Consider the following 142,216-nt stretch of genomic DNA (forward strand, 5'->3'; position numbering starts at 1 on the left):
TCTTATCGGAGCAAATCCAAACTTTACGTCGAAACCCGTTCAGAGTTGTCGTCGCTCACGAAAATAATCAAATGCTCGCCTAACGTGGTTTCTTTCTCTTGCCACAGGTCGGGGTCCGCTCTGCTCTGCGCACACGTCTGAAGAACCACATGTCGGCGAGACTCGTGACAACGTTCCCACCACAGCCTTGCTGGAGAGGACCTCAAAGCTTCGATTCATTTCCTACAAAGATATCTGTATTAAAAGAGGCGTCACTCATGTACATACCATACTATACAGTGTGTGCGTTCACTTGGTGTTTGGACCTGGTTCTGGCACGCTGGTTAGCGGAACATTCTGGATCCGCCCGCGTGCATCATTGTCCCTGAGACCCTTAACCTGTGATGATGTAAAGGTCACAGGTGAGGTCCTTGGGAACAAGGCTGCGTGTGAAACCCATCTGAAAGCAGCTCTTATTAGAGGATAGGAAGTGACACGTGACACAGAGGCTGTCCGCCACCTTTTAATAACCGATAGGTCTTAAAATATCAAGTCACGTATATATAAACCGTCTCAAGTTTTCTTCTGTGCGGCGTGCGCTCCAGGCAGGACGGTGAAAGATGAGGGACTTGAACAAGAGCATGTTGATTGTCTGTGTTTATACAATAGGGACAGGGCTCTTTGAATTTTACACACTTCATCAAATGCCAATGACACTATAGCTATAGCTAGAGGGGGCAGTTCCTGTCAGCTGGCTTTGTGGTCCTAAATGTGACGAGTTTAATGAGAAGTCAGCCAAAGGTTGTGACCCCGATGTAGATTGCAACTTGATTCATATAGGTGGCAGGTGCCTTATTTATTTTATATATATATATTTTAATGTTTTTAATAAGTGAATGAAGATTTATATTAATATAAATGTTTTGTGTAATTTGATCCATTTCTTATTGATATATTGCCCAATAATAGGATAAAATGTACATGTTCGTATATCAAATGCAACTGTTGAAATATAACTGTTAAGTTTTGTTACAAAGGTGTGTTAATAAACAAATGAATATTAAAACGGTTTATACATTTAGAAATACAAATAAAAAAATTGGATAAATTTTGTTTTTATTCATTACAAATGACTTATTTACTTATTAATAAACCACAGAAAACCTTTTATACCCAAGAATACAAATATTAATAAAACCTATTTTCACTACAAGCACTGTGTTATCATTGCAGAATGGTCAGTCTACATTTGTGTATAAACCATGAGGAGCATAATGTGGTGCTGGCTGCGGCTCAGTGTCCCCCTGCTATCCGCCTCCATGTGTTTGTTCATCCCAGGACAGTTGACATCGATTGTGCAGGAAGCAGACTGAGACACATTAGTACCCAGCTCACCCCTGTCGCTGAAAAACACATTAACCGGCTGCATCGGCAGTCCTGTCTGGTAACCATGGCGAAGAGCACAAGGAGGGAGTGGAGGAGGGGTGGGCTGATCTGGGGCAGCGGGTTCAGAGCTCCGTGTCTCAGAGGGGCTGTTGCTCAGACACTCTGTTCCTTTCCTCCGGCCACGTCTGCCATTCTCCTTCTGCCTCACTCTTTCTCTCTCGCTCTCCCTCTCTCTTCAAACTACCCCTTGTTTATTTTTTTAATTTCTCACTTTCTGTTCTACTATTTACTTATTTACTTACTTATACAATGAAAGTTGCATATTTCCTTCTCCCTAAATAACTTATTATTATTATTATTATTATTATTATTATTATTATTATTATTATTATTATTATTATTATTAATATTATTGTTATTATTATTATTATTATTATTATTATTATTATTATTATTATTATTATTTTTGCCTTATCAGTGCAGAACAGATCATACGCTGTATAAAAAATGTCAACCGACTATTTTCAAATGTAATTATTATCTTAAATCTGCAGTGAAAGTGGTTATTTGTTTAGAGCAGAGTATGGGCATGTCCACACAAGACAAAACGGAACAGATCATTGTTGAATTGGCGAAGCTGCCAATTTAACCATCTAGGCCTTATACTGAATACCTTGGCTTAAGGGAGAATGATTCAACGCCAATCCTGATCTCACTTCTCATACGATATTAACATAGCCTACTATTTATTGAATCAGCAGAAAATGAATTAAGTTGATTTTATCATCCAAATGGCAAACTATGTTAAAATTATCTCAAATGTAAAGCCATGTCTTGTGCCGTTTTGTACAGTAACAGCCTTATACTGATCATTTCCCAATAGGGGGCAGTGCAGAACCCCTACACACAACCCGTCGGCGTTGACGCTCTACTCTTGAGATAACAGGTATATATAATACAATTAACATTTTCACAACTTTAGTGATGGCTGCTTTTATATTATTCGATCTCCACTCCGGGTATGTATAAGGTTGTCTATGGTTTATAGATGTACGGAATGTCAATGGATCATGTGTGCATAATAAATGAGGATACTGTTGTAGACTGCCACGCGGGGCCGGAACCATGTGCAGCGATCTCAGTTTCAATCCCCCTAAATCTTACGGACCACAGGAAGCGCTCACAATTCAAACGATCACGACAATAAAATTTGAATATCTGGATTCTATTCCGATAATGTAACGTGACGCAGTAAATTACATCGCAGAGTGGAAATATTGGAGGTGAGATTCTAAACCGTTAAAGTTAGAGACTTAAGTATTGATCAGGCTGCTAGCTAATCTCTGCATAGCCTATCGTAGATATTGGTGTAGACTATTTTCTGGAGCACAGTCTTCTCTCTATCACTCGTGGGTGATTGCAGCCTTTCCCTACTTATTATTGAATATGCATTCGGTTTATCTGTTATTTTATGGATTTCTTTTTTTAATTCTGAACTTCTATATACACCTTTACAAAGACGAGATTGCATTCCATTTCAGCGGACAGATATATTTTGAGTCGTTTAGATTGATATCAACCCCCCCTAGTGAAAGGGCTACTAAACGTCAACACTCCCGCCATTACAAAATGGCAGTCCAGAAAATAAACAGATTCATATACAATATATATTACACCTTTTTTCGGAACGGTGGCCCATTTTTTTAAATGATAAAAATGTAATAGTATTTTTGGGTTTCAATTAATGGTAAACAACAATTTTGAATATATTTTCATTTCATCACCACTCACTCGTTTCTTTTTGTGTGTGCTTCACAGGTGCCAATCGGTTTCTTTGTATTTTTTTTTTTTTTAAAGCGGTCAAGTATGGAAGAGGAAATGACGATGACAGTGGAAGGACAGGGGGACCCTGGAGGCAGTGAGGGGGAGTCAGGAGTAGACATGCCCACCAGTAACACCAACAAGAGGGGACGGGGTAGGTCAAAAGGATCTAAGAAGCTGCAGGTGTGGGTAACGCATGTGGACCTATCAGAGTTTGGTTCAGGACTTTTAAATGGTGGCCCCGCACAGCCACTAAGGAGCAGAGGGAGTCCTGAAAACCCCCCTCCTAGGCCCCGGGGCCGGCCGAAAGGTTCAGGCTTGAAGAAGCTGGCCCTTAGTGAGGAGGCTCCTGTAGCAGGGGAATCTACCAGGAAGAGGGGCAGGCCGAAAGGTTCAGGCTTGAAGAAGCTGGCCCCTAGTGAGGAGGCTCCTGTAGCAGGGGAATCTACCAGGAAGAGGGGCAGGCCAAAAGGTTCAGGCTTGAAGAAGCTGGCCCCTAGTGAGGAGGCTCCTGTAGCAGGGGAATCTACCAGGAAGAGGGGCAGGCCAAAAGGTTCAGGCTTGAAGAAGCTGGCCCCTAGTGAGGAGGGTCCTGTAGCAGGGGAATCTACCAGGAAGAGGGGCAGGCCAAAAGGTTCCGCCAACAGAAAAACACTTGCCAAGTTTGCTGATAGAGCAGATGATTGGGACTTAACAGGTATGCTCAAGGGATCCCCCTCTTTAAAGCGCACCGCAGAAAGTTCAAAGAGTGAGGAAGAGGAGGATGGCGATCCCGGAAGCCCCAGAAAGAGGGGAAGACCCAAAGGTTCTCCTAACAAGAAAACCAGGCTGGCAGTAAAGAGAGGTGTTAGCAGTGAGTGGGAGACACGAAGCGACTCCTCTGGTTCCAGAAACAGCCTAGATGAAGGAAGGGTTTCTGCGAAGCAGACAGTGGAAGTTAGTGATGGATACAAGTCATCTCCGAGAGGGAGGGGAAGACCCAAGGGTTCTCCTAACAAGAAAACCAGGCTGGCAGTAAAGAGAGGTGTTAGCAGTGAGTGGGAGACACAAAGCGACTCCTCTGGTTCCAGAAACAGCCTAGATGAAGGAAGGGTTTCTGCGAAGCAGACAATGGAAGATAGCGATGAATACAAGTCATCTCCGAGAGGGAGGGGAAGACCCAGGAAAGACATTGGGCAGAGCATTGACCCAGGCCAGAGAGTCCCGGATGGTGCCTCGCCTGCTAAGAGGGGACGAGGGAGACCAAAGGGATCCCCAAATAAAACCTACACACGTGTCCATCAATCCGATGGAAGGCCACGGAAACCCAGTCTTCCCTTCGTCCATACAGATCGGTTTGGACCAAAACCAAAGGGGCGCGGCCAACCAAAGAAGGAGATGCTTAAAAGGGGTCGGCCGAGGAAGAACCCCTTGCCGCAGGCCGGGGATATGATGAGGCCTAAAGTGTGGAAACCGCTGGGGAGGCCGCGCAAGTACCCACGGCTTGATCCTCCGGAGAGCCTGGCGACCCCCCGCAGAGCCAGAGGGCGTCCCCGCAAGGTGGAGATCAAAAGAGGGTGTATTACAAGCAAAGCAGCCGCTCCTCAGCCCAGAGTACCCAGCGATGGGAGAGCCAGATCCAGGGGGCGTACCTCGGGTACCGTCAAAGATACCCCTCCCCGAAAACGAGGACGCCCCAAAGGTTCCCCCAATAAATCGAAAGTGGCAAAACAGACACAGGAGTCAGAGCAGGAGTCAGAGGAGGAGCAGCAGCAGCAGGAGGTGGAGGTGGTCGTGGAAGAAGATGCTGGGGAAAACGAGAGAGGCATTCCACCGCTTGAGGCCGACGACACAGAAATCACAGCAGAGGTCATGTGATGTGGTTTGGGCTAGAGGTTGGCTGGCCTCAGGAGTCTGCAGTAACAGTCACAGTACGGACAATACCTCTGGTCGGCTGTGGTTGAATACCGAAAACAAAAATACATTGTTTTTGAACAGGCTTATTTTTTATATTTTGTCATTTGGATGGATAGATATACTGCCGTTTTTTAATGTTATTCGTGATTGATTGTTCATTAATTTAAACATGCCTTCACTGAAACTCACAATGCTTCTGTACCTCTCATGTAAACCAGCATACACATTTTTCATAGATACTAGAACTACAGAACAAGCATGTATGAGATGTTAAGAGAGTCTTTCATTCTATTTTACCTGCTTATTTTAATTAGACATTTTAAAGGAGACATATTATGGCGCTTTCACAGCAAGACATAGTATTTGAGTTCCAGAAAACATGTTTTTGAAGCTGTATGCTGGATATAGCTTTTAGGAAAAAAACCTCGCCTACCGCTATTCCCCTCTGTTTCAGTCTCTTCAGAATGCCCTGTTTCTGGTGTCTGTATCTTTAATGCAAATGAGCTGCTGCCCATTGACCAATGAGCTGTCTGACTGAACCACAGCATGGAGGAGAAGGGATTGTTGCCGTTTGCGGACTCCTGGAGCTCTATCTATATAATATAATAGCCTATAATATAATGATTATATTATATATGGGTATTTATATAATATATCTAATATCACAACCAAAAGTTAAGTGCACCGCGGATAATATTATGAATCAAAGACTGCGTCTGATGTCTCTGGCACTTCCACAACAAGTAAAGACTCGTAGTGGAGGATATCTCGGCCATGGTTGAGAAGAATTGAAGGAAAGGAACTTTCGACATGGAGGAGAAGGGGATTGTGCTCCGGGAGCTAAGCTGCCGGACTGCCGCCGAGCTCTCCGCGCCGGAGCTGCCGGACTGCCACGGGATTGTACTCCCGGAGCTGAGCTGCCGCTAAGATCCCCCCCCGCCGGAGCTGCTCGTCCGCTGGTCCACAAAATCTTAGCTATGCTCTGATTGGAGGGGAGTCGGGAAGTGGGAGGTAATATTCAACTGTGCCCCCTTCCTACGTAGGAGGGGGCGCCGAAACTGACTCGCTCGTTTGGTAACTATGCGGGGTACTTTCAGAAATGCATATCTCACTCAAAAAATCATGTACAGACTTTTCTCAAAGTTTGTATGCGTGTTGGAGCACAAAGGACCCAAAACAACAGCCCAAATCCCAGGAAAAGTGTTGCTTTCATAATATGTCCCCTTTAAGACACTATTCATTGTGTTCACTGATGTAGTAATGACATTCTGGGAGGGTATTCCTGTTATCAGGACAGGCTCAAATATATTAAATTGGATGTATATGTTGACATATCCAGTCCGGATATAAATAAATCATGTCCAATTTCATTTATTTATAACAACATTTTGCCTTCATTTCAACTTTCAATTTCCTTTCAACAATTTAAATGTTAATACCATTCCTGGGTGTAACAATTGAAAACGTTAAAAGCACTAAATTACATTCCTTGGCATACAAAAGGATCAATATAAGGCTACTCCATTCTGTAAACCACAATCGCTCCCATGCCTTAAATAAAGAGCCTCAAGATCTACTGTACTAATTTTCAGTGGTCGTGACTATTCTCAATTTGCATTGTATTTAGAATTTCAATATATTCTGATGTGTTCCATGCACATAAGGCTAGATTTTTATTGTACTACAATTTGGCCTCTTGAGTTTTATTTGATTCGTAGTGGTCTGATCTCACAATACATGGATTGATACATGGATACCCTTTCTTTGACATTATAAAAAAGAAACATTGAGTTAAACATCCTTATGTTTTTGATACATAAGATTAACACAATCATCTATTCTCTTCTATTGCTTGGGAAATGGTGACACATGCCACCAAACAGAATGTACACATAATGTTCAAATGACAAAGTGATGTAGATATTTCACAGGCCGCTGAATATGGTGGCATCCATATGTCGAACCCTTTTTTGTGGAATTTATTTTGTGATGTGTTTTGAACCAGAAACCCCTAAAAACGTGTCCGTTTTCTCTCAAAATAAAGTTACTTGCGGTTTTATTTAAAAATGTTGAGTAATTTTTTATGTTTTAAAGTTTCCTCTGAAGTGTTCCCCCAAGGTGGGGACACTTTTTTTTGCGTCATTATCTAATCGCTATTATTTATAATGATCGTAATTATGTTATTTATTGAGCACTCCACCCTGTACAAGCTTCGTTGGGCAACGTGACGGGCAAACAGGCCTATCAGCCTAATAACCTCGTTCCCAGGGTGCGATTTGTGAAAAAACCAGAGGGGGGGATAATTTTGAGAAACATTTTAAAATGTTTCAAAATGAAGACGGACCCTGTGTATTTTGGTTTTTAATTATTACGATGTAATGGTGAAAATACTTTGGGTGGGGGGGATAATTTTTATCCCCACCGAGGATAAAAATAATTCAGCAGAGGGTAGGACGTGTAAACCAGAGGGGGGGATAATCCCCACCATCCCCACCGGCAAATCGCACCCTGCTCGTTCCCACTGCGGCTGAAACGGGATGCTCAATAAGCGCTGTCGGCGAGAAAGAGGGTGGGACTTTCTGTTGAATGGTTTTAGCAACGGCGCGGACTTTCGAGTGAGGATATTCATCTTATTTTCAAGGAATCAGTATTGCTTTGTCAGCATAAGAAATACAGATGTATTCTCCTTGTTATGGTCATTATTCATGTAATTTTATCCTTCATTTCTCATCCTTATCTCCCCGACGACCGAGTGTAAACTGCAAACATAGCTCGCAGGAAGTAAGAGAACGGAAATTGCGTGGCCACAAACCGGGGTAACGCTACTATCCAGGACCCTCAGCATTTCTACCTGCCATATCGTTACCACCTGGATACACCTGCCAAATTACAAAGCGTCTAACACGGAACTTGAGAGTTTGTGAAAAGGTCGAAAGAATACAATAATTAATAAAAATCGGATCTGAACGGTGGAGCCGGCGTAGAAGTCGGTAAGTAATATTACCAATGTGGTTGAAAATAGGTGTAAGAAGAAGGTGAGTACTACCAAATGGTAGTACTCGCAAAACTAGTTTAGCGAAACTGCATTCCCCGCCTTGGTAAACAACCCCCAGTTTCATGGATACTTCACCGTAAAAGTGTACCGATAATATACGATCGACCTCATAATGGACCCATTTGACCCTTGCACGGTGGGAAAGTATTTGTTAATTGTTTTTATTTGAACTGTTCCCTTTGTACGCCAATACATTGTAATATCCTAGGATATACAGACGTCACTTTTCAGTTAGCAGTTGCATGTCAGTTACAGTATTTCATAGGCCTTAACCTAAACGCGTTTACTTGAAACGAAGTTTTATTTCCCAATAGCTCACACTCCGTGTAATGTATTGTAACGTCAGCACTTGTCTATTTTCACAATACTGCAGTGATTCATGGTTTAATGGCTCTACCTGAGTTGAGCTCGGCAATGTGACGAGTTTGTTTAGCCAAGGAGAGCTTGGTGTTATCAGAATAAGAAAAATGGACACCTGACGTCTGTCTTCAACCTTAAATGAAAGTAACACTCCATATATATGCCTTTTTATACATTAATAAGTTGTTAAGGCATTCATCAGAGTTCCGTTTTGAGTTTTCTGGTTTGGGGTTACTTGCCTTTTTTAAAAAAAAACTGCTCTGTAGAACGCAAAACATTGAATCTAATGCAAATGTTTCATTGTTGTTAATGTCAATATCATTACACCGGTCTCACATTGTCATTCATTGTGTGCCTTTTTTCTCTTTTCCAGAATATTGTAGGATAATAACAGAAGAAATTAACTTCAAAATGAGGTTGCGTATTAGAAGGGAGAAAAAGTAATTGGCCGACACTAACACAGAAACATCTACTAAATACCAGAATCAAAAAACCTCAATTGTTGCAACAATGTCTGAATTGAAGGATTTGACCACAGAAATAAGTAAAGAACTCAGTCCTTTGACTGGTACGTCCAGTGACCCCATCGCCAAAGTCCAAATTCAAGAAAATCGCAAAAGCTCTGAGGAAGAGGAGGAGGAGGAGGTAGAGGAAGAAGAGGTGTTCTGCTCCGCTCGGCCGGAGCCGAGCACGTTACCATGGCCCGGGTACAAACTGGGGAGGATGCTGGGAGCAGAGGACAGCGGAAAAACCTCTGCAATAGACAGAGTATCAGAGGAGGAGACTGCTTGGAGCCAGAGCAGCAGGCAGGCAGAGGGGAACCTGAAGAGACGATCCAAATGGAGGGAGAGCATGCCAGAGGGAGAGCGCTGGAGGGCGTACGAATCTGAGGCGCAACACGGGGATAAAGGCTCGGGGTCGCTGGCAGACGGCGAGGAAGAGGAGGAGGAGGACGACGGGTCGGTCAACTGGATGCCGGAGAAGGCGGCTTTGGTCTTCACTCCCCGGGTCAACATCGTGAACAACCAGGGGGAGGGAGAGGGCGCTCCTGGGGAGAACACGTACCGGGATGACCCCATGAATGAGAAGGAGCCACGAGCTATGAGCGCTGTGGACGTCCACCAGTACTCTGAGTGGCCTGAGGAGGAGGAGGAGAACTATATCTGTAAGGACATACAAAAGAAATTTCACGTAGAGCTAAAAAATTTGATATATATATAGAGAGAAACAAATTTGAAGTATATATATATATATATATATCACATTTTTTAGCTCTACGTGATTTTATTTTTTCTATCCAGCAATGTTGGAGCCTTTTTTTTATATATATATATATATATATATATATATATATATATATATATATATATATATAGTAAAATGTATTATAATATTTTCATAAGAATAATTCGATCCTAAAGGCGTTCAGACGTAGTCCCACATAGGGTGACTTCAGCCTTGCCCTTTTTTAGTAACGCACTGTAGGCCTCTTATGACTCATGTTTATGACTGCAGCCAGCTCATTCTCTTGCATCATGAAACACCATCTCTGTTCGCAGACTGCGGCAGTTGTTGCAGTGAGAAACTGCAACTTTGCTTGGCGATGGTGGCCGCCCTGGTCCTCTTCCCCTTGCTGGTTTGGGGGGGCTATGCCCTTCTACCCTTTGATGCTCCGGTACTCAAGAGCACCCCCCTCAGGCTGGTGTACACTCTACGCTGCGCCTTCTTTGCGACGGTGCCCCTCATACTCGGTAAGACGTCCCGGTCACTTTGTTGTCGTTTTTTTTTTTTTACCAGCGCTCCACCTCCACCGCCCTCATCAACCTGAAAGGCGACATTTGTTGTGATTTGCACAGTGAATATTACTTGGGTCGTCCCGAGGAGCTCTGTTTATGATACAAATGACAACGGACACAAGTGAACCACCAAAGCACCCTGAATAAAGCCTGTCCCTCTGTCCGTCCCTCGCCCCCTGGGCTGGCGCACAGGTGTGGTGGTGCAGGGCGCAGCCCGGCTGCGGTTCGGGGAACTGAAGCCGCTCTATGAGGGCACGCTAGAGAGCAGGGAGGTGGCGGCCCACGGCCACTACGTCAACGACTCGCTGTCTCTCTACCTCTTCTACTTCCTGCAGCTGGCGGTCATGGCCACCTACCTCAACCAGGACTATCTCAAACTGGTGCCGCTGCTTACCATCATATTCGCCATCGGGAGGTAGGGGATGTATGGTCCGGCTGCATGCAGCCTTTCTGTAAGATCAGTGGTTTAGACGCAGGCTTTCATTACGGCTCATCCACACACTCAACCTGAAGTATTGACTCTATATATTAACTGTAATACTAATACCATGCTGTCTTTTGGCGTCATTATTACAATTGTGTTGGCCTAGGCGTTTAAAATGGAGGACGCTGAGGTTTGGACGTAATCTAGCGATCAGCAGCAATCAACATGTATCCTATTTAACTAATATTAATATTTGACTTTGTATCTTCTGTTTTTGGATGGATAACCTTTGAGGAGCCGGAGCAGCTCACGTAAGCCTTTAGGGTGTGGTAACCCTGTGGGGCTGTCTCGTTGCAGGCTCATCTACTGGGCGTGCCTCTCTCTGGATAGCAGCGTCAGGGCTCTGGGGTTCGGCTTCTCCTTCTTCCCCATCCTGGTCATGCTGGGCGTCAACCTGTACTACATCTTCTCCTCCGTGGGCCAGGGGGCCGTGTTCGACGTGGAGCCCCCCACCACGGAGGCTGCGCCCATGCAGAGATGGTGGGGCTGAGGGCCCCTAGGGCCCCGTTTCAACAGAGGTCGTTCAGAGTCTTAAACCCCATTAGAAAAATCGACAACACATTGCATTAAAAAGTCAGTTCCTTGACTATTTCTCCTTGTCATGCTTTGAATTCTGATCGGACACCTGGTAAAAACAAACAGTATGTACAAGGGGAATTTGAAAAAGGCAAGGCTGAAAACTGTCCTTCAGTGTACAAAACTTTTTTATAATCAAACTGCAAAGACGTAGCATGGCTGCAGAAGCCTTGACTAGCAACAGTATCACGTGCCCAAACTCCTGATTGTATGCACACCGAGCCTTAAGGAATGAATACATATTTGCACTTTTCTATTACTATGGATCTACTAGGGCACTCAAATTATTATTGACTTTGGAGCATTTTCTTCTCAGTTATGCATGATCCAGTATGAAAGATATGTGTACCAGGAAGCTTGACTGTTTGCATTGGCTCACACTGTTATTTGTTTAGCTTATTGATGAAGATAATTTACTTGGGTGAATGCAATGGGATATTCTTTTGGAGGGAATAAATAAAACAAATGCAATATTGATTGATTCAAAAAAAGGATAACAAATTCATACTCATTTATATTCGACAGTCAAATTGCCATATTGTTTAGATGTGGGAAATGTACAATGCAATATTAAAAATAAGATTTTTAGTCTAAACTCTCTGTGCTGCCATTAAAGGTTCCAAAGTGGATGAAATTTATTTCAAGTTATCAGAAGAATCTTTTTGTTGAATTTTCTGATTTTACTTTTGTGAACTTCCACCCAGGGCATCTGTCAGATTTAACCAAACCAAGACAATCTATCATTTAATCTTCAGCTCCCAATAAATCAATGATATGAAGAGAAACAAAGAAACATATCAACCAAAAACGGCACTTTGACAGGAAGCTTACATCTCTAAACAGTGGGTCAATTTGCATGACATAAACCCATGGTGCTTAGCCTACCCATGACGGCATATTGCCAAGATGGACCATTTTGGCCTTATGGGGGCGCTATTTAACTAAACTGGCTCTTACGCTATGAAGCAACAAAATCATCTGGAATAGACAATATACATCCAGCAGTGACGGTCTGAGATGCCTTGCAGCGGCGTAGTCATCGTCCTACACGCTCAGCAGTTACAGCCTTTTACCATCGTTGATGGTTGGTCATTGCAGTGGAGAATCCCACACTTTTATAACTTCAAATTAGTACTTCCCAATTCAGATGGGAATCATGCAAGGGCAGTACCATGAGATTTGAAGTGACCACAGGGAGTGGATTAATCCTGGAACAAATCTCGATTGAAATGCACAACGATTTAAAAATGTAGGATACGATACAAATATAGATTCAAATTGCTCTCTATAGGTTAAATGTGTACTATTGCATCAAGCTTTTTCTAACAAACATTCTTGGTTGATATCGGGCTGGGACTAGTTCCAACAGAGTGTTTGGTGTGGCTTTAAGGCTATGTTTGAGACTGTGTAGTCATATTTAATTAAAGGAGAACCCAAACCGTTGACCCGCCTTTTAACTATTGAAAGTACCAGATCAGCCAATAAAAGAGGTTACGTAGGCAACCGTATGTGGGTTTAACCTAGAGGGAGTCATTTAATGCAATGTCATCTGCAAGTGGTGCTGCGGTCTGGTTTTCCTTTAAAGGAGTGGAGGTATATTACTGTAAAACGTCATTAGGAAATACACAAAGTGGTCTTTGTCAAGAACACAGTAGACAAAAAAATTGATTTAGAACACATCAGTTTGATATTTCACGGTAGACTATTAAACAAACAGGTTTTAATAAATTCCATTACACCAGTGAATAAAACACAGTTTAAATCCATTTCACTCAGTTTGTCTATTTAATATATAAAATACGGTAAAACATACGCAAAAAGGATAAGGTTTCAAGGGACTTGGATACTTTGGTACAACAAACACTTTTTTTTGTAAAAGCGGTATAGAATTTTAATAACATATCAGTGCATACTTTGTATATGAAAATATACACAATTGTATATCATTCTCAAAAAACAACAAAAAAAAAGAAATATTCCTTTACAACAAAACCCAAAGCAGACTAGCTCAACACAATATATTAGCTATAAATTTAATCTTTAGTATTCATATGCTACATTTTCTGAGTTTTTCTATAACTCAAATGTGATGCACGTCCTTTATCATACTGTAACACAACTTGTCATTACTCGAATCCCATGCATGATGTTTTTCCATTTTATTTGTTGGATTACTAATTCTGGTTGTTTGCCCTGTTCTATAAATATATTCTTTATCTTAATTCAAATTGCAGCATTTAACTGGTATTTCCTTCATTGCATTTGATAATACCACAAGAATTGATCGTGCAATTTTCAGCAAGTTGTTTCAAAAAGGAAACCAGTACTTTATGTTTATGATAATGTGAAAAAAACAAAATTAGGCTATCCTAAACCAAAAATAGCACTCAAATAAAAGCTCCAATATATTATAATAAAAGACAATGGAACTGTCACCAGCACAAATTAACAATCCAAAAATAGTGAGATTTTCAAAACATTGTACACAACAAGAAACGGGTGCAGGTATTCCTTTCTCATACAGATTGTCTCGAGACTACATTGCTAGATTGGACACAGGACCTCTTTATACATGAACATATCCCGCAGAGAGCCGATTTCCGAAGCCTATTCATGTGGTGCCACATATTTCAGTCTATCACCAGTTCCTGTAAAACTAGAAGACAAACATAGTGTGTTTTGGGGGGTTTAACAAGACAGAGGTGATTAAAAAGTAAGTGGGTGTATGAAGCACGTCTTCCCCATATGAGGAATGACATCATGGAGCATTATGTCTACCTGTCCCGGCTGAAGAGAACACCTGATTCCTAGTAGGCCGCTGATTGGTCGATACTAAGCGGTTCCGTCAGATCATTGGACAAGACTTCAATTAAAACCCCCCCACCGTGTCGTGACATGCACAAATATAACATGACTTAAACATTAGCTCCTTATGACAACCTCCACAATGCCAAAACATCACTAATATGTACACTATATTGAACTGGTATGAGTGGGTGAGTTCATTTTATCTTTTTGGTGTGTGTGTGTGTGTGTGTGTGTGTGTGTGTGTGTGTGTGTGTGTGTGTGTGTGTGTGTGTGTGTGTGTGTGTGTGTGTGTGTATACGCATACACAAACATCCACGTCCATAACTGCAGTCAAAACGATGTGTGTGGGAAAGTCTTTTTTACGGATACGACACGCTCCACATGTGCCAATCTCATGCTCTTCTGCGTGAAAAGGCATAATCTAGAAAAGTCCCATGTAAAATAGTTTCACTGGTTATTATAATCAGATATAATTTAATAAGGTACAACACAAAGTATGCTTTTTTCTCTCCTCTCTCTCTCCCTCTTTAGGAAATACTAGAAGCCAGTGACTCAAGATCATCCAAATTCATGGTGGTTATAAACAAAGTATTGTGTTACTTTTTGACTTTGAATTTTTTTTTTTGCATGTGGCATAATGAATAATAATAACAACAATATAATGACACCACGATCAAGGCCTCTGTGTGTGAGAGACGGAGAAGTGCACACACCATCAACACTAGCATATAAAAGGTTACTGAAACCAATTCAATTCACCAGCCCTGCCTAGTGGGGCGTAACCCCTGCACCAAAAACAAGTTTCAATCCACACACTCATATATGCAAACAGATCCACTGAGAATCAACACATTGCTTGTTTTTAGGGGTATCTAGCAAAGTCTATGCAAATATATTCATATGTACATACACGTCGCCCAAGCTGAAGAGCTAATTCACTTTTGCTGCCAAACTGAAGCTGTAGAAATATAGAAAATGACATTTTTCCTTTCTGTTTTTAGTTTTTTTTTCTTTTTTCAAACCACCAACGTAGGGGAACTAGAGTGGACTAAGAGCTAAATAGAACACCAAGGCTTTTTTTGGATATATAAGGAGTGATTTTTATACAAAGTCATAATCCCTACCTCTTGACAACTAACAGACCTTCAAAAAACTGATTTCAAAATACCAACAGAACAAGTACACTTGGACTGAGGAGATCTAATACTTTCCCTAGTGAACGCCCCCTTCAGCTCAAACATCTCATGCTAGGCGTGTTTGTTTTGTTTTTCACGGTTAACTGGATGGCGTCTCCGCCTGGTACCAAACCATGTGACCACTTGGACGTCTTCTGCAACAAATATATGGCGCTGAAGGAGAGCGTGAGGGCAGATAAAAAAAAAAGAAAGAAAGTCTTCTTCTATGGTTCTATGTAGTAGCGTTAGTCCTGGCCGTGGACGAGCGATATATCCGTTAGTGTCTCTGCACCGGAACGAGAGGCATTTGGCATCCGTGAGAGGTGGTTGATATTGGCACTCGGTGAGGACGCGTCGGAGGCGCCCATAGCCTTGGCTGCTAGCGGGCTTACCACAAGAAATGCCGCTTGGAGGGTGTGTGAGCGCCCCCCGATGGGAGACGGGGGGTAATCGTGGCAGGCCGACTGAAAAAACCCGAACTATTCTCGCTCTGCAGCCTTGCTCGGCTCCCTCTCTCCCTCCCTCCCACTCCCTCGTCTAAGTGTGTGTCACTGCGCTGGTTCTTCCCATTAAAAAACACGTGTGTCAGAGCTAAAAGTCGTTTTTCCAAAGCGGCGCATGGAAGTGATACAACTGGAAGAACACAGACGGTGTGCGTGGGAACATGGCACTGGGCAGTTCGGTGAGCGAACTCCCCCCCCCCCCCCACACACACACACACACCACCACCACCGTCCCTCAGGTCCTAGCGGAGTACGTGACGCAAACCACGTGGACCGCGCTGGCTGAAGACACCCCACTGAGACACCGCTCCGCAACCACTTATACTCTAATCCACGCTCCAAGATGAGGGATTTTTTCCAGTCCATTTCTCAACATTTGCAATTAAGTATTCAACAGTAATATTCAGTTCTACTGAAAGAAACGATTACGTGTGAAAAGGTGGGTGGGTGCATTGGGGTCAGCAGGTTTCGCAGTCCCTTACTCTATATCCAATGCCCTGCCTCGGAGAGAGGGGAGGGGGGGGGCTGCCACGTCCCCTGCCCCACACCAAGAGACGGTTGCCCAGAGACAGGGGAGTCGGGGGGGGCAGTGGCGGAGAGGACGGAGTGGGTACAATTCTGGACAGAGGCTAAATGTGTGATGGGAGGGGGAGGGGTTATAAGTGAAGGAGGGTGTGGTTTAAGACAGGGGTGTGTCTTGCGGGTGGTGCAAAGTGTCTAGGGCGTGCAGATCCTAATCCAACCCCCCACTGCTCTATGTGACCCAGGCGTCCAGCCTCATGCGCTTGATGTTGCCCCCTTCCTGCTCCTGCTCGCTCTGCGCCCTCAGCAGCTCCGGCGATTGGCCGAAGTCGGGGGGCGGGGCCCGGCCGGCGCTCCCTGCGCCGCCGCCCGACGCCGCCGTGCCTTCGCCTCCCCCTCCCCCGCCCCCTGCCCCCGCCCCGGCCCCTGTGGCGGCGGCAGGGTCGTCGCGGTCGCTGCCCTCGTAGGAGCTGGCGTTGCTGCTGACGCTGTCGGCGGGGGAGCGCCCCGTGGGCGGCTCCAGGCAGAGCAGCGAGCCCGGGTACTGGGGTGGGGCCGTCAGGATGGAGGTGGAGGAGGTGGAGGAGGTGGAGGAGGAGGAGGTGGAGGCGGGGGGAGGGCAGGGCGTGCTGCGGTCGCGGCCGGGCGAGACGGGCTCGGACTTGATGCTCACCCCGGAGGTGGTGTTGACGGTCAGCATGGCGCCCTGCGGTATGTGGGAGACGGGCCTGTGGGGGGGAGGGGGGGTGACAGGAAGAGGGAGGAAGATGGACACAAAGGGAGCAGTTGTCAGCGGGTTATTAGATAGAGGAGAGAAACACAACAGCTGTCACTCGTGTCAGACAACAACCGAGACCACGTTGCATGGCAACAGCAGCGACAACAATAATTAAAAAGACGAGACCCGAGGCAACAATTCAACTCATTCCAAGCAGTTAGCGAGTGTAGAGCTTACAACGCATTGTCTCCAATGCTCCCACATAAAAACAACAACTCAATAACAGGCCAGAAAGCGTGAAATGGTTTGGATGACTGCAGTGATTTGCCATGAGTCAGCAACAAAAAAAAACTGCAAACATAACAAATCAGTCAGTCAATCAATCAATCAATCAATCAATCAATCAATCATCCTGTCTTGGAGTAGAACACGGTGGACAGAACGGGAACTATGCCACGTCTTTTTCTCTCTGACTGCAAGACAGATTTCCAATCATGCTGAGGAGCGAGGGGCCGGTGTATGAGTGTGCACTGTAGTGTAGTGTGGTGTGTACACATGTGCGTGTTGAGTGAGGCTGTGTGTGTGTGGTGACGATTGGCAGCAACGAAAGCACACAGACACACGGGATGAAGACAGTTAGTGTAGTGGTGTACAGTACCGGCCCAACCACTCATCTCTACCCAACAGCAGGTTGGACGGAGAGCCAATGCTGTGAGGAGGAAAAGGAGAAGGTTGGAGGCCGGAAACCAAAACAAACCAAAAGGGAGGAAGAGGTCAAAAGGCAGAAGGCGTGGGATGGAGGAGGAGGAGGAGGAGGCTGAGAGACATCATTGCAAAGGCTCTTGCAACAATGTGTTACAACAAGCTTGTGATGGCATACGTCTACAGGTGTTGTAGTCAAACATCCCAGTTCATATATGCCAGCATATAAGATATATTGTAAACAGCAATCCACAACAAATACCGAATAAAGAAGAAGAGAAATGGTTGAAAAAAAAAAAAAAAATCGGCATTTTATAATGTTAGTTGGTTGGGCTAATATTAAAAATATAAATATTTCTGCAGTTTTAAACAATAGCCCAATCAAAAATAAATGTTCTATTCTATCACAACGCCTTTTTCATAGAGGCTTAAATAAATAAATACAATTGATGTTTGCAAATTAAGGTTCTTAATATGCGCTACAACATCCAGAATTCCACTTTTCATGAACATGTAATCCTGCAAACGTGAACTTGTTTCACTGTTTTCCCAATGGAGGAAACACCTTTTACTAAAGGATCTGCAAGCTTACAAAAAATCTCTCTCTCTCTCTCTCTCTCTCTCTCTCTCTCTCTCTCTCTCTCTCTCTCTCTCTCTCTCTCTCTCTCTCTCTCTCTCTCTCTCTCTCTCTCTCTCTCTCTCTCTCTCTCTCTCTCTCTCTCTCTCTCTCTCTCTCTCTCTCTCTCTCTCTCTCTCTCTCTCTCTCTCTCTCTCTCTCCTCTCTCGGCTGTTCACCTCAGATTTGCTGCCAGAGACGAGACTGGCTGGACAGCTCGCTGCTCTGCTTGTCCATACCCCACATGCTGTGGACAAGAGGGAGACAGACACACTTTCAAGAGGCCGCCCAGCGCCAGATCATGCTGCCGTTTCGTCCTACTGATGTGTGCAACGTAACCTGCCTATTCTTAAGCCCCCTAGGGCAAGGGAGGAGAGGGTTCTGGGAATAATCCCCAGTGCCCAAGCTATCGGTAGCATAGCCATTACACATTCCTACACATAACCGTTTCTCTTTGTTTTTTGCTACAGATTCCTGCGCTCCGTTCTGGAAACTTAAATGTGTGGTTGATCCAATATTGATTGGATGCCTCGGCTCTCCAGTCTTCTCAGACTCACTTGGAAGTCAAGTGTTAGCGTCTGCCTTGGGACCAACAACAAATGTTAATGCATGGTTTAGGAACGTTGCTAATTGAGCTACAGTGTGCTTACGGTGCACACCGCACGTTGTGTGTAGTGTGGAATGTAAGGAATAAACCACGACCGGTTGAGCTGATAGCCATTAACGTGTCAGCCCAGAGTGGTTTATTCCGCTTGAACCACAGTAACCATCAATGAGTAGATGTGAGTTGCATATATACAATATTTTTTATCGACTTAATCAGCTGTTATGTTAAAATAAACATCCCCAACGCTTTGAGTGTATAGATTGTTTTGCATTGTTAAGGAATGATCTGGTCCAAGGTTAGATACCACCGATGTTGTTAATGTTGTATTAAAATATATATAATGCAAACTCTGCGAACGTTATTGCCGAATCACAATGAAATATTCAACAATGCTGTGGTATAAGTACATATAACCTGTGTGTAATTACTAAAAATGTGCCCAACCACTGTGTACTGTAGTCAAAGAACGCCATGATCTCTCATAGTCTATTCCGTCCTACACTCCAGCTTAGTTTCATTTTAAAGACAACATATTTGCACTCTTCCCCACGTCATTGCACTCTACCTGCTGAGCACAGTTGCAGGCGAAGGGATGAAATCAAAGTGAGAAGTTGAGGATGTTAGTGAGAGACCAATTCACTTAATCCTCTTCTGTGAATTGCTAGCTTGGCATAGAGGAGGATTCATGGCATGATCCACAATGCTCTGTACATTGTGGTTTTTGCACAGTAAAACACAAGTTGATTACTGAGCATATGTATGAATAAAAAGGCTGTGTTTAGCTGGGCAAAGTCCATGGATGACAGATTACAGTAAGAATAAGAAAACAGCCTGCAAGGAGGAAGGAGGGACAATAACATTAAGCTTACACCAGGTTGTTGAGAGACGCAAGACTCAGCTGCTGTTGCTGTTGCTGCTGCTGCTGCTGTTGTTGTGGTTGTTGCTGGGATACAGTCTGCTGTTGCCAGGTCACGTTAGTGGGCAGCAGACCGCCAGGTGAGGCCAGGGCATGCAGAGCCGTGATGTCAGCACTCGTCAGCTGGTATTCTGAGAGAGAGTGGTCGAGAGAGATTAAGAATGAGAGAGAAAGAAAAAGGAGAGAAGGCAAGATAGGTTTGAGGTGTTTGGGATCTGCCAATTTGAATCACGATTGAGATCAATGATGGGGAATCCTAGAGAAAGCGCTTGCTGTGCCAAATATTATGGTCAGGTCAAAACATATTCCAACATAATAAATAAGGACTCCATTAAACCAGAACTTTTGGCCAAACAAGGGGGCGAGGCGAGGGGTTTCTTACTGTGGGAGCGTGTGCTTGCGTGTGCGTTTGTATGCGTGCGTGTGTGTGCGTTTGTATGCGTGTGTGTGTGTGTGTTTCCCCCCTTTCATTTGCTCCAGCTCACCTGTGTTGTACGCGGTGGGCATGGCGGAGAAGGGCATGCCCTGGGCCAGCAGGCTGGGCGTTGCCACGGAGACCACGGGCGTGGTGAGGGTCTGGGCCAGTTGGGCCCCCGCGGCTAGCCGCTGGGCGTTCTGCCGGGGTCGAGGGGGTGGGGGTGGGGGGGGAGAGCACAGCGGGGGGAGGATGAGGGTGTCAGTCGCAGCATCGCTGAGCACAGAACCCGCGGCAACGGTAATGGGAACCAGGATGTGTTCGGCGCTCTGTGGGGGACTTGACGGCACGGTTGAGGTCGGACGCCATGAGGAGTACGATGAAGAGGGCAGGAGAGTCCGGAGGACCTCCTGACATCATGCACGTTACATTTAATGTACGCTGCCCAGTGGAGGCCCTGCCCTTCAAGAGCAACCAAATGCAAAGAATCCCACCGCAGGTATAGAGGTACAGCTCTGTTGGAACGGTTAAAGGCGGGAGCAGGTGACACCATTTCTAATCCAATCAAAGAGCCTATATTCATCCCCTTGGATTGTTGCTACTGTGGTTGGACCTCAGCATTTGATATTTCTTTAAAAAGGCAAATTACATTAAAGGCAATTCCCATCCAAGTCAACAGATATATTTCTCCCAGAATCTAAAAGCGGATGCACTTTTATGTCGTTATGTTGTGAATTAACCATAACCTCACAAGGATTGAGGGTAATTATCGGGAGAAGAGATGACATTGACTGACAGTAAAATGCCTTTAATGTGACTTCAGCTAGGTCTCATGTGATTTGGTGGTTGGTGGAGATGAGACTCGCCCGCAGGTTGCTAGTTAACGAGGGACATGCTTTGCACTGTAAAACTAATAAATGAATACAGAAACATTCCTTCCATGCCTGATGCAGTCGAGAATGGTAACAAGGCAACATCTCCAAATGAAGAGGTTTCATTTAGGCACAATTAACCAGGGAGTTTCTTGACTGTTCCCCCCCCCCCCCCCCCATCAACGAATTGCAACAAAAACAAGTTTTCCTTTTGTTTTCGATCACACGGGTATGTTACTAAGATCCATGACCATGCCGTTACAAAATATCAACCACCAGTTTTGAACAGCATGCATCCACGTGAACAGAACCAATGACCCCCCCCGATCAAGACCAACCCAGAGAAAGGTCAGTGGACAAATCAATCCCAATTTTCTCAGGCACGTGTGGGGTGGGGTGATTTAACACTGAGCTAATGAGTGGGGGTTGCGTTGAATGGCCATCGAGTCATGCGGGAGGAAATACAAAAATGACGCTGAGAAGATTCACCTCGTTCACCAATTCCAGCTCATCCTCTGTCTGCAAAGAGCAGTAATAGAGAGGGTCACATCTCTGAACCTGGTGCACAGTACCTTAAGCTGACGCTAATGCTAAAGCTTATGCTAATTCTAACGTGAATGCTAAAGGGAACACCGAACATCAGTAGGGCGACAACACGTAAGGCGGGTCATCACTGGACCAATGCTAACAGCGTCCTGTCCACACATGGAGCAGAGCGTGGAAGGATTGAGTGCAGGTTCATCAGTGATCTGCAGAGCATCGCTGTGTGGTAGACCCTGCTCCATATCAGGGACTAGAAACACAAAACCACCCCTGTCTGTAAACACGGCAAGGCTATCCTTCCACCAATTCAGATGTTTACAAAGAAAAAGGATTATTTTTTTGTAGAAACATAAAGATTTAATTAAAAACATAGCAGTGTACATTGATATGTTTGTACCATGTTGCCAATTCATGGGTTCGGCACATCATTTACCACATTTGCATCTCTAAAGCAGCATTACAATTAATCAAAAGACAGCCAATAACAATATCTTTGATTTATGTTTGTAGGAGCCACTCGGTTTCCCCCAACACACATGGGATCCAGCTGGTTCTTACTGTGCTGTTACAGGAAGCTTAACTGTGTGGCTGTGTGTCAGATGGGGAGGTTGCTTCCTGGTCGGGTCTATCTTACCATCTGCATGAGGCTCTTTCCACCCTGTGAGGTGATGACTCGCAGGTCTGGCTTGCGGCTATTCACTATCTGGGGGCTAGGGGGCGGCGGCGAGGACTTGGCCGGAACTACTTTCCCCAGACTGTTGCCGTTGGAGACGGTGAGGAGGCCCGGGGAGGCCCTGGCACTGTTGTATCCGTTAGCTGGATGAGAGCGAGAAGGGTTTCATCATTGACTTGCACTCGTACAAGAAATATGCAAAAAATGTATGCATATAATAAATAAATATAAAGATTTTTTCTTTTTTACAAAATATTGGAATGTTCAAAAGACAAACAGTGAGTAGGTGTTGCTGTCTCTGCCAGTGAAGATAGTTTGCACCAAAAGGATCACACACCTCTTTATGCAAACGTTGTAAACAAGAACGGCAAGTGACAAGTGTTATGTGCAGTTTCTTTTCTGTTACTGTTCAGCTCATTATGTCAACATTACACCTACTTGACCATGATTGTTCCAACACAAAATCTGAGAAAACACTTTCCACATGTTGTCTTTGTTTTTTCGAAATGAATGAGTGTTTTTTACATAATTGCAAGCTTATATGCAGTGTTAATGATTATAAATGACTCAAGTTACAGTTGTTGACATTCGCTTTGATTCTGGATAACATATAGGCCTACATCTGCAGATACATTTATTACCGATGCCAATGCAAACAGTTACACTTATATGGATCTGCAATATTGACGAGCACCTCAGAAGATTTTGGAACATTGTTGTTATCATATTTGAGCTAAAACAGGGATTTCAGCAATACTTACGGACTGGACTTGGACATCCGCCGTTAGAATTGTTGGGATCCCCTCCTAGAAGAGCTCCTGTTAGAAAACAAATAATTCACACTTAATAAGGCGCAGTGTGTGGGATATAGTGGCATTTTGCAACCAACCAAATATTCCCCCCCCCACTCCCCCTACCTACTGATGTCCTCTTCTATGACAGCATCGAGCAGCCAAGTGCAAACTTAAGTGGTTCATAAATTGAATTAACTTATTTAGTCTGTAAAACTATAGGTCATACATACTACTGCAACTTTAAAAAGAGAAGTGAGGCAATTCTTTAAGCTTAATCAAGGCTTCTAAATGAATTATCAAAGACTAATTGTAAAAGGTAAATGGTGGTTAGTATTTTCCATTTTGGTAATCAAGCAATTCATTTCTTTGCAATATGCAAATAATTGCATAGCATATCACTCCATGAAAATATTAAATACACATTTGAAATATAGAGCAACACATCTCAAGGATACCTCTAGGTGATTCGAGGAGTGCTCTGGATCTAATGCTCAGCCTTGACTCATTGTGGTTGCCACCAGACATGTCAAGTGAAGTTAAATTCACTTTTGGAAAAAGGTCACTACGGATTTAAAAACGCAACGTTACATCACTCATGAATAACTACTTCAACAGATCATCCTCCAACTTCTGGTCACTATGTGAGCTACAGCACAGGCAAAATGTTGCAAATTAATACGCTATTTTTAACTCCTCATTCCACCATCCAAGCACTTCAATGAGAAGCAGAAATGCGTCTATTTCCCCCCTGATGAAAACGATCGTGAGGTTATCTCACAGTGGGGGGTGATTAAACAGTACAATGAGGCGCCCCGGCTTTAGCTCAAAGTGACGGGCCGGGATTCTATGGATTGATTCCAGCGGCTCAGCGAAGGTTCAATTATTGGAAGTGTGAGGAAGCGTTGCAGGTAGGCCGGTCAATGTGCCATTATCCGTGAGGCCTGATTAGACCGTCCCTCAAGCGCATGCTGAGGAATCTCATTTGCCCCCGTGGCTCACCTGCGCTGGCCGGTCGCTGTGGCAACCCCGGAGACACAGTGTTCCTTTGGAGCGTCGGTTGCTGTGGCGACAGGAGGTGCGTGTCGGAGAGAGTGGAGGATGTCACATAGGACGTGGTTACCAGGGTGTTACCCGGGTTACTGAACTGCAGCGGGCTCTGATTGGATGCCTGGACTGTCACGGGCATGGAGAATGAGGGGGCGGTCGCCGTCGACTGCTGCGGGAAGGCAGAGAGACGACAGACGTTTTAGAGTCAAACGCATCGGCAGACATCGGCGTGTTACGGTTGGGACTGGGGCCTGGGGCGGGACTTACTCCGTAGCGCTTGAAGAGGATGTCCAGGTCTTCGGTAGTCTTACGATACTTGTCATCGTTCAAGGGACTCTGGTCGATGGAGTCTTCCCCGTCGGGCTCTGGGCTGTCGCAACCATTGAAGCCCTTCTTCCGCAGAGTCTGAGAGGGCGAGGAAGAGGTTTAACCAAAGGGAGGAGCAGGAGGAGGCCAGGAACGTGCTCATGCATGCCATTTGCGTTATGTGCGGCGAGCACAGTGCAGTGTACGTGACCCATTGTAACAACACAGCACACGGCGTAGTCTCTAATGAACCTGGTCATACCAAGTCTAGCACCCGAAAAAAGACCCCTGCCACTTTGAACCCATTCTGATTGAATGGATATGCAGGCCTTGTTAACAAACACTTCTCTGTGGTCCAAGCATGGTTAACCAGCTGGCCCTTAATGAAATCAAACACGGGGCTCACCTCGATGATGTCGGCGTTGGTGCGGCTCTCGTGCGGCTCGTTGTACTCTGTGTATTTGAGCAGCACCTTGTCCATGTCGGTGCTGGCGTACTGGAACAGCTTGTTGGAGTGGTTGAAGATGATGAGGGCGATCTCACAGTCGCACAGAACGCTCAGCTCGTACGCCTTCTTCATCAGGCCAAACTTCCGCTTGGTGAACGTCACCTGGGGGGATGGGACACGACATTTATACACAATATTAACACATTTCTGACCCGTGGCCCCTCAAAGCGACTTTAAAATAGTGCCACACATTCATCCATTCATACACACATTCACACATCGATGGAGTTAGCACGTCTGGAGCAGTAAGGGTCAAGCCTCTTGCTTGGGGATACCAGGGATCGAACTAGCAACTGGCTCTACCGTCTGAGCCACTGCTGCCAAGCCACTGCAATTTATTTTGTTTATGCATAAGTGCCCTACAAAAGTATAGTGAGTCAGTCACACTTCCTGGGGGAAGTGCTGGCCTCCAGCACCTACAGCAGAGGCATCACTCCTCAGTCTTGCTGTTAGTCTAGATGCTCTCCATGGGACATGTGTAGATGATAAGAATCCAACCCTGCCATTGGTCAGACCCTGCTCCCTATCCACTTCTTGCAGGAGCAATTTATCAAATGGGAATCTCGTCTAAACAGGATGGTGGTAGGTGGCAGTGAAAAACACTCATACATGGAGAAGGAAAAGAATTGTTGATTTTGGTGACCACAGCGACGGATCCTTGTCATAAACAGCAAACAGTCTCCATAGCAACTGATATCCGGCAAACAAGCCCATGATTCCATAAGTAGAAGAAGTAATACAGATTAACCCCTGCATGTTCAAGAGAAAGTGATTTGCTTGAGATCTTTGGGATGATCTTTCAGAGGAGAGGATTTTTTTTTATACATCATACATCATACATACGTCAGCCTATATAGAATAAAGCAATACCTTTATATATTTAAAACTGAGCCTCTAGAAGCCAATGGCTTGTGGGTAGCTTATTCAGAGAACCCCATGTCATTTGTGGATATATTATGCAAAAATCGTTCATTGTGTCCCAATCTTTGTCCTCAACTCCGACTTGGTTACCCCTCTAAAGGCACACACAGTCTTCACAGTTGGGCCGTGGTGTGTGGTCACGTCAAACGTTTGCCCAAGTGGTTTAATAGCCTCAAGCAGACTTAAAATCCCCTTCAGCAACATTGATGGCAAGAGAGCCTCTTTACCCCACCGGCGGCCGATCAATGCTGTAGGTCTAAGCACCGATCTGCTGGAGGAGGAATAAGGAAGAGGAGCGAGCATAACTTTTAAAGTCATCATTAAAGGGTCCGGCACTAGCAGTCGATGGGCTCTTAAGATCTCGATCGTCTGCTAATTCCTAGGCCCGGTTCTGCTTTACCCTGGAGCTCATTAGCAGGCTGATGAGCGTGTTTGGCTTCACTGGAGTCACTTAGTTATGAGTGCATTCGCACATCATAGAGCTACATGATGTGAAGCTCCTCTTGGTGGATGATCAGAGACTCCTGAGTTCCCTTCACTGTCTCGCCTTCTGGCCCTCCAGGTAGCAATGCTATCCAGCTGGGCCGCCTCACACATGGCCTACTATGACCCTCCGCATTTTAGATAAGACAAAATGCTCTTTTGATTCAGGGCGGTACAACATGTGGTGCGGTGTTACTACTACTGTGGTGCAACTAACTAGTAAATGTCCATATTTGACCGACAACGGTGAGGTTTACCGCACAAGACTCTTATCTCACCTGCTTGTTCCTCTCATCTGTGATCCGCTGGATCTGGATCTTTTTCCTTCCCATGGTGCCTTGTGACAGCGGAAACGGACGGCCGCGTCAGTCAAGAAGAGAACGGCCCCTCGGTGGGTGTGACCTACGACCTCTTACTCTTGCACAGATAGCCCCAGACACGGTCATGCATGCCACTGAAGGAACTCTGACACACACAAACACCCACACACGCACACACACAAACGTTGGGTTTGGTGGAGTGGACGATGCTCAGTTCATCGTTTGCTCAGTAGGGACAAAGGTGGCCAATTGCGCCCCCCCCCCTCCCACTGTTGCCGTGGTACGACAGACGTCGCTCTCCTCCTATGGTCGGGAGACACAGACACAGGGGGACAGAGACAGAGAGGTTAGACAACACTTCTCCTCCTCGTGATCGGCCACACAAACAATCAATGTGAAACCACTATGTGTGGAGGGAAGGAGGGGGAATCCCAGGGTCATGTACGCAGTATTTTATTTGTGAGCGAGCCAGCCAGAGACTATGATGAAGTAACCTGTGAATCATCGACATATTCAAACACGTACAGCCCGAAAGCTGCTCATCACATGCGCTGTGCACCGGCCAGTGACTACACTGCGAAGGACCCACCATGTCGCTAGAGAATGAAGGAATAATAACAACATCGGCAACAGGCATTCAAGGCTTTTCTGTTCCTCCCCGTGGACGTCATGAACACAATACCCAAAGGGACAGGATATTCGTTATTAAGAGATCAGGGATCAGAGTTAACCGAGTGCAGCTGTGGAACAAGAGGGAGTAACTGCTGCTTACATTTTTTTTCATCGGGGGTTTTGTGTGCACGGTAGTGTGACATGCACACACTCTATAAGGGTGACTGACAAGGGTGTGAGGGAGGATACTCAGTCGCTCATCTCAGAACTAGGCACCGTTCAAGGCGCCACATTGACATTTCACTTTTATAACCCCACTTGCATCCACTCAAACTAACATACAATCTGGAAGTATGGAATATGTTTAATACAACGTATATATGAAAAACAGTGCATTGGTTTGGATGGTCTGCATGGTTCTCTCCTGATACTACAACCCTTCTCACACAACCCTTGAGTCATACATACCCCGGGCACCCCGCCCCCCCGTATGTGATTATTTGGTCATTAGCTAACTGCACGGCTATAAGCATATTAATCGATTATGCTTGAGAGGGTTATAAGATATTAACAGACTGTTATTGCCGTCCACTCAGTAGGCCGTGACAGGGCGATGTTCACAGGAAACCGTTCCTTTCCATTTGAATCTGACCAGAACGGGGCAACGCCATGGGGGTTCATCCTCGTGGCGCTCTCCCTACTGCCCCCTGTACGGCTGCTCCCTCATTACAGTAATGACACGGTCCCCCCCCCCCCAAGGCGCTGATGGCTCAATTAAGAGCTGGCTGGAGGTCTGATTGAGGGCCAGGATAATGAGCTTGAACTCTGGATCCGGCCGGCTCCTTCTCCCTCTGTGGCAGTAAGAGAGAGGAACCTAGAGAGTAACCCAGAGAGTAGCCCAGAGAGTAACCCAGAGAGTAACCCAGAGAGTAGCCTAGAGAGTAGCCTAGAGAGTAACCCAGAGAGTAACCTAGAGAGTAACCCAGAGAGTAGCCCAGAGAGTAACCTAAAGAGTAGCCCAGAGAGTAACCTAAAGAGTAACCCAGAGAGTAACCCAGAGAGTAGCCCAGAGAGTAACCTAGAGAGTAACCTAGAGAGTAACCCAGAGAGTAACCTAGAGAGTAACCCAGAGAGTAACCCAGAGAGTAACCCGGAGAGTAACCTAGAGAGTAACCTAGAGAGTAACCTAGAGAGTAACCCAGAGAGTAACCCAGAGAGTAACCCAGAGAGTAACCCAGAGTAACTCAGAGAGTAACCCAGAGAGTAACCTAGAGAGTAACCTAGAGAGTAACCTAGAGAGTAACCTAGAAGGTAACCCAGAGAGTAACCCAGAGAGTAACCTAGAGAGTAACCCAGAGAGTAGCCCAGAGGGTAACCTAAAGAGTAACCCAGAGAGTAACCCAGAGAGTAGCCCAGAGAGTAACCTAGAGAGTAACCTAGAGAGTAACCTAGAAGGTAACCCAGAGAGTAACCCAGAGAGTAACCTAGAGAGTAACCTAGAGAGTAACCTAGAGAGTAACCTTGAGAGGCTGGGAGAGTTATTCTTTACAGTGAACCCGGGACTGGTCTGCGGCTCAGTTGGACCATATACCAATATAGTGACCTGGGCCATACCAATATAGTGACCTGGGCCATACCAATAAAGTGACCTGGGCCATACCAATATAGTGACCTGGGCCACATAGTGACCTGGGCCATATCAATATGGTGACCTGGGCCATACCAATATATACTGACCTGGGCTATACTAATATAGTGACCTGGGCCATATTAATATAGTGATCTGGGCCATATTAATATAGTGACCTGGGCAATACCAATATATACTGACCTGGGCTATACTGATATAGTGACCTGGGCTATATTAATATAGTGATCTGGGCCATATTAATATAGTGATCTGGGCCATATTAATATAGTGATCTGGGCCATACTAATATAGTGATCTGGGCCATACTAATATAGTGACCTTGGCAATAGAATAGTCCCCTGGGCCATACGAATAAGTCACCTGGGCCAGCTCTGCGTTATAATCTTTGGTGGGGTTGATGTCACACTGATATAGGACATGGTGCTTTGCTGAAATCACTCCAGGAATCCCTTCTGCGATGGATGAATATTCTTTTGAAAAGAAAAAATGGGGTCGAGGGTGGGCATCTGTCCCTTTTGGAAAGTGTAATTAGTGGCAGTGACCTTTAGAGGATTATGCCTCGGCCAATGAAACGCTCATAAGATGAATGGAGGGTGCCTAGCAGGAGATAGCCAAGCCCAAGCCCCACGGACGAGGGGCTTGTCTAATGTGTTCATCATGCACTGGGAACATGGCTCCATGATCATGTCAACACATTGACTTGTATCTTTACATACCTAAAACAAAAACCTGCAGACAATGAAGCAGGGGATGTAATAACACGGTCATGTTTGTGTTTGTTATTACATGTGTTGACCTAGCTTACATGTTCTAGGCTAATATTTCACAATGCGTTGGCAAAAGCAGTTTCCATAGCATTCGAGGATTAGAGCAACCGAGTAACCAAAAACTATAGTGAAAGACTCTGGTTGTAAATGGTGATTGCCTTTTCTAATTAGCTAGGATGATGCCAGATTAACCAAATGTATTACTAGAAAATATCAGGATTAGCAAAAATGTCAACAGTACAGAACCTTGTGCTGGCCAACAATAACCAACTAATTTCCATGGGGCTTCATTGAATTTAACTACACAGAGATCCAAATGATGCTTATTTATAGCAACTTTTACAGGTTTTACATTTAAGAAAGGGCATATGGTCTCTCACAAGGAGAATTTGTCATTCCAACAAGGCCTGAACCTTTTGTAAATTTTATGTCTCTTAATTAATTTAAAAAAGGCCAGATTTGAAGACACCATAAATTGAACATGACGAGGACCAAATGTACACCACTAGGCTATCTTCGACGTCCAGTATGTATCGCTTTTGAACGGTGAAGTTCACTGTCAGAAAATGCTTCCGTTAGTACTTTAATTTGAATCAAATGAAATGTCATGTCTTAATGGGAGTTTTACAGCTGCGCATTAGTCTGAGATTGTGTATTTACTTAAGTACTGGTTAAGCTTGTTTAAATATACTGAAATGCAATTTATAAACAGTATCATCGTGAAATTGTGAAAGTAAGCGTTTATAAGCAGTTATTCGCACAAGGATGTAGGCCTTCATGATGTTGGCTTTGGTTTTATACCAGGATGACATAACATTTAGAAACTGTTGCATCACTGACTTGATTGGACTTTGGACAAGGAGATGTCCCCACCCCCATGAACAGAAAGCATTGAAGCCATGGTGCATGTTGCACGAGGTCATCTGTGTTCAATATGCAGGGTTTTCCCTCTATGTGTGTGGATGTTTGGGTTTAATGATAGTACAACAGGGTGCTGGCGTATCGTGTCTATAAAACATGTGTTTGTGCTTCACACTGCAGCTTTTGAAAAATTTTGTTTCCTTCAGGCACCGAGACAATTTAATAACGTATGCCTTGGGGGCAGACGGGTCCCCCTGTTGTTATTTCACTGTATATAAAAAGTGGGACTCTTCTACCCAGCGAGGCTGACAACCATCCATGATGGTGATTTACTAGGGGGCATCGCTTCAAAAAATTGGCCTACTTCTTCCTTAACTTCAGTTCCAATGGCAAGAAAATAAGATTATATTTTCTAGAAAGTAAAATAAACAAATTGACTATATTCAAACTCACGCCTTTCAGTTAAACCACACACCTTTAGTTGTCTAGTTACACCTATTTTGCATAGTACTGCACAAAATAGCAAGTTATAGTAGCAAATCACATTTTATACAAATAATCAATATATTAATTGCATAAATAATGTCCTGGACACAGAGCTATCCAGAATTGTGCAGAATCAATGCTAGAATCTCTAAAGAAAAGTATTATGGACAATATAAATGAAATGTAGATCATATATTATGACTCAAGTAAGACTGGAAATAGGGTCTTCTTAATTGAAGTCCGAAGGACAGAGGATGAACAGCGTGTAATGATAGGCCTCTTATCTGTGCGGTTGGTCTATTGGCTACTTAATGACATTAAGCTAGAGACCTAGAAACATCTGTACCGGAGTGTTCACTCAAGGTTGGTTTGCTTTCAGATGTGTACAAGCTCGTAGACTACTATCCACTCGATTATGGTGAATATGGTCAGTTGTCGCTTACAGCCAAGTGGGCCCATTGGCCGCGTACAAACCGCGAATCTCATTTGACAGATTGAAATAACTAGGCAGACAGAAAACACCGCATGCAGAGACCCATAACCAGACACGAATCATACAATATAGGATAGGCCATTACACAATTCCTATCGAATCCGACCGACAGCCATTACCCTGCTTGCGTCTCAATACATCGGTGGCTGAACTAGACCAAGTAATGGATTTCACCATCATACCGACAAAACACACAACGTTGAAATCAAAAACGCGTTAAATAGCAACCATAAGTTTGAGGTTCACTGTTCTATTTGGATAATAAAGAAACCAGTTCTGTTCCTGTACGAGAAAAAAGACGCAGGAAGGAAATGTATCATTCCACTTACCCTGAAATGCTGCTGTCAAAATAAACGACAACCGCAAGGCTGTGTAATTCAAAGCTAACCTACACTGGCTAAGCCGGAAAATAAGACTTGGCGACGTCTTTATTCACATTAAGCATTATATTCCATTAAATGTAGAAGTAACTATAATGCGAATAACCCAAGCGATACGGTGTTACCACTGTACGATCAACGTCATTGGCATCGGGGCTTGATTGACCTGTCACAATCCAATCAGAAGACGATATTTGAAGAGCTAATCCAATCATAGCAGAAGTTGCTGAAATGGGATGGTCTGTAGGAGAGGACATGACGGAGGTGACGGCCATGTTCTGCAATTGTGTACATATCCCTCCGCCTTAGTATTTACCTTTTGCATGATTTTGCATGTGGGGGAAAATGTCACTGTAGAGCGGCTGTGGCCAGCCTCTTTTCCGTAAGAAGACCCGTTACAACATTTGTATTTACACCCCTTATCGACACTGCGTCAATTTGTCTACTTTCTCTGTTCAAAAGGAAGAATCATTAACGTGGCAATTGGAATGTCACACAGTATGATACCGATAATTAATGTAATCGTACTTTATGATTCCGTAATGTTTGTCTTTTTTATATTATATATTACAGGAGACCAAGTTTCTGATCTCACCAGAGATGAAAATTAGAATAGTTTCGTTTTAATTTAAACTTTTTATGATTTAAATGTATTTTCTATTTAATGAATTGCTTGATTTGTTCTATTCTACTTTTTGGAAAATGAATTTTCACTTCCATAACAGCTTAGTCCTCATTAACAACTGCTTAGTAAATAGAGACAAAGAAAATTAATGAAAAATCTTCTCATTAAAACCTGTTTTTTTATTTTTAAACCCACCAATACCGTCTTTGTCCTCTGTTTAATGAATTTAATTAAAATAATTGATATTTGACTTTTCATTCAACCTCTCTCTGATTCTCTGTCTCTTTCTCTGTTTGTGTGTGTGTGTGTGTGTGTGTGTGTGTGTGTGTCTCTCTCTCTCCCTCTCTCTCTCTCCCTCGCTCTCTCTCTCTTACAGACACAAACACACACACACACACACACACACACACACAGACACACACATACACAAACACACACACGGTTTGTTTTAGGGCCTCCAGGTTACCCTTACCACATTTCTATGAATGTACTTAATGCAAACTCAAGAAAGAAGTGACAAAAATGGACAGGATATGAGGCCAGGTTCTGTCTCCGGTTAATAGCACTACACACTGCTCCACTGTGCTGCTCCTGTCATGGTGACTGAGGACATATAATGCATATATATAGACGACTTGACCCTAATATCCTAATGAATGGAGGCTTGATTGCAAACATTTTGCTCAGAGTTGTTCAATTGAGACAAAGCAAGGACCCCACCTACACATTTCATTGGAAAGCCTTTAAATGCCCCTTTAAAAAAATATATATAATTGGTTGTATTGTAAACACAGATACAGAAACACACGCAAACACACACACACACACACACACACCACACACGCACACACACACGCGCGCGCACACACACACACACACACCAAACACACTCACACACACACACACACACACACACACACACAGACACTGGTGTCTGGTTAATGTCAGTTAAAAAGAAAAAGGCAAAACACGATAAATAGATTAATCAATACAACAACGGCTGCATGTGTGAATCATAATGGCTCTGATTTGTAATTTCTCCTTATCTCACTCCCTTGTGCGCTGTTGCATCCCCTCATACCTTTCATAAGACACCAAGGACTGTGTTGCCTGGTTACCATGGGAGCATCTCATTGTCTTCTTTGCATCGTCTTCTAGTCTCCCTTGATCAACCTTCACTCATGTATACAACTCATATGTGTGTAGTTAGACGTACATGAATATTTGATTATGAATGCCCCGTTACTTATATTCCCAAATGTCTATCCAAAATGATTTTTCTCTCTATTAAAACTGTGGATCAAACTAACAACATTTGAGAACCTCGTCCAAAGAATACAATCTGGGCCCTTCTATGCATTTCCGCTTCCTAAATATTCATTAACACATGGGTATTAATTTGTTCCCATTGAAATATTGTAATTGATTTTAATCCAGAATATACACTTTGGAACAACAAATCTAACATAGATTACCAGAAACTACTTAAAAAGTCAAGAACAATATAGAAATGGTCCCTCATCACTTTTCAACAAAGAGACACAAAGAAAGGACAATATGTCCAATCACCGATTGCTTTTCATCTCAACTCCTCCACAACGTGTTCCTTAAAGCCCCCCAGAGTAACGCAGTTTCTTTGTGTCAAACGCGTTTCCTTGCCAGCTGATTCCACTAATTAACACTCATTCAGCTCGGGAGAAGGTGGCTAATTGGTAAATCCGCTGGGGTACTGTTTGCTTCGCCTCGATGGAGGTACAATCCTCCGTACGCCCGAGAGTGCCGAGCTGAGCCACAGGAGGCCACTCGGATAAAGATCCTGGCCTGGTGGGCCGGTGGCTTTAGTTGGGTTCACATGTCGTCATCTAAACAACAGCATTAAGGCCTGCTGTAGGAGAACTGACCTACCTACAGCCATGGGAACATATTGTCGTAGTCTACCCCACCCCCCACCCCCATTTGTTGTAGAGGTCAAACTAGATTGATTGTGGTTGGGCGGAGGTTCAATCTGGAATAACATCTGGTTAACATCTGGTTTGTGAAATAACTGAATATTTGACTTACTTAATACTAATGTTACCCGTGTATTAAGCCTAGACCTACTATTCACAGAGCAGTCTACGAATTAACTGGTCACTTAAAATACAGCATAATTCCTTCACTTTTTGGAAAATGCCATGGAAAGACAGGGGTCTTGTTTGTGTTTAGACACTTAACCCTTAAAAATGGTATACCAGGCGATTTTGTCTATAAATGTGTGTGGGAGTCCAAAATCGCAAATATTAGATCATTGTATTTTTTGTGCGTTTACCCTCGTTGGTCAGGTGGGGGAGTAAAATCGTTGGATTGAAAATCGACAATATGGTGCAGTTCCTCTAACTACCACTGGAGAGCAGCATTACACTAGTTGTTGCGCTTCTCTATAGCGTGACAGAATCACACGAGAACGTGAATGACTGCACGGGAATTTCAAAAATACACTGCAATTTTGAGACATGTCAATCAGTATTTATTTGTCATTTAAATATTGCTACTATTTAATATAGTAAATGACTATATCCTATAAGGTCTCTAAAAGTTTCATTGAGCGTGATTAACAGACAGTCAAAGACAGGTCGAAACCTTCCAAATCATTGAAATAGAGCGATTGAAGCTATTTAGTTTGGGGAGACTCGCATATATTACCTCCGAATTCAAAAGCTTGTGGAGACTTAATTGTTATTTTATTTATTTTTATTCAAGCATGATCATTTTAAAGCACTTGGGGGATTTATTTGGCGCATTACATTACCTACACATAGGTGAGTAATCGCGTTTTTCTTTGCAAATCGATAAGCTACATTTTTTTTACTAATCCCCAAATAGCCTAAAATATGAATCTGTTTTTGAAAGGAGTGCCTTACTTAAATATATAGGCTCATCTGAGATAGCCCTACATGGCAAAATAATGTCTGAGGAAGCGCTATCCACTCGTATAGACTTATGTACAGACAGGGATGCTGCAGGGAACATCTATAGGAAATGTAGGCCTAATGAACTTTGGCAATCACATTTTCTGTCTAGCAGAAATAGTATTATTTTTTTTCCTTCTTTTTTTTTACATGAATCAAATATTGATCCAGGCTACCTTTCGGCCTATCTATTCTACATTGATTAATGCATGTATCCTATTTTTCAAAGCAGGAAATATGAGTTGATATTGGAAACAAATACTATTTGGTTCGGCTTGTAGCCAAAGGTGCAAAGTAAATCCTTTTAGCCCAAATCGAAAATGACTTAATCAATCCGATGCATTGGCAGCCTGTGTTGATTGACCTGGATTTAAAGTAAAATATGCCGAGTAATAATAATAATAATAATAATAATAAAAACAGAATAGGCAGGCTCCTTAAATTAAAATCTAAATCCACTCCACCCTTGTTTTCCATGTCATTAGCATTTCTAATCTTTTTTTAATTTATATCTTGCATATATCTTGCCTTCCACCAGTCCTGTCATTCCAATGTCGAAAGATGGATAGAGATTTGCTATGGGATAATTAATTATGGTTCGATGGAGGTCGACAACGTGGCTGGATTTAGGAATAATCTACAATTCCCAAATTCTGTTATATACTTTTTATGTTGTTAACTTTGTAACTTTTTAAATTAAATTAATAAACATGTTAGGCTATTAAACAATAATATCATATATTAAACTACACCTATCTTTAATTCGAATAACGTTTTTTCTTTCTTTCTATCAATCTATCTACAGTCAAATGAACACACATGTCTACCTATTTATATGTCTATCATCTATCTATCTATCTATCTATCTGTCTGTCTGTCTGTCTGTCTGTCTGTCTGTCTGTCTGTCTGTCTGTCTGTCTATCTGTCTGTCTGTCTATATCTCCATATACCCACCTCAAACTGTTGCTTAAGTTAGCTTAAAGTGTTCTACAATAGTAGCCTTACAGCTGGCCACAACAAAGGTTGTTCGGTTTATGGAATTTAATAAATTAATTTATTAACATTCAGATTTCTCTCGGCAGATGAATGCAGACTTTAGTTATGATGATTGAAAAGTGAGCACAATCTTCATTAATTTATTAACTGATAAAAAAAAACATTGGATTGGCTTTCTACAATGGGCCAACATTTAGAATATCTATAGATTAAGATTCCTGTCAATCTTCCAATCATATATTACTGTAATATTATTCACTTATTATTTAAAATGATGCATGTTTATTGATTACATTTATTCAATTTATTCTGAACTGTAATCAAACTCAATTAATTGTCGAATCAGTTGATGTTCAAATTTTAGTTGAGGGTTATGCTAAAATGGTTAGGTTGAACGGTAGCCTAATATTTATGTTGGCGGGAAGTTAAAACCGGGCGTAAAATAGCTGTCTGCAGCATGTTTCCAAACTTTGGGAACCCAAGGTCTTTATGTCTCCCAGCCCATTCAGACGGGAGCGCTCATTTAAATACTGCCTCGCCGGGGAGGGTCTGGAGACGCAGTTTACAAAAATTAGTGTAGTTTCCAGACATTGCTGGACACTCTCGGTTTCTTTACGAATCACTTCATGGATAATAATTCACACACGTAGGTTAGGCCCTATCACACCTTCTGCACCTAATTGAACCAGGCCTACTCCTGCGCCCAAACGCCAATGTCTGTAACAGTTTGGTTACACACACACACACACACACACACACACACACACACACACACACACACACACACACACACACACACACACACACACACACACACACACACACACACACACACACACACACATAGCGCGTTCCGAACGCTGCATCCCAACACCATCAAACTGTCTACAACTGCAAAATAAAATAAACTCAAGATTGTTATTGCATCTGGTGTCTGACGCCAGTCTCTGAGATTGTGACCCACGGATCAGTGCAGCGTCGTTATTCTCACGAGCACTGTTCCCTGGCAACGGCGCACGTATGCGCGTGTGGCGCACGTCGGACGGAGAAGTGAGTGTGTGTGGAGGGGTGTGTGTGTGTGGGGGGGGGGGGGCTCCGTTGATGATGAACATGAGTTAAACCATCACGAGGGAGGGAAAAGTCTCTTGTTAGTTGAGGTCCCTCCACTGGCTTCTCTCTCGCCGAGCGTTCCCAAGCATGGCTGGGAACCCCCGGTCCCTATTGTAAATGATCCTGAGCCAATTAACCCGTGGGTTCCCAGCCGCGTCGTGGCACGCCCTTGGTTACCACGAGTGCTCCATCCCTCGGCTGGGTGGATTCATGTTTAAACACACTATACATCCACATATATCCTGTCCAATTTCCGGTATATCACTGCATAATTAACTGGTTGAACTACTTATTATTATTCCACCAATGCCTGTCTGTAAAGATTGTGGATTTATCCATAGTTTCACAGAATTCCCCCTGAAACGAATAATTGAAGTCTCGTGTGATTCTCATGATAATTAGCCAGGGTGCCGCTCCAATTCTGCATTCAGCCTTTCAGCTGCGGAACACCCCTCCCTCTCACTTGCATAATTCAACTCAGTAGAACTACCTATCATGACACAAACAGAATGTCTACCTTAGCGAGGGCAGACAAGTGTACCCCCCCCCCCAATCCCTAACAGTGGATCAATAAACATGTTATATTATATACAGACAGAGAAGCTGGAGGGACATTAGCCATTGTTGTTTTGTTTTTTTGAAGGCCATGTGTGCAATTGAAACAATGGCGGTAAACGGTCGCTGCGTGGCCCTGAAGATTGAATGACAGGGAGAGAGAGAGAGAGAGAGAGAGAGAGAGAGAGAGAGAGAGAGAGAGAGAGAGAGAGAGGGGGGGGGGGGGGGGGGGGGGGCTTTTGTGATAGGTTGAAATTGTAATCACATTGGTTTTTTCTTGCATAACATTAAAAACACTAATAACGGTGACGGGTGGAGATACAGCGTCTCCTCACTGGCTGACAAGGGGGGCGGGCCCTCGGACGTCGTATAAGAATGGGGACCCGCGTGAGACCTGATACATTTGTGAGCTTGCCGACGACGTCGCAAGAAGATGTAGCGGGTAGGAACAGCTCCTCGGGTCGGGGGGGGGGGGGGGGGGGGGGCTGATAGGAGAGGGCTATGGACGTGTAGAACAGTAAACGGGGACGACCATGGCCCATCGAGGACCCGCGGGCTTGGACATAGAAGCGGCCGGTGAGACAGCAGCGCGAGGAGCCGTTGCCACCACGCAGGAGAATCCGCGGGTGAATGTTGGCGGTTGGTCTCCAGCGGGGCGCGCGCCCTGGATGCTCGTGCGATTCGAGACGTCCTGCATGACAATCAACACTTCTGCACCCCTGGTGAAAGAGTAAGAGCTCCTATATATATCTAAGTGTGTGTGTGTATATATATAGGCCTATATAGCACTTAACAGCATATAAACTTACACTGTGCAGCATGTATATTTTAGGCTGGTTGAACGTTTACGTCTAGGTTTACGAGATATGCATATACGAGTTGAAGCTGCGTTACGGCTGTGCATCTATCATCAATGGTCAAGCCTGATATTTTTCTTTGAAAATAGCAAATTAATTATCGTTCAAATTAGGGATGCTTAGTGGATGAGTATCCAGTGCCTCCTTCTCTCTCTCCCCCTCTCTCTCTCTCTCTCTCTCTCTCTCGCTCTCACTCTCTCTAATATCAGACTATATATACACACACACACACACATGCAACTGAAGCTAATACATGTTCGATGCATCGTGTGCAGCAGTGTCAATATTCCAATATGTCTTATCTGTAGAGCGAGTGTTGCCATTCTGGACCAAAGTTATCCGAGGGGTGAACTCAGGGAATTCGAGGGTACACGGCCCTTATGCACCGACATGGTGTGGCTAACTTTACACTGAACAGTCAAACAACAAACCGAAAAATATACGACATGAAAAGCGGAGACCAAGAGATCAGGGGCTCCAGGGGTCACCGCACCACAGGATTAGACTTCTTACGTAGAGCTGGGGGCCTCTCACGAAGAGCTGGGGGGCCTCTTACGTAAAGCTGGGGGCATCTTACGTAAAGCTTGGGGCATCTTGCGTAAAGCTGGGGGCCTCGTACGTAAAGCTAGCCTAATCTTTTAGAAAGGGAATTCCAAACTATTTTACGCTCGTTTTTCTTTCAATTAAATAATATGTTGAATATCAATTATTTTCTTGCCGTAAGCCATCTACATCTCAAACGTTTTAAAATTTCCAACGAATTAAGAGTATAATAAATAGATTGTTCAACGCATGTAAAATAACAGCAAATAACAGCTACAGAAAATCGAGGTTATTGGATGTAGCCTACTCCTAATAGCTGGAATGCTGGAACAGGGAAACATATATGCCTATGTAGTACAACCAATGATGGGCCTACATTATTAATTATGTGTATGATAAGGCATGGACTCAGGCCTACGAATGCTTATATTTCACTAATCAAAAGAGGGTGCATGTGCTGTGAAAGTATAAGTTTGCTTCCACGATGAATCTTCTTTGTTCATCCAAACCCCATTAAGAACGGAATGGCACGTAAAACGAGAGAACATTGATTTATGATTACCTTGTCAAATCAACTTGACATATTTGATTCAGGGCTAACAGGACTTGTGGTTGAGATGTTTGGGTGCGAGAATTGTTGTCGTCAGACACGAGACTCTTCTCAGTGCAGGCTGCTCAATTATAACATCACGTTTTCCTTTTGCAGAATATCCATATCAATCTAAGCAACCGTGGAAATTGCTCCCTGACCAGCACATCATGGTTAATATATTAATTTATATTATATTCATATTATTATGTTACTTCCATTTCTGCCTCTTTCCCTTTTTCTCTCTGTTTCACTCACACACACACACACACACACACACACACACACACACACACACACACACACACACACACACACACACACACACACACACACACACACACAAGCTGTGTGGAACTAATTGATTGCGCTGGGGAATTGTTTCTAAATCCCTCTCGGTTCCATGGCAGACGCCGAACATCGCATATTGCGCATTTAGAACCGTAACTACTTATAAGACTGTTGTGGCACGTCATGAGAACTACAGTGTGTGAGATCACACGAAGCAAAACAACAAATGTACACATTACACTATTGCATATTTTGTGGTTTACCGACATTTAGTTGTAGTAACCTAGTTATTTGGACAGAATAAATAAGTAAATATGCTTAATAATAGTTAGTTATTTATTATTATTAGTAGTATTATCATTATTAATATTGTTATTAATTATTATTATTGAATGACTGTAAAGAAAAATATGCAACGAAAAGTTAGAAAGAACAAATAACATTACTCTGATATAATGTAATATTGTTAGTTATATTACCTATTATAATACAGCTGTAGCATTACCCTATTTATATTTCGCCCAAATAAAATAGGCGTAGAATAAATAAAAGCATTCACCCATAGTCATCCATAGGACGCCCGCATGAAAAGCAACCAGGGCGACAATCTGACGCCAAAAACATTGGGGGTTTTCTTGGCAACGAGCCAAGTCCAATGATGTGATAGAGAACACTCGTTTGTTACATTAAACATTACATTCGTTTCGTTTAGGCAACCATTTCTCTCTCGACTTTCGATTTTTTTTCAGATTCTCTTGTATTAAATACATTGAAATACTCAAATTGGCATGCATGTGTGTGTGTGTGTGTGTGTGTGTGTGTGTGTGTGTGTGTGTGTGTTTGTGTGTGTGTGTGCTTGGATTAATTAGACATCACACCTCGTTGAAAATGCATTAGCTGAGAGGCAGCAATCCACATGACGTCATCCCCTTCCCTTCTTCCATCCAGCCCACTTTTCAAAAGCTATTTTTGTAAACTGCGTTACCTAGTCCATAAAACCAAGCACGACATTTTTAATGGAGAAAAAAAGGCAGACACAAACAGAGCGTTAGGAAGATAGAGAAAGAGAGAGATATAATGTTAAATTATTAGGTCGAAGGTATGGCCACGATATGACGTTCATAATATTCATAATCCTTCCTGAAAAACATAATTGTATGTAAATGATATGCACAATCTTCATGAACCCATCACAATTTACATCCATAAAGGAAGATGTGGTTATAAATTAATCTTTGAGGATAAAACTGTCAACAATTAAATGGTTTGGTTTCTCCAACGCAGGCCTAATATTTGTTAATGTCAATAAATGTATCAAATAAATAAAATATAAGAAAAGCAATGTTTAAACTGAAAGAACATAAATACTTATGTCATTAGAAAATCTAAAAGCCCTTCTATACCTTTATAATACATTCACCTCACCACTGGAGATCCATGAAAACACACTCAGCCTTCAGCAGGAGAACAACATGAGTTTCAGTCAGCAGTCAGACTGGGCTAAGGTGAAGAAATTAGCTATACTCAGGCTTATGTTATACCACAACATGCGTTGATTGATTACCAATGATCCTTCACTGTACAAAGGTATATTCTTTCATAAGTCTGTTTTCCTGTTCATTTTTTTAAAATCAGTTTTCTCAATGTCTTTGTTCACACAGGTGTATCCACGCTGGCAGGTGTGTGTTTGTGATTGAGTGTGAGCGTGTGTGTGTGTGTGTGTGTGTGTGTGTGTGTGTGTGTGTGTGTGTGTGTCGCTGGAAGACCAAGGACTGCGTGGCCAAGGCCTGAGGGGTTGTCTGTTATCTTTGGTTATCTAGCTGTATGAGTGGCATACATTCTTCATAAAGCTAGATAACCGAAAGTAACAAGAATCCCATTACACGCTAGCCAGGCCCCCCCCCCCCCCCCCACCCCCCACATCGCAACCGCCACCACCTGTGAAAACACAAAAACCAGAGACGCAAAAAACTTCAAGAACTCTACTGAACCACAGGGGAGGATTTCACACTGAAGCCACAGAAAGGAGATCCAAGGTAGGTCGTGACAGGATATTTCTATTTTCTGTTTGTGTGTTTGGTCAGTGTTTGCGTGTTAATGTGGGGGGCCCTCACAGAGGAGTTGTGTGAAACGTGTGTGTGTGTTGAGAACGCGCAACAGCGTGTGTTTTGGGAAAAGAGTGGACGAGTGTTAACGTGAATTAAGGAAGGTTACGGTGGAAAACGTTCAAAGGCTTCTTTTAATTAGATCTGCATATTGCTATTTCTGGCGCTATCAGATTGTGTGTGTGTGTGTGTGCATTTGTGTGTGTGTGTGTGTGTGTGTCTGTGTCTGTGTGTATGGTCATGTGTGTGTTTCCATGGGTGTGAACGCATGTCCAATGAGTGGGTTTTTGTGTGTGTGAGTGCATTTGAACGCATCAAGTGTGTGTGTGTGTGTGTGTGTGTGTGTGTGTGTGTGTGTGTGTGTGTGTGTATGTGTGTGCACTGGTCGAGTGTATTAATGTGTTTGTGTTTGTTCTAATTGTGTGGTATGCTTTTGACACTTCGCTAGCATGCACCGATGGTGTAGCATAGAAACACCAACAGGCTTCTTAATGAACATGACTCCCGTCGTCCATTTGTGTTAGTGAAAACCTGTAGCTGCCTGTAGGCACTGTCAGCACAAAGGTGTACTACATTCACTTTATAATACCACCATTTGGTATGTTTCAGTTAAACTTGGCTTTAGGAGACAACACACACAGATGCACAAAACACAATTCTTAACACACAACACAAAACACAAAGACTTTTGGAGGAAGAGAAAAGGGAGCATTCGTCCCTACACGAATGCTCGTTTTTATTGCTTTATACATGTCCCATACACCAAAAGAAAGCGACACCAATCAGATTCAAAACAGCACTTCAAATTTATTAGGTATACAACAATAAATGTCAGGATAAGGATAATGTGTTACTATATTTTTTTTTACACATGCTCATTTCCAACCGTAGGCTGCGGATGCTCTGCTCCAATTGGCTCATAGCTGAAAAAAAAAGAGCCTCTAATCATCACCTTTTTCAAGAGGCAATTAGGGGCCAGGGGGGCGTCGTTTGGAGCATCTCCACTCTGCCGGCTACTTCATCGTCCTTGTGTTCTAACCACGCCACCGGTCTGCGCCGTAAACAAGGTTAAGCAGCAGGGCCCCCCAGCAGCCCATAATATACAGTGTACACCTACATACAGTACCGTAGCAACCAGAGCAAGTGCATGCTTGGCAGTTGGCGCAACAACAGTTTGATTATGATTTTGTTTTATGAAGGAGGATGACAATTTTGAATTTGGCGTTGATTTCTTTTATAAACATGAGATTGGTAGAATTGGTGCTGCTCACAATCATTTGTTTATTCATTCATCGGTCCTCTAGGATAGTATGATAGTGTTGGTTCACACACACACACACACACACACACACACACACACACACACACACACACACACAAAACTGCCATCCACATGAAAAACAACAGATTTCCCCTACATTCCTTTTCTTTAATGCTTTCCTTCATTGAATTAATTTTATTCTTTTGGTTATTTTCCCAGACCAGGTCCTCAGATGGTTGCTCCTGATTTGTATACATTTGCATAATGAATGTCATTTGCATGCTTAGGGGCAGACCATACCATGAGAACGGCTGTGTTGGTTGTTTTCTTGTGTGTGTGTGTGTGTGTTTGCGTGTGTGTGTGTGTGTGTGTGTGTGCGCTTTTGTGTGTGTGGGTGTGTGTGTGAGAAAGAGAGCGAGCATGTGCAAGTGTGTGTGTGAATGAGGCACCTATTAAGCATATGCAAATAACATAAATTACACAAAATCAGATCATTATACTGTAGTTATTTCGGGTGTATTCTCTTTACGCACCACCTTTTTCTGTCTGTGTTCCTGTGACAGAACGTGTGGATGTGTATCCGAGAAACGTTACTTTATGCCGCAACGTTTACCAGTTAGCCAGCACCCTGCCTCTCCTCACGCCCCACACCTCCCCCCCGTGTTGGGTGCCTTTCAGCACAGCCGACGATGACGAGGATGAGAACATGAGGCTCCTCCCCAATCCCCATGATCAGCCTCACCTCCAACCCCTCCCCTGCCAGCTTCTCTCCTTCTTCTCCTCCTCCTCCTCCTTCTTCTACTCCTTCTCCTCCTCCTCACCCCCACACCACCAAGTCACACTCCTGCCACCATCTTAGGTAGAAGACAGGCACAAAATGGCAGCTGAAACAGGAAAACAGAATAATAGCCGGCGGTACAGCACGCCACCCACCCACCCCCACCTTCACGTAGAACCACCCGCCCCCCTTCGCTAATTCTGGTGCCGTTCGTTCGACTGAAGACAGTGTTAATTACTGCCAGAGCGTTAATTGCGAAGCTCATCCCCAGGAGATGCCACGCCGTGGATGTGATAGAAGGCAAATATCAGGAAGCCAGTCGCTTTTAAATCTCTGCAAGCTGGCATTTTTTAGGGCAGCTGTGTCCTTGTAATGGCTCTACCAGTCCCACCCCCCCACACACGCACACACACACACACACACACACACACACACACACACACACACACACACACACACACACACACACACACACACACACACACACACACACCCTCTGGCATGAGGATACTCGATGACCCACCAGCTTCTATGCTATATACACTGTATAAATACAATCAGCTATACACTGTATAAATACAATCAGCTATACACTGTATAAATACAATCAGCTATACACTGTATAAATACAATCAGCTATACACTGTAAAAATACAACCTGCTTTACACTGTAAAAATACAATCAGCTATACACTATAAATACAATCAGCTATACACTGTAAAAATACAACCTGCTTTACACTGTATGAATAGAACCAGATATACACTGTATAAATACAACCAGCTATACACTGTAAAAATACAATCAGCTATACACTGTTTAAATACAATCAGCTATACACTGTAAAAATACAACCTGCTTTACACTGTATGAATAGAACCAGATATACACTGTATAAATACAACCAGCTATACACTGCTTAAATACAACCAGCTATACACTGCTTAAATACAACCTGCTATACACTGCTTAAATACAACCAGCTATACACTGCTTAAATACAACCAGCTATACACTGCTTGAATACAACCAGCTATACACTGCATGAATACAACCTGCTATACACTGTATATAACAACAAGCTATACACTGCATAAATACAACCAGGTAGTCACTGTAAAAATACAACCTGCTTTACACTGTATGAATAGAACCAGATATACACTGTATAAATACAACCAGCTATACACTGCTTTAATACATCCTGCTATACACTGCTTGAATACAACAAGCTATACACTGCTTAAATACAATGAGCTATACACTGCTTGAATACAACCTGCTATACACTGCATGAATACAACCTGCTATACACTGTATATAACAACAAGCTATACACTGCATAAATACAACCAGGTAGACACTGCATGAATACAACCTGCTATACACTGTATATAACAACAAGCTATACACTGCATAAATACAACCAGGTAGACACTGCATGAATACAACCTGCTATACACTGTATATAACAACAAGCTATACACTGCATAAATACAACCTGCTATACACTGCATGAATACATCCTGCTATACACTGTATATAACAACAAGCTATACACTGCATAAATACAACCAGGTAGACACTGCATGAATACAACCTGCTATACACTGTATATAACAACAAGCTATACACTGCATAAATACAACCAGGTAGACACTGTAAAAATACAACCTGCTTTACACTGTATAAATACAACCTTCTATACACTATATAAATACAACCTGCTATATACTGTATAAATACAACCAGCTATGCACTGCATAGATACAACCAGCTATACACTGTAAAAATACAAACAGCTATACACTGCAAAAAAACACAACCAGCTATACAATGCATAAATACAACCAGCTACACTAAATGTATATATTATAAATATATAGCTTTATACATATACACTTTATAATCAACCAGCACGTATATATTTATATCCTGTATATATAACAAGCTTAATATATATAAACTGTACAAGTACCCATTCCTATAGATTGCGCTGTGTTTTTCTGTAATAACCAGAATAGTAAAACATAAACGGCTGTGTGCATCTTCGGTCTTTTCGCATAACCACACAATACCACAGTACAGAGAGTAAGTGAGTAGTCTGTACTGTCGGAGTACAAATCAAGTCATTATTTACTATGAGATTGCTGTGGAATTGAAACAAAAGGGGGGAAGAAATGAAAGAGAGGGAATATATTGTTTCCAGTTCATCTCCAGTTTCTGGAGGAAAATACAATTCCAGTGACCCAACTGAGACTTTTGGGCACAGAAGTGGGACAGAAAGCTAAAGTTAGGGAAGGGTTTGTGTGTGTGTGTGTGTGTGTGTGTGTGTGTGTGTGTGTGTGTGTGTGTATGTGTTCGTGTGTGTGTGTGTGTTTGTGTGTGTATGTGTGTGTGTGTGCGTGCGTGCGTGTGTGTGTGTGTGTGTGTGTGTGTGTGTGTGTGTGTGTGTGCGGTAGGTTGGGGGGGGGAGTTCAGACAGACAAGGACACGGAGTCTGCATCAGTGAGGTCTCAATAGTGAGAGGCCCTCTTTGTGTTGCTGTGTGAGGTTTACTTTGGGGGGGAGTTTGGGGGGCAGTGGGGGGGGGGGGGGGGGGGGGCATGAAGAAGGGAGACGGTGAGTATAGGGGGGCGAGATAGACAGAGAGACAGAGGGAGGGAGGGAGGGAGGTGTATCCTATCCCGGGGCCTTCAGACAAGCGGCACATTGTCCTCCCCAAATGTGCGGCAGCACTTGTGGCGTACGGCGGTTATTGAGGCCATCGGAGAGGCCGGGGGTCTGGAGACCAGCTTAACCAAAACACCAATTAGAGCCGCATCGGCCTGATTAATGGACACAGGAGATTGGTAAACAATGGCGGCCATTGTGGATGTAGCCACACACACCCCACCATAGCTCCCAACCCACCCCTCCCCCCCCCCTTCCCAGCCCCATCTCAAAGCTCACCACCACCATCAGCACCCCCCCAGTCCCTTTTCTTTCACACAGACCCCCCCCCCCCCCCCCCCAGTCTTTCCTTCCCGCCTCACACCCAAGAGACACACACACGTACACACTTTATTGACTATGTCTAAGCTTCTCGGAGGCCTTTGATTAACAAGTTTTGGGTCATCACTAGAGAGTTCTTCCTATACCCCCCCCAGTTGGGTTTACATTTGTAATTGTAATTCCATTCAATCTGGAATACTTTTCTTTGGATCATGATGTTCAACAAGAGTAATGCTACTTTTTTTCTAGAAAAATTGTGGTTGTATCCCACATACATTAGTGAAGAATTAATTGTGTCATTATGATTTGACATTATTTGTGAAAAAAAATAATAATGAATTGCATTGTTGGTTTGACATTGAGAGATGGAACATCTGAATGGGCGAGTGACAATGAAACATTCTCTCTCTCCCAAGCTTTTATTGGGCTTATATGTTAATCACACACCATGCAGTCTGTATTTCAATACGGCCAGCCTCATTGTTGTGTTTTTTTTCTCTTTTTTCTCTCTCTCTCTCTTTCTCTGTTGATGCTGTTTTCCTTAAGCATATGCACAGAATAATTAGCTCGCGACATACTCCAATCAGGGGCATTCCAATGTTGGGTTGCCATGGCGACCCTTGTAGCCCCCTCCCCCCCCAACACACACACACACACACACACACACACACACACACACGGCACCCCATCCTTTCTCACACCCCCTCCTCCGCTGCCTCCACAGTGGGGGCCAACAGGACAGAGAAAAATGAAGCGTGGGAAAAACACTCAGCGTCTCAGACAAGATGAGGAGAGGAGAGAAGAGAGGAGAGGAGAGAAGGAGATGAGAGGAGGGGAGAGGGGCTTGGAAGAAAGGAGAGGAGAGCAGAGGAGAGGAGAGGAGAGGAGAGGAGGAGAGGTAGTTAAAGGACATGAGAAGAGCTGGGACAGAGAAGGAGAGTACAAAGGAGAAGAGAGGAGAGGAGAGGGTGGATGAGAATAGAACAGAAGAAAATAGAGATGGGAGAAGGAAGGCAGGAAAGGAAACTAAAGTAGAGGAGAGGAAAGTAGAGGAAAGGAAAGGAGAAGAGAAAAGAGGAGAGAAGAGCAGAGGAAGGAGAGGAACGAGTAAGGTTGTGAGGAGAGCAGCTTGTGTCTAGACGGGACTGTAGACATGGGTGTTTGGGAGTTTTGTCTGGAGTCAAGGGGGGGGGGGGGGCGGTTCTGGGGAGCAGTTGGTATATTGTGCCAACTCTGTCTGGGTTGGATTTAGTTGTGTGTGTGTGTGTGTGTGTGTGTGTGTGTGTGTGTGTGTGTGTGTGTGTGTGTGTGTGTGTGTGTGTGTGTGTGTGTGTGTGTGTGTGTGTGAGAAAGAGAGACACTTACACGCCACCTCCATTGTAGTCCAATCAACAGACAATAAATGTCTGATTATAATATTCAGTGTAGCATTTGACACCGAGACTCCATAAAACAAATCTAATCCTATACGACAGAGGCCCGTAGGCGAAAGAAAAAGTTCCCTCCACACACGTACATTATTGAGCCCCCATTTGTCCTCGTCTTTACAAGACATCAAAGATTAACCTCATGATTTAAGCCCATGAATTCAATCAATAATTTAATGTGACAGAGGGTTCCCTTTGTTCAAACTTTGTCACATCTCTACAAAGCAAATTTGTGGTTCACACGTTTTTATGATTTTTCTTTTTGTTTAGGAGTCATCGTCTGCCGGCTGGCTCCTCTGTGGACTCCAAGAGAAGCAACGCAACCTTCCGGTTGGAGGACGATGGGGCCCAGACTCTCCTCTCAGCCCGAAAGCTAGTGGAGGGAATAAAAAAAGGTTGGATCCTTCCGGAACAACAAAGCTGCAAACAATGTAACAACGACGGACGGCGCTGTGATTCTGATGCGCCCGGAGCGACAACATGGGGCCGAGTGTGGAGGAGGGAACCATACGCTGAGGGACACACGAGGGACTGAAGGGATGCCAGAATCTATTTCTACATAAACGGAGAGAAAGTTGGACTATCATGAAGATAATCTGGGACTAAACTCACCCAAGGGGAGTGTGTGTGTGTGTGTGTGTGTGTGTGTGTGTGTGTGTGTGTGTGTGTGTGTGTGTGTGTTGTCTTTGTGTTTGTGTGTGTGTGTGTGTGAGAGAGAGAGTGAGAGAGAGAGAGAGAGAGCGAGAGAAGGAATGTATATAAGTGTGTGTGTGTGTGTGTGTGTGTGTGTGTGTGTTTGTGTGTGTGTGTGTGTGTGTGTGTGTGCGTATGTGGAACACTGTGTTCTCAGGAACCATTTTGCACAGCTGTTCGTTACATATCTGTACTATGTAGGTCAGAGCTTAGACAGGACACACACACACACACACACACACACACAAACACACAACCACCCACACACACACACAAACACACATATACACAAAGACACAGACACACAAAAACACATTTTAATTCATTGTTTCATCGCTCAGTCACAATTAGTAAAAACAGGTAAATAAATAACTAATAGAAATAGTAAAACATATAGTGAATTATATAATAGTGGATTTTTGACAATCATTGAGACTGAATAACTTGAAATATATTCATTGACAATCCCTCCCGCAATCTTTATTTTTTTTAATGAATTTTTCAAGTATAAATAAGGTAAAGAAGTATCACAATGCAACATATTGCACCTAGACAGCGTTATTTCACGTTAACTCATATTTTAGAAAACACATTTTATAACACATTTGCTTTTGCTTGGATTGTCCTAAAAAAGACTAAAGTAAGAAAAAAGACTAAGTAAATCAAGAAATCAATTAAATGTTACTATTTTAAATTTTAGAAAGCAAATCATAATTTGCCTAATAGCCATTGTTTCGACAGAATTTAATACAGCAGTAGAGTGTAAGGAAAGTCATTATCATTTTTGGGGTCGCTGAGTAGGACACCCCAACGTGCTGGCTGTTGGCCTTCATCGCTGACACCGCAGTCAGTGTGTGAATGTGTGAATGAATGGGTGAATGTGAGGCCATAATTGTCAAGCGCTTTGAGTGGCCGCTGGTCTGAAAAGGGCTGTATAAATGCAGTCCATTTACCATTTTTGTGTCTATGCAAGGGAGTTTGTTATTTCATTCTCCTACTCTGTAAACTACTGAGTTCACTCTGTTTCAGTAGTGAAATGTATTGTGAGTTGTTCCCATTGTTTGGTATTGATGGATGGGATGGTGAATGACAGAAAACACATGTGTACTAGAGGGCACAGGTGCAATTTTTTTTGATAACTTCTCTAAAATGTAATCCTATTTTCGTCTTATTTCTAGTATTGGTATTTTGAAGAACTTGGTGTCTTATTTGACTATTTTATATTGTTTATACCTGAATGTTTACATTTGACTTGTACAACTGCAGGGGTAAGACATATATGTATATATATATATATATATATATATGTAGTATGTAACTATATATGATGCAGAATGTGCGAAAAATAATCAATAAAAAACAAAATAAAATGGCACACATGTGTTTTGAATTTTACCAGCAGGGAACATTGAGAAGCAGTTTTATGGACCATTTTATTCTAATTGTTCTTCACTCTGACTCTGGAGTGTCATTAGTTAGATTTGCGGTCTGAATCATGATCCTGTACTATGCAACTTCCTAACTATGCAACTGTGTTCTATATGAAACTGTGTACTACTATATGATACTGAGTAGTATGTAACTATATATGATGCAGAATGTGCGAAAAATAATCAATAAAAAACAAAAGAAAATGTCACACTTGTGTTTCCAAATCTCAATGGGTTGAAAAACCTGCCACACAAGCACTATATATTAAGAACAAAACATTAAGCTCATCAAGTTGATATATTCATAAGCAAGGCAATGAGTGATGTGGTTGCTACCTCATAAAGTTATCTTTTCCTCTTCTGATTTAACATCAATGTGTAACTTCATCATGTCCCACGTATTGTCAGCTTTCTTACTTTAACATGTTCACATTAGATTTGATTAAACTTTTCAGCCGTTACACAGTACAAGTCGATGACTTGAGAGGAGGGGAGAGGGGAGAATTTGCTACACGAATGTGCAGCAAATTGTATGTCATTAGGTATATTCATATATTTACAGATAAGGAATTCAACAATTAAATGGGTGAATGGCTTACAAAATTCAAACAATTGATTAATCAATCGACCAATAGATTCATAGATAGATATATCAATAGATAGAGGGTTAGACTAATAGACTGATCGACCTATAGATAGATAGATAGATAGATAGATAGATAGATAGATAGATAGATAGATAGATAGATAGATAGACAAATAGATAGACAAATGGATAAAGGAAAAGATGGAAGAACAGACAGACAGACAGATTCAATCTATTTATCTATCTCACTATTAGAATGTGTGAGTGTGTATATAAAAAAAAAACACTTTGTCGAGGCGCCATGCATGAATAGAAAGCCCATCCACTCAGGAGCTGTCCATGGTTCCAGCACATGTGTGCTGCCGCTCTGTCCAGGAGACCCAGTTACACAGAGGATTAGCGCTCCGATTAGATCACACCCACCGTGTTCACTTGAACGAGGAGTGCCACACGTAGACTTTCACATTTGCTTAATATCATATTTACGGAATATTAACAACCATGTTAAAGGTGATTCATGTAGCAATGTACTCAGCTTCAGCACAACTTAATGTCAAATTATACTTGGAATTATTTTACATGTTGTAATTTTCAGTGAAACATCTAGATTATAGCTAGTCTGTAGCTGAGCTGTAGCACTTGGTTATAGCTAGGCTATAGCTAAGATTAAGCACAAGGTTATTGCTAGGCTATAGCTAGGCTGTAACACTAGATTAGAGCTAGGCTGTAGCTGGGCTGTAGCACTAGGTTATAGTTAAACTATAGCTAAGCTGCAATACTAGGTTATAGATATGCTATAGCTAAACTGTAGCAGATTATAGCTAGGCTATAGCTAAGCTTTATCAACAGGACGTAGCTAAACTGTATCACTTAGTTATAACTAGGTTATAGCACTAGGTTATGGCTAGGTTTAAGATAAGCTGTAGCCCTAGGTTATAGGTGAGGTCTACCCAAGGGTGGAGGGTTGGACGGGGGTGAGGTTTCCTCCGGTAGAGGGGGCTTTCTCTCCACCTGTAGCACCTTCCTCTCTCTCTTCTTCATATGGTCTCTCCCGGTGCCCCCAGCTAGTACTCTGCAGTAGGTTACACCAAACGACCCTGGTCATTCCAGATGATAAAGGATACGAACGAGGATATTTGAACATGTTCATAGGCCTCTTTTCACTGAGTCTATGATTCTAGGCTCCAAGTCTCATGGGACATGATTTAGTGTGGGCCATTGGACAAACTGGAACCAAAGAGATAGCCTGGGATTTTTTTTACAGGGAACCATCCTACAACATGCCGCCGTCGCTGTCACTGCACCAGTATCTCTTGGGAACGAATCACAGAGTCGCACCACTGCAGTCCAGCAATCCCCAGCTGACCGTTCACTGAGCGCCAAAGAACCAGGCTGAATTACGAGGTATTTACCACCTAGATAGTCCTCAGCATTAGTTTACACTTTATCTCAACCAGTCCAAATGGTGGCTGTCCGAGTGGATCAAAGAGCCCCCCCATCTGGTGTGGTGCCGAGCCAAGGGCCATCTAGATAGATGATGAGGCACCACAGGGTATAGTCTACATTTTCCCTCTTGCAGTAGTCTCATATCTGCCATCTGCCAGGTTCCCTTGAGGATCCTCTGAGTCGTAGCAGGAGACTCTGCAGACCTCTGTGAGTTCCTCTCACTAAACACACCCCTCTGAAGCGTGAGGAGGTGATCCTAGCCCTCCGGAGCAGAGAATGAGACATGTCTGCGGCCTGCTCTCTGGTAGAAGCATCCATCTTACAGGCCATGTCCAGGTTGACCTTCAAGCCTTCAAGATGTTAGTGTTCCTCTTCGGTGCACACATGCATACACACACACACACACACGCACACACACACACACACACACACACACACACACACACACACACACACACACACACACACACACACACACACACACACACACTTTGCAGGGGCAAGCCTGTACTCTCCAAGAGACTGTGGGGGGGTGAGCTGGAGGATGCAACCATTACAACCTTAGAGTGTTGGATGGGTGGTTGGTACGAGAGCCAACCCTCCATTTGGGCTCAGCCCATAGCGGGCTCAACAACGGCCTTCTCCCCACTGATGCCCACACTCACTGTGAGAGGTTTCTCACAAACATCAAAGTCATCAAATTTGTCTCCAATAGAATACATTCTAAGTAATCATCTAGTGGTCATCTAGTGACATTCTGCGCACACCCCTTCTAACGGGCAACACATAATACTTATATAAATACTTAATAATTACATAACGTAATACTACGCTGTTCACAAAAATGTGACAGGTGATTGCCACTGATTCCTCCTTCCACGAGGCGGTTTGCTGAACACGAAGAGTGCCCCAGCCCTCGCTTAAATCAACCCCAATAAAGACCCAATCAGACGCTCTGTACTGGGCATGTGCTGCCGCTGCTCTCCCTCAGTGCAGGTGTGGCCTGGAGGCCCAACCTGCACATCTGGCTCCGAGCAGTTTGATACAGCAGGGCTCCTGTGTGGTGAGACACTGCAGTGCCAGCAACAACACTGAGTAGAGGCTAGCAGGATAGGGTCAGAGTCCCGCACGCTATCTGTAGAAACGCACATAGATGGATAAGAACGTTGACTGGTTTTTTTGTGTGTGCTGGTGCGTATATTTACGGAATTGTCTTATCCAGTAGCCTATGAGGTACAGTGGATGTTTAGCCTTAGGAGTTTGTTACTCAGGGATTGTAACTGAACTGTATGACTGTTCACCAGAGTGAGAGAGATCATCTCTGAATATGATCATCATATTCTTCGTTTTGGTGTGCTATGCGTTTGCTTTTCCCTCTCCAGCATGGATGATGATTATCGTTTAAATAAACCAATATATTATATTGAACCCCACTGCTCAGTGGAATAAGATGAGAGTAAACATTCAAATAAACAATCCAATCAAGTTAAATCAAGTGCAATCAGATTAAAATCACCCCACTCTTCACTAACTATGTGTGCATAAAATACAATCAACCTCCCCCCACCCACCCATCTCTCTCTCTCTCTCTCTCTCTCTCTCTCTCTCTCTCCTCTCTCTCTCTCTCTCTTTCTCTAGGTCCAGCTGTTGCTACCTTGTCTGTCAACCTTCATTCTTACAACTGCCTGGTCGCCTGAACTCTCCAGTTATTTGGTTTCAAGTAAACAACACTCCAACAGCTAAAGCCAACGTCACAAGCACATGTTCTGGTACTACATTTTTGGTTAAGCTTCCATTGAAATGGCCCCTGTGGCTATTTCAATGGAATGAACTAGGCTCACCCATGAGGGGTGATCCTAGTTCAGCCACTGCTTTCTTCACCCACCCATTCCACTACACCAGATACAGATTCCTCTAGACTACATACAGACAGGTCTGCCCCCCGTTCCACTAGATCTCAGCCTGTTTAAAATAGGACTAGATACAGACCGGCCCTCCAGACAGAGACGTAAGGGACCCTCTGATGATCACAGTATCATTAGCTAAACAAAAGCTTGTGTCTGGAGGGATAAATATCGTGCTGCCAAGGGCCTGATTTGCATTCTGTGACGCGCACACACACACACACACACATTTTGAGAGCTACAGCATGGTTGGGCAAAAAAGGAGAATAGGGTGAAGGGTGTAATGGACCAGATTGGGGGGTGGGGTGCACTGACTGAAAGGATATGGCTCGTCAAAGATCAGGGTGTGCGTGATTGTGTGTGTGTATGTGTGTGTGTGTGTGTGTGTGTGTGTGTGTGTGTGTGTGTGTGTGTGTGTGTGTGTGTGTGTGTGTGTGTGTGTCTGAGGGGCATTTGGGGAAACAGGGTTCAAGTTCAACATCAAGTTCCCGTCTGCATGTCCAGAGGAGGAGTGGGAAAAGAGGGCGGTGATGAACTGAACAAAGGGCCCTCCCTGGGGGAGTTGTGACTCCGCTGTCTAACTGCTAATGGAGGACTGTAAAGAACAATCAATATTGTTCACATTATGGGAGTTTATAAAAAACACATCTCATTTGCTCTGAAAGATGCTTGGGTTAAATTACTTTTTACATTTGTTAAAGTTTGTTAATTTTTTTTTTAAGTTAAATAACTTCACATTTAAAAATTAAGGGAGTTCGGATTTTACAAAACTATATATTTTTTTCTTATTTCATATTAAAGCTGAAGTTACTTCACTTTAGGCCCTATTTGGGAGGCACGTATGTAAGGGATAATGTATAGAACGCCGGTCATCATCGGGAAAATAAGCCCAGACAGGGCGAACAGGACACAGACGCGAAGCTGAGGTGTCCTGTTCACCCTGAAGGGGCTTATATTCGATAATGACCGGTGACGTTCTATACATTATCCCGCTTATTACACGGCTACTTGCCAAAACAAAAAAATAACTTCCCATGGTGTGTCTTTTTACAATAACCATTCGTAGTGTTGATCAGCTGAGAAATAGTCTGCCAAAGACGTTCACGTCGCTTAGCAACCGAAGACGCTGGGGTGGATAAGTTCCCGGACTACTTGCGGAGTGATACCAAAGACCTGAATCAGAGGCAAGAAATCCACTTTCCTCGTCAGCGGTTATTATATGCTTAGCAAAGGTGAATTCAACTTTTATATGAAATTCAATTTATCTCATTACCGTTTTGCTACGCATGTGTAAAGAGGCACACACAATTAAAATGTCCACTCTTTTAATATAGAGTTGAAAGTTTGATAAGATACAACATTGATACGAACGGTAGTAAAGGGAGAAAATGGCACAGTTATATGCTAATAAAACGAATAAGCATACCATTACCGAGATTGCACATCATTAAACAGTGGTATTCTATTATAGTTTAGTACATTAAAGTGTAAGTGTTTCAACTTCGATTTGAGCACAATGAGATCTTTCAGTATCATCGTGTATAGAAGCATAATAGTGAGTGACATCGTGGTGTTATACTTTTCAGAGTCTGAGAAGCTTAACGGACCACACAAACCTCGTCCATGGTGTTCCTTCGTCGTGATCTTGAAGAGGTACTAATAGGGAATATGATGTCATCAGAAGAGCACCTCCTGCCTTCGCAGCAGAGAGGAATGCTCAAACACTGGTTGGCAGAGAATGGCAAAAACATGGGATATTTTTTTCGTCACTGACATCATTTTGGGAATGAAGACAAAATGGCATAGATCACCATTTTGACAATCATACATGACATATTCCAGCATTTATACAATATATCACTTAATTTGATCACCAATATCCTGGGTAGAGAAAACAAGGAAAGTGAACTTAGTAAAAGGAAATCTGCAGACTTGTCTACTAAAGTCACAAGATTGTTCAGACCCCACAATAGAGTGAAGAGAAAGAGGAAACGTGGTGTGAATGGATGTCTTCTGAACGCAGGCTCATAATGGAATGTTAATGGAGGTATTTCATGAAGTGGACGAGGGGCTTCCTCACCGCGACACCAGGGGAAGATGGGGTCAGACCCAGGGTCACAGCGATAATGGGCCATTTCCTAATTCAACCTCTGCTGACCCCTGCTGACCTGTGTGTGTGTGTGTGTGTGTGTTGTAGTATGCATGTGTGTGTGTTGTAGTATGCGTGTGCCTGTGCATGGTGGGTGTGTTGGTGTGTGTGTGGGGGGGTGAATAGAGAGAGAGAGAGAGAGAGAGAGAGAGAGAGAGGTCACCCAGTTAGGAGAGAGGACAGGCAGCATATTGGTCCCTGTGTGACCCTCCACGATGGCCCTTTAAAAAGCATCAAGTAGCCTAACCTTTGACCCTGACACTTGTTACCCTACTTTTTTAGAAGGCCCAGGGGATTCGGATGACGCATGCAGCATTACCATAAAATAGATGTGACTTTTTAATTTTTTTTCAGTAACTTCTTCAAATGCTTTGTTATTTTTGGTGAGTTTTCTAAAAACATTAAAGATTCTAATTCGAATAAGAAGTTTGATTCACAGATCAACACAAGTCAACTGAAGGAGAGAGAGCTTGTTGACCTAGTGCTGTCGACCTCTTGGCCTCCCTTACTAACGAGAGGTCAGAGGTCAGGTTCAGACAGGCAGGGTCAAGGAGAGGCTTTCATGGACGGTCAGCGTTGGGACAGAAGTGTGTCAATGTTACAAAACACTGAAATGACTTCCTGTGACTTTTGGTCACAGGATGGGACAAAAAGACAAAAGTGTTTTTTTCTTCAATCAATGTCAATGACAAACTCAAAGACATTTGAACTAATCAAAATAAGACTTCTTATCAACCCAATGCAATACAATATATCAATAATTCATCTCTTTTAATGTTCAAACTCAAATCACTCAATTTCATGTGACTTAATAACTAAACCTGAAATATATATACACTTTATATACAAAGAGATATATGATTGTAAGAATGTAAAATAATCTTTATTTAAATATCATGGCAGATAAAAGATCACAGATAAAAAGAACGTCAACAAAATGTATAAATAAATGCCACAATATCATTGAGCCGGTGTCGGTTTTAACCTTTTGTCCACAAATGAAAAATCAATTCCCATAGCCGCCCGTGGCTAATCCCCCACAAAACCCAAAACCGGAACAAAACGTCTAGTTATTGAAGAGGACGTAAATCTTTGTGGGACGTTCTCAGGGCGTCCGACCAGAGGGCCACCGAGGTAGATGGGAAAACAATATCTGAATGATGGCGTTTTGAGAGCCCTTCTGCGCCCGCCCAGACACACATGAAGACCAGCAGGAGGTATCAGCCGTGAGTGTGCCGAGGCATGTTGGAGGGTCTGACTCCTTAATTAGACCTATAAAAAGACGGGGTCACACGGAGTAGACAGCCAGAGAATGGACGGCGAGATGAGACACTTCAAACTGTCTGCGTCACAGTGTGTGTGTGTGTGTGTGTGTGTGTGTGTGTGTGTGTGTGTGTGTGTGTGTGTGTGTGTGTTTGTGTGAATGTGTTTCAGAGAGAGCGTAGTTGTGTCTGAGTCTATGTCTACTAAGTAGGAGTGTGTTTAGGAATGTGCAGAGGTGGTGTGTCTGTGTTTGCATGTGTGGGTGAATTCATGTGCACTGAATTAATACATGAATCTGGTAATATTTTTGATACAGGTCTAGACTTAACTTGCAGAGGTGGATACATAAACGCTTTTTTTAAATAAAAAGTAAAGGGAACATTCATATATTTTTAGGTTCTTCGAGTCTAACCATTGCACTATTTTGTGTTTACCATATAACATACGACGTATCAATGACATTTCAACCTATCATTTGCAATTTGCCTCCTATGGATTCGCCGAAGTACAGATTAAAACTATAACATTAATATCATAATATAAATATCAGGAATAAGATCAGATAAGATAAGTAAGATAATAGTTTGAGATGGTATCTCTCCTCATGGGTCCACATGTTTCACAGTAGACCTGGGAGGGACCATTCTGCTTATGCCACCACTCCATTCTCACAGCCAAACCCCAGCCTACAGAGATGGCCTGTGAGCGGGGAGAGCAGGGGCTGAAGGCCCCCCGGCACGCCGCCGGGTGGTGAACATCAAGTCTGAGCCATGAGGGAGGCGGAGGGCATCAGGCTAGACATGTCTGACTCTTCCTCTGGTGTCTACATCCCTCTATGACTCGCAGAGGCAGGGGGGAGGTGGGCGGGGAAGGCTGGGAGCAAGGGGTGGGGTGAGAACCAAGAGGGGGGACCTCACAGCTCAGCCACTGCTATTTGCTGTCTGTAAGACACACAGTGGAAAGGTCAAAGGGCAAATAGGTTCACAGGAACTAGAGGCTTTCACATGCTAATGAGGCCAGCGGCAGTGCAGACCGTCTGCACTGCGCAACGTTGCTCTTGGGGGGCGGTCTAGGCCGCTTAATACACTGGACAGGTTGTGGAAATGGATTGACACGTATGCCTGTACTGAGTTGGTGTACCATTAATTTCATTCGGATTACAGGCTGTTCAAAATGTACAGTAGACCAGCTCACCAAAATAATAAGCTGTTCTTCACAGCAACCATCGCACCTGCCCCTCCAATGTGCCCTACCACTGCTGTAGTCCCTCCTGACTGACTGGGGTGAAGGCCTACAGGATGTGAGAACTTAGTGTATAGGATGTGTGAATGTATTGTACAGGATCTGAGAACGTATGGTATCGGATGTGTGAACCCATCTTAAAGGATGTGTGAACGTATGGTGTAGGATGTGAGAATGTTTTGTACAGTATGTGTGAATGTATGGTATAGGATGTGTAAATGTGTATTGTGCAGGATATGGTCTGTAACTGTTTCATTCAGTAGATACTAAAGTATGATACAGTATAAAATATAATAAGTCATCAGGCCCTCTCAAGATGTTGGCTCGGTAGCGCTCTCGTTCAAGAACAGAATGCCATCAACTTAAACAATTGAAAAAGATTACATTACGGAACTGGCCAATTGTATAACACACAAAATGTTTAAGTAAGAAAATCGTTAAGGCGCCGTTCAACATTGAATATGTATTTTATTTTACTAGATATTGTTAACTGGTGTGTGTGTGTGCGTGTGTGTGTGTGTGCGTGTGTGTGTGTGTGTGTGTGTGTGTGTGTGTGTGTGTGTGTGTGTGTCTGTGTGTGTGTGTGTGTGTTTTTGTGTGTGTTTCTTTGCAAGGTGTCTGCGTATTTGTGCATGTATGTGTGTGTGTTTTTCTGAGATAGGGTCCAATCAATGGTGAGTGGAGGCCCAGAGTCGTGAGAGCCAGACAAACTCCCAGACGCATGCATGCATTCCATGGACACACAACAAGGTTCTATTGTAGCCGCCGTAGCATGGGATGCATAGATAAATGATTTCCATGTAGCCGTCTTATTGATGTACAAGTGACCCCTATTGGTCGCTTTAGATATTGCAATGCGGTCTCTTGAAACCAGGACATGTTCCAATAACACGCTAAGCAATTAGCAAAAAAAAAAGGTTGACGTTATAATCCGATTTTAATGTTTTTAACTTATTTAGGAAAGTACCCTTTAATAATTATACGATAATTGTAAGATAATGTCAAGAAAATTTGAAAATGTAAAAGTTAGTAGGCCTACTTAAAATATTTGATGAGGCTATAGGCCTAGTATAAATGAAAAATATATATATTTACGTTTATGTATGATGTGGATTTATGTATGAATTTGAATTTACATAGAAAAGGAAGATAATGTTATGTTATGTTATTTGCCACATGTTACATGAATTAAGTTATCTTTCCTTAATCTTTCCTTAAACCTTTGCTTAATCATGTTAACTAAATTGAGTCGAATATGAAAATACATTATTTAATTATTATTAAAATATATTATTTTGATGATGATGGCAACACAAATATAACCCCCCTAAGAAGATAGAATAATACAGGCCGAGATAATGAAGAAAAATAAATGTGACCAGTGTCTGCTTATGCAGCACTTCTTCATCATTTCCTCTACAGAGTCAGCCTTTCCCACATCAACCCCCGGCCCCCACCATCCCCCCCGTCTCTCCCCACCCCTCTCCACCCATCCGTCTGTTTGTCCGTCCACAAAGTCTTTCATCTTGCTGTTTTCCCACCATCGCTCCGCAGTCAGCCCCCCTCCCCCGGCCATTAGATCACGGGTGTTAATTACGCCCTGATTGGGCCACTGAGAATGAGGAAGACTATGGTGATGGGAGGAAGGCTATGGGGACGAAGACTATGGTGATGGGAGGAAGACTATGGTGACGGAGATTGTTGGTAATGACGAATTATGATGATGAAGACTATGGGGAGGAAGAGCATGGGGATGAGGACTATGATGATGAAGATTCTGGTGATTAAGACTGTGGATACGAGGACACAGTGACCTTCCAGATCAATGGAGTCCTAACGCTTCGATAGTTTGGTGCTAATGTTTAGAATAATGTAAAGAACCATATGTGACTCCTTTCAAAAACATTTATAATGTGTCTTTTAATTAGGCATCTCTTGAAGCACAAGACTTTGAAGACTTATACATAATAGCTTACATATATAATATCATATATTTATATATACAGATATAGATATAGAAACATATATTTATAGATAAAATACACATAAACCTGATTATACTCAACACAATTCACATCCGTAAGTCGTGACTTGTACCACAACACCTCACACACGCCCACGACGAACATGCATCCGTGTATCTGCAAATACTTCATTTATACATCACAACACAACTTTGTATGTTGTGTTGTGTGCTGTTGAACAAGATGAATCGCGTGTACTTTGCCCCCTGGTTGTGTGTGCTCGTGCAGCATTGAAGTAGTGCGCAGAGGGAAGCCTTCGCCCCGAGGGCCCTCACTGGCCAGAACAAAAGCGCGCAGCGTGCACGTGGTCGGCCCGGCCATTAGGATGCAGGGCCGGCTGCGGGCGGGCGCCGCACGCAGCCGGCAGAGAACCTGCTGGGGACCGCGCGCTGAGGCCGTTCCCAGACCCAATGGGGCCTCTGTCTCTTTTCTTCAGCGGGGCCCGTAACTTTTTTCTATGCTACTTCTGATGTCGTCGCAGTCTCGGCTTTTCACAAGGAGCTCGGGGGGGGCGGGGATGTGTGAGGGTGGGGGTGGGGGGGGGGATGCAAGATGCATGCCGTCAAGTCCAGCCCTATTGTGGACTCGTTGTTATTTATATTTATTCAAGAACCCCCGCCGCCAATCCTCCCCCCCCTCCCCACCCGCCTCCCCCCTCCCCTTCCACCAACACGAACACACCTCCTTTAAACCATCTACTCCCTACATGGATCCATTGAATGAAGGCCTTCTTGATGATTCAATCATTTATCATAGATCACGAGCGAGACAACCTTAGTTGCGTCGTAGAAGCCGAAGTTCTCAAACTGCTAAACATAACGGTGTTAAGCCACCAGCTCACACCGCGACTGAAAAGCAGTGTGTCCTCGTTAGTGGGATACCATGGCTGGCCTGCTGCAAAGCCCCACACTCAATTCTTCCTTTCACCGGCCAGAAGTCACCCGGGTCACCCTAGGAACCAGGGGTGATCATTATGGGGTGTGAAGGACCTAGCACCAGGGGGTGTACTAACCCCCCTCACCCCCGGGGCCGGCCCTCAATTAGCCAGCCACACTTCCTCTGGTAGAGGGAGGAAGTCCATAAGGAGTCCTTTAACACGCCGTCCATCCCCGGGCCAACCCCCGCGACCTTAAGGTCACAGGCCACAATGCGGCCCCATCCGGAGCCGTGTCACAGGCCCCGTGTCGGACGGGTGAGGGCACCGGCCCTCTGCATTCACACCCAGCCACGGCCGCCACTGCCGCGTCCGTCTATTGAGGGGCCGGAGAATTACGCCGTCGGTCCCATACACATGCCCACAAGGAACCACCTCGCCCCCTCGCCCCAGGAAGGAAGGAACAAAACAAGTGGTCTTCGTCGATTCACATCGCCTGGGCTGATTAGGAGCGATAGGGTCGGTCTTTGTTGACAGGATGAAAGTAGAAGGAGATTAAAACAGGGGGTTTGGGGCGTGAGGTTGCGTACATAAGACTGTGTCTCAGTGGGAGCCACCTGGTGATGCCCAAAACTGTTAGCGGCTAATCCGTTAATGCGCTGTAGACGTCGGGGCCTATCGCTGTCGGCCGCTGTGCTGGAGCCTTGGGTCACATGGCTGTGTTCCAAACACGGGCCATGATCTATTCTGAATACATGATGAAGGCTTGTATATAATAGCAAATACAGTAGAAATGTCCCCGTTTTTGTAAAGCGTCTCTGTTTGAGGAGACGATTAATTACAATAACTTTATTTCTGATACACTTTCGAGTTATATGTATGCATATGTAAATATGTTTTCCTACAGGCCGAATAGGCTACTTACAATATAAATATAACTTTGCAACGGATTCATAAGCATCTATATTTTGTAAAAAGATTCTATGTATTTTTTAGGTTTTATATTTTTTTGAAATAAAGAAATAGAAAAGAAGATTACTTGCCCAGGGCAGAGGACACCATCGGGTACAACATAGGGTACTTTCAATTGTTTGTATTTATTGTCAGCCAATTTTTTTCATTTTAAATCATGACCTCCTTTCAAATTGTGGTTATTTTTTTGGTCTCTTTTATAATTATTCTTCGAATAAATAATTCACTATACTACTAAATACACTTTAACTATTACTTCAACTATTAAATAATAATATAGATAAAAGTTAAATGTATTTGGTGTTTAATTATGAATAAAGTTGACGTGCACAGTGCGTCATTAACACTTTTTGTTAACGGCTCTTTGATGCCACCTGGCGGCGTTTTAGAATTCCGCGCGACATCATCTTGTATATGTATTTCCGCATATATTCAGTACTACCTAGACTAGAGTATGCAACAACACATCAAGGACAGAGGGGGAAAGGAACTAGTAAACTGTACAGTATGGGCCCTGCCCGTTTTGGATAGTCTTAAGCTGGCTAGGAGAAGTTATAGTGCCTGCAAAAACATGTTTGTTTAAAATGACAAACAAATATCGATGCAAGCAGCATTGGCAGGAGGAAGATGGATCAGGCCATTATGAAAGTTTGCTTACTGCTGACCTCGATGAGCATGAATGAAGATGATGGGATTATTCAAGAAAAGTTTAGCAAGAAACAAATATGCTACAATACAATCAATGATAGTCAAATACAAAATATTTCTGTGTAACTGAAAGGGTTTGTGATTGGCTGATGAAAGAACAAAAAAATGTTTTGGTTTAACTCAAATAACGCTTGGGTTATGGGTAATAATATTTAAGATACCAATACATGCTCACCTGAAGAAGATGTGTAGATCTACCAAATGTACTGAAGATTGTTGGCAAAGGCAAAGGGTTGTCAATACAATTCTATGCAGATGAGGCACTAGTTGGCAGACAAATCGAATGAACAAGATGGCCGCTATCTCTTGGACTCCTCTCCACATTGTACATGCTATATGCAGATATACGGACCTGGTCCTACCACTAATGATGTGATTCTCGAATAAGAAAAAGGAAATTAAACTGTTATGGTTTAAGAAATGTATTTTAATCACCGCGCTGTCCTACAAAACTTTATTATAACATAAAGTTGATGGACAAAACTGTGTCGGCAAAGGTTCCCCACAACAAATGATAGGAAAAGTATTGACGGTTTTGATTTGTTGTGTTTCCTATGCGTGGCTAGCTAAGAACCATGGGCTGAATATAAAAACATAATAGGTCTACAGGTTGTACTTTGTTTTTTCTGTTTTGAATGATAGCCTACTCTAAATCCACCTTTAAATTCCTCGGTTTGAAAATATTTCTACTTCAACATGATCACCCAAATTATTCAGTAGACGTACAAGGGTTCAATGGAGCAATAGCACCATCTAGTGGCGCTAGGGCACTAGATGCAACATCATCTTATTGCTTTGGACACAGCAGGGTTTCCCTGGATGGGTGTATCCAATTTCACAAAGTAGAAATCAGTAGAAAGTATAAAAAACCCAGCTCCTTTTTTTTTTCAGTTAAGAACAACATTATGTCTCAGCATTACAAAACGGTGGTCTAACTGCTTACTGCTTATGCTTTGTTTGGAAGCGCCATTATAGCATATGTCAATGCACAATCAAAAAGATGGGGACAAAAGTTGTCGGTTTAAAACTTGATGTCCCAATACTCTGGCGACGCCTCCGTCGTCGTGGCTTCATCGTCAACGTCGTCTTGGACAGCCGCAAACATCACTCCGGTGGATGAATAGATGTGACCCGCTGCCTCCAACATCCTCCCACCGACTATGACAAGAAAGGTGATTACAGTTTAAAACCAGATAAACATTAACATTAAAGGTGAAATATTATATCACTAGGTGTGAGTGTGATTAGCTGTTACAAATCGTATTGAAAATCTGCCTCTTCTGACGCAAGTGGGCGTGTCCACCTAGATGTGTGACGGATAGATGAGCAACATTTGCTACAGTCCACTTGCTTGGCTGGTAGACTGATCTATCCGTCATCGCACACCTGGTGATATAATATGTCACCTTTGAAGGACTCGTCTTCTGGGGTGTTTATTGTTCTTCCTGGTCCAGTTGGAGGCGTGGCCTAAGGCTTACCTGGGACACATTGGATCCGAGGCTCCTCCCACACGCCCCCTGACAGGCAGCTGACCAGGGGGTATCTCCTCTGGCGGAAGCCTTCGGCGCAGTGGTAGCGCACGGACGCCCCCGTCTGGTACCTCTGCACCACTCTTCCATAAATGGAGGCGTTCTTCACTTTAGGTGGTGGGCCGCACAATGCTGTCGGAGGGAACGGCGAGAGCACTTAGGAAAGATCCCAAAGATCTCAAAGATCCCAAAGCAAAGGATGTGATCCGTTCTGATCTGGCACTCTAGAATATTGGACGAAATATCGGAGTAAGCACAAAAATACCTATTACATGGAATAGGCGGAGTAGTGGATTCAGAACAGGTGTAGCTCAATAAGCTAATCTGTGTGTAGGCGTGCCAGTGTCTGTTATTAACGTTATGACATATACCTGTCTGTGTTCCCCCTTACGATGACTCTGCTGCGATGAAGCCCTGACATACATGACATTACAAATGACCTTCAGTTTAATGTGGACGCAACTTAAGTCATAAGGTTCCTTAAGGAAGAAAAGGTGACTCACTGGTGCCTTTCTTGCAGGTGAATGCCAGGTGATAGTTACACGGCACGTCGCTCCATCGTCCACCATTGTGCCACATCATCACCACACAGTCTTCCCCGGACAGGAAGTAGCTGTCTGGCTGCCCTCTGTGCCAGTTGTCATAGAGCTATGCAAAGGGAACATGAGGCCAAAGCGCTTTTATTTTCCTACTCCGAGATGTACAGAGGGAACATGAAAAAAAGCGCTTTTAGTTTCCTACTCATAGAGCTGTACAGAGGGAACATGAAAACATAGTGCTTTTATTTTCCTACTGATAGAGCTGTACAGGGGGAACATGAAACAAGCAATTTTATTTTCCTACTCATAGAGATTTACAGAGGAAACATGAAAGCCCTATTCTTTTATTTCCTACATAAAGAGCTGAACAGAGGGAACATAAAATCAAAGCACTTTTATTTTTCATACTGTTAGATCTTTACAAAAGGACAATGCAAATGTATGTTTTCACTTGACCACTCATTGTGCTGGCTTTCTATTTGAAAAAGGGTAATTTTTAAAAATACATCTGTCACTTCTTTGTTTATGTATAATTAACTAAGAAGTATTTAAATACATTGAGGTGGTTGTCTTAATGTGTTCAGTATTAAGTCAACCACCACTTTTTAATTGAATGTCGCACTGCTGCCCTCTTGTCTCACCAGTGGGTTTCCATCAGACCAGCGGAAGTCTCCTTCGATGGTCTTGTCATTCAACCCGGTCCATTGGTACTCTTCGTATTTACCTGGGGAGATGACAAGGGGGTGACTTTCTTACTTTTGGGTTTACTTGGTTTTTATTGTCTTTAAATCATCCCACGCCACATCCCTCCTCTACATTATTCTAATATAAAGAATCGTCAACAGCCAGAAGCGGCCGCACTCACAGCAGTGCATCTCGGACAAAACAGGAAAGCCAACCCAACCAAAAACAATCGTCACATCAACAGTATCACATGACTCAGTAGCGGCCCTGTTCCACCTACTGCTGAGGAAGGTCTGCTCCTCCGGGCTCATGATGGACACCAGGTGGGCCCCGGCCATGCGGCAGTGCAGCTCGGCCACCTCCCAGCTCAGACGCTGGCCGTAGTGGCGGTAGCAGAAGCCCTGGAACTTATCCCAGCCCGGCTCACACCTGTGCACGTCTGGGAGGTCAGAGGTTAGGGAGAGACCGGGTAGGCAAAGGGTGAGACAGGCAGCCCCCTTTAGGCATGATATGTTTGTATAATATATATGTATTAAAACATGTGTATTATATTACATTACATATTATATCATACATTTCAATTTTTATATTTATATTTGGAGCTGTAACAGTGCAAGCCCCAGATATATTAATAAACGATAATTTAAAGCATCTACATCCTTCTGTAGGAGGTTGATTTGACCGCACAAACAAAGCGGTCAAATCATATTGATTTTCTGGAATAATTCGACATCAGTGTATAGATTCCACAGTAAGCACTGTATTGCAATGGGAATATATACTGTATATTAAGTAACAGTGAGAGTTGGTGCTGTAGGTATGGTTTAAGAGCATATTTCTGGGGTGTAACTTGTAAGAAATGGCCTTAGCTCAGTAAAGTGCAACATATCTCAATGGCTGAGAAATGTAGGGAGGGAGGAGGCAGAGATAGAGGGGGGATATTTTGGGCTGTTTTTAGCTTAAAAACTGTCTTTTGTGCTCTCTCCTAACGACTCGAATCGGACGGCCTTACAGCGCCTTTAACATCTCTAATGGTATTATCATATTTTTAACACAGCTTACCGGTTTGGCAGAGGTCCCCTCCATAGCTGGGCAGACAGAGGCACTGGACACGGCCGCTGTGCTCCACACATGTCCCCCCGTTGAGACAGGGGTCCACCAGACATGCATCTAAAACATGCACAATGTTGTTGTTTTTTAAAGAGCTGTCCAAATAACTTAATTGAGGAAATGACTCAAGAGCACATTTTCACAACTCCCAAGCCTATTGGTTCATCGTATTGTTTTGGGAGAATGTCAGTGGGGTATGGGGAAATATGCCTAACTTATGTCTCTATAACTCCATAACTCTTTTAGTCATTCATACAATTTCGATATTTTGTATAGTCTACACTATACAAATAGTGTGAAATATAGTAAAATCCTAAAATTAAGTCACAAAAAATTAATTGTTTGTTATGTAAACTACAATTGGCTAAAGAGTTTAAGGTGACAGGAAAATGTTTGAAATTTTCGATCTCATCCAACCTTTCATCTGCCATAACCTCTTATATCACAATCTTTATGCTTTGATTATGTCTCATTTTAACTATTGTCTAAATAATAGAGACATTCCTTTTCAACTCAATTGAAAGTGTTGCTCCGGAAAAAAATCCAAATCCTCTGATTGATATTCATCATCATCATCATCATCATCATCATCATCATCATCATCATCACCACCACCATCATCATCATCATCATCATCATCATCATCATCCTCATCCTCATCATCATCAACAGTAGCAGCAGCAGTAGCCTCCACTCAGAAGAGGCAGAGGGGATGGAGGCAGATTAGTCACAATGTGCATGGAGCGATAATTCCTATTCCGCAAACACCGCTGATGAGGCGGATTAAGGGCATTGTTCGGAGTGCCAGTCAACAGCGTTCCCGTTCCGGATGCAATGACTCAAGCTAATGGGAAGCTGCTGGCTGCTATAAAAGGTAATGAGTCTATTCACAAAAAAAATGACAAAACTTTCTTTTTGAATTACAGGCCTAGATTTAAAATCTTAATTTAATTTGATATCATCTAAACGTGTTTGTGGCATGCGAATAAGGATATACGAGTGGAACTAAGTGGAACATTAGGTTTGTTCTCTGGGCTTGGTGTTGAAGGAAAGCTTTCCTGTAACAATGAAAGGGTGCATTGTTTCACCTCTTCCTGCTGTTACCATTATAACATCAAACACTGCCTGGTACCCCATGAGTTCAGGATAATCTAGGATCACTTTTAAACTGTAATGCTTTGTCTTAAAGCTTTAAAATGCTCCTAAATAATTGACTAAAATGTTTTAACTACCTGTTTTATGCTTTATAGTGGAGAAAGCAAACCAGGGGATGAGCTTCAGCATATAACTCTGGCACCTATACAAAGACTACAGACCTAACGCCAACACAGTCATTCATTTAATCATTTCTTGAAAGTTTAATTCAGAACAACTGACCTTTTTTTGTGCAACAAACAAGATATTTTGTGCTTTCTAATTAATAATGAATCACCATCAGGATTTGTGCATTAGAATATCAGCATTATCTAAAATGATTGCATGTGCCATCCAACAAATACAAGTAGTCAAAGTCTTGTTCACAGTCATGTTCTGAAGCTATATCATATCATTTTTTTGTATATTCTAGATAAAATAGAAAGCTGCCACCCCTTCAGTTTTTTTTGCAACCTGTCTCTGGGGTATTTTACTTGTTGGAGTTCAAAAGAAAATATCTAGGTCTACAGCAACCACAAGGCAGAAGATCTGCAGGAATCCTGCTGCTCAGTAATTTTTTTCATTAATTAACATAATATCATTCAAAGTCACTTTTAAAGACAATTTGATTGTATTTCTGATACTGTTTTGTTAAGCGACAGTAGCATTTCACTAAGTAAGAAACATAATGGCCACTACAGAGCCTAAGCCTAAGTTTATGATCTAAACTAACATTAGAGAAAAAGTTACTAACTATTATCTGAACATTTGATCAATTGATATTGTATACCCATTCACAGTATTATCTAAAAACATTGTGCAATTGCATTGATCAACACAGTGACATTCAAGTTTTGAGTCCTTTCTGCAGCTATATGCTAGCCTGGGAACCAGACAAATCTGCAAGCTCATGTTTTGTTTGCTCTGGCCCCCCACCCGTTCAGACAGATTTCCAGTAGACCTGGCCCGGGTTAGGCCAATCCCAGGGGGTTGGTTTCATACATGACTGTACAGAGGCACGCCCTATGGGAGCGGTGTTTAGGCAGTTTCATAGAGAAACAAGATGGCTGCCATTGATTTGTCCCGCGTTTTGTTGCTCTGATTAGTTGTAGGTCTATCCAATGCATCCAGGGGCATTTTGGTCTGTTGAACGCCCCTTGGAAATCTAAAATGAACTGAGAGGTTCCGGACTAATACGCATTTTGCTGATACGCATTTGCGTAATAGACATGTCAGGCTGGCTATATACAGATTGCTTCAGAAAAAATATTGGCTTTTTTTGGGGAGGGGGGGGGGGGATTCATTCAAAGGTTGTAATCTCAGGTACGCAAACATTCAGCCAGAGCTGACAGAGATTCAGTTAAATTCAGTTGTCACAGGCGAGATACTTTGAAATGTGGATGGCGTCACCAGGACCATTTGACTCGGGGAGGGGGGGGGAAATAACGCCACAGACATTCCTGGTAAGAACTTCATAGAAGTCAATCTTTGAGTAAGAAAAAAGAAGAAGACATCAAGCACAAATAGACATGGCTTGTGTAACTTGTGCAGGTCTTGGTGGTTGGGTGGGAGTGGAGGAGTAGGGTGGGGTTGTGGGTGTCACACGGAGAAGAGCTGCAGAATATTTCAAAGTAAATAGGAAGGAGCGTGTAGCGAGTCAGAGGGGTGAATGCATCGAAGGACGCCGAAGAAGATAAGCACGAAAAAAGGGAGGCCAACGCTGGAGGAGGAGGAGTAGGAGGGTTTGAGGAAGACGAAGAGGAGCTAGTCAATCAGAGAGTTTAGACAGGGAGTAAAGCAAAGGGGGGTTGGACCGGGCATGATTTTTTTGGAGGGAATCATTGAATCGAATAACAAGAGAGCAGGGTAGTTAGACTGATAAGAGTGGCTTCAACGTTACCTGAGGGGTTCCCTGCGCTACCCACAGCAGCCCTCTCATTGGGCGAGATGAGCAGTGTGGGCGGCTGCGTGAGCATGAACTGTTCGTCAACCCGACCCTGGTTCACCGGAGGCAGAAACGTGGTCGTCTGCGGCGATGGCGGCGACGGCCCGGGGGTCTTGCGGGAAACCTTGGCCGGCGTCGACGCCACGGGGCTCCGCGTGTTCGACCACATGCTGAACTGCTCGCCGTCCTCGGGGACCTTTCGGGTCACCACGGAGAAGAGAGAGGGCGCCTCCCTGCTGTGTTCGGGGGCCAGCAGGGACTCCTGCGCCGTGGAGGTGGCCTGGGGGAGAGTCCCGCCGGGGCTCTGGGTGTCGATGGGGAAACCGGCCAGGTCTCTGTCCTCTCGGGAGGTGTCGCTCGGGGCGGAGGTGGACCCGTGCTCCCGGAGTGCGGCCCGGGGTCCCGCTGTGCTCGGCTCCAAGGGGGCCCCTGTGACGGCCGACGTCGGGTCGGCCCCGGCCTCCGCCCGGAGGACCGCCGCAGTGGGGCCGGCAGTCTGCCGGGCGCCGTTGACCTTCCTCTCCGGAGTCTCAGTGGAACTCACGGCTGTTTCGTGGACGGTGCCGCCCACAGACGACACCGCTCCGGTGGGATGCACCTCCTGTGTTGTGGCGGTGGTGGGGGGGGCGGTGGTTGTGATGATTGCATTGGTGGTGTTGAAGGTGGAGGTGGTGGTTGTGGTGGTGGTCGCATTGGTGGTGGTTGCATTGGTGGTGGTTGCACTGGTGGTGGTTGCATTGGTGGTGGTCGCATTAGTGGTGGTCGCATTGGTGGTGGTCGCATTGGTGGTGGTCGCATTGGTGGTGGTTGCACTGGTGGTGGTCGCATTGGTGGTGGTGGTCGCATTGGTGCTGGCGGCGGTGGTGGAAGTGGTGGTGGTGGTGGTGGTGGTCGCATTGGTGGTGCCGGAGGCGGAGGTGGAGCTCAGCAGATCGTCGTATTCTGAGCTCCCGCTGCCTTCCTGACTGGTTGAGATCTCCCAGGGGTTGACGGCCGCAGAGTACACCACCTGAGGGAGCTCCGCCTCGGAGACCTCCGGAGGAGACAAGAGGGTGGCTCCTGGGCCTTCAGACGGGAGGTCGGTTGGAATGACCACCGCTGTGGCGGAGGACGGGGCGAGGTGAGTCGAAGAGACGGGTGAGGTGAAGGATACTGGCACGATGGTTGATGCCATTGACCTGGTGTTTTGTCCATCAGAGACGTTTTCTGGAGAAGAGCCACAACACAGTTGGAATTGCACAAGAGGAGACTTTTAGATCACAACACGGCTTTATCAATGTATTAACCATATTTTTATACTATTCTGTAAAACCTTGTCAAAACCTTCCCTCACCACGTATTTGAGTAAACAGCGTTCTTATCTTACCTTGAGAATCTTCGGCCGACCCTTCCTCGGGGAACCACAGGGAGGTGGACTCTCTTGTCGGAGACACGGTGGAGGTCAGGAGCACGCGTCCTGCTACCTCTCCTGTGGGCCGGCTTGATGAGGACGCTTGCTGCCTTTCGGTCGTTCGTTCGGTCTCTTCCAGGTTCAAATCAAGCACAGGGTCAAGGGTCGTGGACGGGACAACGGAGGCTACCACCTCTTCACTCTGCTCGATGTCTGGACTGCTGTCATTTCCTTCCGAGCGTTCCTCCACGTCCAAGTTGGTCTCGGGCATCGGCTGGAAATGCTTGGAGCCATCTGACAGCTGAGACTGGTGCTCTTCCAGATTGACATCTGGCATCGGCTGGTAATGCCTGTGAGGCTCGTACGATGGCTCGGGGAACTCCAGCGATTGGACGGTTTTCTCCAGCTCCGCTTGGCCGGTGCTGGCGTTGTGGCTGGTATCTGTCACATTATCGCCGTCAGGCCACAGTGTGCTGGACCAAAGGGGATGGTCAGTGTCGTCTGTGGTGGCGCCGGTAGCAGGCAGCGGTGATGAGGCGGTGGTGGTGGTGGTGGTTGTAGAATCGTTCCCTGTCTTGTCAAAGGGCGGGAGGAGCTCCATCAGGGAGGTGGTGTTGAGGAGGCGCGTGGTCTCGGCGTCGCCCGGTGCCGGGGATTGCTCCTGGACGGTTGGCTCCGGGGAGATGGGGAGGGACTCCAGCGCGCTCTGAGCCTCTCGCTCCTTGTGGTCGTACTGCTGCTTCAGCTGCAGCTCCTCCACGGGCCGTAGGAGGACCACCACGTCCTGGCCCATGTCCTCGGGCTCCGTGGCCGCGTAGTCCGGCGGAGAGTCGGTCTGCACGTCGCTGAGATCTGCAGAAGGGTAGGTTTAGAGTGGGGAATGTAAACAGATGTCGCTCATGACAGTAATAATGGGTCTGCTACTTTAATGTACGGGGTCTGCACGGATGGCAGACTAAACTAGAGAAGAAAACACACATTGACCAAGTACCATGTGACCTGTGTTTCCTAGGATGACTGCTCTGTGAAACAGAACCAGCTTGATTCATATAACCTGGTGGGGCTGCTCAATTATGGAAACAAATCATAATCGCGATTATTTTGGTCGATATTGAAATCCAATTATTCAAACGACTTTTTTTGTTTCACTATTCAGCCTTTGTAACAGAGAACTTTGAAATTTCCCGTTAAAAAATACACAAAATGTCCAAATAGAAAATAATGTACAAATATGTATCCAGCTGTTCTTCTATAAAACGTTTATTAAATTAAAAAAAAAAATAGTTTGGAGATCGTTTGAGATAGAAATCGTAATAATTGCCCCGCCCTTTAACCTGGCACCGTAACAAGCAGGACGTAGACACGGGGGGAAAAGGCTGACCTCGGAAGCAGTAGACGTCGTGGAGTGCGGAGCTCTCTGGGAAGCCTGTTTGGTTGGTGAAGCGATACAGGGTCTTCACACCGGCCTGGGAGCCCCCGCAGCGCTCCCTGGGGGTGAGGATGGGGTAGCGCACGCTGCCGTCGGCCAGCCAGCCGGGGCTGCAGCGGTCCAGCCCGTCGCTCCAGGCCGAGTACAGCTGGGCGGTGGAGGCCAGTGCCGCCCCGACCCGCTGGCAGTAGGCCTGCGCCCCCTCGTAGGATAGGGCCTGGGGGAAAGGGTCGTGGAACACCTCCCCTAAACACACACGCACGCACGGACACACACACACGCACACGCACACATGCACAGACACACACACACACACACACTGTGTTATAGATCGTTTTTTTCATTATGTTTTATTTCATTTCACCAGTATATGACATGGGTAATTGTTTGGCTATATGGATTCATGTAAATCGGTATGTTTAACATCATATAAGACATCTCACCAAGCAAAAGCTGAAAGATTCAAGGTTCACAGCCCCATTAATATAAAGAAACCAAAGAAACCAAATCTCTCTACTATCTACATGATACTATCTGCTACGGCATGACATAAGACACTGGTTCATTGTCATGACAGGAAAGTACATTAAATATACGCCTGTCTGTCCTATCCTGAAATGGTAGTGAAGAACCATCCCTTACCATCAATCTGCTCCACATAACAGTACACATCATAGTGGTCCTTTGGATCCATAGTCCCATAGTTCCTTACTCCCGGTTTTCCGTCCATGTCCCCAAAGCAACCTTCCCGAGGAACCTGGATGGGATACCTGGAAAAAGAACAATAACAAAGAATACATAAAAAAATCAATGACCACCAGGAAAGTAGCATAACAGTAATATTTGGGCTGGGGTGGCGAACACTAACTCAGAGGCTGTTTGTTAGTGTTACCTGACGGACTGGTCAGCCAGCCAGCCGGCGTCACACTGCTCGTAGCCATCATAATAAGCAGCCAGCAGCTGGTCTGGAGTTGCCATGTGGGCTCCGATGTCCTCACATGCCCTCTGCGCCTGCTGGAAGGAGAAGGCGTAGCGGCCAGATGCCTCTCTGTAGTGGAACACAACGCCTGGACGGAGATGGAAAGCCAACATTAGCATGAACCCACACACACATGCATACACACATGTGCACCCCTACACTTAGAGCCGCAAGTACTAGGTACGCAGTGTAGGAAGTTAGTTAAAGTGATATTCTATGAACCATTAAAACAATTTAGGAAGAGATCGAGGATATATGGAAGAAATAATGGATAGATACTTCAAGAAACGTGTCCAATAGAGACAACAGAAATTATTTCACGCCCATATAAACGCACCCGTGTTCGAAAAAACGAGCCTGTGGTTTGTGGTCAGTAGAACCATTTAAAAAATGGAATCCTTGCCTGCAGATTCAAGCAAATGTCCTCTTTAAGACGCAGTCCAAATACCCCCTAGAAGACCAACGCAATAACACAACAGGTGTGGGGGGGATCGCCCTTGAGTCACCTTTGACCTTGAGCTCCACGAAGTCGCTGGCGTCCTCCAGGCCGCGCTGGACCTCGCAGCGGTAGTGGCCGGTGTCACTGGCGCGCAGCTCGCCCAGCCACAGCGTCAGGTCGTCCAGCGGGGACGCCGTGTAGTTGAGCAGCGCCGCCCGGTCCCGGTACGCCTCGTTGACCTTCACCCTCTCGCCCCGCGCCACCAGGATCTCCGTCTCCACGCCGCCCGCCACCAGGGTCCACTTGACCCTGGGGGGCAGGGCGGGGGACGGGGAAGGGTCGGAGGTCGTGGTCGGCGACAGGGACGGCGACTGGGTCGACGGCGGGGATATGGAGCAGGGGATGGCGATGGAGCTGCCCAGCGGGACGGAGAGGACTGCCGGGGAGGGGATGTCTACCTGGAGCTTGGGGCCGTGGTCTGGGAGAGGGAGGGAGGAGGAGAAGGGAGGAGGAGAAGGGAAGAGGAGAAGGGGGGAGGAGACGTGATTCACTGCGGTGGGGCATTAAATTTAACCATGGAGAAGATATAGATATTGATCTTTCTCTCTCTCTTTCTCAGAGGACAGCGCAGTCAATATTGTGTTTTTTACGACACGTCCAATAGAATGAAGGATGTTATTCCCTACACGCAAGAGATGATAACTTTAAGAAATAATAAAAGCAGGGATATAACTACCTTGGGCATAGTGGGTGGCTGGGAAGGCTGTGGTGAGCTGGCAGAGTGCGCAGAAGATTGGTAGAAGCTGGGCAAATCTATGGAGGAAAAAGGATTAAAGCTTTAAACAGAGGCGGGAGATTTCTAGAAGGAAAAAAAATAGAAAGCTGAATAAAGTAACAGACGACTAAATACACCCTCAGCCTATTGTGGGTTTTATCCGTCACACATGGTTAAACGTGGCTCAACTTTACATTTTAGTTCCTTAAATGGGAACGGTTAGATCATAAGCGGTAGACAGGCTTTCGGTCATGTCCTGTGAGGCAGTCATCCAAACACTGTTGGTTTTTACCGAAAGGTTTTTCCTGTGCGATGGTCACTGAGTAGCCCACACAACCCTTTGTAGTGACTGTTGCCATGCTGATTCAACAGTTCCCATCAGTCCTCTCCTCTCTGATCTGGTCGATTAGCAACAGGTGGTATAGAATCAACCATGCAATTCATCCGTAGGAATATGCAACAGTGACTGTAAAAATAGCCGATTCCCTTGATGAGTAATGATGAACTGTTTAGTATCCTGGTTTGGCTTGCTTCTGTTTTTTCCATTGTGTTGTGTATAAGCACTGCAGCCACTGAATATCCACTGTTTTACAACTATTTCACTCTAAAGCAAGTAATCCCATTGTAAATTGTGGTAAGGGGTGTTAATATATATGTAATGTCTTTTAATTAACAGCCTTAAGTTAGTAGGCTAGATTATAAAAGGAAAAAGGTCTGGATGATATATGTACAAATATTGGCTAAAATAGAGTAAAAAACATTACAGGCTTTGACTGAAAAGAAGAAATCGCAAATGTATATGAATATAACTAAATAAATGATTGAAATCCAGTAGCTTTGCTATACATTGGCGCACAACACAAAAATCTGCCTGTAATATAACCATTACACACCAGGCTCCTGAAAACGATGAAGAAAGCCACCATACAAAAAAGAAAGAGAAAATATAGACGTGGAAAACAGGCGACGCTCCCGCTGGCTTCCAAGGAGGGGAAGGCTTGGAGCGCGCACACACACACACAGCCATCTCGCCACAGACTGTTCATCACCGCTGCAAGCTAATGACAAGTCTGGTCTTCCCCGCAGGCCTCCTGCCAGCGCCCCGTCACCCGTCACCACCAACCCCCCCCCCCCCCCCCCCCCCCCCCCCCCCCCTGGCACGGGAGACCGCCCAGACACTGACCTCAGACCACCGCACCCAGCGGCGGTGCCCGCATCGCGGGAGCGACTCACGGGCTACCAACCGTCTAGCGCTCTCGGAAGAATATGCTGCTCAGTGAGTTTTAAAAAGTGCAGTGATCGCACACAGTGGGAAGGGGTCGTGATGTGCTTGTGAAGCTGTGCTTGTAATGAAGCTGTGATCGTTCAGCGAGGGGGTGTGTTTGTGGGGAACGGGGGCTGCTGGTCCAGCTGTGATGTGCCACTGCAACCGGGCCTTTTCCTCCTACACGCCCTCGCCACACTGGAACGCAAGGAGGGCGACACCGGAGGTTAGCGACACCGGAGGTTATACTTAGGCGACTTTTATTTCCATGAAATGGGTTAACCAAGTCAGAGCTATGTTCCACTACCGCTTTTCCTGTTGGATTTGTTTCAGCTATTAGGTAGAGATCTTGGTTAAGGGTTTATTTATTTTTTTCAGACAGCTAGGTCTTTGACTGCTGCTGGTAACAAAAGCAGACAACCAGAAGTCGAAATCATGAACCTAACTCACACTCTTCATAGTGAAAGAAGCCTTGGGGAATATAGCACAGAGGAGGTGCTGTAAACGTTTGTGTGTCTGTGTGTGTGCATGTGTACATTCGGGTATGAGTGCATGGTATGTGTGTGTGTGTGTTTGTGTGCGTGGGTGTGTGCGTGCATTTGTGGGAGTGAGTGTTGGTGTGTGTATGTGTGTGACAGAGTGAGAGAGCTGTCATTGACACAAATCTCAGTGTGAATAAAATGAGATTACCTAAAGGAGTTGTATAATAAACACAGAATCATTGAACAGAACTCCAACTGTATCACAAATGCATGGCTGATAAAAAAAATGGAGGGAGCGGGGGGAGGGAGCACAAATGCAGCACACACTTCATGGTTATCTTAAATGGCGTTGTTTGGAGGTTGAATAAATGTGAATCTGTTTCCAAGCCAGCTGGGTCACTCCACGTTTTGGGCATGACTATTAGTATTCTTGACTGGATAGCTGCTCACAAAGACAGGCAGTGGGCAAGTAGGACAGCTGCACGCTGGCCATTCACTCCGGAGAGTCTGCGTACAAAAAATCCCTTAGGGAAAATTAAAGGACATGGCACAGGCACGCTTGCTTTTTTAAAAATTTTCTCTTCTGCGTTTATCCTTCTCTCTTTTCAAGGATGAAAAGAGAAGTTGAAAACCACTAAGAAAAGGGCCAAAGAGAAGCCCTGGTGGGGTATAGTAAAGGTCACATTAAGATACTGTCAGTAGAAATGTTTCAAATGGTATAATTGTCGTGAAAGCAGGGCTGAAAACCACAGTGTGTGTTGATCCAACAGCAGTTGACGGCAGATCAAGGCTTGGCACTGGCTTGTTTTTGCCATCTTCCTCTTTCAGATCATCGTTATTATCATTGACTCATTTTTATCATGGCTTTGCACTGCTTTTAATTAGCAAAAAGAGTAGAGACAAGCGAGAAAGCTCTGCCATCACTGCGGAATATACCCAAATATACGAAAAACCACCAGAAATAATGGTAGTTAAGGGAGTTTGGTGACATACTGGTCAGCTATACAAACAAGGACAAAAACCTAGACCTATTGGGAAAAATCCTAGGGGATAATATGTTACAATTTCTAAATATGAAGCCTAATGGTTCAAACTAAAACATAAACAACAAAAACCATTGGTGCGTGTTTGGTAAACAAACATTTAAATGCTAAGTTGTGCGCGGTACCACAACTTGGTGGGTGGGCGCGGCGATTGTATGCTTCAAGGTCGATTTAGCTAATTACCTCAGGTAGCAGTGACCAGGGAAATTACTTCTGATCCCGGTTTAGCCAGGTCAGGCTTATGTGGGACAATAATTCACTGCTGAACCTGGCTTAGTGGACTGTGGGGCTAGAGCTCCCTGTGCTACTGTCTGCACATTTCTAATTTTCCAGGACAGCTACTGTGTCACCCGTTTTCCTAAGGAAGAGTTCCATTCTCTCTGTCGCCATCTCAAATTTTTTAATACTTTTCTTTCCTGTCGTCTCTCACATTGTGATAGGAAGCCATTGACATTATTTTATTAACGGTAGCCAATCCCAAAGCAAAATGGGTATGACATACTTAATATAATCATCGGACCCTCCTTGAATGAGTTCTGGCTCATGTCCTGTTGAGAAAATTCACGACTCAACACTTTCAGATCTGTAGTATGCCTGACCAAATGCTCATTGGTGCATCCTTAATTAGAACCACTCCATTTCTTTATGTTGCATGCATCATCACATTTTTGTGATATATGAGCTACCATATAAACCATTTACTGCTTTCACATCACCTACGTGGCAAAATCTCCGAAATCAAAGGCAATTTTTCAAAAACATATTTGAATGAATCACTGCATCCCTTTCTTAGACTTTGCCTTTGCTATATTTTAAAATGGCTGTGGCAGGGTACCACATTAAGACAAGGAAACCTTCTGCATTCCCCATTACATAAGAGATGTCATATATTATTCTTCTCCACTCTCACTCTACCTGTCCTTTAGTGATGACCTTGCAATGAGTCTTAAGGTCAAACCATGGGCCAGGGGAATGCTTGTAATTTACTTAAACTTGCCTGTGGCACAACTCTCTTTTTTAAAGAGAGGGCAGGAAGGCACATTCATAAAATAATTCAACACAATTAGATACATATAGTTATTGCAAAGTATAATGGAATATTTTATGGTTATTGTATTGGTACCATATTGCTGAATGAACTAGGCTACCATGTTAAGTGAATTAGAAGGTTTTTTATTATCATATTCCCAATGTATATGTAGTCTATATAAGTACATTTTCTTCACCAAATCCACATCCATTAGTTCGCTTGAAGATATCTTACGATTGCAGTGCATTGGATCCCACAAAAAAACACCGCCAGCCGATTTGCTTTCAGGTCAGGCTGATAGACAGATTGATGTGGCAGGGGGAAAAGAGCAGTGAAGTAGGCTAACACAGGTAGGATGCATTCTGGAGCCCGTTAACTAAGGCTAATATAGCTCACATTAAAAAAATATGCATGACCTTAGTAGCCAAGACAAGGCAATTCGTTAATTCATTTATTCATTAATACTCGGTCATTACTTTTTAATAGCCAAAAGTAGCCTTGAACTTGTTAGTAAATTAGGCTACTACGTGACACTAATGAAAATAACCAAAAGTAGACGGCAAGGCGGATGATGGATTTAAGAAAGCGTCAGCCTACCGGATTCCCCTTAAAAGCATTTCAGCTGATGAAATCAATCTTTGGTGAGGTTTCTCTCTGTCCGTTGACCGTTTCCAGTGAACTTGGCGCAGTGCGTAGACTTCAGTGCACTGCGACGTCGACGACCACGAGTGTGCAGGCGACGTGTTCTGCGCAGGTAGGGGAACTTCAGCGTCCGGCCGGCTCCAGAGGACGTCGAGAAAGAGAGACCTCCGCCAAAGTGAAGCCAAATATGAACCACTGAACAGCCCACTTTCGTAGGACCCCCCACCAAACAATCAGAATGAAGACAGTGCATGCTTGAGTCAAAAGGGGGGCGGGGGAGTGGTGACATCTAGAAAATAACTAATGTCGCGGGCTGTTTAGTGATGACGGTGACTGTGTACTTTCAGCCAATAACGTTTAGCTGCATTTTAAAACGAGAGACGCACAGTGCGCCTCGGAATAAACCGAGCACCACGGAGAGTTTGGGTCAATGCGGTGGCGCTGATATCGGTACGGAGGCTCCCGCAGGTACGCGCTCTACTGCGGGGATGTTGCAGCTCAGCCCCGCTGGTTGGAGAGAGAAGCGAAGGGTATTCTGGTGGGATTACTGAGAGCGACTATGCTTACTGATATGTGTTTTAGATGTGTTATTTTCGTTCTGTATTCCCACTCTTTTCAGTGTATGGTAATACTTTGTTCCATTGACTTTGGATGTATGGATAATGACTTTTGTATCAAAACTGCCTATGATAATATATAGGCCCAGGCTGCTGGATTAAAGTTTTTATTTTATTTTATTGTATTGTCTTTCAAATTACAGGTTATTTTAGTTTGCCTTAGACATCAAATATTTTTTTTGTTAGATGCAATTATTCACAGTCCCGGCCGTAAACCCGGTTTAAAACCTTTTGAGGAATCACAAGCATCCTTGCAAATAATCACAATCATGAGCATCCTCGGAAAGAAGCAAAAAATAAACAATACGATGATAATACCGCATGGCCTAGGGCTCGCCATCAGCTGGTGTTTGGCCGTGCGCCATAGCCTTACTATCCTCTTGGCACCACCATGTTTAATCGATTTATCCTACGAAATCGGACACTTAAACACTTTATTGAGTCAACGGAGTCCTTCGTTTAAGAAAGGTGAGAAAGGTGGAATATATATGTCACAGGCTGGGTTGCATCAACCGTGGGTCCAGGGCTTGAGAGAGAGAGAGAGAGAGAGAGAGAGAGAGAGAGAGAGAGAGAGAGAGAGAGAGAGAGAGAGAGAGAGAGAGAGAGAGAGAGAGAGAGAGAGAGAGAGAGAGAGAGAGTGTGTGTGTGTGTGTGTGTGTGTGTGTGTGTGTGTGTGTGACCTCGGTGACCTTAGCTGGCTATGGGTATTCTTGTAATTCAAATCAGAAGATTTCTGAATGGAAGCAGAGCCCCCCTTTAATAATAATATAAATAAATAAATGCATTATTTATGGCAGGCTTACATGGCCTGAGTGCATAGAACCTAGCCTACTCTATAGGCCTAATCTTTAAAATACATTTTGAAATATCAGATCATGATTCTGCACTGAAATTCTACACTGGTGATAAAACATGAATCACGTTATCTAAGCTGAACTGGAACTATTCATTATGAATATAGGCTATATCCTCAAAGAAATAAATAGATCACTTTTCTCCCCATTCATTTAAAATGATGTGTATCCTGTGTACAAGAATGCACCGAGAGAAAGTCTAAATTAGATCAAACGTAATCAATAGTTACACAGAAAGTCATGCTTCAGATCTCAGAGGCAGGCTGAAGTTATGGTTTCCAACAACAATAATTACAGTCCAATGTCATACTGCTCCTGGGATGAGGTCATTGAGTTGCTTGGCAGTGGGAAACCTTCTCTGAATTAAATGTTTCTTTAATTATTTTTCTTAGTTGTGTACCAATATTGACATCTAAAAGGTGTAATACACGTGTTTACAAGAAGATTAAGTGATTTGTGGCTAACTGACAGGTCAAATGTGCATTGGCGGTAGTGTTCTATGTTCATGGTTACCTGGCAAGGATGTTCCGTGGTGGTTGCTAGCATGTTGCTAGGTGCTTGCTCAGTGGTTACTAAGGTGTTGCTAGGCACTTGCCTTGTAGTTGATTTAGGATCTGGGTTGTCTGGGATAAGGGGGTCTTGTGGCGTTGAGTGGCTGCTATGGTACTTGCTATGTGTGGTTGCTAGCGTGTTACAGGGATGGTTGCTAAAGTTGTCTGAGTGGTTGCTATGCGACCAAGCTAGGTGGTTGCTATGGTGTTCTGAGTGGCTGCTATGAGATTCCAGATAGTTGCCATGGTGTTGTGGCTGGTTGTTAGGATCTTCTGGGAGGCTTGTGTCATGTTCTTGGTTTTTGCTTAGTCAGCAAAACCGTCTCTTATATACTAGTACCTCCCCTCTTCCCACCAATTTTCCCTGTTCAATGCATTTCTACAGGAACATGCTCCCATGTCGACATTAAACAGCTCTTATTTCTTTGACCAGAATAGGACAGGAATAAACATAGTTGGACAGGACAAACATAATAGATTCATAGACATTTGCATAATCTGGAGTTTTTTTTGCAATACCTTAGTGTTCCAACAGTACTGTAGGTCTATTTGAATCATCACTTGTAAAACTAACAGCTGTGCTGACTCTGCCTATACAGTCTCATCTTTTCTGCCTGAATCACTGCCGGGTTCACTCAACTTGGTTACCGGCAATGGTAACCGAATGAATTGACTCACCAAATAAGGCAATGAAAGACAATGGGCCAGGGTGGATTATTAACCTATTTTGCACGTCCATGCCCATGACGTGCACGCCCAGACTGATAGAATGTTATACTTTTTAACATTACATAGTTAGCGCAAAGAAACGCCCACAACCTAACTTTTAAAACACCAGTCACCCCTTGCCTTCATCCCATTAAAGTTAAGTCCTGATCCTCATGCAGTGATGAAAAAAAAAAAAAAAACCAATCATTCTCTCCTCCTTTAAAACAGGAAACCTCAAAAGTCTTGTTTCCGCTGACTTGCTTTTTTCCCCCTCCCTCCGGGGATGCGAGTGGCAGCAGCATTGTGGGAGAAAGCTTAAAGAGCTGGGAATAGAAGCCGTGCTCCACATCATCATCATCCCCTTCTCCTTGTTGCATCACCCAAACCAACGCTTCACCAATCTTTACATGTAACACCGGGCCACCAACCAAAATGTAGGCGACAACATGTGGACAGACAGTGGAACTGTGACGCACTTCATATCCCTGACGCATCCCTTTTGGGCGTTCTAGTAAGCTATAGATGCCTCTGCAGCTGTAGACCTGGTACCTACTAAATTTAGACACAGCATGTATTAATAGGATAGTGGCTGCAAAAACAGTGATGGCAAGAGAAAAGTAAAGAAGGGGCTATTTTTCTCTATCTTCAGTACACAGATGTTAACATATAGAGCTGAAGTGGCTCTTAGTGAACTGCACCGAAAGCTCGTAATCCCATGCTATGATAAATGGATGGAAGAATTATTGGGTCTTGAAAGCTGACACAAGCATTGCATTAAAAGTTAGGATTTATTGCTTGTAAAAACTGTTCCAGGTTGTCTGAGTGTGTTATATCGGATAATAAATTATATTAAATGCTAACTTAATACAACACACTCACACGACCTGTATACAATATATATAAATTATATATATATATATATATATATATATACACACATTATGTTTTATTGTGTAAGGGCTATGATTAACAGCCCCAGATAATCGGTTTTAAATGTTTTGTAGCCCTTGGACCAGAAGTTAACAGTCACCCCATATGACTGGAAGGAGTTAAGTATTCTGACAAACCACAGTAATAAGTTTGGGGGAAAGATAGTCTATTGCGGGAAATTGTACCACTATTCCAGTTAATTGGACATCCCAACCGAAGATCCCTCATGGCTCAGAATTAAAGCAAACAACCATAAAACAGTAAGGACTGTAGCTAGACATTGACATTGAGCCACAGGTCTGCACAAAGACCATGCTGACTAACCAGAAAGAAAGAACCTTTGAGAAATCACAAGCAATCCAGAGAAGGGCCTGGATCAAATCCCAGCACACAGACGGAGGCATCTGGAAAGTGAAAGATGCCCACGTCTCAGACCGCTACCCTTCCCTTACGTAGCAGCTCAGGGATCAATGACTAAGGACTATGGTGTATTAAATGGCTCTTGTGTGTCTCTTCTTAATGTCTAACAAAGGCAAGGCAGACTAAAAGGGCAAAACCAGTCATAAAAGAGGATCCACTTGAGATAAAGTGAAGTGCTTCTTTTTAAACTTTGTATATTTGTTCATTTCCTGTGCCGTGCTGATTTCTAATGAATTGGTCAGTGCTCTTTTTAAGGAGTTTATGAGTCATACTTTCCAGTGTCAAACAAGGATAATGGGAGGCTTCTGTTGAAGCTGCTCATTTGTGAAACCTCGTCCACACGGTATTTCCTTTTGGAGTTCCTCCATTACCTGGTATGACTGTCTACCAACTTTTGAAAAAGAAAAAAAATTTAAAAAGAAAGTTGTGGTGTTGGGCATGGTGCCTTGGCAGCTCTGGGACAGTACTACCTTTCCACAGCATTAATTACACATCGGGGGGCAGTAATACCAGTAAGCTACTTGCTACCTCATACATCATCGGCTTGAGGTGGTTAGACGGGCAGCGGCGGACGGTAGGGACAGAACCCAACATAAGCTATGACTAGGCATATTTCAACAGTTGAACCAATCCTACCACCGCTGAAACTACTTACAGGCGTGCGCTATAGAAGTGCTTCGACGAGGGAGTCAATGATCGTGTGTTGTCTAATAAATTAACGTTATAAAATGAACAAAGCATGCATACTGTAATCATTTATCAAACTTCATGAAATGTAAATGTATTTGCTCCACAATCTTAATGTTCCTTTTCGAAATCTTAGGAAGATTTAGGAAAGGATTACTGTCTGCGCCATGTATGAATTGATTGTTTTGCACTTAATGATGTACAGTCCTAAATAAATTCCAAACCTTTACACAACTAGTTTAGGTGTATGATTTATTTTTTTAAAGAGAAAAAAAAATAATACCATCTTTGTTACCATTAATCATTTCAGGTAGAAACCATCTGGGATGCAGGGTATAATGACAACTCTGTTGAAGTATTCATTTCCCCCCCATCGTGGGTTTCGGCATAAGAAATTCCACATAACCAATTTTGTGTGATTGTTATCGTGTCCCATTCCAAATATGCCCCTTCAGCAGTTCGAGAAATAGCTCTGCATCTTCATGTGCCGTGGGAAAGAGACAGTGAGTCTGAGTGAGGGCCTCTCTTCGGTTCCTCAAACTCAGTACCAGTAAGACCTCCGGGGCCGTCGCTGCTCCTGGATACCCAGCCTCTCCATCACCTCCTCCTCCAGGGTTTTCAACGATGGCACGTAGGTCTTCTCTAGAGTGTCGTCCGGACTGGTGTCTTTCGGCCCGTCTGCAAAGCCATACATAGTCATGGTTCAGAATAATGTCAACAAGGAAATTATGCAATGTCTCGGCAAGCACAAAATGCTAATTGGTGATCCACATTTTGTGCAACTCGGCAAAGCCATAAACACTTAAAGCGGTCAGCGGGATGGAATAAATGTTTTATTGCCCGTAATAACAAGAAGTGTACTTTATGGCGTTATGTCATGTCTACTAGTATTCGGGCCCCGTGAGGATTAAGAAGTCATAATTGAAAGCTGTGCATGAAATAAATAAGTCATCACTACAAAATCAATTTCAATCAAGCCAAAGCCATAATGGCCACCGCTGCACACCTTTCCACTGCTGCGTCACAATGCCATCGCAGCGCTCAGAGATGGGCTTGGGGATGATTCGACCCGTTCTGGAGGAAACCCGCACCTTCTCTCCTTCCTCTGTGAACTTCCATTCTATCGGTGTTGGCTTCCTGAAAAGAGCGCTAAGGTCATCAAAACGACTCCCTCATAAACACACACATTAGCTATGGCAAAGATTTCTAGTGCCATCGATGTCACTATTAATCTGTTACTGTATTTCTCTAGTTACTGTAAGGATTACCTGTCTGTGGGGTCGATCAGGGTTACGTTTTCAAGCAACAACGGAGCCTCACTGGCTATGTATGTGCCACGGTAGTCCCATGTTTTTCCAATGTACCTGAAATGCTGAGAGTAGAAATGGCAGCGGTACAGAAGTCAAGGCAAGCAGCTGAATTTAAGCATCTCAGCCCATGCTTGGAGAACGTCGTCTGGCTCCATCTAATGGATTTAAGTAGTACATGTGGGACTATTGAGGAAAGCTATGTTATAAAAAAGAATATTGAGGAATGCATAACAAATTCTGTTCGTTTCATTAGCTGTATTATACTGTAAGCATAACAATAATAAACAAACAGTCTCGTATGGGTAAATGAGTTGTTCTTACCGTGTTAAGCCCCTCCAGAACAACCCAGTTTCTTTTTCGGATGACTTGGACCACCTTTCCTTGCTTCCCTTTGTCCTTACCAGCTAGAATCTCAACCTGAAATAGGGTGGCACAGTAACAGACAGTAAAGCATATATATGCGTTCATCTTAACATACTTTTGAAGAGCAAAACAAGTAGTTTAACTCACAGTGTCGCCTTTGAAAACAGACCAGTCTTGAGAGGCTATTGGTTCAATGAACACCTTTCTCCTCTTCTTGCCCAGTGGATTACGCTTTTTTGCTGCTTCTGTCCAAGGCCTGCTCATTCCATAGCGATAGTCCTTGGGCAAAACAACCTTGGCTGCCATCGAAAGAAAAGCTGTAAGACGCATTCTGCTTAAAACTGATTGGTGAACAAGTTGTCTTGGTGCGTGTCCAGATTCTCTCCTACTCCTCTTGTAAAGGAACACTTCTGGGCAATGCTAATATTATCCCGTTTGCTGGATGATGCATATCAATATGTGTCACGATCAGAGTGGTCCCACATAAATAAGAAAGATTAATTCATTCTAGCTAAATGGATATATACAGCAGTGCATGAGTCCGGGATGCTCTTGGTTCAATGTCACATGGACACAGGTCAAGAAACGAGTTCGATTTCATCACCGCCCCCTAGTGGAATGGAGGACACGGTTTATAATATAAACCTAATACATTTATTAAATCTCCTCCTTATACACTCCTTATAGTGTTCACCTATCCGGATTTGCAAAATATCTGAGGAATTTGAATTGCTCTTTAAATCAGCCCAAGCTTTTTCTAGGCAGGAATCTGTTTCTAGAGGCTGAATAATAATGCTTTTGTATTGTATTCATAAGCACACTGTTCTATTCTTCCAAAAAGCTTTTGTGTCGACATGCTAGGGAAACTTAATTCAAGATTGATAATAAAAGACATAACACAGGTATTTTTCTATTCAACATATTTATTAAATGTACTGTCTACAACTGCTTATACGCAGTATACTAAACTTGAATGGTAGTCAGCAAAAACAGAGAAATGAATGCAGAAACACTACCAATCTAAGTTATTTCTTCAGTAAGTCTTTAGTTGTGAAGCATGGGGCCATATCCCTTCTATGCTCAATAAATCAGTGGCAACAGTAGTGGTTGGTGACATGAATAGAGGATGTCTGCTTGGGAGAACGGCAGTTAAACTTAACCATTCCAGGTTACCGTTACTTGTGGATTTTTGTTTTGTTTTTTTAAAGGATTTATATCATCATTGACCCACATTAGATTTATAATCGGTTCATACATGTTTAAAAAACATGTATGAAAGAAACATAAGTAACTTTGAAACAGACTAATGGTGTGGAAGAATGAAAACATAACTGCATTTAATTTTAAAAAATGAAAAATGCATATGCAGGATTAAATGAGATGTCTTTGGGAATGATACAATCAATTTACTTACGGGCAATAGGGCTTAATTACAGGGTTATATCATGTCTGGATTCAATTGTATGCATTATCAATGTACTACAGCATTCTTAGCAACTTAGAAATACAAGATACGTTGTACCACCATTGTAAAATGCTCCCCAAAATGTACATTTAACTATAACCCCAAAAACACTGTTCAAAATTATGGGGGAAAAAAAAACAAAGAGCTACATTTAACATCAAAATGCATTTCCAAATGCAATTTCTCCACTTTCTAACACCCAAAATGTACACAATAATATTTGGGAATGTCTGTCTGCTTTCATTAATGCATGTCATCGACAGGGCAATGGGCACAGAGGAAAATCATCAACACCATCAAAATGTTCACTTTATTTTTTTCCTTTTTTAAAAGATTCTTTCCAAAAAAAACGATACCCTTGTGAAATTGTCGGTGGGATTCAGTGACATTAACAGCACAACATGGTTACCAACTATAAAGCATGCAAAAGCAATCAAAAGAAATAAAGACTTCATAAGCAAGTACGTTTCCTACATTGAACAAGACGACATTGTACTAGCGACGACTTTTGTGAAAGATAAAACACTGAAGAAACTGAAATATGTCGAGAGGCTAGGTGAGACAAATGAAAGAGAAATTAAACCTTGACTGCATAAACGCTGTGTTGAGGCTAAAATCGAAAGGTAAGATGTACTTTATGAAGCACCGAAGTCCAACCAAATGGTCAGACGGGAGATTTAGCGATACGTGATTAGGGATGAAAGCATTCTTTCTTTCTCCACAAAAACACAAGACTATTTTTGGAATTTAAGTATTACTAGAAATTTGTATGTCCATGTTAGCTCACAGAAATAAACCATGTTTGACACCTAGCGTATGTGATTATGTAATTGCACTTGGAAATAAAAAATATATATACACACCACCAAATCCCATGTATAAATGAGCATTAAATTGCTCCATTCAAATTGTTTGAAATCAGATTAGGAAACTTTAAACTCTGGGATATATAATACCCCAAAATGACAAATAAATGTTTTGGTTATTTTTTTTTTCTATACAAACACTTTAGCTTTTAAAACTCTTCTATTGGATAACAGCCGAAATCTAGCATCCTGCAGTGCAATCAATTTGGCGCCTCGGATTCCATTCAATTCCAGGTTCTCGATTTCCATTTGCTGTTAGGCACTCTCCGTCACAGGCTAGAAGGAGAATGGGGGATAGCGCAACAAAATGATTAGTCCATACAATTTCTAAACAATATTGTTTTTCCCTTTTCCCACCCCTTGACAGGTGACGCACCTTGTCTGCGGTTAGCTTTTCCTCCACGGGCGCATCGCTCTTAGACTCTGCTTTCGACTCGCTCTGTGAGGAGAGTGCGGCAGATGGAGGCCCCGCCACGTTGTTGGCTTTGGCCTCTGCGTTGGACTTCTTGTCGTCTGCCTTCGAGTCGCCTTCCCCTCCTGTGTCCTTCAGACGCTTGGGAGACGCCTAGCAGAAGGACAAGAGGATACGGCCGGAGCATGCATGACTGGAAGATCACTTTAGGTTTTTTTGTTTTTATTTCAGATTCATTTTTGCATTTTTAAGCTTTATTAGAGTGAGATAGACAGGAAAGTATTGGAGATAGAGGGGAGGACAGGCAGCAAAGGACCACGGGCAGGAATCGAACCTGCGTTGCTGCGATCAGGACTGAGCCTTGATGGTACGCGTCCTACCCAGGGAGCCACGCTTGTAACTATCTAGTAGCGGTTTAGTTAATTACCATGTCTTTCTGATTCCTACAGCTGCTCTTCACACTGTAGTTGATATTATTTTTTAACTTTGTCATGCTGCACTGGGAATTGTTTGAGGTAACCCAACTTGATTGTATGATTTGATTGTCTTCTGCCTCACTTGTGAAGACGCTAGACCAAAAGGTTCTCCCCCCTCTTCCAACGGCACCGTGGAAGCTTACCTCTGTTGACTCCCCTGCCTTCCGCTTGGCCCCGCCTCGTTCGTTCTTCTCGTCGATGACCAGGGCACCCTCGTCTTCATCGCTGCTGCCCTCTGCCTCAGCCTTCTCCACAGCAACAGCCTCCTGTTTCCCATCGGCCAAGCTTTCCTTCTCTTCAGCCTAAGTGGGGAAAATATGTTTATTACTTTTATTTTGCTCTACAATTAACCCATCATCTTATCTTAAAACAGGGTGTCATATAACGGGAGTCTATAGTATTGTATGATGCATTATAACATTTTCTTTGTGCAGCCTAAATGCAGACTCACACTTAGATATTGATGGAGCACAGTGGTTAAAATTGACCCAAGATTGTGATCACATTAGCAAATCACAGAAAAGCTCTTGATTCTGATCAAAACCCTGGTTTTATTTGGTTGGTGGTTTTACTTAGAATTAATAGAGATTTGCAAGCCAAAACTCCCTTGACCCTGGGCTGGTTAGGCAAATTCAAAATACATAAATCTCAATGAATGCTTTTAACGAGCTTGTGTTGAGTGTCTAACTGGATAGGCTCTCCTCCAGATTTTTTTTATTATTGTATCCTATAAAACTCTCCAACCTCAGGGCCATCTTTCAAAAGTTGTTCCTATGTATAGCCGATCAAATTGACATTGCCGTTTAACAAGCATACATAGACAAATCATTGATAGCGTCTAGTGTGCAGCCAGAAAGATGTGCCAAGCCTTTGACACGCACCTCGTAGGCCTCATGCGTCACTGTGGGGTTGTTCTCAATCTCCCAGAGCCCCTCACTGAAGCCTTTCCTTTTGGTGGGTTTTCCAAACTTCTCCTTGGATTCATCGTAGGGAAACAGATCTTTGGCCCCAAGGAATGCCCTGGAGTAGAAAAACAGGACACTGATTATTCTGACCCCACAAGGTTAACCGTCGTGAGGGTATTTACACTTCAGTGCACCACCTTCCCTCTTCCGTTAAATGGGTTCACAAAAGAACAACTCCATACATACATACATTCTTTTTGCATACAAATATCCCCAAACATATATACATTGACCTTTTTATGTACATGTTTTTAATAACATGAGAATGATGCAGCCATCGGGACCACGCTTAACTCACGTTTCATGTGTGCCAAAGAAGAACACCTGATACTTGTTGGAGGGTGACTTCACTGCTCCTTCGGGCAACTCGTCAATCTGTGATCCAACAGATAAAAACTTACCGATCCCATATATATATAAATGTAAATATGACAGTGAAGTTGTGCCCAAACACGATAGTCAATCAGATACAGACACAGAACAAGTGTGTGCCATACAGAGTTAGTCAGTGTTGACTTGGAGGTTTCCAGCCTCTTTGAAATGGGCATTCAAAGATGAGGCCAGTTTGTCAAGTTACACCAGGTAGGGCATGTAATAAGACAACAAAATACAGCAAAGGAGGGAAATGCTAATCATTGAACAAGGACACAATAATCATGGAACAATATTAGGTGTTATGCACACACTTTTTACTATAACACTAACACTATAATGTGGATCATTGTATTTCCTAAACTGGTCCAATTATTTGAATAGCCTTCCCCAGTAATTTATGGGAATGATTGGAGAGAGGGATACACAGTCACCTACTTTCATTTAAGTGGTGCAGTTTACTCAGAATGACTGTATACAAATTTGTGTGGCTAGACAGGTAGCGCCCACGCTCAGTCGGTGGCATTATAGTCTAAGGAACGAGTGGACCATAATCATACTCATACAGGTAGACGCTTCCACTCAGTGGGAAATGTGCAGTTTCTGATTAGAACCGTGGACAGAAGGGCGATTACAAACTTCCAATTCTACACTGAACATAAACTAAACATGTTTCCAACAGCTGGTGAGCGACGTGGCTTCTTTTCAAAAGCACCACATGACCGTTGCCTCTACCCCCCAGCGAATGAACATACACATTCACGTTAGCGCACATAATGTGAACAACAGCATGTGTACCACGAATGTACCTTTTGTTACGGCAAGAGAGAGCCCGCGCCAGAACAACAGCCTACACGCACAGCCATTGGCAGTTGTAGGCGAGCTCGTGCAGTCTTCCCTAACGGATCCCGATTGATACCAAGTGAAACGGACTGGGGTCCAGGCGGCCCGCAACGTCAACGGCCGCCGGAGACGTTTCATGTTTTATAGTGAGCTAACACAACCGAGCTATGCTAATGGTAGCTAACCCACATGAGGCCTTACATGCATGGGCTATGAAAACTGAAACAGCCGTCCGTTGTCATCCATCAAAATAAAAAAAGGAGGAAAACAAAACAATCCTGAATGGTTGGTTGGTTGGTTGCTTACCCTCGCAGGCCAATGTGGATATCCCTTCATTTTGGCGAACACCAGATCACCAGGTTTGTATTCCCTTTGCCTATTCGACCTCGGCATGTTGGAGGGAATACGTGGAGATGTATGAGAGCGGACGGTAATAACGCTTGGTTTGGTATCCCGAAAAAACACCTGCAAATAAACAAACAACGCCGTGGTTTGAAGCAATAATATCAAATGCAAGGAAGGAACAACAAATGTGAAGAAATTATATTTCCGCAGTTTTTGTCCCTTCTTATCGATCTAAACGCTACAAATAATATTGTATAACCTGTAGGTCGCTTTAAAATGGATTTCAGATGATATTTTCCCGGTCGCGATCTTTGCTCTCTTGACTGTTTGGGTTTGAAATTGTAACCCGCTTCCCAATTCGTAGACGCACCCACTGGTTTCAGTGGCAGTTAATTCCAGCGCCCCTGTTGGTTGCGTACAGTATGCAACTAATGGACCTCCATTGACAAAATGCATTATTCTAGTTTGGGCAAAACTTGGTAAACGGTTCAGGTATAACCAGCAACGAGGCCATTAGAACGACGTATATGTACTCCAAACACCATCAGTGTGACGTGACATGATGCATTTAAGTTCAAGTAAATCATTTAATAAAAATGCATTTGGAGATGCAGATCCCACTGCACAACTGGGTGGCGGTCGTGAGCTGGAGGGCCTGGAGGTACATTGGGACAACACTAAGGTCAAAACGAAGAAGTAAACATGCGCGAGAACCTGCGCAACAGTGGATAGTATTCGACTTGGAAATAAGAGGTATGTTTTGATCGGACGTTGCTATTTTTGGTTGCAGAAACCCAGATATCAATATATAAGTGAATAGATCCATTGCAGAATATTCCGCATGAAGTAACCCGAAATTAACTTCCTCCAAACGCAGAAGATAAGTGGTATTATCAATCGCGGCCTAGATTGTAACGTTAATCCGACTTTAGATGGACCCCAAGCTCGCTGTGATGGCCTTGTCATAGCCACTAATCAGTCTGCATGCTGGTAGTTCAATATTTTTTTTAGTTTCAAGTAAGATACGAAAGGCTTTGACAGCCAAGCAAAAAACGCAAGTAAACGTTAGTAGGAGTTCTTGAAGATTATACAAATTAGTTATACATGTCCGCTAGGTGCCCCAGCATCACAAATCACATCAGCCAACATGTCTTTAGTTGCCTATGCAAGCAGTGACGATAGTGATTCCGAAGAAACTTCTACTAGTGTTGCACCGGAGAGCAAACCGAGTAGAGGGCTATTTTCAGTTTTACCAGCACCTAAAAAGGCAACGTCAAGTGCACTTCGAAGTGAAGAGCCAAGCGGGCAGGCAAAGTCCAGCATCTCATCCAGGGCCACTTCAGTCCAGGATGGCCCGGAACCGCAGCCTCAAAAGGGGGGCTTACTTTTCGAATTGCCCAAACCGAAGAAACGTACAGAGCCTGTCAAAATTACTATACCGAAGATCCAAAGAGATAATGTAAGTTAACGAAATCTAAGCTTCAATTTCTGCTTCACCAAATGGCATTAACCTAATAATATAACTACCGGTATTAATATGCTTCTAAATGTGTCTAGTCGGATTCCGATGACGACGAACCAAAAAGGAAAAGGTTATCACAACCACAGGTAATGAAACGACTCCCACTTGTCATGCAAGTAATCTTGAAGATGCAGTGTATACATATTATGTTACCTAAAGATGTTACAACCTACTTCTATATTTGGGGATTTCATTTAGCGACATGCAACAACAATCATGCTCCTCAAAATGATGTAAGGTAATCTATGAGCAAAGGCTATCTGTTAGTATAATCTAGTACACTGTTTAATTTAATTTGCAAACATTTACCCCCAAACAGGGGTCTGGCACAGGCCTTTCCTCCCTCTTGCCTCAGCCCAGGAACATGAGCGTGAAGGCGATGAACAGACCGTTGATACCCTACACACTTACCAAGTCTGCGGAACCTAAAGGTCTCAAGGCTGCGGCACTTGCTAAGGGCTTTAGCTCCAGCGCCTCTCCATCGGCTATCAAGGCTGCTGCTAAATCCGCGGCCCTGCAGCTCGCCAGGCAAATAGCCGCCGAGGACCATGACGAGGAGGATGTGGCCCCAGAAAACTACTTCTCCCTCGGGGAGAGTACGGTGTCGCTCCCCGTCGCGGCAGCCCCCATCCCAGACCTCGAATCCCGGGCCCCTATGGTTACCCTTCCCTTCGTGCCTGGTGTCGACGAAGATGGTCAATCGGACGCCCCGCTGGACTTTGGCTCCGGCCAAGAGGGGCCTGGGGCCTGGGGCGGCCATCCCCCAGAGTACCCACAGCCATTAACGGATCCTGGAGCTCCGGTATGATAACTGTAGAATGCCTGCTGTACATGTCTGAGCTGATCTCCAATCTAAACTAAATGGGAACCTCTCTTACTTTCTAAATGTTTCCACATGGGACAGGGTTTTTATAACCAGCCGTACTACCCAGAAGCAAACCCAGAACAAGCGGATGATGATGAGGACGATGATGAGCCGGGATCCTCGGAAATGTTTGATGAGGAGGCAGTAAGTGCAACCTTTCTCCATTGTTTTGGTTTTGGGTTCTCTTGCATTAATGTACTTTTATACCCTTACGCCTGATTTCCACCAGGGACGTACACGCCGCGGAACGGCTGCGCTGCGGAACGGCTGCGAACTCTGCCCTGCGTCCATTTCCACCGGGCACGTAACGGCAGCGTAGCGAGCCAGCTGTATTCACACGAGATCACGCGATAATCCTAAACCTAATGTACTCACTTTCCACTTCTAAAACTACTGCAATTAAATGCCAGGCTTTGTCCTTTCTGACATTGTCCTTATAAAAAGGATGATTTATTTCATAAATTATTTTATGTTGCTCCACTTCGACAATCAGTCACTCGTCATCCATGTTGCCGACCCTCTGAGACCCTTTGATTGATTGGCTAGTGACCTGGTGCCACCGGTCATGACGTAATGTTGATGTGAAGTTGGGATAGGCTACATGAGCTGAGTATTGTGTTTTATTTTGAAAATTGACTAGATGCTCTTTAGGGGTGTAACGATACATCGATCTACATCGATATATCGATACATTGGCGAACGATCCAAATGCATCGATGCAACGCTCAAACATTGATGCATATCGCTGTATTATACGCTTTTATTTTGACTATCTCCTTGCGCGGGTTTTTGTGACACTATTTCCGGCCAAGCCGTTCATGTGCGTTACTGGTTCACCTGTTAAACGAGGCAATCATGAGCGCGAAGAGCACATGTTTGAATGGGAGGGTGTCTAGTTTGGCTTCTAGCAGCAGCACGGCTAATCCTACTAACGGCCAAGATGATGCCGAGGCTATTGTATCCCCTCTCGGATACAAATCAGCGGTGTGGAAATATTTCGGATTTCTGAAAAAAGACGGGTCAACGGACAAAACGCATGCTGTATGCAAAAAGTGCCGATCCAACATTAAATATTCGGGAAATACAACTAACCTGTCCGGGCACCTCAAAATGAAACACGGCATTGACCCCCATGAAGCACGCGGCAACGTCGTCGATGTGTCCGACGGCAGCTCGCCAGCCCTGAGCAGTTTTTTCCCACAAAAACTGAACCACAACTCCAAAAGAGCGATGAGTATCACAGCTGCCATTTCACATTTCATTTGCAAAGACATGAGGCCGTACTGTGTTGTCGAGAACGCCGGCTTTCGTGAGCAACTTCATACTCTGGAGCCAAAATATACAATCCCATCCCGACAGTATTTCAGTGAAACTTGCATACCGAAGCTATACAATCAAGGTAAAGACAACGTTAAACGTGAGTTGATGGAAGAAAAAAGAGTCGCTCTGACTACAGATGGCTGGACGTCCTGTACAACAGAAGCGTACGTAACCGTGACCAGCCACCATATTGACGCTGACTGGCAGATGAAGAATTTTGTTCTTCAGACTCGTGTTTGGAACGACTCTCACACGGGTGCAAATCTTGCGGCAGTTTTGAGAGAGGCATGTGAAGAGTGGAATATTCGCGACAAAAATCCCGCACTTGTCACAGATAACGCCAGCAATATGACGGTAGCCGGAGCAGAGGCGAAAATGTCACCTCACATCAAGCGCTTCGGGCATACAATTAATTTGGCCACACAGAGAGGCCTGTAATGTGCGGGTGCAACTCGTCTTTTGGGCAGAGTGAGACGAATCGTCACGTTTTTTCATCGGAGCACGGTAGCAACGGCAGTTTTAAAAGAGAAGAAAAAGTTGCTTGGAATCCCCATACACAAGCTTAAACAAGACGTGAGCACACGCTTGAATAGCTCATTTGAAATGCTCGAGCGATTTTTGGAGCAGCAGGCTGCTGTGTGTGCTTCACTTCTGGACAGGAAAATAAGGAAAGGTGTGAATGACATTCACACACTGTGAAAGTGACATCACTGCTGCAGAAGACATGGTTAAGCTCCTCAGACCAGTCAGAACCGCCACCACAATAATGTGTCAAGAGAAACAACCCACTTTTGTCGGTCATCGCTCCACTCAGAGCAAAGTTGCTGGTGCATTACCTTATCACAGAAGAAGACTCTGCTTTACTAGGAGAGATGAAGGAAACTATGTCCAGGGAGCTATCACAGCGCTACCAGGATGTGCAGCAGGTCCTCCACATGGCATCTGCTTTGGATGCAAGATTCAAGACTCTGCTCCTCCTCTTCTAAGTGAGGAGGAGAAAGAAGCGGCCTCCCAGAGCATCACATATGAGGCATCAGAGCTGTGGGACCAGAAAGTAAGCTAATATTTTTTGTCTATTATAGTTATGTTTTGATGATACACTTAAAAATATAAATATATTTAAAATATATTCATAAATCTTGCCTTTTCTTATTGTTAAAATGCTTCCCATTTAATTGTGTGTGTGTGTGTGTGTGTGTGTGATCATGATCATCTACAGGATGACACTTTGACAAATGTCGAGGAGAACATACCTCCTCCCTCATCTGCTGACCAAACTGATGATGAGAGTGACTTGGAGCCAACCCCTGAGACATCCCAGGCTCAAGAACAAGGTGTGTGTGTTTTTCCTGCATGTGGAAAGTGTTATTGACTTAGTGTATGAATGAGTTTATAGGGTTAAGTGTTTGAAGTGCAATAAAAATAGATTTCTTCTGAATTAATTTAGTCTTTTGTTCTGTGTCATTTTAGAATATTTTCCAGCTCCCAAAAAGTCGAAGGCATTTCAGGACATCTTTGGCGATACGTTCGGCACTGCTGACCCAAGGCAAAAGACCTCCAGAGACCTAGTCCATGCAGAAGTTGCCAAGTATAAAGACACTGACCCTTTGCCCCTGGAAGGTAATGTGTTGGAGTGGTGGAAAACACATCAGACTGAGTTTCCCCTCCTGGCAAACCATGCCAAAACCTACCTGTGCATTCCTGGTACTATTGTACCTTCAGAACGTGTTTTCAGCACTGCTGGAGACATTGTCCGCTCTGAACGCAGTGTTTTGTCCGCAGAGCATGTTGACCAGTTGGTTTTTTTAAAGAAAAACCTCCCAAAGGACACTGGAGGAAATATTTGATTATTATATTATTGATTGTTTTGGTGAAATGGTTACTAATACATTTGTTCTGAAAGAAATACATTTGTTCTGAAAGCTATTACAGGCTCTTAAGTTAAGCTTTTTTTTTGAAGAAAAACCTCCCAAAGGACAGTGGAAGACGTATTTGATTATTATATTATTTATTGTTATGGTGAAATGGTTACAAATACATTTGTTCTGAAAGCGATTACAGGCTCTTAAGTTAAGCTCTTAAATGTATGGTTTTTGTTTAACATCTGGAAGAGCAAAGCAATAAAATGTTTAAATTATAATTACATTTTTTTTGTGAGTTGATGTGAATGTAACAGGTTGTGTTAAATGGGCATATGATATCGTCTCATATCGATCGCAGGCCACTGAATCGAAATCGTATCGCGGCAGACTTTTGATATCGGCAAATATCGTATCGTTGTCCAATGAATCAATTTAATATCGTATCGTGATTAAACCAGAGATTTACACCCCTAATGCTCTATGGCTTTTACTTTTTCACTTCCTGCCCGGCTCGATCTGCTCTGTTGAAATTGACGCGGTTCAGCACTGGCCCGCGTCAAAAATAGAAGTGCTGCGGAATGATAGCGCTGCGGCGCGGCGTGCCGCTCCTGGGACGCTGCTGAGCTGTTCCGCAGCGCGCCCGGTGGGGATGGTTTCATTGATTAGAGTGGCAGCGATCAGCAGCGGTGACCGCGGCGCAGCTGTTCCGCGGCGCTTACGTCCCCGGTGGAAATGAGGCTTTATTGAAAGACTGTCGAGTTGTAATTGTCTATTGAAGAAGGGTAATGCTTATTTAAGCCTCATTTTTTGTTTTTCCCTTTTAAAATCTTTTTCCCGCGACAGTTCATGAGGCTTCAGGGGAAACGCAACCGGGGCAAAGAGGAAATAAAGTTTCTGGAGATCAAAGGCGATGACCAGTTGAGTGGCAACCAGCAGTGGATGACCAAGAACGTTAGTGAGGAAAAACAAGAGCGCAAGTCCTTCAGCAAGGTGAGTTGTGACGCTAACACATGCTCATCTTCCTCCAATATCAGCCTGCACTGGATGTTTTGATAGATGAATCACAAATCATCATAACATTTTCTTTGTTGGATTTAGTGGTCGGGACATAAGGGCTAGGCAACTTCTTTTTTAGAGTTTTAATATATGCAATTTCAGGAAATGTAATGGAGGGGATTGTTATGAGGTCAGAGGAGATAATTCAGAGATTTTTGTACATATTCTATAAAAAGGAAAATGTTCAGAATGCAATGCACAACGCATCAACCACACAAGTCATCCAAATGTATCGCATCCACTACTGCAGGAACAAATAGTGGATGAGTAGGTCAATCGAACATGCCGATATAACATTTACTATAGAATCGCCATTGCATGTCAGTAAGCCCAGCTATAACAAAATCTAATATCACAATTCTCCTTACCCAATGTCCAAATAGAAACAAATAATACAATCCATTCTTTAAAAAAGTGATAGGGCAAAAATCGGCCACTCTCAAAAGTGTGAACATGTCCCCAGTGTAGATGTCAGATGAAAACGAGTCACCATTTTTGCAGGGTTTAGATGCTGTAAGGTTTTGTTTTGCTATTGTTTGTCAAACATGATTATTGGTTGTAAATGTGTAATTGTTGTCTTATTTGTTTATCTGATCTTATTGACTGTGCATTTAATTCGTTCATTTGTTTTCAGAAAAAGGGAGACCAACCTACAGGACAGCAGAGACGAAAGCACCAGATTACATATCTTATTCACCAGGTAAGTCCTTCTGCGCTGCTATTGCTACTGCTGCCACCTTTATGAGGGATATGTATGATAGATAGATAGCATAGCAAGTATTGTCAAGATGCAAACCAATTATTGGTGGTTTTAAAAATGATAATAAAGTGAAAACACTTTGGTATACAGACAGGCGTAAAATTAGGAATTTAAGTATTTATGTAACAATTGCAATAAATCTGTTCTAAAGTCATTCGTCTTATATTCTAAAGAATTTTTTGGAGATTTTTCCTTAGAATCATTTTGAAAGTACTAAATCTTAACCTTTTGAATCCTAACCTTCTGTCTCTTATCTGTAGGCAAAAGAACGGGAGCTGGAATTGAAGAATAACTGGGCCGAAAACAAGCTAACGCGCCGGCAGACCCAGGCGAAATATGGCTTCTAAGCAGCTGTATTCTTGACAATCTGGGCCCTGCTGAAGCATTTTTGGCAGAAGCATTGACCGTAGATATAAAGCTTTCCAGTGTTTTTTCACCCGAGCAAAGGTGTTCTTCAACTGTTGCTTGGGATGAAATATTTGTCTCATAAAACAGACCTCTCCATTTTTTTCCCCCCTTGTGTCCATCTTGTGTTTCAAATTGTTCATATTGGGATTTTTTTGTTTAACTGTATTCTAACATAATGTTTGGCTCGTGCATTTCAGCAAAAGCTGTCCTGTGTCTACCCCTTTACAGCTTCTGATAAGAGTCAACATATTTCCTAAGATTAAACAAGTGCTTCATAACTATTCGTCTAGCCAGTAAATGCTAATGTGACACCCTCACCCTAACCCATTCAATTTCTATGAGGTAGTTTAGAATATATCTTTATTATATTTATCATCTACCATTGATCATGCTCTGATTTAGTCCACTTTAACTCATCCCATAGCATTAGTGACATGTTGCATCTTCACCCTAAATTGGTATTAATGTAATAAAGATTATTTTTGCAGGGGATTTTCTTTCCTTTGACTCCCATTTACCACTTAAGACACTGACCACTCAATTGTCACATTGGAGCAAAGCAGTATGGGATTTCAGTGCTGATGTTATCTCAATGACTTTGGGGCCAGCTTTTATAAACAAACTCAAAAGTTTTGATGAAATTAATAATTTTATAATTGTCAAACCATAATGTACAAGAAAAATATATTTAAACACAAACAAGTCAAACATACCAATGCTGGAACTGGAATACTTTTGAATATGTCTGAGCATGTGAAAGTATAATCATTTTTTAACCGAATGCCAGTATTTACATTTTACATTTGTGATGCAGCCACTAAGTGGCACTAGAACTGCATGTCCATCTTTACGTTGACAAGGAAATTAGAGAATAAAGATAGCTAGGGGCCGAAGAGTTTTATTTTGTGGTATTCTTTGGTGAGGGGAGACCAAAAGACTTGCTATGAGTTCATAAAGGTAATACTCAAGGCCTTTGGTTTTGAATTTAAGTATTTTTATTCCTGAAATTAATCAGCCAAGTGAAGAGATTTCTTGGCGATGATTGCAGACATGTTCGGTATAAAGTATAATAAAAAAAATCAAAAGACACTAAATTGATCTTGCATTCTTTATTCACATCGATGTCCCCAGATCATGATCCACTACTTCTCTATTAACATGATAATCCTTTCTTTTAGTGGACTATTAATTCACAGTCCATCTTTCGGGTGGTTTTCTGTTGGTGGTCCTGCTTTGTCTTCAGAAGGCCAGGTCCCTGGAGGAGCAGAAGACTCCACATCAGGAGAGGTCCAAACATCAGAAGCTTCCAACGCTGGAGCGGCCGTTTCAGAACTAGCCTCCATTGTAATAGAAACAGCATTTTCTTGCCTCAACCTTTTCTGCTCCCTTGCAGATGGGTCTTCGTAGGGCAGAACCGACATTGGGATACGCACAGTGTTTATTCCATTCACCTGAAAAGGAAGGAAAAAAAACGTCTTGATCCCAGTTTATATTTGATCCAACTATTGGACTTTACTATGACCAACATCCTCTAATGAAACAAGAATTATAAGCACATTTATGATAAAAAAGCAAATCAGACATGCATACAACTTGTTGTCTACACACTATAATATAGTATTGAGTAAGGTTTTTAAAAGATCCCCGAGATATGTCTTACCGTAACCTCACACCAGTATTCTCCTACATCCTTGATTGGCTCCTCTGGAAGTGTCAACGCATGGAGTGGCACAATAACTCCCAACTGAATAGAAAGGTCACAATTTTGAATAATCCGGCGATTAAAGAAATATATTTGGTCTAATATCACCCTGAAAAGAAATCAGAAATACCTTCCGGGCAAATTGCCTGCAGGCAATCTCTTTCGTGAGTGTATACTCATTCGAGGGCCATTTATTAATCTTCAACTGTGAAGATTTCAGGAGGTCCACAGTCTGTAAATAAATAAAGAATACTTTTAAAGGTCCCATGGCATGAACATTTCCCTTTCTGAGGTTTTCTAACATTAATATGAGTTCCCCTAGCCTACCTATTCTCCCCAGTAGCTAGAAATTTTGTTGGGTGTAAAATGAGCACGAGGCATTCTGATCCGCCAAAGCTCAGACGCGCCATTTTGGAATTGTCCCGGTATGTCATCATAAGGGCAGATGCCACCTCCCCTTTCTCTGTCTTGCCAGCCCAGAGAATTTGTTCCGCCAACAATGAGCTACGACCATGCAAGCGCCACATGTGTGTGTGTGTGTGTGATAACACACACTGTAACGCAAGTGTTGTACACTTCTTTGTTATTTGGATAGCCGTTCTGCTGTTGGTGTTATGGCGCATAACACGTTGGTTCTTTGACGTCTCTGGTATTGCCACAACGAGGCTGTAGTTGGGGTTATCTCAGCCATGGTTGAGATAGAATTGGGGAAAAGGAACTTTGGCTTTGACTCCCTGAAGTACATGAACTGCGACATGGAGGAGAAAGGGATTGTTGCCTGCGATTGTCTCCCACCGGAGCCCCGCTTCGTGCTGCAGAGGGACCATCGCCTCGGCGCTGCCCGCTGCCTGCTGCCGAGGCGGTGGTCCCTCGGCAGCAGGCAGCGGTCGTTTGAGATTCATAATATCGTCTGGAGGCGCACACAGCTTTTGGCCGTGATAATATATATGATATAGATAGCTATGTATAATATGATACTATTTAGATATAGAGCTCCAGGACTCCCGTCGGAGCACCCGGAGTGTTCTAGAATATATACAGAACACGGCCAAAGGATGTGTGCACCTCGCCAGTGGATACATCCACTGTAAACAGAGCACATGGTACCGTGGCCGCAAGCTGCTCAGGGCCACACCCCCGCCCTCCTCTTTGACCCGCCTCTCTCCTCATTTGCATTAAAGCTACAGACACCGAAACGGCGCGTTTAGGGCAAGCTAAATGTGCGACTGGCTCGTAGTGGCTGTAATTCTGCACCACGGCTGAATTTCGGGAACGTCTTCAAATACTGTGTTAGGGGCCCACTAATATCTATATTAAAGCATCCATAAAGTAGAATGCCAAAGGACCTTTAAGGCAAACGAATAGTGATGACTAGAGACCTCAAAAAACAATGAAAGGATATATGAAAAAGGAGGTAAAACACTTACAAGTTGTCCTGTGCGTGTTTGGATTCTATCCTCTGGCTTCCCTTCATGCAAAAGCTGTGGATGAAAGATGTTTGAATAAGTTAAGGGCATATTCATAACGAAAACAGGTTCAAATAACACATTGTCATTTTACCAAGTGATTTGAAGCAAGACGCATACCCGTATTTCCTCGGCGAACATCTGTTTGTTTTCTGGTGATGAATAAACCGCGAGACCTTGAGCCAGCAGTTTATTTCTGCCAACAGATTTTTTCACACACACTGTGTCTCCTCGTCCCCCAAGCTCTGTGAAAAACAAGCACATCGACCATTAACGTCCTTATTGAAAGTCCCTGATAAAATGAGTGACCAGACACATGATCGGCAGCATTTGGGATACTGACTTTCAACCGTTTGTGTCAGAATCAGCTCCATGTTCTTCTCTTTCGGCACTAGTTTGGTGTCCTCCACTAATCTGTAAATCCTGTGTCTTCGTGGATGGAGTCTGGGGGCCCGACCTACTTTGGCCAGCGGGACTTGCCACCAACGCTCCACCACAACTGTATTCTATGGGAAAGTATGCATGTACATACAATATACTGTTAACAATACACACTTATTATAAACGTGGTGCACGCAACCATCACCACAAGCATTGAGCCCAAGTGGGGACTAGAACGCGTACAGATATTTGGTGACCATTTGGCAGTGCATAAACTTGTGCATTAACTTGCTTCAGCCATTTCTGTGCACCATATTTAAGGATCGGTCAGTTATCAAGCAATGCACGAACCTTGCATGTTGTCTGGGAGAAACACCTGAAATGAGACGTCACTACCTCCTGAAGGACACGGCGGCTGGATCCCCACATGCTTACAAGCAAAGACCCGGCCACGTTCACAAATGAATATAAAAGAAACCACTTGCGACTAGATACAACTTTGGTAACGACGCTCTTGAAGGTTATGTAGTTATATGTCTTAATCACATTACTAGTATTCCGTATTAAAGAAAACAATGCGGCTTTACAGACCGCTGACAGCAATACGACGATATAAGGCGCGAGTATAGAAGAAGGACCCTTAACTCACCCTTGCCCTTAACAGGCACCTTTGCAAGTGCCTGAAACTATTAAATATTATGTATTTACAAATTCTCATAATTGGCACCAATGGTTTGTAAATATATTGGATAAATAAATGTAAACCAATGTATTCATTGATTAAATGTTTTGTTTGTTCAATTTATTTATTAACAGACACGCACGCACACACACACACACACACACACACACACACACACACACACAAAGACAAAGCTATCCCAATATTCATGTTCAGCCCATCGTCACAATAGAATGAGAATTTCTTCCGCTGTGGGTACCAGATCGACTCAGCTGCCAGATCGACTCGGGGTCCTGCGCTTACAGATGACGTATCGACACTTGACTTATCGACACAAGCCAACGGACAAAACCGGGTTCCCCTTTGTTACGTATTTTAGGAACACAAGCTGTATTTCCCTCACTTAACCAATAGGGGGTAGGACCAAATATATAAGCCGTAAATACTACACATAGCCACAAGGGAAAGCAGGACATTACTGAAGGCTACAATAGATACTTTAGCCACAGAGGGCAGCATCACAGACCAGGCGAGGAAAACCGAGGATTACGTCACACCGGTTTCTCTCCGAGTCTTCCGGTCCTCGCTGAGTCCATAAAGAAGACCACCTGGCCACGAAACCTTTAGAACTCTCCCGGCAGCGATTACCATACGTGGGTTTGTGGTTAGGATCAGCTAGGAGAACACTCTCGCACGTGCTAAGGCACATCTCCAATCTCTCTTTACTTCAGAGCATCAGTTTACCATACCGAAAATACTTTATACAAATAAAGTCTCGTTAAAGCTATTCCTTTGGATTCGACCCCTCTTTCCAAGAAAAACATTGCAATTTGGTGACCCCGACGTGATTGGAAAGTTCCGGACCGAGACTTGCGACCGCGGGGCCGTCGGGAGCAGTACAAGCTACTTACAGGCGCCACAAGAAAGGTAAACAGAACCTGTTGTCAATGACTAAACTCTGTATAGTTAGATTAGTAACATTAGGTGAATAGCTTGTACTGCCTTCGACTGGTTGCGGGGACGTGTAATCTCGGACTGGTTTAAATTCATACAGCCGGTTAGACAAACGGCCTAGGATACGCTAACAGATTGAAATTGAATAACGAGCTCACGAAGTAAAGGGCTCGGAGTGTGTTTTATATGGGTTTGTAGATAGACTGTATCCAATCCTGATTAGATCTAAATGTTTGTACCAACGTGGGAGACGTATTACCTGTGGTTAAGTGTTATTTATTTGGTGATAAGCTTCGAGTTCAGCCGGGCCACCATAAGGTATATTTATTACCGGCCATAAACTTCCGAACTCTTACGGCGGGGCGAGGAAAGGTCAGGTTTTTAACGTTAATCTAGCTTAGTTGCATATTGAACCGGACGGAGGCTTGGCCGGCGTTAGCCAAGGAGTTCAAATCTAATTGATTCCTCACAGCCCGGTTCATGTAACATCTAATGTGCAATTTTGGTTAGTATAAAACGCAGCCGTAGAGGTAGCACTTACGCAGTACAACCCATCTGCTATCAAGTCCCTCGCTAACCCGCCGTGGGGACAAACTTGCTGGAATCTCATACTTCTTATAGAGATCCAAAACTAGTTTGTTTCTGCAGCATTTTGGATGTACCACGTGGTGTACGATTTAAAGGGACAACGCGTCTTGGAAACGTGCGTTTCCTTTGTTCGTACCTCCACAGTCTTTGTAGTCGGAGCCCTTTCTGAAACAAACGCCATTGCTCAAGAGCAACAGGGGGCCTCGACTTAAGTGTTACATCCTCTCTCTCTCTCTCTCTCTCTCTCTCTCTCTCTCTCTCTCTCTCTCTCTCCCCCTCTCTCTCTCCCCCTCTCTCTCTCCCCCTCTCTCTCCCCCTCTCTCTCTCCCCCTCTCTCTCTTCCCCCTCTCTCTCTTCCCCCTCTCTCTCTCTTCTCTCTCTCTCTCTCTCTCTCTCTCTCTCTCTCTCTCTCTCTCTCTCTCTCTCGCGCGCGCAAGTCGGTAGGGGATTGGTCAGTCTTTTGTTAAAGACTGCATAACCTCTGACCTAAGCAAAAACAGATCTCATAAGACAGACAAAGGCCTGGTTTTTCTAATATTAAGGGCGGATACTTATGGGGAAGACCTAAAAGTAGTTATCCATCTATCAGGAGTTGCATGCGGGCCCAATAAATTTCCATCTAGAGAGACGTATGATTCCTTAGGAGCGCCACATCTCTCACCACCCCCGGTAGTGCACCCAAATGGAGGGACGCACAAAGAATATTGGGAGCACCAGATGGGTCCGTGGCCAGAGCATTGGCTGGACTGCAATCCCTCAAGTTGGAGTTGGCCGAGAACTCCGGTATTGGTGACCCAATAGCTGGATGGATGGAGAACCTGTTTGGTAGGTGGAGAGGTATGATCCAGTCAGTACTCATCGCGGGAATAATGGCAGTAGCCGTGTTAACTGTTATCAGCTGCTGTTGTATTCCCTGCGCACGAGGACTACTGAATCGGCTGATCACCACAGCAGTGGGCGCTACACAAGTGCCAGGCGACATTCATGCTTACGTAGGAATCAGATATAATCAGTTGAACTTAAATGACATACCACCTGAGGAACCCGAACCTATCCAGTTACAATATATAGAATAAAATGCCACCATTTGTAGCACCTGTGTCTAAGATAATCAATATCCTGGATTTACTTGAATAATTAATTATTGAACCACCAAGACGAGTTGTGTTTGTTATAATATAGTATTGTTTGGTTGCGAGTACAACTCGTTATTTCTGAATCGCTGCATTGATAATGGTACTGTTGATCTTCCTTGAGACGATTGTTTTACAGGCCACCTGTTGCTGACACGACGACGGAGAACTTGTGAGGAGGCTCCCATGGTGTAGGAGTAACCTCTCTGAGATGAGCCCTTGACAAGGAGGGACGAGTCTTGGGTTCATGAATTACAGACCCGACGGCGACAGAAAGATCACTTGAACTCCCCAAATCCATGCCCAAACCACCCACAGGAACCGGCACACCAATACACGAAGATCACCTGAACCCCCAAATCCATGCCCAAACCACCCACAGGAACCGGCGCACCAATACACGAAGATCACCTGAACCCCCAAATCCATTTTAGTCTATCAATCATTTTGTAATTTTAAAATTGTGTTATGACCATCAATTTTTACGTTACTTTCGCACCTGTTGAATATTTTATGACCTTGTAGCACATGACCAAAAGTATTAGCTCAGGATTTCTATTGATAGTTTTGTTTGTGTGCTGTTTGGCCATGTGATTGTATGATAACAAGATTCATGTTCATTGTTGTATTGTTAAATAATGACCTGTATTTTCAACAAGACCCACAACGTGAATGCCGTCTCAGTATTATGGGGACGCGTAGTGGTTTTTCCCCTCTCTTCAAGAGGTTCTTCCATGACGGTTGATGGTGTTGATGATAGATTCTACTTTGACTATGTTTTCGGTGTGGTAAATGGTGTTTATAATTTAAAATATTATTGTATGGTCATCTAAGATGACCAAGGAGGGACTGTTACGTATTTTAGGAACACAAGCTGTATTTCCCTCACTTAACCAATAGGGGGTAGGACCAAATATATAAGCCGTAAATACTACACATAGCCACAAGGGAAAGCAGGACATTACTGAAGGCTACAATAGATACTTTAGCCACAGAGGGCAGCATCACAGACCAGGCGAGGAAAACCGAGGATTACGTCACACCGGTTTCTCTCCGAGTCTTCCGGTCCTCGCTGAGTCCATAAAGAAGACCACCTGGCCACGAAACCTTTAGAACTCTCCCGGCAGCGATTACCATACGTGGGTTTGTGGTTAGGATCAGCTAGGAGAACACTCTCGCACGTGCTAAGGCACATCTCCAATCTCTCTTTACTTCAGAGCATCAGTTTACCATACCGAAAATACTTTATACAAATAAAGTCTCGTTAAAGCTATTCCTTTGGATTCGACCCCTCTTTCCAAGAAAAACATTGCACCTTCATCTCCATTACAGCGCTTTTCTGCGGTACTGAGGACAGCGACTCAGTAGCCTACCTGTGTGGCTCTTGTGTCGCTGTCTCTCTCTCCATTCATTTACCCAGCACGGCGTGCAGGGAACTTTTCAAAATTATTGAACTGTTTCTTATAAATTCAGAATGACAGAAGAACTGTATGGACATGAAATATCAGCAGCATTGAATCTGACACAGCTGCTAAACACAAACAGCAGGAAAACAATAAAAAAATAAATGAATAACATATCTAACCATATAAACAACAGCATAACAATCCGAGATAACTGATAAATAATCACAAATGCACACAATTCAATTCAAACTTGATTGTGGGACTTGGGGCTGACAGCAGGAGACGGCGGGGTTTCGTGCTGAACACAGCAAGAATTTCTTGATATTCCAGTGAATCAGTCAATTCCCTTTCAAATGAAAGCAGTGACAACGAGTTCAGTCTGTCTGTCAACATTGTTGCCCTGGTGCCTGTTTTTATCCGATTGACAGCTGAAAAGAGTCTCCACAGTACTTGTCGTCATGGGCAATGTGAGGAGGCTGTTCGTGTTGGGGAAAATATCACGGGGGCATGCGTCGAGCACTTCTACGAGTGTTTCTTTTTTCTCGTTCATGGTCTTGTTGGCCTTTGCTTTTCTTTTAAGCTGCTGCACAAACACAGTGTGCTCTGCGTCTTCCACCAGAATGGAAAAGTGTGCAGGCGGGCCGGATGAGGGCCTTGTCACCAAAGGTGTCTGACCGTGGCAGGCAGGCAGCGGCGGCTCTCATAAAGCCGTATGTGTCGGGCTTGAAATTAATGTTCAGCTCCATCTTCTGCTTGTCCAGTATGTCATTCCATAATTTAATTTTTGTTTGTTTTGTTTGTTTTGCTGTACAGGTGATGATTTGCCCAGTAGAATCAACGTGCGTATTGCAGCCTGTGGGCAGGCAGTCCACACGTGGGGTAGAAGCCGCTGATTGGCTGAGAAAATTTTACTCAACGCTTTCCTCAGGCTGCTTATCGGATGAACCGCTAGAATGAAAATCACTCACTACTCACTATAGGCCTGGGTCAAAATTGGCGGGCCCGGAGGCCCAATGGTAGCACCGCGGGTGCATTGGAAACACGTCTAAAAGCACTGATGAATGCATATGTAACCCAGTTCCTGTTAGGAACTCTTATTCTGAAGGAGTAGAACGGTTTTGTCTGCGTGTGGGTCGCTGTTTTGACTCTGTGTTGTGAGCGCTGGAATTAAAGTGATTGCCCCGTTCAGTGAGTGGAGTTAACCGATTCTTCTTTTATATATTACCCAAGTATAGGTAACAATAAAACGCTTGGTTACACATATATTTTTGTTTTCACATATGTTAAAGTAATTATCACCTACAAAACTAATCCTATATTGATGAAAGCCCCCCCCCGCTAACGTTTATTAGCTCACGTTAGCCATCAATCTAAAGCCACAAATATTATCTGATCAATCTTTGTACATTAGATTATTATTCATAGATTAGAAAACAAAAGGAGATCGTTAATACTTGGGAATAAAATGGGAATTAATGAAGACTAATTAATGAAGACATTTAAAAGACAGTGTTTACAGGAAGTGCGTCATTATTGTGCATCTAGGACCCCGAGTCGATCTGGCAGACGAGTCGATCTGGTACCCAAACCGCCATACAAATTATTATTCTTACGAGACAAACCACGCCCCCTGGTGCCAGTGTCCAAGCAGTTCAGCAGAAGGAGGCATCCGCCGTATAATAACGTCACAATCACAAGAAGCCAGCATAGGTTGGTGAGGTAGAAAGCAAAATGGTAGACATTCTTTTGGCAGTATCCATCCTCGGCGTCTGAGTAGCTGGGGGGGTAAATAGCATAGACCCACAGGGTGCCTATAGAGGGACAGAGACATGCAGCTTTCATAAGGATGGAGGAGGATAGTGTGTGCACTCACTTTGTCTGTTGATTTATAAATTGGTCTTTGATTTATGCTTTCCAGAGTTAGCTGTGTTAGATCATCCAGTATATGAATAATAAATAGATTGCTAAGTGGGATTTAATGGTCCCTAATTCCTAATTAGGGACCATTAAACCTCAGGTTTGTGACCTCATCTCTTATTACCAATAGCAACCAATCCTCTGATCCTCTCACCTGCCAGAAACCAACAGGTGTTAAAGATGTGCAGAAGGCTGATGCAGGCAGAGGTCAGGATGCTGACCACACCCTGCTTCCTTGGGCTTTGGATGTAGCTTAGGGCCAGCAAGAGAAGACTGCTGACCCCCAGCACCATCAGGTAGATGGGAATGTAGGGCTGGGCAGGACAGCTGTTTAAATGGATGGTCCCTGAATGAGTATTGTGAGATATCAGAACATTATTATTATTACGATGAGGATTCTGTTAGGGACTTTATTGAAATACTATTGGTTTCATTATATCATTATCACGATTTATTGTATGAAAAGTGCATCTAATAGGGCTGAACTAGTTGATGATTTGTTTTATGGTCAATTCAAATCTATTAAATACCTTCCCACATTTTTCTAAATAAATGGCCTCTCTTCTCCTTTGCCCTAATTACAAAATCGTTTTTATTTTTTTTATTTCATTATTTCATGAATCGTTGAGTCGAAGTAAAAGAGCTGAAATAATTTCAAATATTTATTACCATTTACTAGTATGACTCTAAAGTGATTTACTGACCGTCTAAATTTTAAAAGTTTGCTTTTTCTAATCATAAATCAGAAGTTTGGAATTTTTCACTTCAGCACAATGAACCTACCTAGTCCAATGGCGAAGACCATTATCATCCATATAATAAGATTCAGTACAACTGCGTAAAGGAGGCAGAGGAGAAGGTGTTCAAGGACGTGCACAACATTAAAGGCATACTGATCAACAGAGAAGTATAGACAAACATGAGCAAGTTACGGAGGAGTACACCAACCTATCACTGAAAGCAACAGAGGTCCTTGGGGCTCGTTCTCCATGTTCCGTACTTCACACCTGTTGAGGGAGAATGAGGCATGAGATTTATCATTAGAATGATTCCAAAAGAGAAAATACAATTTGATAATCCTACAGTGCGTACTTTCTCCGGAAATTCCTCTTGGCTTTACGGTTGTGCAGAGAGAATTAAGGGGCTCTCTGTCTAAACAGGATGTTAAGACATTTCCCCTAATGACAAGTCATTTCAACATCTCCTAGAACTATATTACAGCATGACTTTGTGTATTTTTGTGTGAGTGTGCGTGTGTGTGTGTGTGTGCGTGCATGTGTGTGTGTGTGTGTGTGTGTGTGTGTGTGTGCGTGAATTTCATTGTTTTCATATTTTTTGAAAAGTGTAAAATAACATAAATAAATGACACAGCCTAACCTACTATTTATATATATTTAGTTTTGATTTTCTTTTATTCAGTTGTTGTATTCAGAGTCTTAAAATGTTAGATAACATGGACTCTACAAATACAAATATACAGTTGAATAAAAATGTCCTGATATTTAATAGGCCATCTCAAAGCTGCATTCAAATCTTGAATGTGTTGGAGGCCATGTTGTCAGGCTTCAGTTGAAGTCAATAATCATTTGAATAATGGGGGATGCTGGGTAGTCCATTATGATGACTCCAAAGCGGTGGTCCTTCCCCGTTTTGCCAGTCAAGTAGTCGTACAGTTGGGCATTGATGCGCTGGGCCACGGCACTGGGATAGGCGAAGACCCCAGTCCCACTAGTGTAGGTGAGAAACATCTGGGCCATGTTTCCTACTGGGGCCAATTCCAGATGTTTGTGAACACTCTGCCACTTCTTCGGCACTTGCAGTAAGGAGGGTACCTATAAAGGGGGGCAGTGACTAGAATGAGTGGTGAAGGGTGACTAGTGAGGGTAAAGGGGGATTAAAGTGAAACAAATAACAAAATGAAACTGCATGGCCACCTCTCTTAAAACATATGTGATTGCAGTGGCTTATTTCTAATTAATGACAAATTGGTTCCACCTTGGTAGAAATAATATGAGCCCATCAGATTGTATTTCATACCTTCCAGTCATCAGCTATGTCAAGGGAACCGTAGCGCATTCCCAGGTCCGGTCCATGGAAGTCTTGCAGGATGATGAGCTTCCCCCGGGCCTGCCCCATGGTTGGCATGAGCCGGCTGTGCCACAGCATGTCCCAGCTGGCGTAGCGGTGGACGTAGCTCACCACGGCACCGTAGATGTCATACGTCTCGCTCAACTCCTCCTTCACACGCATCAGCACGGTCTCGCTGGGATACTCGTCCAGGAAGTCCACCACGCCTTGCAGGACATGGCCGAAGTGGGCCCTCTGGTAGGACACACCGTGGTGGATGGTGAGGTTACCCTTCACGTGGCGCACGCGGACATCAAGGAAGCGCACTCCGGCACGGAGCTGGGACCCAAGGCTCCAGGACTGGCATTCGGCGAGAGCTCCTCCAAACACAGCCATGGTGTTGTGGGTGCCCGGCATGGTGACCTCGGAGAGGAGTGAGCTGTCGGGGAGGCCGGACATCCAGGAAGGGTTGAGGAACTCTGGGTGGGGCGTGTCATCGTAGACAGGTCCTTGAATGGCACCACCAGTCGGGCAAACGACTCTAATGAATTGAAGAAATTAGGGGGCTTTTTCTTTTTTTTTTCTGGAGAATGCAAAAGCTTTTACTTCTTGTTTTCATTGAATATTCGCCCAGATTGAAATCAAAGAAGCTTATCTTGTATGAATTGTACTTTCATGAAATGTACTTTCTCCAGCTTATAAAACAGAAACATTAACCTATAAAATACACTTTATCATTCTATAGCAAAATCTAGCACCCATTTAATGACAAGCAACACTACTCACTATTAGTTTAAAACAAGTATTAACTATTATAACCTTACTCACCCGGCAATGAGAAACAGCTGTACTAGTGTCTGATACATTTCTGCAGAACCTGGTTTGACGCCCGTAATCAGGTCTAGATTTCCAGCATCTGTACTCCAGAACAAAAAGTCTGGTTAACATTGACTTGACCTGGGGTTAAAGCCACTAGTTATCAACAGAAATGAAAGGAATTTATTATTTATGAACCAACTTATTGTACTTTTAACAATCTCGTTTTCTCTAAAACTATTATACATTTACATAACGTCCACAGGCCATAAAAGTAAAAACACGAAAATAAATAAAGCACGGCAGCTCATAAGCAAATTCAGGCCAGGCTGGACTCGGCTCACCCCTCTGGGTGCATTTCAATAGAAGGCTTAACCTTTCTAATCCCCCCAAAGATTAGACCCAAAACATGTGTTTGCGACATTGCCTTTAGCTTTCGGAGTGTTGTTTACCTGAAACCAAATAACTGAAGAGTTCAGGCGACCAGGCAGTCGTAAGAATGAAGGTGGACAGAGAAGGCAGCAACAGATGGAGAGAGAGAGCGAGTGGTCACAGCCTAACAGACAGAGGAAGGGAACCGACCAGAGATTATACTGTACACTCTGTAGCACATGGAGGACCCACTGGGTTGTGACGTGTACGTTTGGTTGGGGCACGTGTGTTTGTGTGTGTTTGTGTGTGAGTGGATTCTTAGTGTGTGTGTGTGTGTGTGTGTGTGGTTTCTGAGTGTGAGTGTGCGTGTGTGTGTGTGGGTGGGTGGGGGTGAGTTTGTTTAAGTACACATTAGTTCATGGAGATTGGGGGGATTTTAATTTGATTGCATTCGATATATCTTGATTGCATTGTTTATTTCAATGGCATAGCAAACAGACAATACGTCCAACAAACTGTCCTTATCGTTATGAAAAATATGCTGGTGACCAAATACCAACGGGTGAAAGGTCAAATACTATTGAAGATGTAGAGGCCTGGAAAGTTCCACAGGTGATCCCTTTCCCATCAATTATCTTATCAGGAAGAGAAAGATAAACATTACATGATGTTGTATTGATCTTATTACGCAAACAGTCCCATTAATTCTCAACTTAACACTACTTGAGTTGAGTTGAGGTTAATATTGTATAATATCTTTCTGCTGTCTCTGAATATGATCGTTAACTTTTACGATTATATTCACAGACAGCAGAAAAATATTTGATTGGGTTTTATCAATTTGTAATTTGATGTGTAAATTGTAATTTTTCACCATTCTGAAACATTCGCTCCTCTACACTATGTCTGTTATAGAAACTTGGTCATGCGGCATTTGAGTAGTGCTCCACCTTCTTATTCTGAATCATCGATTTTGGAGAGTCTGTTAAATTACTAAATATTGATTAAAATGACAATTGCAAGCCAGTATTTAAGTGCACGTGTGCAGTGTGTTAATGGGAGTGCACTGGGAGTGCAGGTGTGGGTAGTCTTATGTTGTTGGAAGCCTCTGCAGATGTTTCCCCACTTTCACTCCCAAGAGGCAATCACTTCAACAAAAGCTTATCTGCAGAGCTATATTTATCTCGACATGGTTACATGGTTAATAACATTGTTATTTCAACAGGTTGTCCTTAGCACTGCAAATGGAACCATCGTCATATCAGTATAGATCATTTCAAGTTTTTCGTGAACCATATTAGATTAAATTCTGTAAACAAGTGCATAAAATTAGAAAAATTGCAAACTAGTTTTATATTATTTATTTGTATTTCAGTATGTTTGTAGGAAATTATGATTATAATGGTTTTGTATCAGAATTTGATCATTTGTTAAATGTTATATTTGGACCCTTAAACGTTTTGCATATAAATAAATCCAAAAAATGTATGATAAAAACAACAACTGAATCGATGCATGCAAAGGTCCTGCGGAAAATCGATTTGTAATTTAAAAAAAAACAACCATTTGCACCTCGTTGATTGCTTATTCTAAAATTATTCACCTTTACAACCAAGAATGGCTACATTTCTAATGAATATTCCTCTGCGGTTGAAAATGTTGCTGTGGAACTTCCTAAATTGTCCGCATTGACCATCCATTGTTTCTGTATTGCTCTCATGGACCTATTCTGCTCTCCGTCACATAGGAGCATGCACCGGATCAACACACAGCTGACGACAGCAACTAGTCACTTTTGCCAGATTCAAGATTCACATCCTGCAGGATAAACCAGGTTTACAATGTTGTCATGCTCTCAATGGCCTTTCTATTCGTGTTATAAATAAGATACTATCATTGCGTATTTTCTTTTAACCAACACCGACTAGGAGGGTTTGGCTATGAACAAAACAACCAAAACGATTTGCCCTGCCCCGCCCTGCCCTCAGCTGGTGTTTCTAAAACCGAAGCGGACCGTGGTGTTTAACCAACAATAGCGCTCCCTTTCGTAGACGACCTTCCTCGCTAGCCAATCAACGCTCGTCAAATACAAACCACTTCCCCGTTCTTATGCCCTTATCTGGAACAGAGGGGCTGTCCTTATTTGACTAAAGAGGAAAATGGTGGAAGGAGAGGTCTGACATCCATGTAGACAGAATAACCTCAATTGTTTCCTCTCAGGTAAGGCAAAGTATATAGTATCAGTCAGTTAGCGTGTGTTAGACGAGAGCATTTATCATTCTGCGTTTCAGTTGACTGCGATTAAACGTGGTTTGAACATGGTTTGAACAGATGAAAGAGAAAGGAAGTCCAATGATTGATTGTTGTATTGTTAAGAATCAGGGAATTACATCAGTCTCATCAAAACAAATAATTGCACTGCTATGTGACTATATTTAATAATTCCATGTGGATATGTCTATGAAAGGGGAAATCCAACCTATACAAATATGTGTTTATCCTCCACGTTACTGTAAAGACTAGGCCTAAGACCTAAGACACACCCACTCTTCTTTAAGCTATTTTTCCTGTGAAGAAGGATATGATACTGGTGATTAAGATCATAGAAATGAATTGATACAAAGGGTTTCATTCCATGTAAGTGGGTGTGATCATATCTTGCCTCATAAAATAAAGTGCCACTGCTACTTAGGGACATCTACAATTATTAATAACATGGTCATATATTTTTCATAAGAGATGACTAATTCCATGGAATAAAAAATTGACAACTGTGTGTTAGCCCAAACATTTGTTTTATGTTGCGGGGAATTAAGATGTAAGTGGAGACGTGGCCATATGGTGGACTTACAGGCTCCTCTTACATACATGTTGATGGCGCTGCACATTGAGAGCCACCCCACCCACCATCTGAGCTCGGCTTCCCTTGGTTACCCACTGACGCTAACGCAGCAATGACAACAAACATTTAACCAAGCCCCTCGGATCTTACTCATTGCTCTGTTAAAAGACACCTTTCACACAATCCTAGACTATTATAACTGCTGATAATGTCATATATTTTTTTAATAATAACTGTAGGACCTATAGGGTCTAATTAGTGAAGCTCCAGCTTGACGCTCCAGCTCCGTGTTTCCCCTCGGCACATACCTTGTCCAATATCCACAAAAAGAATCCAAGGGACCACGACGTGAAGTTTGATAGGTTTACTTCTCAAAGGCAAAATACAAAAATCTTTTTCCACAATATGAGGTTATAATAAAATGAGAGCGAGAGAGGTGAGGGAGAGAGAGGATTAAAAACTGTGGCTCAACGCTTGTTAATCCTGACTGTCTGTCTCACGTCGTTAACACAATAAATTTTCCCCTCACGCTTCAAAATAAAGTAATTGAATGTGCGCATGCACCAAAAATAATGCAATTGAATATCAAAATAAAATTCTATGTAGGCCTATTCCGAATTACCACACCTGACTGTTATATTATTCACTCATTAAAATCCAATTATCATAAATTATTAACTTAAAAATAACAAATAGGCATTTAGGCTCCTACAATAATAAAAAGATCAAGATGGACTTTAATGTTAGATAAAACCACTGTGTTTCTGTGTTTCCATCTACTGTCTCACCACATTTCTAGATCTCAAAGTACAGAACAGCCACCCAGCCGTGAAGCAGGAGTCATGGCGGACGCAGCTCAGGTGAAGAAGACGGTGGTCAAGGTGCTGTGCTGCGTGGAGAAGGTCTCGTCATTTGCCTCCTCCGTCGATCCTATCTGCGGCATCATCTCCCCCCTGGTGGGGCTGCTGCGCAAGGGCCTCCAGGAGGACGAGGCCCACGCCCTGGACAAGGACTTCCAGGCGCTGCACTGCAAGATGGAGGACATCTCGGCCAAGAACCAGCAGTGCCTGCAGAAGATCCGGATCGACGAGGTCAACGAGACCTACGGCAAGTACGAGGAGTACATCAAGCACCAGTACGCCGCCTTCGGCAACATGGTGACCCGGGTGAAGAAGGACCCGGACGCCGCCGACCTCCACATGAGCACCTTCGAGAGGATCTATGAGCGGGACAAGGCGGACATGAGCCTGGACGTCTACTACCGCGGCGTGATGGGGAAGGGCTCCGTGTTCGGCCAGCCCCTCCTGCTGGTGTACTTGGACCACTGCGGACGCGACCGCACCGTGATGGAGCAGCGCTGCCTCTACCTGCGCCTCCTCTTCCACATGGGCCTCATCGCGCTCATGGCCTACACGGCGGTGACGGAGGATGACGAGGAGGAAGTGGCCGAGAAGTGGGCCAAGAGGGTGCAGGAGATCCAGAGCAAGATGGAGGAGGTGCTGAGTCAATGCAAGGACAAGAGCCCCCCCTAGGTTCTGGGAGGGGAGGTCGGAGGGGAGATGGGAGATTGGTGGTAGGGAGGGTAGGAGGGTTGGGGGGAGGGATACGATATTGTCCATATCAATATGGAAGCACTTCAGGTGGGGTGGGGTCATTTTAATCCCTGAATCCACTCTCGACCAATCCAAAGATTTGCAATCATGCCGGGAATATTTTAGAGATTTATTCGTATAGTCAGGATGCCTGCCAATATTCTAATGTTTTTGTTATTTTGGTTGACACATCGATGCTGTGTGAGATATTTTGTTTAAATGGAGACCATGCTTTTTTGCATTAGCTGTCTAAATAAACGCTGCTGTTATGTGTCAAATGTTTCTTTTTAAAAGGTTTTTTACTTTTACGCTTTGATATTCTTTTATCATTGGGGGAGATGGGAGGTTTAAAAACTCTGAACAGCACATCATCACACCATGTAATTCACACCACCTAATTAATTACAGTAGTCCTTGGAGACGGCGGCGCGCACAGACGCAGCGGCTCACAGCTGTCCCTACTTGTGCCTTTTTTTGTGTGTTGTACGTTCGTTTACTTTCTCTACTGAACACTACAGTCGTTTAGACTCACTGAATATCGGTTTGTAAAGCAAACCTTTACAAGCGCCCGTCAATTTATCAATTTATCACATTTATCTTTTCGGTTTTTCCGGTAAATCGGTTGCAAATTGGTTGCCATGGCGGCGCACACAGCGTTTACTTTCTCTACTGAACACTACAGTCGTCTGGACTTACTCGATATCGGTTTCCAGCTGCAGATGACCATCTCCAGTGACTTTCATCGCACTCATAACATTCCTGACGAGATAGCGAGACCAGCTGGATCTCCGTGGATTGTTATCGGGTCTGGCAGGCGACGCAGACGGCGACGCGAGAGAAAACAAAGACAGTTTTGAAAACAAAGACAGACAAGTTTTGAGAAAGTGGTTTTGAGACACATCAAAGCCTGTCTCCCCCCCACCCTGGACACACACCAGTTTGCATACCGGAATAACAGATCCACAGACGACGCAATAGCCATCGCTCTTCACTCAGCGCTGAGCCACCTGGAGAAAATGGGGAGCTACGTCAGGATGCTCTTCATTGACTTCAGCTCAGCTTTTAACACTATAATACCAGACATTCTGATCCCCAAGTTAATCAACCTGGGGCTCCCACCACCCACCTGCTCCTGGATAAAAGACTTTTTGGTCAACCGACCCCAGCAGGTGAAACTGGGTCCTCACCTCTCCTCCTCCCGCACTCTCAGCACTGGCTCTCCTCAGGGCTGTGTGCTGAGCCCACTACTCTATTCCCTCTACACATCCGACTGCAGTCCCACCCACCCAGAGAACATCATTGTCAAATTCGCTGATGACAGAAAGGTGGTGGGCCTTATAACAGGGGGAAACGAGGCGGCCTAGAGATGAGGTCCTGAAACTTGGTGAGTGGTGTGTATCTAACAACCTGGCACTGAACATCACCAAGACCAAGGAACTCATCCTGGACTTCCGACGGAACAGAGCCGCCCCTGCCCCCCTGTACATCAACGGTGAAGGTGTGGAGCGAGTGCAGTCCTTCAAATTCCTCAGAGTCCACATCTCTGCTGATCTCTCCTGGTCGGTCAACACCTCAGCGCTGGTCAAGAAGGCCAAGCAGCGGCTACACTTTCTGAGTGTGCTCAGGAGGGAGCATCTAAACACACAGCTGCTGGTGACCTTCTACCGCTCCACCATCGAGAGCCTGCTGACCTACGCTGTGTCAGTGTGGCACTCCAGCTGCATGGAGGCCGACAGGAAGAGACTGCAGAGGGTGGCAAACGTTGCACAAAAAATCATTGGCTGCCCTCTGCCTTCCTTAAGCACCATCTACGGCTCCCGCTGTCTCAGCCGGGCCAGAGGGATCCTGAAGGACGCCAGCCACCCCGGCTACCATCTCTTCAACCTGTCGCCCTTCCGGCAGGCGCTTCAGGTCCATATATGCCAGAACAAATGGACTCAGGAACAGCTTCTTTCCCAAAGCTGTCACCATACTGAACTCAGATCTGCACTGATGTTTGTTGTCTGTTTGTGGTCTTTACTCTGTTTTAAGTTTTACTGTGTATTTAAATTTCTATTTATTTTTATTATATATTGCTTTTGTATATTATTATATATTATAGATTCGATAACTATTTATGCACTTTTAAGGAGCTGCTCATTGCATTTCGTTGTACGTTGTATAATGACAATAAAGCTTTCTATTCTATTCTAGATTTGTTGATGGCTCTCAAAAAATAGTTATAAATTGCTAAATATATCAGAACTTCAAATGTACCTGCGGCATTTGCACTATACATGAATTGCGAACTGTATAAAAGAACATACAACATACCTATAGCATTTGCGCTATACAAAGTCTGCCATCAGTCAGTCATCCGATTAATTGGCCAAGTGTGGGTACACCGGAAACTGACTCTGTTGCTGCAGACACGGTTTTTCATGCTTCAAGGCACTAACCCAGAATAGACATACAGCTAAAACAATGACAAGTAAGGTGAACAAAGGTAATTATAAACATTTTACAATTTACAGATATAAATATAGATATAGTTGTTGCAAAACTGCAGAGAGCAAAGATGCTGGAATGATGAACAGGTTTCCTTATATGCATGAGGTCGATGGAAATGACAGTTTATGCATGTATACAATAAAAGACCGCAGGGGTCGGCAACTGGCGGCCCGCGGGCCATAACGGGCCGCCAGACATACCATCCGGCCCGCCAGATTATTCTGAAGGTATATGCCTCATCCTTATCATCCAACCGCTTATCCTGGGTCGGGTCGCAGGGGCCCCAGCTCCAGCAGGGGGCCCCAGACTTCCCTTTCCCGGGCCACATTGACCAACTCTGGCGGGGGACACCGAGGCGTTCCCAGGCCAGTGTTTAGATATAATCTCTCCACCTAGTCCTGGGTCTTCCCCGGGGTCTCCCCCCCACTGCTCGTACCTTGAACCCCTCCGTTGGGAGGCGCCCAGTGGGCATCCTCACCTAATGAACCACCTCGACCGGCTCCCTTCTGAGCAGAGGGGCGGCTCTACTCCGAGTTGCTCACGGTTGGCTGAGCTTCTCACCCTATCTTTAAGGGAGACGACAGCCACCCTCCTGAGAAAACCCATCTCGGCCGATTGTACCCGCGACCTCGTCCTTTCGGTCACCCCCCACCCTTCATGACCATAGGTGAGGGGAGGAATGAAGATCGACGGGTAGATCGAGTAGGCCTCAAACAAGACCTAAATCAAACCCACAACATTCTTTTCATTGGTATTTTTCCTGAGAAACACGACAGGTATCTGGTGATTAAGATTATATGAATGGATACAAAGGGTTTCATTCCGTGTAAGTGGGTGTGATCACTGTGTGTTGGCCCAAACATTTGTTTTATGTTGCGGGGAATTAAGATGTAAGTGGAGAAGTGAACAGATGGTGGACTTACAGACTCCTCTTACATACATGTTGATACACCTCATAAAAACAAATAATTGTAAGAGCACTGCCATGTGACCATATTTAATAATGCAATGTGGATATGTCTATAAAAGGAGAAATCAAAAAAATGAGTTTATCCTTCACGTTACTGTCAAAATTAGGTCAAGATTAAGTCCAAAGACACACCTACAACTACAAACTATTCAGTAAGTTATTTTTCCTGATCAACTTGAAATACAAAGGGTTTTGTGTGTTATAAAACCAACTGTGTTTCCGTGATCCTTCTACAGTCGCCATGCCACATTTCTAGATCTCAAAGTACAGAGCAGCTGAGCGGCCGCGAAGCAGGAGCCATGGCGGACACTCTGAAGACGGTGGTCAAGGTGCTGACCTGCGTGGAGAAGCTCTCGTCCTTTGCCTCCTCCATCATCCCCATCTGCGGCTTCATCTCCCCCCTGGTGGGGCTAGTGCGCAAGGCCCTCCAGGAGGACGAGGCCCACGCCCTGGACAAGGACTTCCAGGCGCTGCACTGCAAGATGGAGGACATCTCGTCCAATAACCAGGAGTGCCTGCACCAGATCCAGATCAACGAGGTCAACGAGACCTACGGCAAGTACGAGGAGTACATCAAGCACCAGTACGCCGCCTTCGGCAACATGGTGACCCGGGTGAAGAAGGACCCGGACGCCGCCGACCTCCACATGAGCACCTTCGAGAGGATCTATGAGCGGGACAAGGCGGACATGAGCCTGGACGTCTACTACCGCGGCGTGATGGGGAAGGGCTCCGTGTTCGGCCAGCCCCTCCTGCTGGTGTACTTGGACCACTGCGGACGCGACCGCACCGTGATGGAGCAGCGCTGCCTCTACCTGCGCCTCCTCTTCCACAAGGGCCTCATCGCGCTCATGGCCTACACGGCGGTGACGGAGGACGACACGGAGGAAGTGGCCGAGAAGTGGGCCAAGAGGGTGCAGGAGATCCAGAGCAAGATGAAGGAGGTGCTGAGTCAATGCAAGGACAAGAGCCCACCCTAGGTTCTGGGAGGGGAGGTCGGAGGGGAGATGGGAGATTGGTGGTAGGGAGGGTAGGAGGAATGGGGGGAGGGATACGATATTGTCCATATCAATATGGAAGCACTTCAGGTGGGGTGGGGTCATTTTAATCCCTGAATCCACTCTCGACCAATCCAAAGATATTTAATCATGCCGGGAATATTTTAGAGATTTATTTGTATAGTCAGGATGCCTGCCATATATTCTAATGTTTTTGTTATATTGGTTGACACATCGAAGCTGTGGGTGATATTTTGTTTAAATGGAGACCATGCTTTTTTGCATTAGCTGTCTAAATAAACGCTGCTGTTATGTGTCAAATGTTTCTTCTTCAAGGTCTTTTACTTTCATGCTTTGATATTCTTTTATCATTGGGGGAGATGGGAGGTTTAAAAACTCTGAACAGCACACCTTCACACCATGTATTGAATAACAGTAGAATTGTTGATGGCTCTTAAAATAGATAACATACAACATACCTATAGCATTTGCGCTATAAAAAGTATATTATCAGTCAGTCATCAGATAGATTGTGCCAAGTCTGTGTACACCAAGCAAAAATATATTTTTTAATTTAACTCAGGTTTTTTCTACTTTAAGGCGCTAACTCAGAATAGACATACAGCAAAAACAGGGACAACTAAGCTAATAAAAGGTAAACATAAGCATTTCACAATGTACACAGATAAATATTTACAGCGTGCCTAGGTTTATATTGGACAATGATATGTTAAAAACGGTTTAAACTAGGAAATATAATTAATAATTTGTAATTTGTATAATGTGCGAAATGCAATACGTCCACCCCGCCGCCAGAGTACGCTGTTATCAACACGAACACCCAACCGGACCCTCTTCAGCTTCCTTCTCCGTTCTGTCGGCAACAAATTGAGCGATGAAGTCAATAAGGCCTTTAAGCATACAAGAATAGTATAGTTTTTGGAGTAAAGTAAGATCGATGGCGTCGTTTAACAATGGAATATATATTGAAATTATCTTTCGACGATCTTGTCCTGCATACCTTTGAGGATACACAACTTATAGGTAAGATGAAGGTGTTTATTTTTGGAAAGCGACAAGAGTCTGTTGACTGTTGTCCATGATGCATCTCATTCGTTTATGAAAGCCTATGATATGATTCAATGTAAGGACATCTTTCCAGACGAAAGTACAGACTTTGCTTTAGTTTAATCTAGATATGTTAAACTTTGCGTCTAACTGTTGATGAAAATCAACAGGGCGATTAGTTTCCGGGGCGTGACTTAAGTACGAATAAACAGTTCATATCTGTTATAAACATAGTTACATTTTTATTGTGCGGGGTTAAAAGTCAACTTATTTCCCTATTAACGATATGGCTATATCGATTTCAGTTTTAAAAATATAAGCTTTTTTACCTTCCATCTATATCTACGACCTGCTTCGTGGTGATTCTCCTGTGTTGATGAGATCAACATATGTGGGGAAAAGCGTTATGTCGTTTCTTTACTTATCTATCTCCTTTTCATCCACTCATTTCTTGTTTCAGACATGCACCTCCCTAGTCATTAATCGCTGTATAGGATGTACACAAGGCACTGAGGTGAAGACTACACCATGGGCAACCAGGACAACCTTGAAGAGGTGTTCGTTGCAGTCATTCGCCCAAAGAATCAAGTCAGCTTAAGTTCAAAGGAATACAGAGCAAAGTCATATGAGGTAAATTCACTGTTTAAATGTCTTTTCTGAATAAAGCTATTCACGAAATCATTCTGATTACATCTTCAGAGAGCATGTAGTTATAGAATATAAGTGAAGTCAGAAATGCCAACCCTAGAATGAATTATTCCTCCTAAGTGACTTGAATTAATGCTATCGTTTTAATTAATAATTAATGAAACTATAGAATTCATGTGTCGCTTTATTTTTTGTGGAGTGTGGAGTAACCATAAGCATTCCGGCCTGTTGAAGCTTGGCAGGAAGGAAATTAAAGCATTCATCTTGAAACGTATATTTCATAAATCACCTGTTTCTCAAAGCGATTTACGTACCAAATCCATATACAAAACCTTAGAATAATACTGCAGTAGCAGTCTCCCAACTTCAAGGGAGCAGGCTGTGGCTTGACCTACCTCTGTGTTGTGTTATGTTCTTGTAAAGATCCTGTTGATAGAAGTACCACTGGAGGGGAAAGAAAAGAAGAGAAAGAAAGTTCTTCTAGCAACAAAGATCCCTGCCGGGGGAGACCGAACCAGATCTATTTTGAATTATGTAGATGAGATGACCAAGACCATATCCAATAACCAAGGCCTCATAGGTGAGTTGGGTCCGATATAATCTTGGATCAAGCATTCCTACTATGGTATAGCAGAGCTTGTAGTGGGGATACCGCACAGAGCATGTGCCGGAAAGCAAAAACTGTAAAGATATTGGCGTAAAGATAACCAATTTGCAGCAGTTTCATCTCTTGTTTATATTCATTGACTCAATACAGGGAAGCGTGTGGTGCACATGAAGAAATTCACCCTCAATTCTGACAATGAAGGCAAAGAGGTCTCCCTCTTTATCGTGCCACTCGGTGTCAAAGGTAAGCGCCCAGCCCCCCCCCCCACTTCTCCCTGTCCCAGATCTGATTTCACAGCAGTACTGTTATTCCAATTGGCTTGGCTTTGACTCCTGTGCGCGTGTGTGTGTGTGTGTGTGTTTGTGTGTGTGTGTATGTGTGTGTGTGTGTGTGTGTGTGTGTGTGTGTGTGTGGGTGTGTGCAGACAACAGCAAGCCCTGCTACACGGCGGGGAGCCCCAGCTTCTACTGCCTTCAGGACATGATGAGGGTGTGCAGTGAGACCAGCGCCCACTTCTCCTCGGTCACCTCCAGGATGCTGCTGGCCTTAGACAAGTACGCACCTCCTCCGCGGCGACCATTGAGCCATCGCAGAGAGAGAGACCAGAGCAGTTCACGGGATGGGTTTGAAGCCCCTTTCACACATAACTGTTGTTGTCCAGGGCCAATGTTCTTGTCATGTATTTATTCAACTATTTTATGAGACGATTTATGCTTTTTAGTGACTACAAAGACAAACATTCAATACATTAAAGGGGACCTAAAAATGGCACGCTAAGAATGTTTATAACAACCTGCTACTGAAATGCTTTCAGCTCAGTTATAAAGAAATGTTGTGTGTTCGGTATTTTGACAACGTCTTTTAGTGCTGCATCCCACTGTTATAACTTGGGGTCCCCCCATTGTTAATATGGCGGCCTTGCAAATTGTGTACAGTCAATCACGCCATTGATAGATTGGTAGACACCTCAGGAACGTTGATATAGGGTTAGGACACATAGACAAAGCCCTAGGGCGAACATAACAACCTGGTGGTACGATGAATCCAGGGTGCCGTCTCTTTCAACGACATCTTGAAGAAAGACGTCATTGACGCTCAGATTGATTGATCAAAAGTGCATCTTTTTCTTCTTTTAATACTCAAACTCATGACCGTTGCCCTCTTAGATGGCTAGCAGAGCAGCACACCGTACCCCACGCCATCCCGGCACTGTTCCGGCCGGCGCCGGTGGAGAGGGTGAAGACGACGGTCAGCAACCCGGCGTACGCCAGCGGGCCAGAGCGCGGGCCCAGCGAGGAGGAAGGGCTGCACATGGGCTACACCGCCCTGGAGGTCCGCAGCAAGATGATGTCGCTGGAGAAGGCGGACGTGTGCGTGTTGAACCCGCTCTACGGCTCGGACCTGCAGTACACCAACCGGGTGAGGGGGAGGAGGCAACGGAGGTTTACTGACAACGCCGGCTTGGTCTAGGCTAGTCCTGGTCTCCTGGTTTAGGCTCACAGTAGACCCAAGTTTACATGGAGAATCGCATGTGATTTTATGGTTGAAGTTGTTGATGAGGCATTAACCCGGCTGGTGTTGTTGTTCCGCAGTACTTCCCTGTGGATTTTAAACCTGCTCTCTTTGATTCTATTTGTAGGTGGACAAAGTGATCATAAACCCTTACTTTGGACTCGGAGCTCCAGACTACTCCAAAATCCAGATTCCTAAAAGAGAGAAGTGGCAGCATGGACCTAACAGCGTTTCAGAGGACAAGTGAGAAACAAACTCATTAGAACATGTCTTTTTGTCGGTTTTCTTCAGCCCTGCAAGCAAGAGCAAAATACTTACTTTAATGGCAACGTCGGATGTATTGTTCATTGAAAATGTTAGATATAGCTTATTATTCTAAATGATTAGTTTCTCGTCAACATACAATAATCTTCCCACTGCTTCATTAAGACCCTTATCTTTTTCCTGCTCTAAATCAATATGGCTTCACTGGAGAAAAATGGCGGGAGATTCTCATTGCAAGCTCATGTCTTATTCAAACTAAAGAGATCTTACAACATGTGTTTAATTGTCCAACCAACGTGCTCCTGTCTGTGCTGTAGGGAGCGGCAGTGGGTGGACGACTTCCCCCTCCACCGCAGCGCCTGTGAGGGAGACACTGAGCTGCTCACCAAGCTCCTCGACAGTGGCTTCTCCGTCAAGCAGCTGGACAGCGACCACTGGGCTCCAATCCACTACGCCTGCTGGTCAGTCCTCAACCGGGCTAGGGTTAGGGTTGCACCAGCTGGTCGGTCCTCTGGCTCAACCAGGATAGGCTAGCGTAGCACCAGCTGGTCGGTCCTCTGGCTCAACCAGGCTAGGCTAGCGTAGCACCAGCTGGTCGGTCCTCTGGCTCAACCAGGCTAGGCTAGCTTAGCACCAGCTGGTCGGTCCTCTGGCTCAACCAGGCTAGGCTAGCTTAGCACCAGCTGGTCGGTCCTCTGGCTCAACCAGGCTAGGCTAGCGTAGCACCAGCTGGTCGGTCCTTTGGCTCAACTAGGCTAGCTTAGCACCAGCTGGTTGGTCCTCTGGCTCAACCAGGCTAGGCTAGCGTAGCACCAGCTGGTCGGTCCTCTGGCTCAACCAGGCTAGGCTAGCTTAGCACCAGCTGGTCGGTCCTCTGGCTCAACCAGGCTAAGCTAGCTTAGCACCAGCTGGTCGGTCCTCTGGCTCAACCAGGCTAGGCTAGCTTAGCACCTGTTGGTCGGTTTTTGGGCTCAAGGGTTTGCTGGACGAGCGTAGCACAACAAACATGTGATGGCTATGTTTTTTTTTGCATTGTTGTTTTGTCTGAATAAGCACGGGGTTATAAAGGCTTCAAGAAGCAAGCCGTTGCTTATATTTCTAGCATAGTAACAAGCTTCTGGTTGACGTTCTATGGGCATCGTAGTGGTTAACATAAGTGCTCCTACATGGTCGTCAAGCACATATATAACTTGTCATGCATAGTGGATCACGTTTTTTCACTCAGCGTTTGGTGTTCATTCAGGCATGGCAAGGTGGAGGCCACCAGTCTGCTGCTGGAGAAGGGGAAGTGTAACCCCAACCTGCTCAACGGACAGCTCAGCTCCCCGCTGCACTTTGCGGCCCGCGGAGGACACTCTGAGATCGTCAAGCTGCTGCTACAGCACTCTGAGATAGACCGGGTGAGCAGCACAGAGGACCAAATGAGGCTTGGGCACCCTGGAGTACCATGGGCGTTTTGAGGAAGAAAAAAAAAGCCTTTTTGTTAACGTTTTTTGTGTTTTTTTTTCAATGACACATGTAGAATATATTCCTTTATGTTATTTACTCTTTTCTGGTTCCCCAGCACATTGAGGACCAGCAGAAGCGCTCCCCCCTGCAGGTGTGTGAGGAGAACAAGCAGAACGAGTGGGAGGAGACGGTGAAGTTACTGCAGCAGGCCAGCACCAAACCGGTGAGTTCCTCTCCTGCCATATCCTACCCAGAAAAAAACAAAACATCAATCGCAGTCGCTGATAGAATAATTATAATATGCTTTGATCAGGTCCATTGAGTCAAGTGTTAAACCCCGGTGTTTCCACAGTACGAGAAGGTGCGTATCTACCGCATGGACGGCTCCTACCGCTCGGTGGAGCTGAAGCACGGCAACAACACCACGGTGCAGCAGATCATGGAGGGCATGCGCCTGTCGCAGGAGAGCCAGCAGTACTTCACCATCTGGATCTGCTCAGAGAACCTCAGTGAGTCCGGGAAAAGGGCAGAGGGCCGGCTACCATGTGTTGGGGGTTGATTTAGAAAACGGTGGTCATGGATAGGATAATGTTGGGTTCCCACACGTTGTCATACACTGACCCCACCCGTACAGAAACTTTTGGATCAGGAATCGGGACCCACCAAAGATTTGTACATTCTCAGTTGCATGTCAAAATAGTGTGATTATTAACATTTATGTATTGAGCCCAATGTATGCTGTTTATGATACAGTATTGCCTTTTCCAGTTTTCAAAAGTCTAATGTTCAAATAAAATAGACAAGGCATGGCGGGATGCATACAAAAATAATTGTGGGATTCCAACCCATGTTTCAAAAGGATCGAGCTTGGGTGTTCCCAGCCGAAAGGCACTCGGTTCAATCCCCATGTTCACAGCCTGCCTAATTCCTGCTCATTAATAAATTGTATCTGTATTCAATTTCCCTTGGGTTTAAAGGTTACAACGCTTCTTAACCAATCAGACCGATGGGCCGGTTGCTAACGTTTTGATTTCGGTGTCTAGTTACTCTCTAAAGGTCAACATACCAAACCAATCTAGATAAATGTGGTAACTGTGTATGTGTCTTTGTGGGTGCGCGTACGTGTGCGTGTGTGTTTTGTGTGCGTGTGTGCGTTTTGTGTGCGTGTGTTTACAGACTTGCAACTGAAGCCGTACCACAAGCCCCTGCAGCACCTGCGCATCTGGACGGAGATCGTGACGGACCTGACGGTGCTGGACCCCCAGAGGGAGAACCCCCAGCTGTTCCTGCGGAGGGACGTGAGGCTGCCCCTGGACGTAGAGAAGAAGGTAAGGTCTGGTAGATATGGCATGTGGGGTTAACAGCCGTGACCATTTAGAGGCCTTCCCTGTGCCTCAGTGACCGTACAGTCCAGACAGGCAACCAGCTGTTTGGACCCTCCTCTCCTTGTCCAGACTGCTTACACAGATATGTTTACATGGTTAGGGTGTACATGTTTTCTTATATATATATATATATATATATATATATATATATATATATATATATATATATATATATATATATATATATATATATATATATATTTCTTTTTATATTATATTTGACTACCAGCAAAGGTACTAAACTGTGAAAAAATGATACAAGTAATACATGCAGATAGAGAATGTAGATTTGGTTTATACTCCCTTGTGGATTTGTGATAAATCAATAAATGGACAGTGCTTTTGCATCAGAATGCATCATGAGATTTTTCTTGGCTGTACTACATTTTGAGGACTCAAGGGAGTTGTAGTAATGTAAAATTCTAAATGAACGTAAACATAGCGGAACTTGGGGAAATGAAACATATTTTTTTCACGTCTCACAGGAGAATCTCGGTGGCAGTTCCACAGAGACAACAATGTCTCCGCATATGAAAAATCCCTTCAAGATCACACAATTACCAAAACAGCATTGCTACCAACACAATAACTAACAATACTATGCTCCAACCACCAATATGGAGATGGGTCATTTCAATGTGACATTGTGAGCCCTCGAGGCTGATGGGTGGACCTGACCTCCTTCAACCAGGATTGTTCTTCTGCCTCAGGTGGAGGATCCGCTGTCCATCCTGATCCTGTTCGACGAGGCCCGCCACTCTCTGCTCAAGGGCATGTTCCCCTCCCCGGACAGCAAGCTGATCACCCTGGCCAGCCTCCTGCTGCAGATCATCTACGGCAACTACGAGAGCAAGAAGCACAAGCAGGGCTTCCTCAAGTAAGAGCACTGATACATGACCGTGAGGGCCCTGCGGGGTACTATAGCCTAGAGGCCACTTCATTTGCTTGTGGTCAGACACGAGTGTGTGAGTATTCAAAAAAATCTACTGGAAACGATAAAATAAAATGTCTTTATTATTATTAATCTTTTTGTTATCAACAGTGAAGAAAACCTCCGGTCTATAGTTCCAATGTCTAAAGTGAAAAGCAAGGCGTACCATTGGACCAACAGGATCCTTTACGAATACAAGGTACTTTTCACCGCCCGGCACGGTAACCAATGAAAAACCACACTGGTCAACATACGCCCCCTATTTTTTTTATGAACCAACCGCCGTCCGCCCCTGCTCCCCCCGCCCCTGCTCTCCCCCCCCCGGCAGGCCCTGAGCACCAGTGAGGGTGTGAGCAAGGAGATGCACCACCTACAGCGGCTCTTCCTGCAGAACTGCTGGGACGTCCCCACCTACGGGGCTGCCTTCTTCACAGGGCAGGTGTACACCAAGGCCAGCGCCAGCAACCACAAGGTCATCCGGGTGATGGTGGGCGTCAACACCAAGGGCCTGCACCTCATGAACATGGAGACCAAGGTGAGGAGGGGGCGGCCCCTGGATGTGGCCTGGGGCCCTATCGACTATTGGACAGAAGGGTTGGGGTCTGGGGAGTCGCTAGCTGTATTATGTCTTTTCTATGGGTAGTCTTTTACTGTCTAAGAACAATTGTATCGGATTATTTGTTTGATGAAAAGAATTTGAAATCCATTTGAATTTCATATTCTGAAAATATTCCGTCCATCTGGATTGTGAAAAAGCCTCAAACATTGCTTTGCAACATGCAGATGCAAATCAAGAGATACGGCATTAAAATAGCGGGGATAAAACCAAAAGACTTTTGATCAAACATGGTATTACAAGGGATGCGTCTATACCTGTGTGATCAGGGCCCAGTTTCCCGAAAGCATCGTTAGCCTAAGTGGACCGTGAAGTGCGTCGTACGAGCATCGTACAGTTTTCACACCGTTTCCAGAAATCATCGTTGGTAACAAAAGTTGTGAAAATGCTCGTAGCTAATGAGGACTCCAGGGGTACTCGTAGGATGCTAAGAGAATCGTTAGCCTACTATAGCCTCAGTGGCGTCACCAGCGGACATTCCGTGTATTGGATGTGTTTTATTAAAACACATCAAATACCACGGAATGCCCAGCTGGCACAATTTTGCAACCAAAAACAGTGGTTACCGCCGATTTATTACTCATAGACAACTGTTCGATTTAAACAGCAAAGATAGAGACATGTTAGAAGTCAACAACATAATTTATTGCAGCAATTTAAAATTCCAAAAATACATGCGCAGCCGAAATTTACCGATCAAACGCCACGTCACAAGGCATATAATAAAATAAAATGATTGCTCTTGTATGGGAGGTCGCTTTCGAGCAGCACTTGCTGTCTCCCTCTGATTTTAATTCAACCATCGTGGTTAAAATGTCCTCATATTGATCAATGACAGAAGACATAGGCTACTGTAGACAGGAATCATGCTGAGACCAGCGGGTGCCGGATAATTTCTGCAGGCGTTTTTTGTTGCGATTGTTTGTTTGCGTTAAGCACTGTAGGCGCTTCGGTGAGGCTGTGATGAAGTTCACTATTTATTGGACCGTGTCTAGACAGTAACGAACATCCCTGTGACCATAGTTAATCGCGTTTGTAGTCTACACTCAGACGTGAACTCATTATTGCATGCAGGTGTCTTCATTCATAAAAAAATTAAAACATTCGGGAGTATGCAATAATACAAATTATTCTAAAGAGGTCAGAGACTCCATGCGCAGCCCCGCCTTCTCCAGTGAACCAAGAACGCCCGCGCCGTGACGACCGGGGGTTGACCCCCTCGGTTTTACACAGGAAACTTGAGATAAGAAGGTGAAATCGCTGGGCGTGCCAAGCTGTGACCGAACCGGCTCGGCAGTGTAAAAAGACCTATAGCCAAGGTTCGAGTTAGGTGGGAGCCGGTGGGAGCCGGTGAGAGCTGAGCTCCCATAGAGAGAGGTCTGGCTCCCATGAAAGCAGCAAACTCAAATATCTGTGGGGGTCTCTGAAAATACAGGAGCATAATATTGTAATTACAAATAAAGCTATTTTCCCTTCCATATGCAGAGTAATATTGACTTTAAGTAAGGACTAATAGAACGCCGGTCATTATCTGGAAAGTAAGCCCAGACAGGGCGAACCGGACACCGACGGGAAACGGAAGTGTCTTGCTTCGACCTGAAGGGGCTTATTTTCGATAATGAGCGGCTACTTGCCAAACGAAAAAATAACTTCACAAGGTGTCTTTTTACAATTTATTTGTTACCATTCGTAGTGTTGATCAGCAGAGAAATAGTTAGCCAAAGACGTTGACGTTTCTTAGCAACCGAAGACGCTCGCGTTGGCGTGAAGGGCCCATGCAAGTGAACGGAGCGTTCCACGGCATTGAGAAGAGCCTTGTCATAATAGCCCATATTTACGTCCTATATCCCCCCCCCCAACAACTTTAAGAGACCCCACAGAGATGGAATCATAACTCGAACCCTGCCTATACCCTACTTCATCCTGCCCAACAATATGGGCAGGATCTAGACAAAGCTCTCCTAATCAGGTCAGCAATAGCCGTGTGTCAATGCCTAGCCTCTGCGTTTGAATGATAATGAATGAATGGAACGTTGCATTTTTAATGTCTACAAATATTCTAGACTAGAGAGCCAATCAATAAAACCTTGATTGGCTCTCTAGAGAGTCAATCAAGCCAATCAGATAAAGTCGGCTCTCTTTGCTGCGCAAAGTATGTTTCAGAAATCAGCACATTAAGATAAATGTAGTTGTCATACAAGTTATTTTGGATTTTTGTAATTATTTCGGGGGGGGAAATGCCATGAAAAAATGTATGCACAGTGCATTCAGGATTAGGACTGATATAGCATATGTCGGCCTAGGCCTAATCAATTGTGTTTTAATATCTTTAGCATTCATATTATTGCAGTCTATTCTTTTCGTAGGCTACTCTGCTGCTGGCCTTGATGGGGAGATATTTTAACCCTTTTTTACCCCATTTTCCTGCGACATTTCTGCGTCTCCCCCTGCGTCATAGCCCGTTTCAGCACCATGTCAGTGGAAAGGTACAATCCTACGAATGTCATGAGTGCAGTGAACGCGCGTTCATGTTAAGAGGAGTTTCGGGAAACGCTCCAAAGAAATTCACGAGCGAAGATCCATCGTTATCGGGAAACGAGGCCCTGATCCCTACACTTCGATGGTGTCGGGCCGCTTGTGCTTACGTCGTCTCTCTCTGTCTGTTAACAGGTGCTTCTCATCAGCTTGGAGTACGGGGGGTTCATGTGGCAGCTGGGCCAGGCGGACCTATACTTCCAGATCCACAGCGTGGAGAACAAGATGAACATCATCGTCCACACAAAACAGGTGCCCCCTTTTTGATGCTCCTCTCACAAGTTCTGCTTTTGAGTTGCATCATAACTGTGTAGAATGTTGGTGTATTTTAGTGTCTATATAAGTATCTGGATTAATGAAATGACTCAAAACGACTGAAGGTTGATTTTATGATACTTTTTCTTTTTTGTTAGTTAAAGTGTCTGTTAATTTCCTTTTTATAGTAAACATTTCTAGCTTGGATCTGTGAAATAGTGTCACAAGAAGGCATACTGTAGGTTTTAGTATGAGACATAGACGTAGCAAACTAATGGTGGTTTTTTTTCTTCTCTAAAGGCCGGCCTTATTGTGAAACTTCTCATGAAGCTCAGTGGACAGATGACTCCAAATGACAAGAGCCTTTCGGACAAGTATGCCTATGGTTGAACTATAGGGAACGACATCCACCTGGTTACTATGGACCAACTGGTCATTGTGTGTGTGAAATAGGCCCATCCTATATTCAGTGTGTGTGTTTTGGCTGTGCTTGAGTTGTGTGCTCTGAATCAATGTGCTTGTTATGTAAAATGTCATGTAAATATGTTTATTTAATGGTTCAATTTTTTATTTTGTTATGATTTATATATATAGTTATATATATGGTATATACTAAACATAAATATTATTTTGCTGAAGTCTCTTGTTCTCTGTTCTTTATTTGTTAACATCCTGGCTGACTTTTATGAGTAAAGTAATATGAAGTTCTTATGTCTATAATTGAAAGAATTAAAAACCAATTGAATAGCACGTATCACAGTAACCACAAGAGGAAAGTGTAACCGAGGTGTCTGCCTTCTGTCTAGCTTGTGGTAATGCAACATCCTTTCGAGTGCTAAGCATTACTTTAAGCTTTGTCAGCCACCAAGCTTAAATTAGAGGAATGCATATTATAGCACCAATATATATATCCACATCGTGAATTGGTGGTTGTTAATAATGCATTTCAGATTATTTAAAGTGTAATCTGGACATAAAAATTGAAAGAAATAAATCAACTTTAAATAGTTGATTATATATATATTGAGTGTGTATATATATATATATATATATATATATATATTTATTTATTTATTTACATGATCAAAAGTAGCCAGAAGTCGGTCTGCCAGGTGGGTTTCATTGGATGGATCGGGACTTAAAAATACAAAATAAAAACCTCTAGCAATCTGACTGGAGACACAACATCCCAAAGAAGGGGATTTAAAGAAAACGTTATGCTGCTATATCTTTATTAAGAAAGCATTTCAGATGAGTGTGTTGAGTGAAACCATTGAGCATGTTAATATCCAAACGTATACGTTAGAAAGAGACAGACCTTGCACCTTTAGGTAATACTACTTCAACCTCCGATCCAGAAGGTGGCGCTACACAACATTCCGTGGGAACTATGACCCGCCAATAAAACCAGAACAAGAATAGGGGCTCGGTGTGGTCCTTCCTTTCCCTCGGAGTGGCCCGAGTTGACAGAGAGAAACAACGACAAGGGCAATTAACATTCTGTCCTGATCCCACACGGTAGACATGGCTCCCGTGATACAGTTAAAAGAGGCGGTGGCTGACATGCAGGAGGGTATCCGGGCCATCCTGCTCGGCCCTCCCGGGGCTGGGAAAGGCACTCAGGTAAGACGGACCCTAAGCAGCTAGCTGAGTGGTGCGGCATGGCTGACAGTGGGCGCTCACTAGTTGGCATTACAGCTGCAGCACTACCTGTTGTTCCCGAAAGTCAACATACATTTCAAGTTATATCTTGCATATAACCTTGTTTTATATAACATGTCGACGCGTGACAAGTCAACCTTCTGTGCGCGAAGTCCAGAAAGTGTTTCTAACGTAACTTGGTTTTTAGTACAATGTTTGCACCGACTTTCTTATCCGGCTATATATATCAACTGTATACTCCACAATGTTTCCTCTTGAATAACATGTTTTGTCCAGTAACGAAAGTTACCTGAATCACAAGTGGATCTTTGTATCCTGTTCCACGTACCGTTGACAGTTAAATATTTTAACCCTCTCACCACTCCCTCCTCCTCCTCCTCCTCCTCCCAGGCCCCTCGTCTGGCGGAGCAGTACTGCGTGTGTCACCTGGCCACTGGGGACATGCTGAGAGCCATGGTTGCATCCGGCACCGAGCTAGGCAAAAGGCTCAAGCAAACCATGGATTCTGGCAAACTGGTAAGGTTTACTATTCATGACCTCTGTGTCATGGTTGAATCAGCTGGGTGTCAATAGTGTTCTTCATAGCAAATGGGCGACAAATAAACTTGTGGTACAATATCTGTAACGCATTATGCGTTACAGATCATTTGGGTTCACATCATTTGGGTTCCAGTGAAGAAACCTAGCCGCAAGCGAGGTCCAAGAGGTCGCATTACGGAATCTCTTCATCGTGATGCACTCTGTGGAGAGCCCCATATGTTATAATACAAGTCTGTGTTGAACCTCTATAAAAAGATTGGGTCATCCTCTTCGTATCCTAAATGCCATGGGCAATATTCTGTTAATAAGTCTAAAGGGTTAACTCACTTCAGAAAACGTTGAAAAATGTAACTTTTCACACTTCTGGACAGGAAGTTGCGCATGGTAGAAAAACATTTTTGTGAAACCAAAGGTGATTGGAGACAAAAGAGAATGCTCCAAGCTGTCCGTAGAGGTGCAACATTGGTTGCAATTGATTGCCATTAGGTACAAGCAGAAAAGACTTGCAGTAATGCAACTGTCCTCTCACTTGCTAGTGGCTAGAATAAACTTTATTATGATTACTGAAAACGTCTTTTCTGGTTATTAGTTAGTAGTAATAGCGGTCCATCACTGCCCACCATTTCAGGTGAGTGACGAGATGGTGGTGGAACTCATTGAAAAGAACCTGGACACGCCCCCCTGTAAGAAGGGCTTCCTATTGGATGGTTTCCCCCGCACTGTCAAACAAGCAGAGATGGTGAGTGATTTTGATTGGTCATTGACATTCCACCTTCCTTTGGATCGAACAGTCAAGCAAAGCTAACCTAAAGGATTAGGCCCGATATTGCTGTTTTGTTTAATATCTAATACCACCGATATTATGAGATTTTACTAAATGCATTTTGGGCTTGGAATTCTAGGAAATAGGGCAGAGCTCCACGAGTCCGTTAACCGTGCCACTTAACACGAAAAGAACGACTGTTCGCATAGTGTTTTGGGGAGAATGGCAAAAACATATAATTTTCCTTTTCTCTCAATCTGGGATTTATTTTTATTATCTGAGAGGTTTTACGAGTACATAAGCATAGTATCGGCCCGAGTCTGAGTACTGGTATATGGGTACATCCCTAATGGTGTGTGTGTTCTCATGCCTTACGGTCTTCTGAACCTGATCCCACAGCTGGATAACCTGTTGGACCAGAGACACGAACAGCTGGACTCTGTTATTGAGTTTGCTGTGGACGACTCCCTGCTGGTTCGCCGGATCTGTGGGAGGTAGGAGTCACATCAAGTATAAACCCACTAACATGGGCCGTTCATCAGTCACTTAATCAATTCAGTGTCCACTCTAACGGCAACCCTAAAACCACTCACATTTCAGATCAAAATGTATGTATTGGGTGACATAGTAGTGCAATGGATTGATGATGAAGAGAAACTTATTTTTAGGTCATGTCGGCCAGCATGTAATCAATTTTTGATTTAATATTGGAGCATGATAATGGGAAAGTACGGGCAGCAAAGTTACCAAGGATACATTCAGGGAGACAATGGGTGAACAAGATTCTTATAGGTAGACGTTTGCATTGTGGGTAGGGAATATACAGTTAACAAAGGTAAGTGGGAGTGACTATCGTGGAGAGTTTGGGATTGGCGGGAGAGGCCAAGTTAAAAATGCAATACACTATGGGGGAAGTGGACATGTCTGCCAGTGATATAATGGAACTAATATTGCACATTACAAAAAGGCATCAACCATCACATTTTATCAATAACTCGGTCGGTTTTAAACCAGTTTTAAACCAACCATCAGTGGATGGTTAATCTTTCTGTCTTCCTGGGGGTTGGGGGGGCTTAGGGCTTCCAATGCAGAAGAGGTGCTTGAGGTGGAGGGGTGGGCTCTGGTGGCAGCGGCCTCAATGATCTCCTGAAAGAAAACATAACAAATAACAAATAAGAAGGAATTATATGGCAGAACTGGGTTATATGGCCACATGTTATGTACAATATCAGGGCTGTACGCTTACTTTTTAAAGTTGTAGCACTGGTGCTAGCAAGCAAAAAAATTCAGTAGCACAAAAATAATTTTGGTAGCACACATACTATAGTCAAAATAATTATTTTATTCAGATTTAACTATATGAACAGAATAGGACGAACATCAGCAGCCAGAAGTGGTGAACACATTCAACAAAATTAAGTAATTATTACAAATTTAACCAGCACGGTTAACCTGGGTTTTTGCGAAAAAAAGCCTCCCGGCAAGCGATGTGTTGCTTTGACAAGTTGTGCTTAGTGACGTTGTCCCTCTTGAAAATAGTGTTCCCTGTAATGTAGGGTGTCTTCCCAGATGCCCTTTCCCCTGCCTCGAGGCAATATTTACCAAACATAGACTTCTTGGATTGGTCGTAGACCAGCCAATTGAAAGTTTTTAACCACTGGGGGTTAAACCTGTATGTTTTCCTGTTGGCCGAGACAGAGTCATGGGTGGAGTCGGCTTCGTCCGAAGGTGCCGGTTCCCTGCATGTGGTCACCGAGTCAATCTCTTCCATACGTGGATTTTTTTTTCCAAGTTTCCATCTTTATTTGATGAAGAAGAACTTTCGAATACAGAGAAATACTTTTTCATTTTTCGGTTTTGCTTAAAAAGTGAATTTCCCGCGACTTTTACAAAGCCTCTTCCTCAACGTGCGAATGTTCAGGAAATGTAGTTTTTTAGTAGTTGAGCGGAACTGGCAAGCCTATAATTCGAAATACATTTCCCTACATGCATCCCTCCCATCATGCTCCCACACACTCGCGCTTAGCAGTGCCATTGAAAGCCGTACAGAAAGACATATTTTTTTTTCGGCACGGGTCCTTCCCACCCTTTCGCACCGGTGCGAGTGGACTTGTATTTATCTTCGCACGTTATATATGTTAATAGCAAATGCGATCAAAACTGTCGCACTGTACAGCCCTGACAATATATAATAACTGATATATTGATAGATATTTCTACCAAAATAAATAAAAAAAAAATACACTGGTTTATAAAATAAAAACATCACATTGATCCACCATTCTCCAGGCTAATAAGCATTTTTAAAACCAACTATTGCATTACTTGGCAGGGGATTAAAGCTTATCTTTAAACTGGACTCCCTAGAACATGGAACATATGGCCGGGCTGCAAAGCCCGCGGCGTGAGTCCGGGGGCTCGGTGGTTGTGCTTGTTATAAAGAAAATGCCTATATACCATTCAATCCGCATAATGATAATGCGATGGTCATCATCATTTATTTAATGATTATTAACATAGAAAACACTATGATCCCTAAAGTCCTGCCTTTATTTCACAATTTAGAAGGTATTTCATTCCATGTGGTTGTCTGACTTTTGAGCTGATATACTCCCTCTCTCTTGACCTCATCTTCCCAGACTGATTCATCAACCAAGTGGCCGCTCCTACCACAAGGAGTTCAACCCCCCTAAAGAGGCCATGAAGGATGATGTAAGTCAGCATCCTACCTCACCGCAAAAATGGGAGTGCTGTTCTCACTCAGTAATGAAACGCCCTGAACCATGGGGATTTAAAAACCTTTCTCAGCAATTGAGTAGTGCAAGAGAACCCTTCCCACCTGGTTTCAGCATCCTGGGAGTGTCTGAGCAAGTGTCTCACCAACGTGAACACACGAGTGGGTTCACGTTGGTGCGATAGTGAAGTTGCGTTATTTTTTATAAATGAAGACACCTGCATGCAAGAATAAGTTCACGTCTGAGTGTAGGCTACAAACGCGATTAACTATTTACAAGTGCAAAAACGCCAACATATTCTTTATTTTGCTGACCACTTGTTTTTTATCCCGACAAAAGCCGCGTAAGGACAGTTCCGCTGCGTCTCTCTCGTAGATCGCGCCATCTTTCAACGTCTTTGTTTAATACGACTGCATCACCTTCTCTCTCATGATCAGCAGCATGCGGATTTCACTTTCTCTCCAGTTAGAACTGCTGATGATGATATCGCTGTGTTGTCTCTGTGGAGACAGCGCAGCAACACCAATACCCAAGCCCCCCCCCGGAACCGCGGAGCCGTCACATTTACAACAGAATGAAACCCAATAAACCGCCAATGTGTGCAGGGTCCGGGAGGGTAAATTGGGGTTCTAGCTCAAGCAGGTAATTTACCTCGGGGAGTTTAAACACGGGGGCCGTGCCGCGGAAAAAGGCTTGCATTAAACGGCTTATTTGGCAGTGTAAAAACGCTCAGTGAGAGAGGGCTGTATCTGAATAGAACGGCTCCAAATAAGTAACAAAGTCAGTAAAGTGTCAATTGTGTTCTGTGTTGTTCTACAAAGCAGTGGAAGCTTGGTGATGACGTATTACGACGTGATGACGTATGTACAATAGGCAACCGTACTCAGGCCCAGTTGAGATTGCCTAGTGTGAGCACAGGCCAGTGGCACAGCAGGGGGGGGGGGGGGGGGCAATCGTACGTGAGTAGGGTGACCAGATCCCAATTCACCAGAAGTGGGACAAAGACTACGTTTGTGCGGGACAAAGTGGGGGGGGGGAGAGAGGAGGCGACCTGGGACCTTCAGTGGGGGTTTCAGTCCGCAATAACAGATAATCCCCCGTTCCCCCCTTGTCCGTTCTATTTAGAAACATATTTGATAAACGTGTTTTATTTCGCTTATTTAGTTATATTTCATAATTAATTAAGGCCGCCACCAGAGGGCCTTCAACGCATTTGCCGCCCTAGACGATTGACTAGGATCGCCCTTGCATTGCTTCTTGGTGGTGGGCGTGCCATTAACCTGCGTCCGAGACCAAGTTTCATTGACATGATCAAACACCCCTCCCGCTCCCTGATGACAGCCCTGCTGTCTCCGCACGCAGCTATTTGATAAATGCTAGATGATAAATCACGCATTTCCAAAAAAAAAAAAAATCGAGTCTGACTGTCAATAACAATGCGGGACAACGTCTCAATTTGCGGGACGCGTTCAAAGTCATGGAAATGCGGGACTGTCCCGCACAAAGCGGGACATCTGGTCACCCTATACGTGAGTACGGTACAGGTGTCAAACGGACTTGGGCACGGTACATATGGCCTAGTGTGAGTGCGCCCTCAATGAGCATTTCGTTTGGGACATAATGTTTTTACAAGGTGTTGTAGGCTTGGCCTTCCATTTTAATACGTGCCTTGTTTATTGTCGAGCGGAGAGTTACTAAGGCAAGTACTATACTGGCCATGCAGGTTATGAGGAGCCACAGTTTTTTATTTTATTTTTTATTGTAAAATAAATTAAAGAACAATTTTGTGGTTTGAAGCTCCAGGGGAGTGAAGACCTCCACCCATCTTTCCCGATAATGTGTCCATGCATCTTTCCCATTAATGTGTAACGGTTTTTCTGACACAATAATGAAAAGTTGCAAAGAGTTGCGTCACTTCTCCTTTTTTTTAAATATGTAATGGAATGGAATTGTGGTTTAACATGCAGTGAATGACTTATATTTCATAAGTCATCATCACTGCATGTCATCCTCTGTCGATTGTCCTGGTGGATATTGCTGGCTTTGGACTCTCAGA

At 43.8% G+C, this 142,216-nt stretch overlaps 13 protein-coding genes across 18 annotated transcripts in view; 7 read left to right on the forward strand and 6 right to left on the reverse strand.

The window, feature by feature from the left end:
* Positions 1–2,535: 2,535 nt before the first annotated feature.
* Positions 2,536–7,065, forward strand: LOC307085062 (uncharacterized protein). Of its 2 annotated transcripts, XM_079749708.1 has the most exons (3): positions 2,536–2,648; positions 3,184–3,340; positions 4,517–7,065. In XM_079749708.1, the coding sequence occupies exons 2-3, from the start codon at positions 3,232–3,234 to the stop codon at positions 5,041–5,043; spliced, it is 636 nt and encodes a 211-aa protein (XP_079605834.1). In that variant the 5' UTR covers positions 2,536–2,648; positions 3,184–3,231; the 3' UTR covers positions 5,044–7,065. The 2 variants fall into 2 exon arrangements, with proteins under 2 accessions (XP_079605834.1, XP_079605833.1); XM_079749707.1 differs by having other exon boundaries at positions 3,184–7,065.
* An 871-nt stretch (positions 7,066–7,936) lies between these two features.
* Positions 7,937–11,363, forward strand: LOC307084651 (uncharacterized protein). Of its 2 annotated transcripts, none has more exons than XM_079749119.1 (5): positions 7,937–8,072; positions 8,871–9,662; positions 10,057–10,248; positions 10,486–10,708; positions 11,075–11,363. In XM_079749119.1, exons 2-5 carry the CDS (start codon positions 9,008–9,010, stop codon positions 11,265–11,267), a joined length of 1,263 nt encoding a protein of 420 aa, XP_079605245.1. In that variant the 5' UTR covers positions 7,937–8,072; positions 8,871–9,007; the 3' UTR covers positions 11,268–11,363. The 2 variants fall into 2 exon arrangements, with proteins under 2 accessions (XP_079605245.1, XP_079605246.1); XM_079749120.1 differs by lacking the exon at positions 7,937–8,072 and adding an exon at positions 8,147–8,273.
* Positions 11,364–13,036: 1,673 nt separating this feature from the next.
* LOC307084902 (myocyte-specific enhancer factor 2D homolog) lies at positions 13,037–32,180 on the reverse strand. The gene is given in 12 exon segments (XM_079749408.1): positions 13,037–17,089; positions 18,577–18,604; positions 18,607–18,644; positions 19,874–20,051; positions 20,406–20,535; positions 22,385–22,566; positions 23,185–23,241; positions 24,217–24,433; positions 24,532–24,669; positions 24,977–25,180; positions 26,761–27,105; positions 32,002–32,180. Coding segments are annotated over 11 exon segments (1,722 nt in total). The 5' UTR covers positions 26,815–27,105; positions 32,002–32,180; the 3' UTR covers positions 13,037–16,593.
* Positions 32,181–65,283: 33,103 nt separating this feature from the next.
* Positions 65,284–78,099, reverse strand: LOC307084867 (brevican core protein-like; the record flags this gene model as incomplete). The annotated part of the gene is made up of 15 exons (XM_079749371.1): positions 65,284–65,581; positions 65,902–66,084; positions 66,456–66,600; positions 67,133–67,215; positions 67,456–67,614; positions 68,238–68,345; positions 71,320–72,570; positions 72,731–73,606; positions 74,136–74,429; positions 74,826–74,953; positions 75,076–75,250; positions 75,669–76,079; positions 76,338–76,414; positions 77,825–77,838; positions 78,091–78,099. 15 exons carry the CDS (start codon positions 78,097–78,099, stop codon positions 65,445–65,447), a joined length of 4,050 nt encoding a protein of 1,349 aa, XP_079605497.1. The 3' UTR covers positions 65,284–65,444.
* Positions 78,100–85,839: 7,740 nt separating this feature from the next.
* mrpl24 (mitochondrial ribosomal protein L24) lies at positions 85,840–87,838 on the reverse strand. Its single transcript, XM_079749209.1, has 5 exons — positions 87,425–87,838; positions 87,236–87,331; positions 86,873–86,976; positions 86,611–86,741; positions 85,840–86,282 (listed from the first exon to the last, which is right to left on the reverse strand). Exons 1-5 carry the CDS (start codon positions 87,605–87,607, stop codon positions 86,146–86,148), a joined length of 651 nt encoding a protein of 216 aa, XP_079605335.1. The 5' UTR covers positions 87,608–87,838; the 3' UTR covers positions 85,840–86,145.
* Positions 87,839–88,589: 751 nt separating this feature from the next.
* On the reverse strand, positions 88,590–93,402 carry LOC307084466 (hepatoma-derived growth factor-like). Its single transcript, XM_079748862.1, has 7 exons — positions 93,281–93,402; positions 92,983–93,141; positions 91,760–91,836; positions 91,378–91,516; positions 90,640–90,798; positions 89,985–90,173; positions 88,590–89,884 (listed from the first exon to the last, which is right to left on the reverse strand). Exons 2-7 carry the CDS (start codon positions 93,067–93,069, stop codon positions 89,864–89,866), a joined length of 672 nt encoding a protein of 223 aa, XP_079604988.1. The 5' UTR covers positions 93,070–93,141; positions 93,281–93,402; the 3' UTR covers positions 88,590–89,863.
* Positions 93,403–93,762: 360 nt separating this feature from the next.
* Positions 93,763–101,867, forward strand: prcc (proline rich mitotic checkpoint control factor). 3 transcript variants are annotated; one of them, XM_079749696.1, is made up of 7 exons: positions 93,763–94,480; positions 94,579–94,629; positions 94,863–95,345; positions 95,448–95,552; positions 99,434–99,580; positions 100,281–100,346; positions 100,667–101,867. In XM_079749696.1, exons 1-7 carry the CDS (start codon positions 94,169–94,171, stop codon positions 100,751–100,753), a joined length of 1,251 nt encoding a protein of 416 aa, XP_079605822.1. In that variant the 5' UTR covers positions 93,763–94,168; the 3' UTR covers positions 100,754–101,867. The 3 variants fall into 3 exon arrangements, 1 of the variants encoding a protein (XP_079605822.1); XR_013812342.1 differs by lacking the exons at positions 99,434–99,580; positions 100,281–100,346; positions 100,667–101,867 and adding exons at positions 95,638–98,062; positions 98,199–98,228; XR_013812343.1 differs by lacking the exons at positions 99,434–99,580; positions 100,281–100,346; positions 100,667–101,867 and adding exons at positions 95,638–97,782; positions 97,948–98,062.
* A 108-nt stretch (positions 101,868–101,975) lies between these two features.
* On the reverse strand, positions 101,976–104,961 carry mrpl9 (mitochondrial ribosomal protein L9). Its single transcript, XM_079749697.1, has 7 exons — positions 104,715–104,961; positions 104,326–104,488; positions 104,103–104,227; positions 103,944–103,997; positions 102,647–102,748; positions 102,475–102,558; positions 101,976–102,265 (listed from the first exon to the last, which is right to left on the reverse strand). Exons 1-7 carry the CDS (start codon positions 104,790–104,792, stop codon positions 102,005–102,007), a joined length of 867 nt encoding a protein of 288 aa, XP_079605823.1. The 5' UTR covers positions 104,793–104,961; the 3' UTR covers positions 101,976–102,004.
* Positions 104,962–112,608: 7,647 nt separating this feature from the next.
* Positions 112,609–113,976, reverse strand: LOC307084659 (1-phosphatidylinositol phosphodiesterase; the record flags this gene model as incomplete). The annotated part of the gene is made up of 3 exons (XM_079749132.1): positions 112,609–112,875; positions 113,081–113,651; positions 113,939–113,976. The coding sequence occupies 3 exons, from the start codon at positions 113,974–113,976 to the stop codon at positions 112,609–112,611; spliced, it is 876 nt and encodes a 291-aa protein (XP_079605258.1).
* A 2,472-nt stretch (positions 113,977–116,448) lies between these two features.
* Positions 116,449–118,701, forward strand: LOC307084996 (protein rapunzel-like). Its single transcript, XM_079749583.1, has 2 exons — positions 116,449–116,518; positions 117,940–118,701. The coding sequence occupies exon 2, from the start codon at positions 117,983–117,985 to the stop codon at positions 118,670–118,672; it is 690 nt and encodes a 229-aa protein (XP_079605709.1). The 5' UTR covers positions 116,449–116,518; positions 117,940–117,982; the 3' UTR covers positions 118,673–118,701.
* Positions 118,702–122,434: 3,733 nt separating this feature from the next.
* Positions 122,435–123,200, forward strand: LOC307084730 (protein rapunzel-like). The gene has a single exon (XM_079749214.1). It carries the CDS (start codon positions 122,492–122,494, stop codon positions 123,170–123,172), a length of 681 nt encoding a protein of 226 aa, XP_079605340.1. The 5' UTR covers positions 122,435–122,491; the 3' UTR covers positions 123,173–123,200.
* Positions 123,201–124,067: 867 nt separating this feature from the next.
* Positions 124,068–135,098, forward strand: krit1 (KRIT1 ankyrin repeat containing). The gene is made up of 17 exons (XM_079749959.1): positions 124,068–124,234; positions 124,719–124,888; positions 125,330–125,486; positions 125,664–125,756; positions 125,938–126,067; positions 126,680–126,932; positions 127,153–127,268; positions 127,607–127,750; positions 128,533–128,689; positions 128,854–128,961; positions 129,091–129,247; positions 129,915–130,066; positions 130,834–131,000; positions 131,166–131,253; positions 131,383–131,589; positions 134,341–134,457; positions 134,761–135,098. The coding sequence occupies exons 2-17, from the start codon at positions 124,787–124,789 to the stop codon at positions 134,848–134,850; spliced, it is 2,238 nt and encodes a 745-aa protein (XP_079606085.1). The 5' UTR covers positions 124,068–124,234; positions 124,719–124,786; the 3' UTR covers positions 134,851–135,098.
* A 781-nt stretch (positions 135,099–135,879) lies between these two features.
* The window catches only part of ak2 (adenylate kinase 2), a gene marked incomplete at its 3' end in the record, with an annotated part of 9,209 nt that continues 2,872 nt past the window's right edge, over positions 135,880–142,216 (forward strand). For both annotated transcript variants that reach the window (XM_079749851.1, XM_079749850.1), the window contains exons 1-5: positions 135,880–136,083; positions 136,513–136,638; positions 137,291–137,401; positions 137,825–137,919; positions 140,065–140,137. In XM_079749851.1, coding sequence (XP_079605977.1) covers positions 135,985–136,083; positions 136,513–136,638; positions 137,291–137,401; positions 137,825–137,919; positions 140,065–140,137 — 504 coding nt within the window. In that variant the 5' untranslated portion in view covers positions 135,880–135,984. The remainder of the gene's footprint in view (positions 136,084–136,512; positions 136,639–137,290; positions 137,402–137,824; positions 137,920–140,064; positions 140,138–142,216) is intronic.

This window comes from Pollachius pollachius (genome assembly GCF_949987615.1).
Source record: "Pollachius pollachius genome assembly, chromosome: 13".
NCBI classification, from domain to species: domain Eukaryota; kingdom Metazoa; phylum Chordata; class Actinopteri; order Gadiformes; family Gadidae; genus Pollachius; species Pollachius pollachius.

Bases quoted from the DNA above. Each gene is read 5' to 3' on its own strand.
- LOC307085062 (XM_079749707.1), top strand. From the start codon at position 3,232: ATGGAAGAGGAAATGACGATGACAGTGGAAGGACAGGGGGACCCTGGA.
- LOC307084651 (XM_079749119.1), top strand. From the start codon at position 9,008: ATGTCTGAATTGAAGGATTTGACCACAGAAATAAGTAAAGAACTCAGT. The intron at 10,249-10,485 runs GTAAGACGTCCC...GCTGGCGCACAG, and splicing joins GACGGTGCCCCTCATACTCG to GTGTGGTGGTGCAGGGCGCA. The intron at 10,709-11,074 runs GTAGGGGATGTA...GTCTCGTTGCAG, and splicing joins ATCATATTCGCCATCGGGAG to GCTCATCTACTGGGCGTGCC.
- mrpl24 (XM_079749209.1), bottom strand. From the start codon at position 87,607: ATGCGTCTTACAGCTTTTCTTTCGATGGCAGCCAAGGTTGTTTTGCCC. The intron at 86,742-86,872 runs GTAATCCTTACA...CGCTCTTTTCAG, and splicing joins CTGATCGACCCCACAGACAG to GAAGCCAACACCGATAGAAT. The intron at 86,283-86,610 runs GTGTGCAGCGGT...ATGGCTTTGCAG, and splicing joins TGTGACGCAGCAGTGGAAAG to ACGGGCCGAAAGACACCAGT.
- LOC307084466 (XM_079748862.1), bottom strand. From the start codon at position 93,069: ATGCCGAGGTCGAATAGGCAAAGGGAATACAAACCTGGTGATCTGGTG. The intron at 91,837-92,982 runs GTAAGCAACCAA...GTTGGATCACAG, and splicing joins ATCCACATTGGCCTGCGAGG to ATTGACGAGTTGCCCGAAGG. The intron at 90,174-90,639 runs GTAAGCTTCCAC...TCCTTCTGCTAG, and splicing joins AGGCAGGGGAGTCAACAGAG to GCGTCTCCCAAGCGTCTGAA.
- prcc (XM_079749696.1), top strand. From the start codon at position 94,169: ATGTCTTTAGTTGCCTATGCAAGCAGTGACGATAGTGATTCCGAAGAA. The intron at 94,481-94,578 runs GTAAGTTAACGA...AAATGTGTCTAG, and splicing joins CGAAGATCCAAAGAGATAAT to TCGGATTCCGATGACGACGA. The intron at 95,346-95,447 runs GTATGATAACTG...CACATGGGACAG, and splicing joins TAACGGATCCTGGAGCTCCG to GGTTTTTATAACCAGCCGTA.
- mrpl9 (XM_079749697.1), bottom strand. From the start codon at position 104,792: ATGTGGGGATCCAGCCGCCGTGTCCTTCAGGAGGTAGTGACGTCTCAT. The intron at 103,998-104,102 runs GTATGCGTCTTG...TTTCATCCACAG, and splicing joins TGTTCGCCGAGGAAATACGG to CTTTTGCATGAAGGGAAGCC. The intron at 102,749-103,943 runs GTAAGTGTTTTA...ATTTATTTACAG, and splicing joins AAACACGCACAGGACAACTT to ACTGTGGACCTCCTGAAATC.
- LOC307084996 (XM_079749583.1), top strand. From the start codon at position 117,983: ATGGCGGACGCAGCTCAGGTGAAGAAGACGGTGGTCAAGGTGCTGTGC.
- LOC307084730 (XM_079749214.1), top strand. From the start codon at position 122,492: ATGGCGGACACTCTGAAGACGGTGGTCAAGGTGCTGACCTGCGTGGAG.
- krit1 (XM_079749959.1), top strand. From the start codon at position 124,787: ATGGGCAACCAGGACAACCTTGAAGAGGTGTTCGTTGCAGTCATTCGC. The intron at 125,487-125,663 runs GTGAGTTGGGTC...GACTCAATACAG, and splicing joins CAATAACCAAGGCCTCATAG to GGAAGCGTGTGGTGCACATG. The intron at 131,001-131,165 runs GTAAGAGCACTG...TGTTATCAACAG, and splicing joins CACAAGCAGGGCTTCCTCAA to TGAAGAAAACCTCCGGTCTA.